The sequence below is a fragment of the Mastigoproctus giganteus genome, chromosome 8, assembly GCF_048544385.1.
Source record: "Mastigoproctus giganteus isolate SK-2022 chromosome 8, ASM4854438v1, whole genome shotgun sequence".
Classification (NCBI taxonomy): Eukaryota; Metazoa; Arthropoda; class Arachnida; order Uropygi; family Thelyphonidae; genus Mastigoproctus; species Mastigoproctus giganteus.
Window position 1 is genome coordinate 204,103,253 of NC_143582.1, and position 138,832 is coordinate 204,242,084.

The following is a 138,832-nucleotide window of genomic DNA, read 5'->3' on the forward strand; positions in this document are numbered from 1 at the left end:
CCCGGTATGGGGAGGACGGTGACGATACCACTGTGCTACCGCGCAGACGATATCGTGCGTTAGGCGATGGGAAATTCAGTAAGTGCACACTTTCTATAAATTTGCATTGCACCTGTTGAACATTCTTCCTGACAATAGCTTGTCTATCCCTGATAATCATGCTTTGCACTATCGATTGGTTCACGGTCTATCTACAGCAGATGGCCTTCAGGCCTGTTTTTGCTGTCTTGGAGTGGTGTTTTCTGGGAAGTGTCCTCCACCCAGGATCTCAAAAACAGGCGTGAAGACGGGAAACAGCGAGTACCTGAAAAGTAGCCAGAATTGTTTAAGTGTTTTCCATTGAGGTAAATTATTTCAGTCGTTCAGACTGTAGCATTTCAATAATAAATTATTTAAATCTACGACGTGATATAATTGATCATCCTTTCTTCCAGTTAATTAGAATCATGAGTGTATATTAAACTTAACGAGCATCATTTCTTTTCTGGTAGATGGCTGAGGACTGATTTATGAGATTAGGTTGAGGAAACTGTGCAAACCAGTTCTTAGTGCTGCTTCTTCACTTTCCAGCAAAACATTGCGAGCATAAGGCTGGAGCGATCTCGTTCCGGAGGTCTGTGTAACAATGGATGGTAATTATTGCTTACTCCATCCGACCACTGCCCCAGATCTTTCGCTTTCTATGTTATCATTCTCCCCAGATGAATATACACTGAGTGATCACTGAATTATGACCACCCCTATAAAAACTAAATGCTACCCGTTGACCACGTGAGATACGAGGTGCGGAGTTAGTCGACCTACGTAGCATAGATAATGTGTCAGTGGTTCAGTAGGTAGTAAAATTCCGAGCGTGATGGGTAAAGGGAAGGATTTATCGGACTTTGATAAAGGACAGATTGTGGGTGCTCGACGAGCTGATGCCTCGATTTCCCAAACAGCTGAACTGGTTTGGTGTTCGAGAGCCTCCCTAGTTAAAAGTGTACCAGGACTGGCGTCAAAATGGTCAAACAACGACCCAAAGGCAAAACTGCAAAGGTCAGCGAAAGGTTGATGTTAGAGGTGAGCGCCGGGTCCGATGATTTGTACAGGCGAACAGACACAGCAGCACTGTTGAAGAGTTGACTACCCAATACAACATGGGCCAACCCGGAACAATATCTGGCATGACCATGCGTCGCACGCTCGCACGTAAGGGTTATACCAGCAGACGATCCCTACGGCAACCTCTCCTAACCAAGATTCATCGGCGTAAAAGACTCGCCTGGTGCAAAGAGCATGCAAGTTGGGTGTTAGAAGACTGGAAGAAGATGTGTTGGTCGGATGAGTCACGTTATTTACTCCACACCGTGGATGGTTGTGTGCGGAATTGGCATCAACAACGTCAGGCTCTTGATCCATCATGCATAGTATCAAAAGTTCAGGCCGGTGGAGGCGGTTGTATGGTGAGGGCATGTTTCACTGGCAGTAACTTGGACCCCTGATGCATGTGGAACAACGTATCAGTGGTCTCCGCTATCGTCAACTGCTTGATGACTGTGTACACCCCGCTATGTTTCACCTTTTCCCGAATGGCGATGGTGTCTTCCAAGGTGTACACTGAGTGATCACTGAATGGGCTATACCAGCAGACCAAGATGTACACTGAGTGATCACTTAAGGGGCTATATGTGCCGAGCCATCGGACATTTGTTGTGCAGAAATGGTTTGAGGAACACAGTTCTGACTTCCATCATATCGATTGGCCTCTGAACTCCACCGATATCAATCCCATAGAGCACTTGTGGGACACTGGAAAGGCATACCAGGCGTCTGGACACACCAATCACCTTCATACCTGCATTGCTGACCGCATTACACACATAGCTTGATTGACCATACTTCCCGAACGCTTCTGATATCGTGTTGAATCAATACCACGTGGGATAGCTGCTGTACTGAGGGCAAAAGGAGGACCTACGAAGTATTAGGTAGGTGGTCATAATTCAGTGATCACTCAGTGTACATCGAGAATCAGTTTATAATTTGAATCTTGATTGATCTGTGATGAGCATAGGCTGTATCTATTTTCATTCTAGATTAGGCGTCAGCCGAATTCATTGGGTTATTGGATTAAAGAGTTTCAAACAGTGGCTCACCTTGCACAATGGTCCCATTAGTTCCAATTAAAGTTGTTTAATATAGTACCCATGTCATATTTCAGTTAGATCAATAATGTGTCATGTGTAATAAGGGAGTTCAGGACGTCCTTGGCCTTGGACAGTTCTTCGTGACACGTTTTCTGTTTCCTGAAATCGTCTGTATAACCTGTTTACCACATTTAGCCATCACGACACCTCTACTTGGGTTTGCCCTGCTCCCATTCCTTCTCTTAGACCGCTCCACCTAACCTAATCATCTGAATAGTGTCACCTTGACATTTTCAAAAATCTTTCTGTAACAAAGTTGACAGTTTGCATTCCTAAAGTGAAATAAAACAAGGATTGATATTAAATCAACCTTATTTTCCCCCTGTTTTGCATATTTGTAAGAAATATTATGTAAATTGTATTGGTATCTTATAGCAAGCGTATTGTTTTTCTTTGAGGTGCCACGATTTTTTCCCCCCATTTATTATGTGGTTATTAATAAAACTTTATACGTTGACTTTTAAGAAGCAGTGCCCTTATCCATATACAATGGATACTTCGTAATCGAATTGCCATTGTATTTTAATACCACTTATTGAATTTCAATGCAACTTTGCTGAATTAAAACAGTATGACAGTTGTTAGCAGATTGAAGACACTTCCAGCAACACGTCGACATGCCAGTTCATAACAAGGCCTATTACATTTCGTTTGCTCTTTGTTACGGTTGCGTGTGTAATTTTTTTCCTATGACATTTCAGATAGACGATGTCCAAAACGGATCAGCTTGTAGTTATTTAGTTTTTAATTGCAATATGATCAAAGTGGATGAAATCAGAAAGAAATTCATAACAGAATTATTCCTGTCTGGTAAGGCTGTTGTTTGGCCAAAAAATTAGAAATCTTTATTCACTGTCTAGTAGGACCACCTTTTCCCCGAATTATACGGCCTGTACATGTCGTGGCATGGATTCCATTAGATGTCTGAGGGAGTCTCGCTCCAGATTTGACTTTTCTTCCATCAGAATATTTGTCAATTACTTTATTTCAGTCGGTAGAGAACTGTCCTTGACCTATATAACCCAGACATTCTCGGTTGGATCTTGGGAATATACCCGGAACCATTCAGATACAATTTTTGCATGAAATTTGCGATGTGTCTTGGAAGAATCCTCTGAAATCCGGATAAAAATGAAACATTGGAAGGTGTGTTGGTCCGATACAACAGAAAGATTATTCAATGCAGGTAACATGACTTTCTAACAGTGTGAGGTATGCGCGGAACCAGTCCCCACAAGTGGAACGTACCCCATACCATGACACCACTTCCAGCCAGAGATGGGCCTTTCTTTACCTAAATTGAATTTTTCAGTCATTTTCTGCACACTTTAGCATCAGCATTAGCATTAGTTGAGGAAAACGACGCAAGAAAGCAAGCTTATGCGCCATCAGCCAAAAAAAAAAAAAAAAAAAACCGCCCATTTCACCCATCTATTCACTCCAAATGCTTGTCCACCTCAGCCTTAAATTTATTTACGCTATCAACTTCCACAATAAGAGATGGAAGTCAGTTCCAGCAAAATTCCTGTATATCATTGACAAGACGCGGTGACCTGCTATGGCAGCCCGTCTGCACTGCTCAGCGAACTTCATATCTGACTGCAGAATTACCCCCAGGTCTTTTTCATTCTCGACGTGCCTGAGTGTAGCACCACACGGTACGTTTCTCTTGGGTTACTTCTACCCATATGCAGTACTTTGCATTTGTCAATGTTTAACTTCAGTTGCCACTTCTCAGCCTATTTTCCCAACTTACCTAGATCCAGTTGCAGTAGCATACTGTCTTTACTGTCGTTAACCACCCTGCCAATCTTTGTATCATCTGCAAACTTGGACATTAAGCCTGATATACCTTCATCGATATTATTGATGAATACACAAAACGACAATGGGCCCAGCACCAAACCCTGGGGAACTACACTAATAACATTAGTCCACGAAGAGCAGTATCCATTGATTACCACTCTCTGTCATCTCCCACTAAACCATCCATGTATCCATTATAGCAACTTGCCCTTAATGCCATACCGCTCCAATTTGTACTACAGTCTTCCATGTGCAACGTATTAAAAGCTTTCCTGAAATCCAAGTATATGATATCAAAATTATATTTTGCATCCAGTTTCTTTGTGACCACATCATAGTTAGTATCCAATAAAATTGGTTAGACAAGACCACCCATTAACAAATCCATGCCCATGTCTTAACTATTACTGAAATCTTGTCTAGATGATCTTACAATGTTTCTTTAACTAGTGACTCCATTATTTCCCCCCGAACACAAGTAAAACTAACAGGTCTATAGTTACTTGTGTCACCTTTGAACCCCCTTTGTGAATTGGGAATACATTTGCACACCTCCAATCCATGGGGACCTCCCCTGAGTCGAAGGAAGCTCTCATAATTACAGCTAAGGGTTTGCTTACTTGCTGCTTCCTTTAATATAACTGGTTAGATCCCATTCATCCCAAGCGCCTTCCTTATGTTTAACTTCAACAATTTCTTCTCCACTTTGCTCTCAGTTATTACAAAATCACTTAGCTTCCAGTTAGAGTTTGATAAACTTCTGGCATCCCCCTCCTTGAATAACTCCTCATGTGTGAATGTATATGCAAAACACTTATTCAGTTTATCAGCTACCTGAGCATGATCATCAATAGTCAAACCATCTACGTTAAGTGGATCAATCTGATTCATCCCTTTTCTTATAGAGTTTACATTAGCAAAGAATTCTTTGCTGTTTTTCTTGGCATCCTTTGCCAAAGATTTCTCGTAATCTGCCGTCGCCTGCCTAACTTCGTTTGTGACTTTATTACAAACTAGCTTATATCTACCATAGGCTTCTGTATCGCCTGATAATTATATGCATCCTATGCATTTTTCTTTGCTGCTACGAGCCTCATTAATTCATCTGACATCAATTTAGGCCTAAACCTTGAACAGTATTTCGTAGTTGATATAAAAAGCCTAGTGGCTTCCAAGATTAAATCCTTGAAGGCTTCCAATTTAGAATTCAACATTGGTAGCATCATCAGTTGATCCTGCTTGTATGGAATTTAAAAACTGTCTGAGACCACTGTAGTCACCTTTAAGAAAGCAAAAGCCCTTCCCTTTAACCTTGATGGTAGTTAAATTTTTAAGTAAATCTCACATCAGTACACTGTGTTCACTGTCACCCAGTGGTTCCTTTATCTGCAGATTCTTAATGCATGAATAATCACTGCTGATAATCAAATCAAGAGTATTAGTTCGAGAGGCAACCCTCTTGTTGCCTCTCGAACGTGTTTCTGTAGAAAATAGTCATCTAATAAATCTACAAAAGTCTTGCTGGTGTGCGAGTGACCAAGTCATAAGTTCCAGTCAATATCTGGTAAATTAAAATCCCCCATTATAAGACATTCTGAAATACTGGCCCACTCTATTTCTCTGCTCAATTGCTCATTATACTCATTGGATTGATTAGTCCTATTACATACATCTATTCTCATTTTCCCTTTCCCAGTGCTTATGTCTCACCACACTGACTCAACGTTGCATTGTCCACCAATATCAATCGGATGCACTTCCTTCGATTTTATATGTTTCTGAACTAACAGCATAACACCTCTTTTCCTGTGCTGTCTATCCTTTCTTTACACAACAAGTCCCCAAATCAAATTGTACTCCCCAAATCCCAGTTCTGCACTGCTTATGTCTCTGTAGCACCACGTCTCTGATATCCCAACAATATCCGCCTTTGATGTCTTGACCAGCACTTCAAATTCATCAAATTTATTAACTATAATTCTAGCATTGGTGTACATGCAAGTATACATGCACCTGTTCGTACTCTTAGTTACCTTAACATAGCCCATGTATTTACTTGTTCCACTATGATTCCCAGCAGTCCTGGAAATCCCCAGCACCTTGCTTTCCAGGCTCCTGCTCATTCTAATAGAAGCAGTTAAAGAATTACTTTCGCCTCTGCCTGCGGCCACTGTTAATTTTTTAGTCTGTGTTTCCCCCCCAAGCTAGCAGTTTTCTGACCCGCCGAACCCTACCTCGAAAGCATCAGAAATTGTTCTTTATGTGTATTCCATCCCTGTAGAAGCAGTCTCTCCTGTTAACAAGCACAGACAACGCTGAAAGAAATTCTTACACATAAGCCTTGCACAATCTCTCCAGGGTCGAATTGATTGACAAGGCTCTCATCATATACTCCCTCCTATCGTGTCTGGGCAGAATTTCAGACGCTTTCAAATTCAACCTTAACTCGCGACTTTTTTCCAACATTGACCTGTACTTGTTAATTAAATCTGCAGGTCTCTTACTCTTAACGTCATTAGTGCCAACGTGTACAACAGTATCACCTTTTGTGTCCCTTAAAAGATGATATCTGGTCTACAACGTCATCAACTTTTGCCCCTGGCAGACATACCCCTGGTCCTGTTCCACCTATCCTTTTTGCATAATATATTCTCCATCTCCCTGACAATAGAGTCACCATCAACAACTAGTTACTGTGGGACCAGCGCATTCTGCCTTGGAGATTGTTGCTGTGTTGCCTGATGCACAGGGGTGAGCTCTGGCGTTGAGTTGGCAGCTAAGAGCTTGATGGACCCTCATATTAATTTCTTCGAGAGCATCTACCCTACACCTCCAATTCTACAAAAGTCTACAAATCTACAAAAGTTGATAACTGGTCTACAACGTCATCAACTTTTGCCCCTGGCAGACATACCCCTGGTCCTGTTCCACCTATGCTCTTATTCCACCCCTGGTTCAGCTCACCCCTGTGCATCAGGCAACACAGCGGCAATCTTCAAGGCAAAATGCGCTGGTCCCACAGTAACTAGTTGTTGATGGTGACTCTATTGTCAGGGAGATGGAGAATATATTATGCAAAAAGGATAGGTGGAACAGGACCACAGGCACAAGAAGCAGAAATGACACAAGACAGAAGTAATTAGTGTCAAACATTTATTTGACATAATATTAACAGTGGAGTACGAGATGAATGCATTTATGTTACAACAGATGCTCGAAGGTTCCACCATGAGACGCGATGCATGCGTGACACCGACGCAGCATGGATTGGCGGACACGGTCGAACACACCTGGAGTTTCTTTGACAGTAGCAGCAGTGCAGGCGAGTCTCGCCACGAGATCCATTTCCGTCTCCACAGACGATTCATATACGATATATTTGAGGGCCCCCCCACAGAAATAAATCAGGGCTCGATAAATCAGGTGAGCGTGGAGGCTAGGCAACGGGTCCACCACGGCCAATCCATCGACGCCCAAAACGCCTGTTCAAATGATCACACACCTTCCATAATGGGCAGGCACCCCGTCATGTTGAAACCAAATGTTGCGTCTCATATTTGCTGGAACATCGTCAAGTAACCCTGGTAGAACTTGTTCAAGAAAGATCCGATATTTAGCGGAGTTCATGCGGGATGGTAACAGGTATTGGCCGACTAAGCAGTCACCTACCATACTTGCCCACACATTTATTGCGAAGCGATGTTGTGCCGCATGGGGGTGCACACTGTGTGGGTTGTCGTGAACCCACACATGAGCATTGTGCTGATTGAATAAGCCTTCCCGAGTGAAGTGAGCCTCATCCGTAAACAAAACATAGGCTGGAAAATTCAAGTCTTGAACACTTTCTTGGAGAAACCACTGCGCAAAAGCCATACGTGCAGGATGATCTTGGGGGAGCAGTAACTGAACCCTTTGGAGATGAAAGGGGTGTAAGGAATCGTCATGCGAGATACGCTGTACACTGCAACGAGACACTTCTAAGGCAGAGGCAACGGCACGTGTGCTGGTAGTAGGATTATTCTGGACACACACTTTCTTCCATGGCGGGAGTTCGCGTCGAACGTGGTCTGCGCACACTACTCCTGTTACCTCTAAATGATCCATAATCGCACAAATTTTTATGCACACGTGCAAACAAACGGTACATGTCTGTCTGGGAAGCGTTCTCCATAAATTCGTTGAGTGGCTCGTCCATTGCCTTCTGCTAATACATACACTAGGTGCATGTCTGCCAGCTCACAGTTCGTATATCAATGCATGCTCTTCGTGCGGCGACTACTGCTTGAATGAGTAAACCAGAAATTTCCCCTCTCGCGAACTGATGAACAGCGCCGTCTACCGACTTACAGTGACGTTTCCGGTTGTGGGTTCCTGTGCGATTCGCGTTCCTTTGGATGTCGCCTGCCTGCCCTGAACTTTTGTGCCGGTATTTTTGAGATGCCCTGTATATATATATAGAGAGAGAGTTTCAGAATTACACAAAACAAATGGAGGATATTCTATGGCTAAAAATAATAATAATAAAAAAAAAACTATGAACATATCTCAAGTCTTTTTGTCTGAGATATTAATCATAAATTAAAAATATATAAAATGGCAAGCCATTTTTATATTCAAATTTATATCATAAAAATGTGACTGCATTTATTCCATGAATGTACAGGGAATAAACTTTTGATATACTTGAATTTTGTTTTGATTTGCAGATCAGCCCAAAAGTAAGTGTTCACTTTTAGCTACAAATTCCAAACTTTTACTTTTCAACCATTATTTATGCATTTTCAGAATGTTATTTCTCAAAATTCTGATGGTATGATCACAAGATCCCGGGATCTTGTGATCATACCATTGCAAATAATTTCTTGAAAATGCTGTAAGTCTGTAAATTTCTGTAATTATTGATCTATAATTAAGTTTTTACCACATATGTCTGTTTAGAATTATTAACAACTCAAGCACATGCTTGAGAGTTTCCATTAATTATATTTTAATCTTAGTTCTTACATAGCCCCTCCCATACATCAAATGTCAACCCAGTCTGCAGTATAAATTAAGTTGTTCAAATTATGCCATAATGATAGACAGAATAATTATGAAATGCCATTGATGTTCACTCCGTGTACTCAGATAAACTCGAAAAATAAATCAGAGTAACTGAATTTATAAATGAAAATGAGAAATGATTTTAAAATGTTCATGACATGCATATATTAGCATCACCAGACTGTTTGGAGATCATCCAACACCTGTCAAGTAAATATAGCAAAAATCTCAACAGGGCGGGTCGAATAGACATCGCCTACTCAGGATAAATTCTATAGGAGCCAATAAATCAGCTTTATTTTGAATTCATCAATATAAATGTTAATTTACTGGTTCTTTTGAAATCATTGATGACTTTGGAGATTTCACTTCTTTAATTTAAAGTTTTTCTTAAGAGGTAGGGAGGTTTTTAAGACATTATGAAGGCCAGTAGGATGCAAAATGGAATGAATGTGGCCAAAGACTCGTAAACAGTGATAGAATTTGCTGGCCTCTTATGGGATGAAAAACTATAGAACCCTTGTCCGATTAAGTAGCCGTGACAAATTGTTTTCATAGAGCCTAGGCTTTTTCGTATAGTGTAAATAGCCTAGGTTTAGACGTGAGGAGCAGTGACAATATCCACTTCGCTACCATCTGCGCAGTAGTTACAATCATTGTCCCTGCACCAGGTGTAAAAGGTCCACGTTCGAATCCCTTGAGGATCTTTTTATGGGTTTTTTACACTCTGTGGCTGACTTAGTCGGTCTTAGGCATGGGTAGCAAGGTTTTTCCCTGGAAATTTTGGTTTTTAGTCCATCAAAAACAGACAAATGAACCAGAGAACACACACAATGGACATATTACGCACATGGGCATTTGAGTTCGCTCTTGGGTAGTGGTAAATGGGGGGGGGGACAATCCACTTCGCTACCGTCCTCCTTATCACTCGCTTGGAGAGGTGTGAGTTTGAGTCCCATCGACAATTTTAAATTTAAAAATTAACCCTTTTAATTAGTTCTTTACTATAGTGCCCTCTACCGTCAGCATTCTGAGTTTAGTCTTGGATTAGCGATTAATTGAGTTTTAAGATTTTGCAGGAAACAAATTTATTTTTATATTATAAAGCAGCCAATAAAAAATAGGAGCTTTCAACTTCGTTGTTGCAGCAGCTAATACAACAGTGCTCAGTTAACAATGCGCTGTGATATAAAATCGAATTAGTGTACAGTATTTATTTTTGTTCCTTTAATTCTAGCAAGCTGTGTACACAAACACTCTGTTAGCTCTACAGGCCTAAATTGTATCAGCTTTATCAATGATTTATTAGTTGTCGCTATCGTGTAGTTCACTCACCCGTGGTGGTTGTTAGGAAGGGGATGTTTAGTGCAGAAAGGGAGGCTATGGGGGCTATAAAAGTGTCTGGAGCTGTTTCAACTTTGTGGCTTCTTTGCTTTACAGACTTTATTTACTTTGGGAAAGTAGAAATGAGCTACTCCCAAAAATGAATGAAAAGGTTACATAACAAAGTTTAATGAAGCCACAGGTGCCAATTTTGAAATAGTAGAACTTGTTTACAGAATCTGTATTTACACTTGCAACATAGGATGTGGGTGGAGCGAAACGAACCCATAGAAATGTATCAAAAATACATTTTCTCAGATGAATATTACATTTTTCATTCATGCCTAGAAACCGAAATATACCGTTTTTGGTTTTAGGTATGAATTTTAATTTCCAGTATTTAAACAGTCGTTTTAGTTTTAACTACCTCTGAATACTTGATGACAATGAATCTAATCGACAGATCGACTAAGAAAATAACAGAATGGTACCCAAGAGGAGCTAAAAGAAAACCTGGAAGATAACGGCGGAGATGGATAGACGAAATTCATGAGTTTGTGGGTAGTAAATGGATGGCCATTGCTCAAAACAGAAGGAACTGGAAAGTTGGTGGAGAGGCCTTCATCCTGCAGTGGATTGAAAATGGCTGATGATGATGATGATGACCGCTGAATATTCATCCCTGTGATGGCTGTGCATGATTTGCCATTTGTTCGGTATGCTTTTTAGACACTGATGGTTGAGTGAGGACCCTTGGAACCAATCTAATTACAATCCCATCTCAAAACTCAAAAATGTAGAATATTTCTGAAAATTCTTGAAGTTCGTGGTTTTAACAGTGTGTTTTTGTATAAAATAGGGGACAAATCTGCACGATAAAATTTTGTATAAATATTATCGTGCGGATTGTTTCATACGAATTTTGTGAACAGTATGCAAATGAAGGGTTGCTAATTTAATCAAATTTTAAGAAAATAGATTAACAAAATTTCGTGTCATAAATTTAGGATATTGAAGAAACTCGTAAATTTAGAACATTAAAGAAACGTTCATAAATTTAGAATAGTATTCATTGAATTTGGTTTTTAAATCTAGAATTAATTTAATATACAAATAAATCAAGTCTAGCAGTACAGAGAAAACAGTGAAGCCATTTCGAAATGGGTAAAGCACTAAGAAATGGCATCAGAGAAATGAAATAGATTTTTATAAAGTTGGCGTCCAATTGATAGAATCGTCGTCCTCCCCCACACCGGGTGGAAAAGACCTGAGTTCAAATCCCGTCAATGATAAGGATTTTTATGGGCCTTTTTCACGACGTGGTTGAGTTAGTCGTTCTCGGGCGAGGGTAGCATGGTTTTTTTTTTCTCCTGGAATCTTGGGTTTTTCGTCCAGGAAAATTCGACCACAGAATACACGCAATAAACATGAAGCAATATGGCCTTAGTCGCTGATGCTCATGAAACCCTGCTACAACAGCAACATAATACTGTATATACATCGCAATTTGATCTAAGTCGCTTACTGATACACCCAAAACCCTACAACAACAAAGTTCCTAAAAACATGTGTGAAAATTCGGTTCACTGGATGAAAATAAGATGCAGTGAGGGTATTAGGAGCCACAGATCCTCGACTAAGTACTAATTAATGTACGTTTTTTCAAGAATAATCAAAATTTCTTTGATATTCTAAATTGATAAGAGCTTTTCCCATTCAAAATTTATGACACAACATTTTGTTCATCTATTTTCCTAAAGATTTAAAGGAACAACTGAGTTTTTCAAACAATATGTATTTGCATATTTTTCGCAAAACTCATGTGAAGCCCATCTACTAATAATATTTAATTAAATCTTTCCAATATTTTATGTAAAAAATACACCATTAAATCGTGAACTTCAAACATTTTCGGAATATTTGAAATTTTTGGGATGGAGCAGTGTATATTTTTCAAGAGGGGAAACCCATCAGTAAATTTCTCTTCTGACGTCACTTATTTTTACCCCTTTTATTGGTAACAGGGGCCGGCTTTATGCTCACATAACCCTTGTGAATGAAATGGGATTAACCGAAGTTCTAAAACTTGGAAGTTATCCAGTTAGCCAATGAAGATAAGTGATGGATTTACTTGAAGCATTTATAGAAATCAAAATATCCTAGCATGTATAACTTAATGGAGTTTTTTGTTTAGTATTTACGAGGGACGATCTTCGTCTTTGCGCATGCCCACAGCAGTGGTGTTTGAAAACACTTGATATTCTACATTGCAACTTTATTGCCTGGTGCGTAGTTAATAAACTCACTGAAAGTCTAATAATAAAATAATGACGCATATTCTCCATTTCCCCACAGTGTTACTATTTTGACAGACCGTGATGTTACCTACCTGCTTCTACAAAAATAAATTCTACCGTTTGTGGTATCAAAACCACGTGTTGTAATGACTGACGTCATATTTGTTATTCATGACCTGCTCGAACAGGTGTAAAAGGTGGAATGCGGATTAAAATAAATATGTATATTGAACAAAGCTTAATTACATCTTTCATATCCATAACTTATCGATCTTATCTTTTAGCTACATTTTTTGACAATTACTATACACATTTGTGTTTTATAATTCGTAATGGTGATGTTGTATATAAGTTGTTAACTTGTAATTGATCTAAATTAACCAGTGAAAATAAGCATTTAAAAATATACTTAGTAGTTATTGTCTTTGTGTATTATTTAATTATATTTTTAACATATTAACGATAAAGGAACCGTTAAAATATAAATACTCAGTGATTTTTAACAACCCAAAGAAGGTTTTCTCAATATACGAAACGAAGCCTTAAAAGTTTTAATGATTAAAAAAAAAATTATTAAAATGTTGGACAGACAGCTTTGTACCTTGAAAATTTAATTAGTAAAAACTAATTAAAATTTAATTTAAAAACTAAAATTTAATTTCAACACGACTTAATTATTTTATCATTCCACTGCCACTCTAAAAGTAAAACCGATTATTATAGTAGGTTCGTGACCATGTTAAATATTTATCAATATAAATACTCTTTATTGTAAAATGAACACTACTGTACCAGGCCAGGAATACTATACTACACTGAGTGGACAGAAATCGTGGGACACCTAGCTAGTAAGGGGTAGGCCCACCTTTCTCCCGGATAAGGGGAGTCAAACGGCAAGGCATTGAGTCCACTAGTTCACGAAAGCGTTCCACATGTATTTCCATCCATGCTTGCTGCACCGCTGTCCATAATTCCTTCGCGTTCCTGGGTATAGGATCCAAAGCTCGAACAGACCTTCCCACAGCATCCCAAAGATGCTCCACAAGGTTCATGTCCGGTGAACAGAGAGGCCATTCCATAGCGGTCTGTTTTGGTTGACGTAGCCCTCATGCAACCTTAGCCGGAAGGTGTCTAGGTAGTTTAAGAGTTGGCGGTTAATTGATTTTTTCATTACTTGAGAAAGAGTAGAAGTAATTGCAATGGGACGATAATTGGATGGGAAGGATATGTCACCCTTTTTAGGAACTGGCTGGATATGAGCAAATTTCCAATCAGAAGGAAAAGTACCTTTGGAATAAGAAAGATGAAAAAGGCAGCAAAAACAGGAGTAAGTTCGGGAGCACAGGTTTTGAGAACAAGTAGAGAAATACCATCAGGACCTGGAGCTTACTTAGCATCAAGATTCGTCAAAATCCTTCTGACATCCTTTTGACGGAAGACCACAGGAGGCATTGGATGGAGCGTGTTGAGAATGGTGGGAGATGTTTTACCAAGAACATACATGAGTTGGAAGAAAAATGGGATGCTAGCAGGGCAGCTTTATCCTTGGCTTAAGTGACAACATAACCATCTGGTTTTGATAGAGATGGGAGCAGAGATGGGCAAAAGTTACGGCCGATAGCTTTGGCAAGAGACTAGTAAGTTCGGCTACAATTAGGGAAAGAAGCAAGTTTTCTACTCTTAACCTGCTCAAAATCTAGTTTGGACTGATTAATAACTGCATTACAATTGTTGCGAGCTTTGGTGTAGGCAGAAAATGAAACTGGAGAATTGGAAACAAGCCATTTACGATATGCAACGTTCTTATCTTGAACAGCCTTAGCACATTTATTGGAAAACAAAGGTTCAGATAAAGGATGAGATTTTAAAGTGGAGTGTGGAATAAAGGATTCCATTCCTACAAGAATAATTTCACTGATACGATCTGAGGAAACGTTAACATCAGAAGTTTTGAAACAGTAATCCGACCAAGGAAAATAAATCTCGGAAGTTATTCCATTTTCCATTTTTGTAATGCCAAACAATACGAGGTTGGGAATAGCCATGAGAAAAAGGCTCCATTGGAGAAGAGGCAATCAACAAGTTGTGATCTGAGGTGCCTAAAGGACCACCCACTTCGACCGTGTACTTAGAAGGGTTGTTTGTGAGAAAAATATCAAGCGTGTTGGCTGTATGGTTAGGATTGTCAGGTATTCTTGTAGGTAAATGAGCAATCTGTGCAAGGTCATTAGTAATTACAAAAGCCTCAGCATCTCGAACAGCTGGGTCGGTGTGACTATAAAACGGAAGCCAGCTGGAGTTGTGAACATTAAAATCACCAAGGAAAATTACCTCACTGTTACGAAAGTTGGACTGGAGAAAGTCAAGTTGCAAAGAGAGGAAGTCAAAGAGCTCAAAGTGGTTAGTGGAGTTGGGAGAACGGTAGAGACAACAGATGAATTTGACACAATAAGGTAGAGAGATTTTAAGCCAGAGAAGATCGAAAAGAGGAAATTCCAAATTACAAAGTCTCTGACAGAGATATCGGAACGGAAGTACCACCTTTGAGGCGAAAGGAACCATACAACGAATAATTTGGGAAATTGAGATGAGCAGTTGTTATTTGGTTTTTAGGAGCATTAGCAACTAAGGCCATATTGCTCCGGGATATGCGGTGGTCATTCCCTGACCTTTCCGCATCCTCCGTATTTGGTGGTGACGGGCTCGAACCCCGGTCTAATCAAGAAGCGTGTGCTACGCACTGCTGCTCCTTCCCACCTGGCTACGGAGGTGCCTCAGATGAGCAGTAGTTGAATCAACCGATAACTGAGATTCTGTCAGAAAAAGTACATGGGGTTCGGCAGACTGCAAGTGGAAATGGACATCGTTTAGATTAGAATTGAGACCACGTATATTTGTGAAATGACCTAGGAAGTGTTTTTGGATCTTTTTGCAGATACGCTTACTCTATTAGTTTGACAATTCATGGTGTATTCAATAGTAACAAAAAGGGGGGGGGGACGTGCTGTATGGAGTAATGAATTTTTTGGATATGGCGTACACGTGGTGAGAATATACCCAGATCCTTGACATAACCTAGCCTCGACAATGCTCCCCGCATACACACTACTCGGACTCTCTCTCCAGTCACTATCTGGCAGAGTAGAGGTAGCAAGATTATACACTAGCTGATCCGGATGCCTCCTAAAGAGTTACCAATAGATTCGGTCCGGTGTACTAACTAGCGGCCAGCCTCGGACCACCGTTTTAGAGCTGTACCCTCGAAATGTAAGGAATATTGGATCTCGCCATGATGTTCATCCTAACCTCAAAAGTCATCAGTCATTCTGTGTGATAGAAGAGATGGGGAAGGTTTGATCGGAACTTAGCTCTGAAGACTAAACATGGGTTCCAAGGCTCCAATAAGCAAAGTGGTGGTATTGCACCGGTTGATGAAAGTCATCTACCACCTAGTATTGTCTGGTAACACAAAGGGGCGGCATTCCTCCATGTAGTATGGGCGCCACACCTCGACCCCTGCTTACGTTGGTTCACACCAGAGTGCTCACCGACAGTGTGCTTGTGCATGGAGGTTATATCCAGGATTACTAACAGTCCCACCATCGTGAAGGTGCAAGTAGAGGATTTGACTGTCACAGATTGTCCGAACTTTGCCGAAATTGGGTCCACTTGACTTGAATGTCACCTGAATATCAGTTCCATCAGCGTTTTAGACTCCCAGTTAGCAAGTTTAGCTTGTCTGGCATATCTGAGAGAATGTCCGTGAAAACCTCAAGGACTGAACATCATCTCTTTGGACGCCTTCACTGACTCATTTCAGAAACGTTTGGAACTGTGTAATAAGTGAATTCAATCAAGTAATAATTACTTTCGAATAAAAATATAACTATTTTTGAGTTCCTTTACTTTGTTTTCTTTTTATTGTACCAATCTGGCACTTTATTGCCACACTTCGTATATGGTGAGTTGTATTACATATACAGTGGCGGACAAAAAAACTGCATCACCTTAAAATAAAGTAACATTTGTAGTGAAAACTTATAAAATATTGTTTGATTACAGTCATTTTGTTTGTCGCACAGCAAAGATATTGCATCAAATAACGCTTCTATTGCATCAGACAGTAATTGCAAGTTATTGCATCAGCCGTTTCCATAAATACGGCGCTGGAAGGATATACACGCTCATTAGTATCCTGTTTTGCGGAGGTGTAAGCATGGCTCCGTATATTCAATTGACACCAAGAAAAAAAAGTGTAACTTGCTCTGTCTCAGTAAGGGCTTTCTACGTGTGCTATCGCTGATAAAATAGGCTGCCGCTAGTCAACAGTATCCCGCGTGCTAAAATTAAAGCGTGATGTGAAGAGAAGACCCGGATCAGGCCGAAAGAGGGTGACTACGCCTTACCAAGATCGATATTTGAAACGGTTATGCCTTCGTAATCGCCATGCTAGTGCTCGTGATCTAAATCTGGACTTTGAGATGGCCTCTGATGTTGAAACAAGTGCACGAACTATCCAAAAGCGGCTTTTGGAATGTGGTCTGCATGCCTATCGGCCAAAGAAGAAGCCTTTGTTGACCCAACAAATGAGGAAGAAGCGACTTGCTTGGGCTAAAACGCATGTTCCGTGGGCAAAAGAACAATGGGACACCGTCATCTTTTCTGCGAATCGAAATTCAACCTGCATGGCTTGGATGGGAAGCGATATGTCAGAAGACGAAAATCGGAGGCATACCATCCTGACTGCACAACACCGACTGTAAAGTTCCCTGCCGTCAGATGGACTGGGGGTGAATGCAGAAACCTACACTGCTATCTTGGAGGAGTGTCTGAAATTCGTTATTACGGATCACCACACAGACGTCCAAAACTGCATTTTTCAACCGGACTCAGCACCTTTCCACCACACAGCAAAATTTAAGGGTGTGATACCACGAAATTGGGCAACCGTATATCCAGAAATTGATTAACTCTATGCCAGATCGTTGCAGCTCCAAGAGGAACAACAAAACATTGAGGACTTATTTTGCTGATTTACAGTACATAATACTATTACGTAACTTGTCATTTCAGTTTGCACACGTAAATGCAATAAAATGTATGTTTGGTTGTCATGATTGCCATTTGCATGATTTCTCATATTTCCATTAATTACGCATTTTACCCGTTGGGAAGAGATTTATAGCAATTAGGTATATCAGGTGGAGTCTTTTCATTGGATTTCATTCACAAAGATATACTGTATATCCCATCTAACATATGCATTTCGAACATTTCTACAACCCACAATGCAACGCAAAACACAATATTTGCAAAATTCACAAGTGATGCAGTTTTTTTTTCCGCCACTGTATAATTTTAATTACAGATATATATATAATAAATAAATACTGTATATCATTTATTTTATTCTCATGTTCGTTCTTAATAAATAGCCGAGAGATGGCGCCACAAACACATGACATCATTCTGCGAATTAGGACTTCCTTGCGAATGGTAGCAAGCTGATGGATAAAATGAAGGAAAAAGAATAGAATTGTTAGTTTGGATTATATTATCATACAAATAACGATTTCACTCAAAGGGATTTCAGCTAATTGATGCGCGTCTTTAGATTAGCTGCTTTCGAAAAATGAGGTGAAACCACATTGTAGAAAAAAGATATGCAGCATCAACGACTGTCTGATAAGAGTGGATGAAGTTTAAGGCAGGGATCATTAATTATATTGATTATTTTTTCCATATATGGGTGATGATCTCCCCATATATGGGAACAAAAAACAAAAAACCAAACATTTTCATATTAGATGATCCTAGAGCCGAGGCTCAAACAATCGGAATGTATTGTATCTGATCTGCTCGTTCTCTGGTCGGTTTGCCTGTTTTTGTTGGGAAAAAAACCTCGAGGGTCCATATATGGGAACAGTGTTCAATGCTTTCAGAGGAAAAGTAGCGTGGAAGTAAAAGAGAAAGCGTAGTTTTTGGACTTAGAAGAAGCAGCAGTATCTAATATTCTCAGGCCAAGAAAGGTTAGAAGTGAGGGTTAATCTAGTAGGAAAATGGATCTGTCGTTGGCTGTCTTTGAAGATAAGCAATAGACTCTTTCTTTATATGAAAGTTTGACATCCGTATTGAGTTTGACATCCTAAAAATAAAGTTCATACATATTGAGATTGAGACGATGTCAAACTGAATTAAAGGATTTTGAAGTATCTAGGGATTTTCCATGGAATTTGTCTTGGAATAAATGATATTTGCAAAGGCATCGTGGATTCATATTGGCTCTTTTTATTCGTATGGAAGGTTTCAAGAACCTGTTGACCTACACAGTGCAAGAACTGTGTAGGTTAATAGATTTCTTCATTACTTTGGAAAGGGTTGAGCAAAAGGGCAGCAGGATGATAATGGAAGTCAACTATTTCTCACCTTTTTAGAGATCGTAGACTAGATATTGGCAAATTTCCAGTGCAGGAGGAAAAACACCAGCACAATAACACGATGGAAGTGGCAACACGAAAACGAAACAGGAGTTTAATTTTTCTTCTAAAATTATGGGAAATTAAGACCACAAACAAAGCCACCAGAACCTGCAGACTTCTTTATATTAGGGTTGTTCAATAACCTTCTAACCACTTTTTCCAGCAAAACGAAAGGAAGCACTGAAAGAAATGCGTTCGATGCAATAAGAGGCGATTTATCCAGATTATAACTGCGGGAATTAGAGCAAAAATAAGATGCCAGTAAACACCAGTTTCAACAGAATTATCTGGATATACGAGCAAAAGAGGTGGAGGTAAGGACATCACCTGCCACTTCCGTCTGTGATTGGCCGCTTCCATCCTGTCGACCGCTCTCCACCGCAATGAATCGCTCATACGGTGTCTCTAAGCCAGTGGACCACAAAAGGTTATTGCACAGTTGAATGGAGTGACGAACGATATATACGAGTATCATAACGTAAGTCAATGCACGATCATCTGTGGCACACGTTTTTAAAATAAATTGCGTGGAAGTCACTTGTTCACGATTCGCATGCGCACTACACTGTGTCTCGTGTGTGCCCTCCCCCTCTTTTTTATTTAAAGTTTGGTCATACTACTCTGAAGATTCTTATGAATGGCGTCACATTACCAGATCAGATCCTGTTTACCATACTTGGGGTGAAGATCACCAGTGTGATTTTTCAATGGCAGTTTAGGCGTACACACCTCTCTAGCAAACGCTACCTCTACTCTGTCAGATAGTGACTGGAAGAAGTCAGAGTAGTGTGTAGCAGGGAGATATTAACCAGTCCATGTTATTTCAAGGAGCTGGGTATATTCTTTCTGTGTGTACGCCATATCCAAAAATTTAATTATTTCATACATGTCCTTACACTTCTTTACTACTGAATACATCATGTATAGTAAAACTAACAGAACAAACTTATCTGCGAAAAGATCGAAACCTCCAAAACACTACCTCGTTTATTTCAAATATACATACTCACAGTTTCAATTTCAGTGAAGACCATTTTCACTTACAATCTTCTAAGCCCCACTTACTTTTTCAGACAGAATCTCAATTATCGGTTGATTCAAGTCTGCTCATTTCAGTTGTCCGAAATATTCGCTGTACAACTCCTTTTGCTTTAAGGGTGGTATTTATGCATATGTCCACTCTGATATTCCCTTATATACTTAGTAACTTTGAATCTCCTCTTTACGATGTTCTCTGGCTCAAAATATCTCTGCCCCATTCTGTGAAATTCATGTTTTCTCTGCTGAACTCCTAGTTCCGCAAATCACTTGTAACTCTTTGGCTTCCTTTCTTTGAAACTCGACTTTCTCCAGTCTAACTTTCCTAACAGTAAGGTATCTTTGGCATGACCAATATTCACAACTCCTGCTGGTTTTAGTTTTCTACTCACACGTATCCAGCTGGTCGAGATGCTGAGGCTTTTGCAATTACTAATGACCTCGCACAGATTGCTCATTTCCGTACCAAAATACCAGACAATTCTAACCACACAGCCAACACGCTTGATCTTTTTCTTACAAACAGCCCTTCCAAGTACACGGTCGAGGTTAGTGGTTCTCTAGGCACCACAGATAAAACTTGGTATTGTGTCTTCTGCAATGAAGCCTTTCTCTCGTGGTCGTTCTCAGTCTCGTATTGTTTGGCATTACCGGTATTCAAAACGAGATGGCATGCGAGATTTCTAATTTTCCGTTTCTTGGCCGGATTACTGTTTTAAATCTTGTGATGTTTGTTCAGACCGTGTCAGTGAATTTATTCTTGTTCAAATCAAATCCTTTATTCCGCACTCCACCTTAAACCTCCTGGTTTTCCAACACATTTGCTAAATTGTTCAAGATAAGATTGCTGCATATCCCAATTGGCTTGCATCCAAATCTCCAGGTTCATTTTCTGCCTACACAAAGTTCACAACAATGTAAATCAGTTATTAATCAGTCCAAACAAGATTTTAAAACACGGCTATGAGTAGAAAACTTGCTCCGGGTTCATTTTCTGCCTACACAAAGCTCGCAACAATCGTAAAGCAGTTATTAATCAGTCAAACAAGATTTTAAACAGGTTAAGAGTAGAAAACTTGCTTTTGTCCAAACGGTATTCGAGTATTTTACGCTCTTGCCAGAGCTATTGGCCACAACGTTTGCTCATCTGTACTCCCATCTCTGTTAAAACCTAATGGTTCTATTACCACCTAACTAAAGTAAAGCCGACTTACTAGCATCCTACTTTTCTTCTAACTCTTGTATTGATGATCTTGGTAAATCATCTCTTACCATTCCCAGTACACTCCACTCAATGCCTCTTGTCAAAAAGATAGAACTTTGAATAATCTTGATGGCAAGAAAGCTCCAGATGGTATTTCTACACTTGTTCTCAAATGCTTCCGAGCTTACTCCTGTTCTGTGTCACCTATTTACACTTTCTTATTCCACTAGAGTTTTTTCATTTTCGGCTGGGAAATTTGCTCATATCTAGCCAGTGCCTAAAAAGAATGACGAATCACTCAATTCCAATTATCATTCCATTTCACTTACGTCTGCATTTTCCAAAGTAATGGAGTAATCCGTTAACCCCAATTTCTGAACTATCTCGAAACCTTCCATCTGATCAATGGTTGTCAATATGAATTCCGTAAGAGCCGATACACTGGTTATAATTTAGCTTGTTGCCCATCTACAGTGTGAACAAATTCAATGGAAAAGTTCGGTAAAACTCAAGCAATTGTTCTTGACATTTCGAAGGCCTCCACTCGTGTTTAGCATAAAGGTCTTTTAAATAAGTTTCCATCTTATGGATAATCAACTGTTTTTTGTAATTGGGCATCCAGTTTTCTCTCAGACCGTTCACTGCAGGTGATGGTAGATGACTTTCTGTCTTTTAACTTCTCTACTAACGTTGGTGTTCCCTAAGGTTCAATTGTTTTTCCCGCTCCTTTCCCGTTATATATTAATGACCTTCCTCAATTGGCTGAAATCCTATCCATTGTTTTGCCGATGATAACACATTACATTTCACCTTCTAGTTTTAGAAGGTGAAATGTAATGCACAAATAGCTTCAACTTCTCGTATATCCATAACTAGACTGGGTGCAAAACTTAAGGACCAGCACTATTTCTAAAGATTACAACCACAAAATTTTTACTTAAGGTACTCTTGACTGATGAGAGTAGATTCAGTCTCAGTAGCGATTCTGGACGTCAGCGAATCTGGCGAGAGGTTGGCACACGGTATCACCTCGCAAACATCACTGAAAGGGATCGATATGGCGGTCGAGGTGTTCTCTTCTGGGGATGCGTTATCTTGGATGGAAGTACACACCTCCAGATACTGAAAGGCGGTACTGTAACCTGTGCATGCTGCTGCTGCTGTACTGAGGTAATCCTTCCCCATGTGCGTTTGTTCTGAAGTGCCATTGGCCCCGAGTTCGTGTTTATGGATGATAACGCCACACCCCATCGCACTGTAGCTATTAATACGCTTTTGGAAAGTGAGGTCATTGTTCGAATGGATTGGCCTGCCCGTTCCGGCGATCTAAATCCCATCGAACACATATGGGACGCTATGGGGAGACGCCTAGCGGCATGTCCACACCCACCAGAAAATGTTCACCAGCTGTAGATGGCGCTGACAGAGGAATGGACCGCAAGACCTTATCAACAACATTGTTCTAAGTACTGTATGGAGAGGCGGTGCAAAGCCTGTATCTACATTAGGGGTGGCCGTATCTCCTACTGAGGAGCACCTCTTCCCTTTGTTCCATCTTTGACTGTAATGCATCTGTATCATGGCATCCAGTGCTGTGTTGCCAGTTTTGAATAATGTCCCTCTGTACCGTTTTGTTTCCGTTGTTGTTTCCTTCATTTTTGTACCTTACGAAGCTTCTTTGGTATACTTTTCCCATATCCAGGCCACTCCTATGAGAAGCTACAGGTGAAAACCTGATTGGTTCTTAAATTTTGCTCACCAGTGTAATTCCTTAAATGCCTAATGTTCAAGTAATTCTAAAATGGGGGCAAAGATAATTTAGTTAATTTCAACCCTTCGAAAACTGACTTATATCTCATAAAAAGGATTCTACTGCTCCTATGCTTATCTTCAATGACACTCAGATTTCTGAACAAGATCACATATCTCTATTAGGGATTACCCTTATTTCTTATCTCACCTAGCACAAGCACATCAGAAATATTGCTTCCTGTGCACCTAAAAACTGGGGTTTCTCTTTCGCCCTTTGGCTACTTTTCCTCTAAAAAACTACTCATTGTGTACAAATCTCAAATCACTGCCCTACCATGGAACATTGTTCTCACATCTGTGCGATGTCCCATAGTTTCTTCCAGACTTCTAGACGCCGTTCAAAAGAGAGTGGTTATGTTAATTAATGGCCCGTCTCACATAAATTCTCTCCACTCTCTGTCTCATAGACATTTTGTTTCTGCGGCACCTTTTCTGTAGATACCTCCATGCGTACTGTTCTTCTGGGCTTCTACAATTCCTCCTTCTCTGTTCCAAACCAGTCAGCAGCCATTTACTGTCCAACTTTTAGCTCACAGAACCAACTTTTCTTTTCCTCATTTATCACTTTTAATTTCTGTTTTCTGGAACAAGCTGCCTACGCGTGTAATGTTTATCTTGAAAATTATAATCTACAGAAATTCGAGTATAATGTTAACAACTATCTTCTTTCATTTTCTCAATCTTCAACCCACGCACTGCACTAAGTACTGTAGGTTCTAATACCTTTCGTGTTTGGGGATTTTCATTAAAAATAAATAAATAAATAAAATAAAATCTATTCTCTGACTTTGGTCGACTGGTTGCCATTGGCGACTAAGAAAGTATCCTGGAGACTAATATTTTGCGGATTAACCTGGCGGCTGTGTGATTGAACTCTGAATTTTTTTGTTTTACAGTCACTGTAAAGACTACATTAGTGATCTGTATCTTGCCACGGATTTATATAACTTTTGACATTTGACAAAGGTACAGTAAGATTGACTCAAAACACGGATGCTAAACTTCCACATCATTTATCCATTTCTAGTTTATTAGGGGAGACATAAATAAATATCACTGTTTATCTTCATTTAGCTTTCTTCTGCACGATGGTTGTAAGTTGGGTGTTCATAATTTCAGAAGTAAGCGGTATTTTATATTAATAATCTCTTATGGTTTTTATCGTGTTGCCTCGATACACTGTAATTAATTAATAGAATTAATTGATCATTTATAATTAATTTAACGTGTAGATAAGAGTTAATCACCTAAAGAAATTTAAAAACTTCTAATTTTTACAGGTTTAATTATCAACCGGCCATTCAATACCATGGCACGAGCTTGATTGCTATCAGCTGTTATCAGCCTACAGGAGTTGGAATTCTATGAATTGAATTGGCAAGATAAACGTGTGGTTTCACCTTATTTTGTAATACAGGGAGAATTTTCTATTTATTTTTTTTGTACACTGTTCTTCCCCCTTCTCCAGCTGAACATTTTTTCCTCATTTTCAAGCTTGAAAATGAGGGAAAATGAAATTCAAGCCTAAATAGAAGAAAATGAAGTTTTTATGATGTATACGAAGCCTTATTATGAGGTATTGCCAACTATCCTCGGTAGTATAGTGGTTAGTATCCCCGCCTGTCACGCGGGAGACCGGGGTTCGATTCCCCGCCGGGGAGTATTTTTTTTTTTAACCTACTTCCATCTCATTCACTAGTAATTTATCTATTTGTAGTAGGATTTTAGGGGAATCAATGAATAAGGCCATATTGCTCTGCTCCATTACATACGGTTTGCAAGTTGAGTGTGTCCTGTGGTCTGTTTGCTGGGTGACAAACCAGGCGATCCTCTCCTGAGATCGACTAACTCAGTCACGTTGTGAAAAAGTTCCATAAATATTCCTCACGTCGTCGATGGGACTCGAACTCCGGTTTTTTTCACCTGTTGTGGGGAGGACAGCGATGTACTGACTGTTGTATTGCAACGGTATAAACATCTTTTGGTCTTTAAAATGTCCCATTTTATGATCAATAATTACAGTTTCATTACTGACCTTAAAAGTAAAAAAAAAAAAAAAGAAATTAAGTAAAATAACAATTTTATTTAAATTATTAAATTGTCATTTTATTCAAAGGGATATTCAGTAAATTTAATCGAAAGAGGATGTGTTTTTTTTTTTTTTTTTTTTAGCTTTTGCATTGATGATATTATTGTAATCTGTGGATGGTGCCATTTCAGCTTCAATTTTGTTTTAAATTGTGACATTGCTTAAAATAACAATTTGAAAACTTATTTAAATTGGAAATTACGATTATAAAATTTATTACAAATTATTTGCTACAAATTGAAGCAGGACGGAGTGTTCCAGGCACCGAACGACAATCGCCATCGGGCCAAGAGAAAATTTGACCAACTAATAGTCATGAGAAATGATTGAGATGAGATCAAAATCTTTCAGTCCGGCCCCAGATTGAAGACGTTGAGTTGTGGTCGACGGTCTCTGACGGCCATTGTAAATGAATTTTCTTTAGATAACGTGTTCACAATCATTGCTTTATGGAATGTGTATGTGTATCATGGCAGCTCCACCTTTGTTCTCTGTGTTGGAGTAGAAACTCTAGGCCACTTCGCCACTAGGGAACAGCTAACGCCTGGGCAGCTGCTGGCTGGTGCCTGTCCCCAGGCAAGATGAAACCGGCCTGGGTCTACTGTTCTATATGTGCACAAAATCCCGCACTCATCGGAGGTAGAGGGAATCACCAAGAAAAAGAAAAATGATGATATCCAGCTCACGACACTGGGTGTGCCAAGCCCATACTCACCAGATGAGCCCCTGCTAAGGGATGCTCACATAAAGTTAAGCTTGTACAATTGTTTCCTTACCAAGCGTTTTAAATGTTCAATACTTCAATTTCACAAATGTACAATTTTTATTATATACAGTATGTATTTTTTTTTTATGTTGTTTTGAAATGAAGTTTGAAAGTTTCAGCGTCTGTTTAATTTAAAAACGAATTTAGTTAATATGGATATGAATAGATGGCGCCACATATTTATACAACAACTTGTGACATCTTTATGCCGTTCGCCTAATGATATGTTTGGTATTATCGGGTGGAGAATGCTTGTAGTTGGAAATTGTTGTTGTTGGTTGGGTTTTAGGAGCATCGGCAACTAAGGCCATGTTGCCCCGTGTATAGTGTTTGCAAATTGCGTGTGTTTTATAGTTGGTTTCTGTTTGCTGGACGAAAAACCCGGTTTCCGGGAGGAACCATGCTGCCCTCGCCTGAAACTGACTAACTCAGCCACATTGTGAAAAGACCCATTAAAATTCCTCTCGCCATCGACGGGATTCGAACTCAGGTCGTTTCCACCCGGTGTGGGGAGGACTGCGATCTCACCAACTGTGCTACCCACAAGGGCTGTTGGAGAATGCTTACTACATTAGTATGTTGTACAACCTGTGAGGCTAGAGGAACAGTGATATGGACCTGTTTTACTGGTCTCAGTACTTGTAACTGATTACTATGAATGCTTTATCTCACATTGATGGTCTGGATAATTATGTGCATCTTGTATTGTGACAATTTTATGAGAGCAATCCTTACAACTCTTAACTGGATAATGCTCTATATCATAAAGTAATCATTGTGAACGCGTCATCTAAAGAGAATTAATTTACAATGACCGTCAGAGACCGTCGATCGCAACTCAACTGAACATCTTTGGGATGTTGCTGTTATTATAATAGGGTTTTAGGAGCATCAGCGACTAAGGCTGTATTGCTTTGTATATTCTGTCTGTAAACTGCGTGGTTCTCTGGCCAATTTTCTGTTTGCTGGACAAAGAACCCGCGTTTCCGGGAGGAAAAACCATGCTACCCTCGCCTGAGACCGACTAACTCAGACACGTTGTGAAAAAGACCCATAAAAATACCTCGCGTCATCAACGAACTCGAACTCAGGTCTTTTCCACCTGGTGTGGAAAAGATGGCTGTCCTACCAACTGTGCTCCCCACGAAGGCATCTTTGGGATGATTTAGAACGCAAAATTAGGGCAAGGATACTTTCAAATAATACTTTTAAAAAAGGATGAGGAGTGAGGCACATTACCACCAACTTTCTGCCAGAAATTAGTAGAAAGAATTCCACAATGCATTGAGACAGTCATTACAGTTAAAGTGGGCGAACATAAAGTATGAAGTTCACTATATACAATGTGATACCTGCAACTTCTTTTTAGTTTATACATTTTTCCAATACATCAACAAATTTGAAAGGTTCTGCGTCTGCTTGATTTAAAAACGAATGTAGTTAATATGTATAAGAATAGATGGCGCCACATCTTTATACCACAACTTGCGTTAGTTCATTGCGTGTGATCCACATTCTGTCTGTACCAAGTAAGTCCTATACTTTTTATTAACTTGCCTAGACAAATCAAGGTACGATAGCAACTTTCCTGTACTGGCATTGAAATGTGTATCAGTCCTAATTTTTCAATTACCTAATGGTAGTCTTCGTGGGTAGCGTAATTGATATAATCAATTCGATTATATCAATCGAAGAGCGTCGAGAAATTCCTGATATGTCAGGAAAAAGATCAGTATCCTGTTGGTGTTTTCTTTGATTCCATTCAGATGTTCTGTGAATTCAGTTTGGGTTCATTATAAGATGGAGATTCGCTGAACAGTTTGCTGTAGGTGGATTTCATATATTTCAAATACAGTCTGGGCAAAAGTAGCGAAGGCTTTGTAGTTGGCTTCATCAATTATTGGTAGCCGAGTGGTCAGGCGCGGGTGCATAAGTACACGTGCCTTGAGTGACCGGGGTTCAATCCCGTAACTGCTGATTACGGTGCTGTTTCTTGCATTCTGTGTATCTTGTGAACTCCTCTGACCGTTTGGTTGTCCCGGAGTATAAACAGAAAATTTACTTATTTTTTTAATTATGTAGAGATGTTCCTGCCCATGGGGTATATTTCCAGTTCTGGTAATTAGGAGACTTCTGGGTAAATCATAAAGAGGGCAATTATATATGAAGTGAATTCAGTCTTCATTGTCGCTGCAAGGGCGGAGAGGAGAATCGGTGAGACCCAGGGCACGCAGCTTGGCCCGGAACGATCCATGACCAGTGAGGAAGAACGAGGCGTGAAAGCCTGGTGAGTACCACGGCGGAGGTTTCGGTGCAGTAATCATAACTTGTGGAAGAAATCTTTTAGTTGTTTCACCTTTGGCTGTTTGCTCCCATGATCGTTGCCAATGCTGGAAGAGCTTGGAGGAAATCTGTTTCATTTCGTTTTTTGGATCATTAGCTAGATCGAGTGTTATGTCCAGAATGATGGTGGGAATTCCTCTCTTTATGTGGTATGCAAGGCCACGAGGAATAACCTCCAGGTCCAGAGGAAGAGCACTTGCTAAGATCTGGATGGCAGGGTTACTGACTGTGTGGCAAGCTCTGGTCACATTGAGTAAGATATTGCGTTGAATTGTATGTAGCTTTGCTTTATTACGTGCAATGATGGCACGAGGGAACCATATGCCTGCACCATAGCACACAGCTGGTAAGAAGACGATTTTGTAAAGTAGCATGAGAATCCTCCTCTTCAAACCCCAGCTGCCCTGCTAATTCTTACGATCATGGTGGTATAACGACGTATTTTGTTGGAGAGGTAATTAAGATGAGGTAAGAATGTTAACTGGGAGTCAAAGGTTACTCCTAGATATTTGAGTTCCGTTTTGAGTTGCAATGTCTGTTCAAAGATTTTAATTTGGGGCGGTCTTCTTATGTCCAATGATCCTTTGAGGAGGACAGTCTTCGTGTTTTCTCCAGAAATGACTAACTTGTGGTTGTTTGCCCAATTTTGGAGGATGGTTAAGGGAGGGGGAGGGGAGGCAATTTGCTCAAGCTGAGTTCTAGAATCAGCTTTGATTCGGAGGATGAGGTCATCTGCATAGGCCATGCAGTCCTGAGGGCTTAGATCCATAGGAAGAAATTCATCTAGTAATAAGTTCCAAAAGTAGGGCCGAGAACTGTGCCCTGTGGACAACTTCTGACAACTGGTTGGGAAGTTTTCTAAAAATTTGTTTGAAGAGTTACTGAGCGATTGAAGAGGTAGTTCTGGAGAGAGGGGTAGAGGCTAAGTGGAATATTGAGTTGACGTAATCGCCTGACAATGCTGGGCCACCAGATGGAATAGGCCTATGAAGTAGACGACCTGTTCATGTGCCGATGTTGACCGACCGTCATCAGCACCTCTGTCTATAGTGGATATGGGAGCACCATTTCTGGACATTGGAAGACTGGAAAAGTTACCTAGTCTGATGAATCATGGTTCTAGCTCCATCTGCCGATGGACCGGTACGTATTCGATGGCATTTCGTATGCTTCCTTGCCTGCCAGATTCCACGACGTCAATTTCATCAAACATTTGTGGAATGGGGATGGAACACAGCATTGCCAGCCCAACCCACGTCAGTGCTTCATTCCGTTGTCGAACTCCTGGACGTTCTTCTGTCCAGGATACCTTCCGCGGTCTTTTTGGGTCGATGCCAAGTTAAGTACAAGTGGTTATCACGGCGAAAGGCTGTCCAGCACGCTATTAAGTAGGAAGTCATAATGTTAAGTCTCATGAAAGTTTTTGTGTGTTTGAGGCATATGCAATAGTGATTCAAAATAAAGGAAACAATTACGAGGTACTTCTACAAAACATTGGTGAGGGGAATGAAGGGATCCTCTTACCAAGAGAGGCTTAAGTTCTACAAATTGCAGTGGCTGGAGACTAGGCACCTGCGAGGTGATCTGATTGAAGTGTATAAGGCCTTGACTGGGTTGAGCACGCTGAATTCTGATGGGATTCTTCCACTTGTTCAGATTACGAACCTAAGGGGGAATAAATTCAAATTAAGGAAAGACAGATGTAGAATAGATGTGTGGAAATTTGCCTTTAACCAGCGGGTGGTTAATTGCTGGAACAAACTTCCATCTGTCGTTGTGGAAGTTGATAGGTTAAATAAATTTAAGGAGGAACTGGACAAACATTTAGAGAGAAATGTTTTGTAAATTTTTTTTTTTTAGCTGATGCTGCATAAGCTCATACATTTGCTTTCTTGCATCACATACCACGACTACTACTACTACATTGTAAAAATGAAAATTGGCATTTATTATTGTCAGGACATACACAGGTGATGCTTCAGTGATCCTGTATTTTTGTGCAGGAACGTTTGTTAGTAACGATGGCACCAGAACATCATCCTTTACACAGCTCACAAAAGAAGTTGCATGGTGTTTGTCCAGACACATGGGAGCCAGGAGCGCCATGTGTGATTTTCGGCTCCTTGTACCATTGCTGAGGTAGGGTATCATTCTGATATTCTCACATGCCTACATTAAAATTAGGAACGCATCGTCTTGTATAATGATGGAATGAACAGAATTGTACGGATTTGAGGAATTAAACATGTCCAGTTATAGGTTCCCATCGATAGTATTTTCTATAGAAAATAATGGTCCATGAACTTTTGGATGTGGAATAATGACGCAAAAACTATTTATTTCTGTAGTTTCTTTCATGGTCAATGACTTTATGAGTGTTTTCAGTGCGACACAGCCGAACGTTATGGCGTTGACTTTCCGCGCAAATGAGAAGTTGTTTCTTCACTGAAACAAATCATGCTCCTACTTTCTGTAAGTAGGAGATGATGCCGTGGTTGCTACAAACGGAACCGTCATATCGGTTGCATTTGTCTTTTGGTTTTAACGCCTCGACTTATCGCAACTTGTAAGTTTCCAAAGGTAAACGCTTACTGAGATTACGTCTGACTGCTGTTTAAGGCATATTCAAATCACTGCTACACACATAACTGAATCCTTGCATGCTTCACTGAAAGACTTCCGTTATACGTTGCAACGTTTGGGGGGGGAGGGGGGATCACCGAGACGGTTCCTCTTAAAGATATAGGTTTACAACTGCTTATGACAGCTATCGTGTTTAGGCCATATTGCGTGGCCTAAAAACTGTGGCCTCAATCTGTAAATTGCGTGTGTTCTGCTTCCAATTTGCTGTTTGCTGGACGAAAAACCGGAGTTTTCTGGGAGATAAAATCCTCGCCTCAGACAGACTAATTCAGCCATATTGTGAAAAATGTCCATAAAAATTCCAGTAGCATTAATAAATTTTTACAACAATAAGGCCCCAGCACAGAATTTTCAGCGACTTCATTAATAACATTGGTTCGAAAAGAGCAGCGCCCATTAATAACTGTCCTCTTTCTTCAGCTGTTCAACTGTCCCTTTATCTGTTGCAATAAATTTCCCCTAATGCCACACTATTACAATTTGCACTCCAGTCTTTCATGTGAAGCACTGTAAAATGTTTTACGAAATCTAATTATTTGATGCTAAATTTATTTTTGGCATCCAGTTCCTTTGTTACTGCATCATAATAGCTAATTAGATTAGTGAGACAAGATCTCCCTTAACAAACCCGTGCTGCGATTGCCATGTAACTGGATTCCTGACAAGATGATTTCGAATTACATTTCTTACCGTTGAATTTTATTTAGCATGAAACAGAAGTCAAGGTTACAGATCTGTAATGAGTCATTTCGCCCTTTGATCACCCTTTGTGAACAGGGGAGACATTTACACATCTCCAGTCCAGGGACGTCCCATGAATCCAAGGGTGGTCTCATAATGATGACTAAAGATTTAATTAATTCTTTTGCTACTTTTAATAAAATTGGATAGTTCCTATCAGCTCCACATCCTTTATTCATTTTTAGCTTCGACAGTTTCTCTTCCATGCTTCTCAATTGTAACATCTGGTGTTCGCATCCCTAAAAACTTCTTCACTCGTGAATGTAGATGCAAAATATTTATTTAGTTTGTCAGCAGCTTGAACATGTATTTTTCTTGTCTGCCACGAGTCTCGTCATTTTATATGACATCCAACGCTCTTAGGTTGTATAAAAAGTGTAGTAGCTCCCCATTTAGAATTTGGTATAGATAACATCATCAGTTGGTTCAACTGAATAGAGTTTAATAACTGAGACTATTGTAGTCACTTTTATGAAAGTAAAATACTTCACCTTTGCCCTTGACAGTAGTTACATCTTTAAGTAAATCTGACATAAATACACTGTGAGCACAGCCAACTAGTGGAAGCAAATCTGACATCAATACATGGTGATCACAGCCAACTAGTGGTTCCTTTATTTGTAGATTCTTACCGCGTGAAGGATCACTGCTGATAATCAGATCAAAAGTACTGCTTTCGCTCGTTGCCTCTGGACATTCTAGTGCGGACAGCAGTCATCCAATAAATTCAGAAAAGCTCGGCTACTATGTGATCAACCAACCTAGAAGTTCCAGTCAATGTTTGGAATGCTAGACTCACTTGTAATATCGGTTCATTCTGTTTGCTTGTATAGTTATCCGTTATACTGATCGCAGTAATTTGACCTATAACATACTCTTACTCTCATTTTTGTTTTCTCAGTCTTATTATATCACATTAAACTCAACACCAGACTGGTCTTCACCTAACCGAAATCAGGGCCCTGTTCCAGGATTTTTGAAGAAAACAGCTAAAGCAGTGTTCTGAGAGAATCTTTAAGCTTTTATTGTCATGCAGCAGTAAAATAAAATTCATATTATTTTGATTATAGGGCTATCGCTCCTTTAGCCCCTACCTGAGGTCCCCTTGATCAAGATCTTAACACCGTGTCTTTCTGTACGCAGTGTACTCGCTGTATTCAAATTCTTCTGATATCCCTACAATATCTGCATTTCTTACCTTAACCAATACCTAAAATTCATTAAATTTATGTACTATGTATATACTTAATATGTCAGCCGATTTTTGCTTTTAGTAACCAATATATTTGCTTGCTCTCTGAGGAACCGTGGTAGGTCTTTGATTTACAACACTCATAGCATTATTGTAAGCGCAGGTGAAGTTTTGTATTTCTGTCTTGTTACTGCACTATCTAATACTTCCATTATGCTTATTTACCCAAGTCTTTCTCTGTCACATATAACTGGAGATTGTTGTGTCTGATTTATGGTTCTTTCCATGTATATGGAGTTACGTGTAACGCACAGGTATTTTCGATGAAGGTCAAGTAAAACCGTGGTTCATATCCTTAATCTGAGTATTACCACCGAATTCTCTTTTGATCTTCTTCTTACTGCATTTATCCCGAACCTTTATAGCCTCCTGTGTGGCATCGGCAAGAGACATGCACCTTTTCTGTTTAAGTGAATTCCATCCTCAAAATAAACTGTTCTGTTAATTAGGGCAGGACGAGTTGAAACTTTTCCCCCATAAGCCTTGCAGAGTTCGCCCAGGCTCTTGAATTAAACTACAAGGCCTTCATCCTGTTGTCTCTCACTTTGTCTCTCTCTTGACAGAACTCCAGACACAGCAACGTCTTTATTTGTCTCGTACCATTTGTCCAACGTAATCCTATATTTCTTGAGCAAGTTGTCAGTTCGTTTTTGTACAAAATTAATTTTAGCACCTGATCATGATGTTTTTGTATTCGTCTTGATAACACAATGCATTCTTAGTTTCCTAACAATTGAATCGAATAAAATTACCCCACTTGGAACCAGAGTGCCCTCGCTCTGGTTATATGCTGTATTTTTTATGCTTAAACCTTCATGAGCATGTCCTTGGGTTAATATTGGGTATTTGACTAGCTTGTAAGCGTCCAGGTTTCCTCCTGTCATTGCTAGTTCTCTCACTTGCTGTTTCGGAGACTCACTCGCTCAATTTGCAAGGTTCGGTAGGTAACTAGATACCATCAGCATGAGAGAAGACGACACAACGATGAACTATTTCCGTATTATGCGGGATGCAACTTGGAAAAAAAAAATGGACTTGACTTCAAAAAAAATTCGTTCACAATAAAAAATTGCCGATATGGTAACCGACGAATTTTTTTTGAAGTCAAGTCCATTTTTTTTTTCCAAGTTGCATCCCGCATAATACGGAAATAGTTCATCGTTGTGTCGTCTTCTCTCATGCTGATGGTATCTAGTTACCTACCGAAGAAGACAGAATAATCTCTTAAAAGATTGTAGATAATATTTCAACTAAATAGCTACACGCTTCGTACAAAACAATGCTATTTATTTGAAGTGTAAGACAGAGATTGGGCATCCTGTCTTGTTTCACAATACGAGATTGATGCACTTTTGTAGAAAACTTACTTTGGTTTTGGTTATGCATATAAATGGACTTTCACTAATTCACGTCTAATGTTTATTGCTCTCGTATACCGTAGCAGTTCTTTAAATTTATTTGATTATTTTTATTTTACGAAGTTTCACTCATAATGAACAAATGATATACAATAATTTTGCTAGCAGGGATAAGGAGGTTATTATTATGTTGTATAAGGCAATGGTCAGGGCACATCTTGAGTACTGCATACGGGTCTGGTGACCTCATTTTAGGAAGGATGTGGAGCTGCTAGAACGTGTACAGGGAAGGGCAACGAGATTGGTGAGGGGAACAACAGGGTTCCCTTACCAAGAAAGGCTTCAGTTCTCCAAATTGCAGCGTCTGGAGACTAGGCACTTGCAAGCTGATCTGATTTAGGTGTTTAAAGCATTAAAGACCTCAATCAGATCTTTGAATTGCTCAATCCATTCATTGAACAATTTAATGGATTGTGCAATTCATTGAACTTACTCAGTGGCGATGAGATTCTTCCTCTTGCTGAGACCACACACATGAGGAACGTGCATTTAAATTCAGGAAGGACATTTTCAGAACAGGTGTTCGGAAGTTTGCCTTCAACCAGCGAGTGGTTGATTGCCGGAACAAACTTCCATCTTTTATTGTGGAAGTTGATAGCTTAAATAATTTCAAGGAAAAACTAGACAAAGTATTAGAGTGAATGAATAGGTGAAATAGGTGTCTTTTTTGCATGATGTTGCTTTGTATAACCTTGCTTTCTTGCATCATTTGCTAATGCTAAATCTAATATCTACCTCCATACCCGTCTCCCCTTCTGGCAGATGAACGGAACTGGTGGTTATCGACAGGTTTACATCTAAAACCAATCGATAGCTCTTTGAATCGTCCCATACCCACGCTCGTCTGGTAGCTGAGGATCCATGCTCTCTTTCTCTCTCAAAAAACTTAAAATGTATGTCTTCACAAGAAATTTTACTTTTTTGTACAAACCCGCTACTGCATATGGATATGGAGGCTTGCATACGGCATATCATCATGAACATGGCTCCTGGCACAACGTTTATTTATTAACTTCTAAGGTCAGGTTTCTCTTTTACTTTTGGGTTCCATTGAAATCATGGCCCTAACACAGCTGCACCTTTTCACGACATGCCACTGACCTCTACTGAAATTCTTTAAAGAAACACAATATCTCTCATAATATGGCTTCAGTGTTACTTTGAAAAGTAAATTGCTTGTATTCACACTTGACAACGTACACACCAATGTATAAATTCGTTCACTCCTGGGTTCAGTGTAATAAAAAGCAGCAGATTTATAGAAATACGTAGCTTCCTTCAGGGCCGGATTAAGGATGAAATAGTTCCCCCCAGCCATATTTAACTTGAGGCCCTTTATTTTATATATATATATATATATAAAAATATTATTATTAGAAAATTTTAGCACTACTTTAGAAAATATTTACACTGAAAATGAGGCCCCCCCCTTCAAGCGAGGCCCGCGGCCATAGTCGGTTTGGCCGTAGCGTTAACGCTGCCTTGGCTTCCTTTATATTCAGTCCTTATGGTCAGTATGGTAGCTACGACAACTGTTCTGGTCTGTGTCTGCCTATGATTACCCAATTTAGCTCCATTCTCGTCGATTTTCATCCTTCAAATGAGCAACCAAACATGAAAGATGTGCTTGATAAATGAGTAAACTACGACTGCTTATTGAGAATTTTTTATAGAAGCATTAGCGACTAAGTCCATATCGCTCCGTATACACAATGATCATTGAATTATGACCATCCTTGTGAAAAGTGAATGCGACCCGTTGACCACGTGAGGTATGAGAGCACGCAGTTAGTCGATCTACGTAGCATTGATAAAGTGTTAGTGGTTCAGTAGGTAGTAAACTTCGGAGCGTGATGGGTTAAAGGAAGTATTTATCGGACTTTGATAAAGGACAGATTGTGCGACTCAACGAGCTGGTGCCTCGATTTCCCAAACGGCTGAATTAGTGGGGTGTTCGAGAGCCGCCGTTTTTAAAGTGTACCAGGAATGGCGTCAAAATGATCAAACAGTCGACCCGACGGTAAAACTGCAAAGGTCAGCGAAAGGTTGAAGTTAGACGTGAGCGCCGGGTCCGACGATTCATACAGGCGCAGCACTGTTGGAGAGTTGACTACCCAATACAACGTAGGCCAACCCGGAACAATATCTGACATGGCCATGCGTCGTACGCATGGGCTATACCAGCAGACTCCTACGGCATCCTCTCCTAACCAATGTTCATCGACGTAAAAGACTCGCCTGGTGCAAAGAGCATGTCAGTTGGACGTTAGAAGACTGGAAGAAGATGTGCTGGTCGGATGAGTCACGTTATTTACTCCACACCGTGGATGGTCGTGTATGGATTTGGCGTTAACAACATGAGGCTCTTTATCCATCATGCATGGTATCAAAAGTGCAGGCCAGTGGAGGAGGCTGTATGGTTTGGGGCATGTTTCTCTGGCAGAAACATGGACCCCTGGTGCATGTGGAACAATATATCACTGGTCTCCGCTTTCGTCAACTGCTTGCTCAATGTGTACACCCCGCTATGTTACAATATTTTCCGAATGGCGATGGTGTCTTCCAAGATGATAATACGCCAGCCATCGGGCACTTATTGTGCAGGAATGGTTTGAGGAACACAGTTCTGACTTCCAGCATATCGATTGGCCTCCGAACTGCACCGATATCAATCCCATAGAGCACTTGTGGTACACTATGGAAAGGCATATTAGGCGTCTGGATCCAATCACCTCTATACCTGCATTGCTGGCCGCATTATACACAGCTTGGTTGGCCATACCTCCCGAACACTTCCGACTTCTTGTTGAATCAGTGCCACTTTGGAAAGCTGCTGTACTGAGGGCAATAGGAGGACCTACGAAATATTAGGTAAGTGGTCGTAATTCAGTAATCACTCTCAGTGTATAATGTCTGTATATTGCGTGTGTTCTGTAATCTATTTTCTTTTTGTTGGACGAAAAACCGGAGTTTCCGGAAGAAAAAATTATGCTACCCTCGCCCAACTAAATCAGCCATGTTGTTAAAAGGCCGATAAAAAATTCCTCTCGTCATTGACAGGACACGAACTCAGGTCTTTTCCACCCGGTATGGAGCGAAAAGCGATTCTACCAACTGTACTACCCATGAGGGCTCTTATTGAGAAGGACGGCTGCCTATGGTTGTTAGCAGACTAAATTTTGCACATTGCGAGCACGAATCCAATCTCCGAATGTATCACAAAAAATATAAAAATAATAGTGTACTGTAATTATTATATTAATAATGTACTAATGTTTTTTGCAACGGATAAATGCTAGTTTATCTGTTCCAAAAAACAATTGCAGAAGTTGTAGACTCCTTTGGCCGCACTGGCCTTACAGATTATTTATTTCTAATCCAATTCCCTTAATGAGTAAGATAAATTTGAGTTTTCATACTCTCCTTATAAAATGATAATTAAAAATATAAATGTGTAGGTAAAATCTAAGAAATATTTTGCTTAAATTAGAGGTGTCGCTGTTGTACTTCTGATGTATACAAATGACGCAAAATGTTCTCTTTACTGTGATTGGTGCGTAGAAACGTTGTGATTCACGTTATTCGAAGAAGGACGCACTCGTAATTTAGCGGGTAAGAACTGTTTTTATAAATAAATATGCAACGTAGAACTAGTAGAAGTATTTTTATTCTGTATTCTATATTCTGCAACTCTTAAACTTAAATGTTCGTAATATATGACAGTCGCAGTAATATACGATAGCGATTCTTCTGAGTGTCGCTGTTTAATGCACGTCAGTTTTGTAATTACGATTCAATGAAATAAATATAACGAGTGGTTATTAAGGGTTTATTATCACACTATATTATATTATAGTCTTTTTAATATTATAATAGACTATATTAAAACAATATTAAGACGCTGATAATATTGTTTACCCTTGTACGTTTATTCAAAAGGCGTGAATTATTTATTTATGAAGAAACAGAAGCTGATCAAATCGGCGTAATAGTACTGGATGCATTTTAAGAACAATACATAAGTCAGTTGGATCGATTATTATTATTATTATTATATGGTGCCAGGAAGCCGAAAAAAAAATTCTGAGTCACCCAGAGAGAGAGAGAGAGAGAGAAATAGAAAGGAATCACCAAGAAAGAGAAGAATGATGATATCCAGCTCAGGATCATGAGTGTGCCAAGCCCATACTCACCAGATATGAGCCCCTGGGGTTGAATTATTAGTATTAGAATTAGTATTAATGGTAGCAAATGATGCAAGAAAGGAAGCTTATACAGCATCAGCCAAAAAAAAAAAAAAAAAAAAAATTCACCTAACCTATCCATCCTCTTCGATAGTTCATCTAGGTCTTCCTTGAATTTATACAAGTTATCCCTTCCACCACAACAGATTGAAGTTTGTTCCAGCAATAAACCACCCGTTGGCTGTTTATTTATTTCGTTTATATTTTCATCAGTTTTATTTCGGGAAATGGCCCGTGGTTTTCTTTGGCTTGGAAATGCCATTGTCAACAATCATTTCTTATACGACGGATTAGGGAATAAGAAATGATCATTGTGCACTTCAGTGGCGGAAACTCTTTGTTTATTTGTTATTTTGTTTTGGGGTCGTATGTGATGGATCATTGAACTTTCGATTACAATTTAACTTAACAAGTAATTCATATGCTAACGCTAGAAGTCTGTTTATGCAAATGCATGAACTAGTACGATAATGTCTAGCTTCATTAACACGAACTACTAACAGGGCCGAATTTACATATAAGCTAAACAAGCTGCAGCTTAGGGCCTCACATTACAAGGGGCTTCGGTCCATCTTAAAAAATCCTCGTTTTTTTTAAAAAATATTTTCACAGGTGAACTGTAAGAGAGAAGGGCCAAATATATGTTATAGCTTTAGGGTCGCCACAAGTTTAAATCCGGCCCTGACTATTATTTCGTTACGCCAACTTCATAATGGTTACTCAATAGTAACCTCCATGTACTATTTTTTATAACTTTTATTTTCCAGCATTAAATTACAAAAAAAAAAAAAAAAAAAACAACTAAAGTTATTTATTTTTCAGTTACTTCTTTTATTTATATTTTTAGTGTGCATTTGTGAGTCGGTCAATCAACTCCTGGTAGCCCCTTGTCATCAATAAATTAGACCGATGGATGGTAATTATCTATAATAACCATCCAGTCGAACTAATTTATAGACAGCAAGGGACGTTGCCATCTTAGGACAGTGCCATTCTAAATAAAATATGCACACTCACGTTTCGCCTTAATTTTTATTAAGCATTGAAAACGCTTTTAAAACAGGTTTAACAATTTTATAGTGAAATATGTATGCACTGTGTGCAGTATGTACGATTTATGCTCCCCATGAAGTTGCTGTTGTTGATTTTTAGGAGTATAAACGACTTAGATCATATTGTCCCGGATTGTCAAGCCTTCTGTCCCGGAAAAAAAAAAAAAAAAAAAAACCTAGATTTCAATCAACGCCACTGGGTGGCGCTGAAGAGTCTCCCTTTCATGGATTCATTCTGTTCTAACACAGAAAGCTTGGGATAAGAAATCTCCCTAATATTTTGTGGAATTTTAATTAGCTTTTTTTTTTTTTTTTTTTTTTTTTTTGTGAATCAGCATATACTCTTTGACGAATACAGCAAAATTTCAATATCAACGTACTGAATCCAACGATGTCGAACTTTATTTTCAGTAATTTTCATGATTTGTCATTTTGCTGATCAAGGGAAACATGTGATGTTTTATTTATTTATTTTTTTTCTTCCCCAGTACAAGTTTAAAGCCATGTCATTATTTTGAGCATTATCGAATCCTGTTTCCTTCACCCCAAGGGATATTTATAAATCTTTTAACATTTAAGGCATCATTTTATTCTTCACGGGAGGGGAAATACTCTACATGCTTGTGAGAATGAGCAACGAGAGGGGGAATTGGAGAATATCCTGTACTGTGCATCTCAAGATTCGCCCATGCGTTTGATCTAAAAATTTAAACGTCCTAGCAAAAAAGATTAAGATATTTTGAAAGATATCTTGCTACTACCCTTAAGTAAAAGACGATGTCGTTAGTAGCGAGACATATTTTATAACGCCCAATGCTTTCTCTCCACCCCGAAAAGACGAAAATGTATTAAAATGTATATTGTATTACTTCCCCGAAGTAATTTGTCAAATAGTCAATTGTAAACCGCTGGGTAATCACAGGCCACTGCCTTAGGTTCAATGGCCAGTATTCGTGAATACTCATTACGATACTATAATTACAGATCGAATGGTTTTAAATTGCTTTTTGGTGCAGATGCATAATTTAGATAAATGTATGCTTTTAACTGTAGGCTTGGTGTAATAACCATCTACTATGCTAGTTAAAAATCCATTAATTTTATGCTATCGCCTTTCATGTATAAATTATGAGTACAGTTTACAATGAGAAATTATAATGGATAATATATAAACAACATTTGTAACGTATGTGGACTTAAGAAACGTGCAGAATTACTCTGAGTGATGGAAAACTTTTTCTTTTCACAAAGGATACTTGCTACCGAACAGCTTAGTATCCTGGTGCTCAGACGCATCGATCGAAGACGAAAGGGTGCTGACACGATGATGCAATCTTCACGATGTAGCTTCGGTCAATGCAACAGCTGAAAGTTATGTCCAGTCCAGTAATGTGCAGAACGTGCTAAGATTTTTTTCTGACATTTATAATACCGGTTTTAAACCGTCAAAGGAAAGTTATTCTGCCCAATCTTACGTTTTTATTATCTGATAAATTCTCAGGGAAACGTATGATTGCAAAGCTGTGCGCACATGGTGAAAGCAAGCACGTGGCAGCACAGATAGAGAGGACTGCATAACGCAATTCTGAAGTCGAGTTACACATTACTTTGAGATATTAGAGTTCGTATTATACTTGGATTGGGGTGTAGTCGTTGGGTAGCATTATCCGAAAATTTAAAATTTTGTTAATCGTGAATTTAAAAAAAAAAAAGGTTTCCCCCCTTCTTTTCTCTTATATAACATCAGCAATGATGCTATTCAGGAGCCGAAAAGTTCGACCGAATTTAATTAAAAGGACAAAAAATCAGCAATTGAATGACGAAAACCGCAATGTTGTGAATAGGTATGATTCCTGGACTATTATTTAGTTTTTCAATTAAATAATTTTATATTGAATACGTACAAACGTAGGTATAATTGTTTATTAGAGGCTGTTAATTATTAGTGTTTATCTATTTATTTATAATTACTTATATTTGTTTTTATAAATTAATTAATTGTAAAATTATAAAAAATTGCAATTAGAGGGTGTGGCAAAATCTGTGCCAAATGAAAGCAGTGATACTTTTGGACAAATAAATTAAATACATATATGATTATGAGGTTTTAAGATGTGTGATTTTATTTATTTATTTATTTATTCATTCATTATATATATTTATTATCAATATTATGTCTTCATTAAAAATATTTTGGTAATTTTTGTATTAATTCCATGATTTGGTGAGAGGATGACTTAAAAGTTTATAATTTGAAAAGTTATTTTGTATTAGCAAAAATTTAACTGCATTTCAGACAGCATTATAGTGTGCATAAGTGATTACAGGGTAGGCCATATGTCAGTTTATTAAGAAATAATCTCTAGAATTTTTAATCCTTGCAGTTAGTTTTGTGTTAGTATTACTCTATTATTACATTTACATGATGTTATTAGTTAGTTAAAATTGATTTTGGTAATGTACTTCTTGGTAAAGCGATATATGGCCCACCCTGTATTTTTACTATTATCATCAGTGTTCTTCCCAGAAAATTTTTCCAGCTGAGTGGGGAAGTATAATACTTTGCAATATTATAAAATTTTTTGTTATTTAAAAATGTGACTTAAGCAATCTAGAGCATTAATTGCGTAATTTAACATTATATGCTCCTGTTGCCTTGACCTTGATCACACAGTATGTTCGAATTAATACTGATTAAGATCGGTGAGCAGTACCATACGGTACCTCAAGAATTGCTTAAATTTTAGCCGGGCAGTCAGTTAAATTCACCGGACAGTGTGCCCATTCTATAGGTCCTGGGGAGAACACTGATCATTAGTAAATAGTTATTAGTATTCAGGATACAGATAACATGCCACAAATAATAAGGTTGGTATAGTTACTGATATATTTATTTTAAAATTTTTATATTATTTAATTTTTAAGTTAAATATAGAATCCTCTGACATTTAGAGTAGGATAAGTGTATAAATTCCTGTAGCCACCAATTGACTTGTAATGGAAATTATTACTATGGGATGTATAAATTAAAATAATGACATATGTAGATAAAATAAATAAAAATAATGATATGCATAAATGAATTAAACTAGTTAACAGTGCTGAAACTATACCAGAAATAAATTTGATAAAAGTAAAATATGAATAGTGTCTTTCAGCTTTTATATGGAGCCTTTCTAACCTAAGAAAACACTGGATAAGGTTGAGGCTATATATATTGCCTATAGGGCTTCCTAAAAGATCATTATAATGCTATTGAGCTGATTTCACTTAATCAGCAGTGGCCATGCATCACTGTATATGTGATATGTTATGAATGGAACTTAGTTGGAATCTGCTCACATCTGCAACACCAAGTTGAAAATTTAATTGTATATGCCCCTATTCTCTGTTTGTTGGTGTTGCATAAGATGGGCAGACCCCCCCCCCCATTTCCGACTCCTCTCTAACCATTAACCTCTAACAGCTGTTATTCCCTCATCCTTTCCTTCACTCTTTAGTCAGAGAACAACCCTCCCCCATTTCTGCTGCTGCTTTTTTCTCCACCTTTTTTGACCAGTGCATAGACAGTTGCCCCCCCCACTGGTTAATAGATAATATTGCCCCTCCCTGATAACTTGTGTATATCCTCAACCTTAGCCAGTGTTTTCTTAGTTGAGAAGCTGAATGCTACTATTCAGCTTCTCAACTAAGAAATTCATATTGTATTTTTATCAGATTTATTTTGGTGTATTTTTAGTGCTTTTAATTAGTTTATTTTAAGTGATTTTATATATGTCATTATGTTTACTGCTTTTATTTACATTTGTCATTGTTTTAATTTCTACATTCTAAGTCAGTTTGTGGCCACAAGTATTTATGCACATATCCAAACTGGTCAATTCCCAATTACAGTAAAGTCACATTACAATGAAATTCTTGGGGGTGCATGAATCATTTTTTCTACAAAAATTTCATTCTGATGAACATCAGTGAAAATTACTTTAAGAGAACCATTCATCATCATCAGCCATCCTCAATCCATTGCAGGATGAAGGCCTCTCCAGCAACTTTCCAGTTCCTTCTGCTTTGTGCAATGGCCATCCATTTACTTCCCATAAACTCTTGAATTTCATCTATCCATCTCTGTTGTTGTCTTCCTGGTTTTCTTTTAGCTCCTCTTTGATACTATACTGTTATTTTCTTAGTCCATCTGTCATGTTGAGAGAACCATTATTCTTCAAATAAGTCCTGCTGCATATAGTAATAGTATTCGCCATGTAGTGCAAAGAAGCCACAGGCTTTTGCTGCACTGGGGCAAAAAAAAAAAAAACCTAAGTAGATATGAAAATACAGATTATATGCTCCCTTCTTCACATAGGTAACTATCCAGTTGACCTTTGAATTTATTCAAACTGTCAGCCTCAACTACCTACAAGAGAAACTTGTTCCAGCAATCAGCTGCTCGCTGGCTACAAGAAAACTTTGTACAATCTAATCTAAACCTCAACATCTATAATTTGAATTTATGGCCTCTAGTTATGAAATTCTTTATAACAGTTAAAATTTCACCTTCATTCATTTTTTTACTATTTATAGTTCTTAGGAAGTAGCTAGACATTTGGTCTGAAATGTCTATACAGGCACTCCCCAGCTTATGCAATACTCAACTTACGGAAATTTGAATTTATGTAAGTTTTTGCCGGCCAGTGCAAACGTAAAAAAATTGTGGAAACATATTTTGCATCCCTTAGGAATAAATGGAGGTATTGTCATTTGGTATGACATAAGCACTGCAAAAGGAAAAATAAGAATAGGAGTGTGTTATAGGACTAATGACTCGAATGAGTACAATGAACAATTGTACAGAGAAATAGAGTGGGCTAGTAAATCAGAATGTCTTATAATGGGGGATTTTAACTTCCCAGATATTGACTGGAACTTGTGGGTTGGTCACTCACACACTAGTAAGACTTTTGTGGATTTATTGAATGATTGTTTTCTGCAGCAGCATGTTCAAGAGGCAACCAGAGAGGGTAATACTCTTGATCTGGTTATCAGCAGTGATCATTCGTGTTTTAAGAATGTGCAGATAAAGGAACCACTAGGTGGCAGTGATATATACCTTCAGTGTACTGAAGGTATATATCACTGCCACCTAGTGGTTCCTTTGAGGTTGTCACAGACATTCTCTCAGATATGCCAGACAAGCTGTACTTGCTACCTGGGAGTCTAAAACGCTGATGGAACTGATATTCGGGTGACACTCAAGTCAAGTGGACCCAATTTCGGCGAAGTCCGAACGGTCTGTGACAACCAAATCCTCTGCTTGCACCTTCACGATGGTGGGACTGTTAGTAATCCTGGGTATAACCTCCATGCACAAGCACATGGTGGGTGACCACCCAGGTGTGAACCAACGTAAGCAGGGGTCGAGGTGTGGCGCCCACACCACATGGAGGAATGCCGCCCCTCTATGTTACCAGGCAGTACTAGGTGGTAGATGACTCTCATCAACCGGTGAAATACCACCACTTTGCTTATTGGAGGCTTGAAGTGGTGGAACCCATGTTTAGTCTCTAGAGCTAAGTTCCGGTCAACCCTTCCCTATCTCTTCCATCATGCAGTATGATTGATGACTCTTGAGGTTATGATGAACGTTGTGGCGAGATCCAATATTCCTTACATTTCGAGGGTACAGCTCTAAAACGGTTTTCGCAGGCCGGCCGCTAGTTAGTACACCGGACCGAACCTATTGGTAACTCTCTAGGAGGCTTCCGGATCAGCTAGTGTATAATCTTGCTACCTCTACTCTGCCAGATAGTGACTGGAGGGAGTCCGAGTAGTGTGTATGCGGGGAGCATTGTCGAGGCCACGTTATGTCAAGGATCTGGGTATATTCTTCCCACATGTACGCCATATCCAAAAATTTCATTACTTCATACAGCATGTCCCACCCACTTTTTCTTACTATTGAATACACCATGAATTGTCAAACTAATAGAACAAGCTTATCTGCGAAAAGATCTAAACCTCCCAAGGATTTCCTAATTCATTTCACAAATATACGTGGTCTCAATTCTAATCTCAACGATGTCCATTTCCACTTGCAGTCTGCCAAACCCCATGTACTTTTTCTGACAGAATCTCAGTTATCGGTTGATTCAACTACTGTTCATCTCAGATGCCCAAATTATTCGCTGTATGATTCCTTTCGCCTCAAAGGTGGTACTTGTGCATATGTCCGTTCTGATATTCCCTGTCAGAGACTTGGCAATTTGGAATCTCCTCTCTTTGATCTTCTCTGGCTTAAAATCTCTCTACCTCATTGTGTCAAATTCATCTGTTGTCTCTACCGTTCTCCCAACTCCACTAATCACTTGGAGCTCTTTGACTTCCTCTCGTTGCAACTTGACTTTCTCCAGTCCAACTTTCCTAACAGTGAGGTAATTTTCCTTGGTGATTTTAATGTTCACAACTCCAGCTGGCTTCCGTTTTCTAGTCACACCGACCCAGCAGGTCGAGATGCTGAGGCTTTTGCAATTACTAATGACCTAGCACAGATTGTTCATTTACCTACAAGAATACCGGACAATCCGAATCATACAGCCAATACGCTTGATCTTTTTCTCACAAACAACCCTTCTAAGTACACGGTCGAAGTGAGAGGTCCTTTAGGCACTTCAGATCACAACTTGGTGATTGTCTCTTCTCCAATGGAACCTTTATCTCATGGCTATTCCCAACCTCGTGTTGTTTGGCATTACAAGAATGCAAAATGGGATGACCTGCGAGACTTCTTTTCTTCTTTTCCTTGGTCAGATTACTGTTTCAAAACTCCTGATGTCAACGTTTGCTCAGATCGTGTCAGTGAAATTATTCTTGCAGGAATGGAATCCTTTATCCCACACTCCACTTTAAAATCTCGTCCTTTATCTAAACCTTGGTTTTCCAATAAATGTGCTAAGGCTGTTCAAGAGACGAATGTTGCATATCGTAATTGGCTTGTTTCTAATTCTTCAGTTTCATTTTCTGCCTACACCAAAGCTCGCAACAATTGTAAAGCAGTTATTAATCAGTCCAAACTAGAGTTTGAACAGGCTAAGAGTAGAAAACTTGCTTCTTGCCCTAATGGTAGCCGAGCATTCTGGTCTCTTGCCAAAGCTATTGGCCGCAACTTTTGCCCATCTCTGCTTCCACCTCTGTCCAAACCAGATGGTTCTGTTGTCACTTCAGCCAAGGATAAAGCTGACCTGCTAGCATCCCATTTTTCTTCCAGCTCATGTATTAATGAACTTGGTAAAACACCTCCCACCATTCCCAACACGGTCCATTCAATGCCTCCTGTGGTCTTCCGTCAAAAGGATATCAGAAGGATTTTGATGAATCTTGATGCTAAGAAAGCTCCAGGTCCTGATGGTATTTCTCCACTTGTTCTCAAAATCTGTGCTCCTGAACTTACTCCTATTCTTTGCCGCCTTTTTTCACTTTCTTATTCCAAAGGTGTTTTTCCTTCTGCTTGGAAATTTGCTCATATCCAGCCAGTTCCTAAAAAGGGTGACAAATCCCTCCCATCCAATTATCGTCCCATTGCAATTACTTCTACTCTTTCTAAAGTAATGGAGAAATCAATTAACCGCCAACTCTTAAACTACCTAGAAACCTTCCGTCTGATCAACGATCGCCAGTATGGATTCCGTCGGTGTCGATCCACTGGTGATATTCTGGCTTATGTTACCCATTTATGGACTACTTCAATGGAAAGGTTCGGTGAAACCCAAGCAGTTGCTCTTGACATCTCAAAGGCTTTCGATCGTGTTTGGCATAAAGGTCTTCTAAACAAGCTTCCATCTTATGGTTTGCCAACTGTTTTTAGTAATTGGTTATCCAGTTTTCTCTCTGATCGCTCACTGAGGGTGATGGTAGATGGCTCTCTGTCTTCTAACTTCTCCACTAATGCCGGTGTCCCCCAAGGTTCAGTTCTTTCCCCCACTCTTTTCCTCTTGTATATCAATGACCTTCTTCCATTGACTGGAAATCCTATCCATAGTTTTGCCGATGATAGCACATTGCATTCAACTTTCCATTTTGAGAAACCTTGCCCTGCTCAATCAGCTTCAACTTCTCGAAAATCTGCTACCAATTCCTTAAATGCCGATCTTCAGGTAATTCTCCAGTGGGGCAAAGACAACTTAGTTGATTTCAACCCTTCTAAAACTCAGTCTTGTCTTATATCTCGCAAAAAGGATTCTTCTGCTCCTATGCTTATCTTTAGTGACACTCCAATTTCTAGGCAAAAGGATATATCTCTTTTGGGGATTACCCTGACTTCTAATCTCTCTTGGCACAAGCACATTACAAATATTGCTTCCTCTGCATCTAAAAAACTTGGTTTTCTCTTTCGCTCTCAGCGTTACTTTTCTTCCAAACAGCTGCTCACTCTGTATAAATCGCAAATCTGCCCTGCCATGGAATATTGTTCCCACATTTGGGGTGGTGCCCCCAAAACCTCTCTCAGGCTTCTTGATTCCATTCAGAAGAGGGCAGTTAGGTTAATTAATGATTCATCTCTAACGGAGTCTCTCCACTCGCTTTCTCATAGACGTACTGTTTCTGCTGCATGCCTCTTCTACAGATATTTCCATGGGCACTGTTCTTCTGAATTGGCTTCTATAATTCCCGCTCTCTCTTTCAAAACAGTCCGAACACGTGCCGCCACCAGCCAACATCCATTTACTGTCCAACTTCAAACCCACAGAACCAACTTTTCATCTTCCTCATTTATTCATTCAACTGCCGTTTTCTGGAACAACCTTCCTTCATACGTATTTCCTGAAAATTACAATCTACAGAAGTTCAAGTCCAATGTCAACAAATATCTTCTTTCGTCTTCTCAACCTCCAACCCAAGCACGGTACTAAGTACTATAGGTTCTAATACCTCTCGTGTTTGGGGTTCACATAAAAAAAAAAAAAAAAAACCATCAGGGGTAAAGGAAAGGGCTTTTGCTTCCATAAAGGTGAGTACAGTGGTCTCAGCCAGTTTTTAAATTCTGTACAGTGAGATCAACTGATGTTACCAACAGTAAATTCTAAGTGGGAAGCATTCAAGGAATTAATCGTGGAAACTACTAAAAGTTTCATACCTATTAAGAAATATTGTTCAAGGTTTAGGCCTAAATGGTTATCTAATGAACTAATGAGACTGGTGACAGAGAAAAAAATGCATAGGATGCATATAAATTATCAAGCGACTGAGAAGCCTATGGCGGATATAAGCTAATCTGTAATCAGGTCACAAAGGAGGTTAGGCAGGCGAAGGCAGATTACTAGAAATCTTTGGCAAAGGATGCTAAGAAAAACAACAAGGATTTTTTTTACTTATATAAACAAACTCTAAAAGGAAGGGGATGAATCTGATTGGTCCTCTTGATATCGATGGTTCGACTGTGGATGATCCTGCTCAGATAGCAAACAAACTGAATGAGTATTTTGCATCTACATTCACACATGAGGAGTTATTAAAGTTTGAAAACGGCAGAAGGTTATCAAATTGTAGCAGGGTGCTTAATGATTTTGTAATAACTGAGAGCAAATTGGAGGAGAAATTGTTGAAGTTAAACATAAGAAAGGCACCTGGGGTGGATGGGATCTATACAGTTATATTAAAGGAGGCGGCAAAGCAACTAAGCAAACCCTTAGCCATAATTATGAGAGCATCCTTGGACTCATAGGAGGTCCCCACGGACTGGAGATGTGCAAATGTATCCCCAATTCACAAAGGGGGATCGAAGGGTGACATGAGTTATTACAGACCATTTAGTTTAACTTCTATTCCAGGTAAAATAATGGAGTCACTGGTTAAAGATGCATTGCAGGATCATCTGGACAAGACTGCAGCAATAATTCAGACACAGCATGGGTTTGTGATGTGTTGGTAAAAAATCCCTGACAAATTTGATAGGATATTATGATGTGGTTACAAAGAAACTGGATGCAAAAAATAATTTTGATATCATATATTTGAATTTCAGGAAAGCTTTTGACACTGTTGCGCATGGAAGACTTTTGTACAAATTGGAGCAGAATGGTATTAAGGGTAAGTTGCTACAATGGATAAAAGGATGGTTGAGTGGGAGGAGATAGAGGATGGTAATCAATGGTTGTTGCTCTTCATGGACTAATGTTATTAGTGAAGTCCCACAGGGTTCGGTGTTGGGTCCACTGTTGTTTTGCATATTTATGAATGATATTGATGAAGGTATATCAGGCTTAATGTCGAAGTTTGCAGATGATACAAAGGTTGGCAGGATTGTTAATGACAGTAATTGCAGTGTGCTACTGCAACAGGATCTAGAAAATTTGGGCAGATGGGCTAAGAAGTGGCAACTGAAGTTTAACCTTTACAAATGCAAAGTACTGCATATGGGTAGAAGTAACCCCAGAGAAACGTACCAACTGTGTGGTACTACACTTAAGGTGGTAGAAAATGAAAAAGACCTTGGAGTAATTGTGCAGTCAGATATAAAGTTTTCTGAGCAATGCAGACAGGCTGCCAGGGCAGGTCATGGGGTTTTGTCAATGATATATAGGAATTTTGCTAGCAGAGAAAAGGTGATTGTCCCTCTGTATAAGGCAGTGGTCAGACTACGCCTTGAGTACTGCGTACAGGTCTGGAGGCCTCATTTTAAGAAGGATGTAGATTTGCTTGAGCGTGTACAGAGAAGGGCAACAAGATTGGTGAGGGGAGTGAAAGGATCCTCTTACCAAGAGAGGCTTAAGTTCTGCAAATTGCAGTGACTGGAGACTAGGCACCTGTGCGGTGATCTGATTGAGGTGTATAAGGCCTTGAATGGGTTGAGCACGCTGAATTCTGATGGGATCCTTCAACTTGTTCAGATTATGAACCTAAGGGGACATAAATTCAAATTAAGAAAAGACAGATGTAGAATAGATGTGCAGAAAATTTGCCTTTAGCCAGCGGGTGGTTAATTGCTGGAACAAACTTCCATCTGTCGTGGAAGTTGATAGGTTAAATGAATTTAAGGAGGAACTGGACAGGCATTTAGAGGGAATGGTGTGATTTTTTTTTTTTTTTTTTTTTTCTTGCTATGATGATACACATCATAGCAAGTGTATGATGCTGCATAAGCTCATACACTTGCTTTCTTGCTTCACATGCCACTACTACTAAATAAATTTTCTTCTTTCTGTTTATACTCTGGCACGACAACCAAGTCAGTAGAGTTTACAATAAATCGTCAATACAAATATATATCGTATTTAGTAGTTACGGGCTTGAACCCTGGTCCACTCAAGGAACACGTGCTATGCACTCTTGCTCCTGACCACTTGGCTACGTCAGGCCTACTACTACTATAAGAATCAGTTTTGAAAACCTTTGTGATATTTTTCTAAAATACATTTCTGGAGGTCACTACCATAAAACAAAAAAAAAAAAAAAAACAATTTGCACTTTCTGGTTTATTAGCTTTTCTGTTGGTGCAACCTATTATAAATGGATAGTAAACTCGATCTTATTGCATTTGCAATAATACCGATAATTGGAATTCTGTGGGTTTTTACATTACGGTATTATGGTGAAATGAGTTCCCCTTCAATGAAATCTTCAATCATTTAAAAAAACATAAATAAGATTTCGGAATCTTCTCTTCATTCCTATTTACTTATTACATTGGTGAAGGGAAAGCGACCAATGGAAAGTTCAAGTGCTGGCAGTGCTAGGAAACAAAACAAAATTGATTTAGAAATGAAGATGATTAAGAAGTACGAAGCAGGACAAAGTTTGTCATCTATTTCATGGAATTAGGTCTCTCTGCTTCAACAGTGAATACTATTTTAAGGGACAGTGCACATATAAAATAACATATTAAAGGATCAATGCATTTAAGATCAACATTGATCACAAAACAGCGTTTAGGTGCTATGTCGAAGATGGAAAAGCTATTAATAATATGGTTGGAAAATGAGATTCAGAATCAAGTGCCCCTAAGTCCAATGACCATTGTAGCAATAGCAAGAAGTATTTATGAAGATATTAAGGATAAGTATGGCGAACCCCAAGCCAAGTTCGGGGCAAGCAATGGGTAGTTTAATAGGTTCAAGCATCGCACTGGTTTCCAAAACATTAAAGTGTGTGGTGAAGTCGCCAGTGCCATTTCTGCAGCTGCAGAGAAACTTTTGTGATGTGTTGGTAAAAAATCCCTTCTAAATCTCCACAGCCCTCAATTTCCGCAGAGGCGTACTTATCAGTTGGAGAGTTAATTTTGGCAATGATGCTCGAAAGGTAAAACTTGCTAATGTTATGCCTGTCTCCTCTCTCTCTCTTTTAGTAATTTTATAATTTTGAAATTTTTGTAATTTTGTATGCTTTTGTAATTTTTCTTGTGCATGAGATAAAAAAAAATGAATAAATAATTCTATTTGTGTTCATCAAACTTTTTTTTTTTTTTGCTTCAGTCAAATTCAGTGCACATAGTTGAGTGCTGCATAAGCATTTAGGGAAATTCCGACTTGTATAGTGTTCCACGGAACACAACCCTTACATAAATCGGGGAGTGGCTGTACCTTATTTTGCAGAATTATAGGAGAGAACTATTTCTAGTTTCTTTATTTCTTCATTGTTGCAATTATTCTTTTCAGTGCCTACTATCTTCAAATCACGTTTTGTTGAAAGCATAAACACTTCCTGTTTGTTTTTCCATTTTGCCACAGCTATTCCATCATTTTCTTCAAAGCCTTTTGATTTTGCCTTTTTTTTAGTTTTGCTGTCGTCAGATCTTTTGGGTTACCTTTTCAATTTTTGTGAAGTGTTCCCAGAAGGTGTATTTGCTATTTGATGAGTAGTGCTGTTGCAAGAGAGATGGATATGTAAAAATTGTCTGTGGCAAGAGTTCTCCCTTTGTTCGAATATTTTTTTGCAAGGTTCGAGTACTGTGTGAAGCTGCTTGAGTTCATTGGCCTCATTCTTCAGATTCTGCTTTCCTGCTGTACACATGGAAAGTATATGTATAGCCACTTGGATCACATAACTTGTATATTTTGAAGCCATACTTGTGTGCCTTACAATGGTTATGCTGCCGGAATATGAAACAACCATGCCAGAGAATCATTGTTTCATCCACTGCAATTATTTCTCCTGGAATCTTCTTTGCAGTAAAATTTCTTTCAAGTTTTGATAGCAAGTCCCTAACCTTACTTAGCTGCATGGTTCCTGATATCTGGTTGTCAGCAAAATGCATGAATCTCAGCAACAGCTGAAATCTATTTTGTCCCATAACCCTAGGAACAAAATTATTTTTGTAGAATTGGTTTGTGCTCCAATAAAGTGCAATATTTGGATACTTTATAATTCTCATATATATGGCAATCCCTAAAAATGTCTTTATTTCTACGGTATCTATATTTTTATATTTCTGTATACAGGATCTTCTTCAAAACTGTCTGTTCATAAGCACCTACTGGGCATTAGCATTTGTCCGATAAACAAGAAGACCATATATGTCATAATTGACCATCAGATTGAATATATCGATTGGCTGGGTCAACTATGACTAAGGCATTTACTAAAGGCAGGCATGGAGTGTCTGTAAAGAGAACTTTTATGATGTGAGCTGTCAACTTTCAAGTTCTGGGCGACAGTGCTGTACCCTCACTATCTGAAGCTTCACTTTGGATGAAAAGATTCAGTTGATTGTCATTGTCTGATGTAGTTGAGTCAGTAGAGCTTGAATATGATGCCCTATACTTATCTGAGCTAGAGTCAAAGGATATGTCACTTTCTCTGCTGCATGATGGCCCATAAAACATTTGTGTTTTAGTGGTAAATGTTCATTCTAGGTGTAAATGAGGCCTTTTTCATTTTGACTAGTTTTTACTATTTATTTATTTGTTACTTGTTATTCTATGACACCTAATTTCAATAATATTTTTATCTGCAAAAAATAAATCGTAATGCTGAAAAGAAAAAAAATAGCAGTTAGTGATAATGACAAATGAAATTTGTAATAATATAACGTGTCTGCCGGTGGTTTATGCAGCACGTTTAGGAAATAATATATTACTCCAGTGCCATGTGACATGCCAGTGGACACTGCATAAAAACATATACAAACTTGAAAGTGTAACTCATACTCACATATATGAAAATAAATCATAGTAAAACTAAAATATTTATATTATTCATATTATTAACGGTTCCACAGGAATCATCATATTTATTATTACATTGAGGCAACCAATATGTTAAAAAATAATTAATTCCTATGGAGGTTTTAATGGGAGATTGTTAGAGTTCAAGATAGAGGAATTCAACTGAGTGTCTATTGTAATTAAAGCCTGTAATCTGCAAATTCAACTCAAACTGAAACCAAATTTAAACAGAAATGTGGAGTAATGTATTGATTGTGGAATGGTTTTCTTCAAAAGTGATGCCTTTGATGATTTAAGCATTTTTAACATACTTTGTATTGACGTCATTCTCAAATAAATTCAGAAACACCGTGTAGAACAACTTTTTTTTTTTTTTTGTTGCACTGAAATTAAAGTTATATTCTGTCTATGCCCACCAACATGAAAAAGCTGGATGTTTGATCCAGCCTACTGACGTCAAAAGTAAATTATTTCAGGGCATTTTACCCTTACAAAAACATACAGGTGAGCAACAAGCAGCCAACTGAATAATGTAGCTTGTGTAGAATAGTAGAGCTGGTCTGTTCCTTTTATCGTCGTTTCGGTGCTTTCATAAATAGCTAACTTTTGATTATTGATGAGCTACTTATTGAAATCTTGAAATTAAACAGCACTCTTGTAAAGAATAAGTTAACATTTATTTTTAAAAAAATCACCACTAAACTTTTTAATGGTACTACCACCTCATTAGAGAGCAAACAGCCATATTACCTGTACATTGAGAAATAACTGATAAAATTTACAGCTTTATGATATGCTTGCGAACACAGGGCAGCACTGAAAACTAGTTGTTTTTATCTTGCAGTATCAGTTGTGCTAATTGATGTACGTCTCTCAAAAAAAAAAACAAAAAAAAAAAAAACACACACACAAATAATGTAGCTTGATCTCTTAAAAACTAAGTCAAGTGAACGTGTTCCCTCATTACTTACTAGGGTTGAATTCAAATTACCCACTTTCACAACAGAGGAAGTTTGTTTCAACAATCTGCCTTCTTGCTGAAAGCAAATTTCCACACATCTAACCTGCAACCAACCTTCCTCAATTTAAATTTATGTCTGTATTGTCTGATGCTATCAACTTTTAGCTTACTCAGTCCACTCATAGCCTTAACCACCTCAATCAGAACTCTTTGCAGGTGCCTAGTTTCCCAATACAGTAATTTGCAAAACTGAAGTCTTGGTAAGAGTATCCTTTTGTTTCTCCTTCTGATCTCATTGCTCTTCCCTACACACCCATTCCAAAAGAATCATACCCTTCCAATTGAGGGTTTCAGACCTGTATGCAGTACCCAAGGTGTGGCCTAAGCATTGCCTTATACAGCAGAATAATTACCTCCTTATTCCTGGAAAAATTTCTGTATATCATTGACATAACCCCATGACCTGTCTTAGCAACCCATCTGCACTGCTCACAGAACTTCATCTGATTGCACAATTACCTCCCCAGCTATTTTTTGTTCTCTACTACCTTGAGTGTGGTATACCTCTCAGTTAATGTTATTCTGCAGTTACTGCCACCCTTGCATTTGTCAGTATTAAACTTCAATTGCCACTTCTCAGTCCAATGAGTTAAAAAGATTAGGAATAGATGAGAACAGCAAAAGAGCCTGCCAATGGGCTGTTTTACCATCTTGGCAAAACAGCTGCCTCCCATGCCACTACACAAGTTTTAAATAATGTTTCTCAATAACCTTATTTAAAGATTTGGTTATGCTATGTGGCCTCCAAGGTCCACCAACCTCAGTGCAAGTGCCTTTTAGCATTTCTAATATACACAAGTTGTAATTTTTAGTTTGTTTTATTTAAATATCTACAGAAGTAAAAATATAGTATTTGTTCAGAGTTATAATTTTGAATATATGTTGTGTTTATAATAAATACTCTATTGTACAAAGTTTAATAAACACCACAAATTCAGAAATATGGTATGGTAGGTATAATTTATGGTCACCTTTCTCATATAAATAAGTCAGTTTTAATATTTAATGTTTCCTTTAACCACCCCTCCCCCCAACCCCCCTGGAAATGTGAAAATTTAGTTTTAGTGCATCCAAAAATGTTTGGTTTCAGATTGCACCAAATTGAATTAGATTAGTAATTGTTTTTTTTTTTTTTTGGTCAAACAAGAACTTCTTACTGGTATGTTTCTAGGGTGAGTAACTTCGAAATTGTGAAAACACAAGGTTTCTTTTGTTATTTCACAGGCAGCAGTGAAAGGTGCTAGTACGGTTGTGTATTGCAGGAGGGTGGTGAAATTGAATTCCAACACATAGCAGAAGTTGTGATACTGGTTTCTTTTGCCACATATTTTAAAAACTTGTTTTTTTCCCCCAAGCGAATCCTTCCACAGCTCTATTTTCAGTACGTAGTGTTATAATTTTCACAGTTTGTGTATACCTATACATAAATACATTTTATGTATAGGTAGACACTGAAAATAATTTCCTGTGCCAATTTTTTTTTAAAACTCTTTGATTTGAAATGAGGCTTACAAAGCATTAATAAGAGGAGTAAACTGGAGTTGGAAATATTTTTGTCATAGCAAAATTTTCTTTAAAACTATATTCATTGTAATGAAATTTTATTATAGTTTTGAATAATTGATGTGTCACTGTATTCAGTAGTATACAAATCATGACTGCATAATGAATAAATATGTTACTTTTGTTAATGAAATTTATAATTTACTGTTTCAGCACTGAACCTTTGGAAGTTAAAGCTGCTTCTGAATGTGAATCAAATGGAGTAGAGTTTGGTAATCCCTGCAAGGATAAAAATGGTTTATGTTCTGATTTTAAAAAATGTACCAAACCAGTAACTTTAAAATCAACTATATTTCCATTGGAAGCAGATTTAGCAGGAAGTATCACTTGCTCTTCCCTAAAGAACTTGACAGAAAAAATTGCATCTAAAGTTATTAATGACACAACTGGTTCATCAACTGTAGAAGATAATATTTCAATAAAGGATACAGAAGCTGATTTACCTCTAGCAGCCAATACAGAACATCTAGTAAATGGCGATAACAGTTCAAATTCATCACAACCAATCCCACATAATTCAGAGTATTTGATAAATAGCAATACCAATTTAGGTTCATTGCAACCAGTTCCAGATAATAGAGAAGATGTGGTAAACAGTAATATCAGTTCAGACTCACAAAAACAAATATTAGAGCATACAGGATTTCTGGTAAATGGTAATACCAGCTCAGATTCACCACAAGCAATCCCAGATAATGCAGGATATCTGGTTAATGGTAATACTAGTTCAGATTCATCAAAATCAATCCCAGATAATGCAGAATATCTGGTAAATGGTAATGCCAGTTCAGATTTGCTACAGCCAGTCCCAGATAATACGGAATATCTGGTAAATGGCGATGCCAATTCAGATTTGCTACAGCCAGACCTGGATAATACGGAATATCTGGTAAATGGTAATGCAAGTTCAGATTTACCACAACCAACCCTAGATAACAGAGAGTATCTGATTAATGCTACAACTGGTTCATCAACTGTAGAAGATAATATTTCAATAAAGGATACAGAAGCTGATTTACCAGGTGAGAGTACTAGAAAAAGCCTTTCTAGCTTACAAAATGCTAACTCGGAGAGTACACTAGAAAAACTTCCAGACTTTACTGATGAATCCAGCTGTCATGATATACCAAATCCAGAGACTGCTGTATGTAATGATGGTGTTCAGTCATCAGCTGTAGTGGCTCACCCTACTGGGAATGATTCAAGCTTACTGGAAACTGGAGATAAGGCTGCATTAGCTACACATGTTGTACTTTCTGTTGTTGAAAATGCTCATCATGACTCTTCAGAATCTTGTGAAAGTAACGTACCCCAGTTATCTTCAACTCAGTCGGAGAGCCATAGCACAACTGGTTCAGCAGTTAGAGGTTCCCGTCGTTCTTCAAAGAAGAGGAACAGAAAATCTAAGGGTTCTTCTAATGGAAGTGGGGTAGAACCTCCTAGTAATTCTGCTAAAAATAATGCAGTGAAAACTCGTAAAACAAACAGAAAGAAAAAGAAGAAAATGGTAGAGGAAGATGAGGTAATATATTGATTATAATGCTGGTTAATTTTTTGATCTTCTATTTGAAAAATAATATATTCATTTGTCTTGGGTATTAATTTAATTATAGATATTTATTATACCTTATATTAAATTAGATCATAGGTATGTAAACATACATTACATTATATAAATCTGTTGTAATGAGAGGAATTTTAAACCATATTCATTGATGAAGATGACCTAGCAAAATTGATTACATTATAGGATTTATTTTAGTGAATGGAATATTTTTGGTTATTGTATATTTGTGCTAATGATTAAAATTCAGTTTTCATTTGTTCCCCCCTAGATTCGAGCCTGTCACCACCAAATACGGAGGATGCGGAAAGGTCAGGAATGACCACCGCATATTCACGGAGCAATGTGGCCTTAATTGCTAATGCTCCTAAAAACCAAATAACAAAACAACAAACAAAATTTGTTCCCCCCTCCTCCCAATCACTGACCATTGTATAATTCTTGTTATATTTTTCAAAATTTACAGAACATATTTGGGAGCAAAAACAATTCTTATCTATTTTTTTTTTCTGTTTCTTCGTGACTGTGACTATTCCTTTTCCATTTTCCTGAATGGCCAATTGTGCTCAGTTGACTAGTCACTGTTGGTTGCTAAATACATCAAAAATCACTTTTATGTTGCACTATAGATTTTGTCTCATGACTAAATCTTCGAATTGGGTCTTTTGATTTAATTGACTGGCCAGGCGCCTCTGTAGCCAGGTGGGCAGGAGCAGCAGTGTGTAGCACACGCTTCTTGATCAGACCGGGGTTCGAGCCCATGACCACTAAATACGGAGGATGTGGAAAGGTCAGGAAATGACCACCGCATATCCCCGGAGCAGTAGTATGGCCTTAGTTGCTAATGCTTCTAAAAACCAAATAACAAACAAACAATTGACTGGCCACAGTGCTATATCACTAGTTAGCATTAGTAGAAGCATATGATGCAAAAAAGCAAGCTTTCCCATTTCGCCCATCTATTCACTCCAAACGTTTGTCTAGTTCTGCCTTAAATTTATTTAAACTGTCAACTTCCACAATGACAGATGGAAGCTTGTTCCAGCAATCAACCACCCACTGGCTAAAGGAAAATTTCTGCACATCTATTTGACAACCGCCTTTCCTCAATTTGAATTTGTCCCCACGGGTGATTAATCTGGGCAAGAGGAAGAATCCTATCAGCATTGAGCTTGCTCAAACCATTCAAGGCCTTATACACCTCAATCAGATCACATTGCAGGTGCCTAGTTTCCAAACACTGTAATCTGCAAAACTTAAGCCTTTCTTCGTAAGAGCAACCCTTTGTTCCATTCGCTAATCTTGTTGCCCTTCTCTGTACTCGTTCCAACAGCTTTACATTCTTCTTAAAATGAGGCCTCCAGATCTGTATACAGTATACAAGGAGATCTGTATACAAGGGGATAATCACCTCCTTATTCCTGCTAGAAAAATTCCTGTATATCATTGACAAGACACCATGAGCTACGCTTGCAGACTGTCTGCACTGCTCAGAAAACTTCATATCTGCCTGCACAATTACCCCCAGGTCCTTTTCACTCTCTACCACTGTCAGTGTACTATCACACAGTTGATACGTTGCACTGGGGTTGCTGTTTCCCATATGTAGTACTTTACATTTGCCAATGTTCAACTTCATTTGTCACCTCTTAGCCCATCTGCTCAACCTTTCCAGATCCTATTGCAGCAGCATAGCGTCAGTAGTGGCCTTAACAACCCTGCCAACCTTTGTATCATCTGCAAACTTGTATCGTCTGCAAACTGCAGACTACCATCATCAATATTATTTATAAATACAGAAAACAATAATGGAGTGAACACTGAACCATGAGGGACTCCACTAATAACATTAGTCCACGATGAGCAGTGTCCATTGATTACCACTCAACCATCCCTTTATCCATAGCAGCAATTTACCTCCAATGCCACACTGCTCCAATTTGTGCAGCAGTCTTCCATGTGCAACGGTATCATAAGCCTTTCTAAGATCCAAATATATGATATCAAAATTATTCTTTGCATCCAGTTCCTTTGCGACTACATCATAGTATCCAATCAAATTGGTCAGACAAGACTTCCCATTAACAAACCCATGCTGTGTCCGAGCTATAACTGAAGTCTTGTCTAGATGATCCTGCAATGCATCTTTAACCAGTGCCTCCATTAATTTCCCTGGAACAGAAGTTAAACTAACAGGTCTGTAATTACCCGTGTCTCCCTTTGATCCTCCTTTGTGAATTTGGGTCACATTTGCACATCTCCAGTCCATGGCTACCTCCCCCGAGTCCAAGGAAGCTCTCATAATTATGGTTAAGAGTTTGCTTACTTCCTTTGCTGCCTCCTTTAATATAACTGGATAAATTCCATCCACCCCATGTGCCTTTCTTATGTTTATCTTCAACAATTTATCCTCCACTTTACTCTCAGTTATTACTAGATTATCTAGTGTACTGCTAGAGTTTAATACACCTGTGGCATTCCCCTCCCTGAATAACTCCTCATGTGTGAATGTAGATGCAAAATATTCATTTAGTTTGTTAGCTACCTGAGCAGGATCATCAACAGTTGAACCATCATCGTTATCAAGTGTACCAATCTGATTCATCCCCTTCCTTCTAGAGTTTACATAAGTAAAAACCTCTTTGCTATTTTTCTTTGCATCCTTTGCCAAAGATTTCTCGTAATCTGCCTTTGCCTGCCTAACCTCCTTTGTGACTTGGTTACAGACCAGCTTATATCTGTCATAGGCTTCCGTGTCACCTGTTAATTTATGTATCCCGTGCATTTTTCTTCTCTGCCACATGTCTAATTAGTTCATCTGACATAAAAGAGTTAGCAAAAGTTTAAGATGCCGAAGTTCATGACAAGAAATATGCATTTAGTCAAAGTTTAATAAGCTTTAAGCTTTGACTAAATGCATATTTCTGTTCATCTGACATCCATTTAGGCCAAAATCTTGAACAATATTTCTTAGTTGGTATGAAAAGCCTAGTAGCTTCCAAGATTGGTTTAAATGCTGCTTTATTCCAAAGGTTGAAAACGTTTGTAAAGACAGCGATGTTCCTTTCAAGATTTTGCTTCTATTAGATAATGCTCTGGACATCCTATGCATCTAGATGATTTAAATTCGAACGTGAGAGTCATATTTCTACTGCCAAACATGACTTCACTCATCAAACCTATAGATCAGGGTGTTATTTCAAATTTAAAAGCATACTATTTATGCACAACATTTGCTCAGGCGTTGTGTGCAGTAGCCGATGAGAAAAATTTTACGTTAAGAGACTTTTGGAAATCTTACGATATTTACCACACCATCTTAAACATTAATAAGGCCTGGCCAGAATTACTAAAAGTTGTTTAAATGGCGCATGGAAGAAAATATGTCCACGGCACGTAAAAGGCTTCGAAGGATTTGAAAAAGATGACTCATATGAAGAGGTTACAGATAAGATTGTAAAGGTTGCAGAGCTACTTCAGTTGGAGGTCGATGCCAAAGATGTGGAGGAGTTAATAGAAGAAGAAGAGAATGAATTATCTAATGAAGAATTTATTGACTTGCAGAGCATAGTGAAAGAAGAAAATGTTGACAAAGCTCAAGATGAACCAAATGAGAAACTGAGGCGCTTCATCACCAGAGAGATGGCAGTGGCATTTCATGAAATTGCTTTGGCAATGGTGAGGTTTGAGAAGATGGATCCTGACAGCGAACGATTCTTAAAAGTTAACAGAGGGGTGAATGATATGCTTGCTTGCTACAAATAAATCTACAATGAAAAGAAAAAAGCCACCATCCAGTCATCCATTAATGTTCTTTCATAAGGTTGAGTGGCCGATTCCTTCTAAATGTCTACAGCCCTTAACCTCCGCAGCGGCATACTTATCAACTGAAGACGTTGATTCTGGCAACGATGCTCAAGAGGTAAAACTTACTGATGTATGCCTGTTTCCTCTCTTTTTTTGTAATTTTATAATTTTGAAATTTTTTAAATTCCATGCTTTTGTAATTTTTCCTGCTCATGAGATAAAAAAAATTGAATAAATACAATAAATAATTCTATTTACATGTTCATCGAACATTTCTTTTTTGATTTAATCAATTCAGCGAGCACAGTTGCGAGTGCTGCACAAGCATGGGGAAATTTCCAACTTACGTAAAATCCTATGTACGTAGCGTTCCGCAGAATGCAACCCTTAATTAAGTTGGGGAGTCCCTGTTCTCTCTCTCTCTCTCTCTCTCTCTCTCTCTTTCTCTCTCTGTATTCTTTCTACAACTTATTCTTGGTTTCACACCCTTTTACCCCACTAGTATATTACTGCTGACATATTCTTAATTTAAGTTTCATTATATTCTGACAATATGTAGTTGGTAATGTATTGCAGCCACCTTACTGTCTTTTTGTACTGTCTTCTTTTATTCTTTACTATAAGTTATTTATTCGTGTGTGTGTGTGCATGCGTGCCACACCTTTTCTACATCATTCATGAAATGTGGTCTCCAAAACCTTTATGCAATACTTATGTGACTTAACCAGTGCTTTATATAATGAAACAAAACTTGTACATAATGGATAATACATGTTACCCAAGCAGTATGTCTGTTCTTTTGAGAGAGCTTCTTGTTGGATTGACCAGTTGCACCTAAGTATTTTTTACTACTCTAAACACTAGCATACACACCAGAAAAAAAAAAAATCAAATAATTTATGGTGCATCTTGTAATTTAATTTTTTATCCTGGAACTAAATTGGATAATAAAAAATACCTTTACTATCATCAGTCTTGTTATCAAAAAAAAAAAAAAAAACTTGACTGCCCCACTTCCAGTGCAGAACAATGTTGAACAAGAGATGAAGATGTAACTAAGCTCCAATGATAATTGGCTATCGAGTGAGTACATTTTGTATACAAGCATGGAACCTCAAAAAATTTTTATCAGTATATGTCTTCAGTTAAAAGGTCCTTATACCCTGTTCACCCTACCCCAATTTGCCCACGTTGTCACATTTCATTAAAGTTTTAATCTGGATAAGGGCTATCAGATTGTTCTATTTTATTCTTAGACACGGCCAAAGGTTTTTACTCTGCTCACACTTTAGTGCTCTATTTTAAGTTGTTTTGTGGAGTTTTGACACCTTAACTTGACTATAATTTTCTGTTGCCTTTCTGTTTTTCTCCAGCCTGAAAACAAAAAAAATTAACACAGAATATGAGCTCTTCAAATATTATTTATTTTCAAGTTTACATGGGCTATTATATAAAAGTGATTAATAAAACATTTAAAAAAATGTTTTAGACATTTTAAATATTTATTATTTATATGATTTTTGTGTGTGGTATTTTTGGAAATATTCACCAGGTTTGGTTTTATGGGGCATGTCTCACAATATGAAACTGCTTCTTTACTTTAACCACTTCCACTTTCTTCCTTTATAGAAGTGTTTTCATTTAGTCCCATGTTAATAATCACACAAAAACAAGCCTTCGGTTCATTTATTGGAACTGAAACTGTCGTGCCATATTGAATAATCAGGAATATTTGCTTTATTCAGAATTCTTCAAACAAAGAATTGGTTTAAAAAATATATTCAAGTTCCTCTCACTAATCTCGTTTATCTTTGCACTCATTCCAACAAGTCCACATTCTTCCTAAAATGAAGCTTCCAGACCTGTATGCAGTACTCAAGGTGTGGCCTGACCATTGCCTTATACAATGGGATAATCACCTCCTTATCCCTCCTGGAAAAATTCCTGTATGTCACTGACAAAGCTCCATGAGTTGTCCTAGTAGCCTGTCTGCACTGCTCAGAGAATTTCATATTTCACTGCACCATTACCCCTAGTCTTTTTCTTTCTCCACTATCCTGAGTATGGTGCCACACATTTGGCATGCTAATCTGGGATTACTGCTCCTCATATGAAGTAACTCCCATTTGTCAGTATTAAACTTCAATTTGCCACTTCTTCTCAGCCCATCTGCCTAATTTGTCTATATCTTGTTGTAGTAACATACTGTGATTATTGTGATTAGCCACCCTGTCAACCTTCATGTCAACTGCAGATATAGACATTGTCTGATATGCCTTCATCAGTATCATTAATGAATACAGAAAACAGTAATGGGCCCAGCACTGAATCCCGAGGGACTCCACTAATAACATTAGTCCAAAAGAGTATTACCCATTGATAACCACTATCTGTATCTTCTCCAACTCAACCATCCCTTTAATTATATAGCACTAATTTTCCCTTAATGCCACAGTGCTCCAATTTGTGCAACAATCTTTTTATGTGCAGTAATATCAAAAGCTTTTCTGAAATCCAAGTATATAATGTAAAAATAATTTTTTGCAACTTGTTACTGTGTTACAGTATCCATTCATATTGGTCAGATAAGATCATCCCTTAACAAATCCATTCTGTCACTGCAGTATAACTGCATTTCTGTCCAAGATGGTAATGCATTACTTCTTTAACTAGTTTCTTATATCACCCTTCAATCCCTCTTAGTGAAATGGGGATACATTCGTCCATCTCCACAGAGACCTCCCCTGAATCTACAGATGCTTTCATAATCATGACTAAAGGTTTGCTTACCTCTTTTGCTGCCTCATTTAATATAATTAAATAGATCCCATCCACCTCAGGTTTGTTTTTTATGTTTAGCTTCAACAATATCTCTTCCACTTTTGTCTCAGTTATCACAAAATCATTTAGTTCTCTGTTAGAATTTGACACACTTTCGGCATCCCCATCCTTAAAAAAATTCCTCGTGTGAATGTAAATGCAAAATACTTATTCAGTTTGTCAGCAACCTGAGCAGGATCATCAGTTTAATTACTGATGTCTAGTGGACCTATATGATTCATCTCCTTCTTTCTAATGTTTACATAAATAAAGACATATGCGTTTTTCTTTTCATTCTTTAGCCAGAGTTGAGCAGAAAGTTAGGTTATTTTTGTTTCCAGTAGCTACCATCAGTCAGTCATATAAACTCAAGTGAGAAGATTTTTTTTTTTTTTTTAACTTAAGGCTGATTATACCTTGGCAACTTCCATTGTTTATGCATTGCAATAATGTAATAAATAAATATCTTTAGTTTTGCTTTGTCCCTAAATCCAGTGTGAGCCCTTGGCCCATCAGTTAAAATTAGAAACAGTAAGCCATCAACTGAGGAAATAAATAGAGGATGATGTATTGTTACTAATAACCTCTCTTGTCCTTATTAATTTCTGGAAAAGGGAAAAAAATTAGTAAAGTTAATGGTTATTTTTATCTTCATTTTAATAGAAGGATCATTGTTTATACATTTGAAATCCTCCTTAACAGCAAAATAATGCTTTCTCGTGTATAGTAAGAATAAGCAATTTTAATAATTATATCAAAGAATTAGTGAATAGCAAACATATACTGAGTGATCACTGAATTATGATTACCTGCCTAATACTTCATAGGTCCTCCTTTTGCCCTCAGTACAGCAGCTATTGGCGCCTCCGTAGCCAGGTGGGAAGGAGCAGCAGTGCATAGCACACGCTTCTTGATTAGACCAGGGTTCGAGCCCATCACCACCAAATACGAAGGATGTGGAAAGATCAGGGAATGACCACCGCATATTCCTGGAGCAATATGGCCTTAGTTGCTAATGCTCTTAAAAACCAAATAACAATAGCAGCTATCCGACGTGGAATTGATTCAACACAATGTCGGAAGTGTCCGGGAGGTATGGCCAACCAAGCTGTGTGTAATGCGGTCAGCAGTGCAGGTATGGAGGTGATTGGTGCATTCAAATGCCTGATATGCCTTTCCATAGTGTCCCACAAGTGCTATATGGGATTGATATCGGGGGAGTTCGGAGGCCAATTGATATGCTGGAAGTCAGAACTGTGTTCCTCAAACCATCCCTGCACAACAAGTGCCCGATGGCTCGGCACATTGTCATCTTGAAAGACACCATTTCCAGGCGCTTCCGTAGCCAGGTGGGAAGGAGCAGCAGTGCGTAGCACACACTTCTTGATTAGACCAGGGTTCGAGCCCGTCACCAAATACAGAGGATGCGGAAAGGTCAGGGAATGACCACAGCATATCCCGGAGCAATATGGCCTTAGTTGCTAATGCTCCTAAAAACCAAATAACAAAACAAACAGACACCATTGCCATTCGGGAAAAAGTGTAACATAGCGGGGTGTACACAGTCAGCAAGCAGTTGATGATAGCAGAGACCAGCAATACATTGTTCCACATGCACAAGGGGTCCAAGTTCCTGCCAGTGAAACATGCCCCACACTATACAACTGCCTCCACCGGCCTGCACTTTTGATACCATGCATGATGGATCAAGAGCCTCGTGTGGTTGACGCCAAATCCATACACAACCATCCATTATGTGGAGTAAATAATGTGACTCATCCGACCAGCACACCTTCCAGTCTTCTAATGTCCAACTTGGATGCTCTTTGCACCAGGCTAGTCTTTTACACCGATGAACCTTGGTTAGGAGAGGATGCTGTAGGGGTTGTCTGCTGGTATAGCTTATACTTGCGAGTGTGCGACGCATGATCATGCTAGATTTTGATCTGGGTTGGCCCTTGTTGTAGTAGGTAGTCAACTCTTCAACAGTGCTGCGCCTGTTCGCCTGTACAAGTCGTCGGACCCGGTGCTCACCTCTAACATCAACCTTTCACTGACCTTTTCACTTTTTCCGTCGGGTCGTTTGACTATTTTGATGGCAGTCCTGGTACACTTTATGGCAGCTCTCAAACACCCCATCAGTTTAGCCGTTTGGGAAATCAAGGCATCATCTCGTCGAGCACCCACAATCTGTTCTTTATCAAGGTTTGATAAATCCTTCCTTTTACCCATTACGCTCGGAATTTTGCTACCTACTGAACCACTGACACCTTATCTATGCTACGTAGGTCGACTAACTCCGCACCTCGTACCTCACATGGTCAATGGATCGTATTCAGTTTTTATAGGGGTGGTCATAATTCAGTGATCACTCAGTGTGTATTAGTGTTTTGACTATTTAAGTTTTTTTTTTTTTGATTACTTCTATGGTTTCTTTGGGTGAACAAGCAAAAAAAAAAAGTGTCAAAATTGATTTTCAATTATCTGAACTAATTAATCTTTAGATTCTTTGGATAAATTCCACTGCATTGGGAAAATTTGGGTTTTGTATTTGATGGTGTAGTAAATGTGGTTTTTTTTTTAATTTGTAAATTGTCTTGATTTTATATATTTTTCCAGTTTTATATCTATGCTTTATCCTTAGAAGAAGTTTCACATTCACTGCTTTACTGCTATCAGTTTAAATATTTTTTTCAACTTTATTATATAATGTGCACTTCTCTAAACTATTATGGTCCAGTATCTTATTTTTCTTGTTTTCTTCACTGTGAGTAGTACGTTTTATTTTCCTCTAGGTGACAAAAAAGCAGCACACAATGTCATTTCATGAACTGCATTATCACACACTTGTTTTGAAGGAAAATACTGAATTTTTATTGATTGACCAATCAAGAATGAACAGAGCCTTGAATGTGTAACCAGTGATTCTGCCTCATGTCTTTGCAAATCTTTTCACATGTACACTTCTCTAAATGAATTTTACTATACAACTAACAAACATTTTCCTGATATGTTTATTAGTTGTTAAAAAAAAAAAAAACCCTTTTAACTTCTTGGGTGTATGAATCACTTCATTGAACTGAAATTTTGTTCTATGAATATCATCCAAAATTATTTTAAAAGAACCATTAATTGTATGAATAAATTTTGCTGCACTTTTATGTCATACAGAAGTAGCAATTTTTACTTTTATTTTACTGAAATATTGACTTTAAAATCAATATTAAACAAATAAAACAGCAAAATACGTACTATAAAAGTAAATATATTTGTACAGAGATTCTTTACTACTAATATAAATGTGGTTATGACTTTGAGACTTGTAAAATTCTAGAAATTATATTTTGAAAGCATGTTTCATTTATAAGAAATATAGCATCACATAAAGTTTTAATAAATCACACATTCAGGAGTACAGTACAGCATTAATAATCTATTTTTATGTATTAACATAAAAATCAAGTATTAATGCAATCTAAAATATGTCATTTCAGATCATGCTAAAGTCCAATAAGATTGCTAATTCTAATGCCCTTGTTTGCCAAACAAGTTGACTGTTTACAATAATTTTTTTATGTTTGACTAGTACCCCCCCACACCTTTGGGGGGCCAGGTACTGGTTATACCAAAGAAACAAATAAATTGATAAAGTGATACAGTCTGGACTAAGCATTCTCAATAACTAAATAAGCTTGGCTGTGGTTCAGACTTCTGTATAGAAATTAGTCTCTGGGTCTAGATTTTGAGTTTTGAAGATCACTTGATCATAGGAGAGAACCGAGAGCCGAACCAAACTGAATTGGTTAATACCAGATACAGAAATCTCTGTTATTATTATGAGTATTATCTGTAATAAATAATATATGCAAATTCATGTTTAAAGTTCAAAGAAGAGATTTCTTTAAATACAGATGTTTAGTTTTTTCAGTCCAAAAATTTTTTTTTTCTATTTCAGTCAAAAGTATTTTTTCAATTTGACGGTATAATTCAATAGCAAAATATTTTAAAATAAATACTGTATGTTTATTTACAGATTTAAGTACAAAATAATCATAAAATGAAATTAGCACTTATTAAACTATTATAATTACTGGAGAAATAATCCATTACTTGTGACAGCATTTCCTTTTTTCTTTAACAAGACAAGGAGGTCTATAATTTTTGTATCAGTGATCGTTGCAATCATTTTGTAACAGAAAATTAGCTCAAATCAAGATACTGGATGGTCTATTCTGATTGCAGTTGAACTGTCGTCAGCTGTAGAGCCATCTTTAAGGGTTATACTATAAAGCTATGATGTTGGGGTTATGGCCTTAAACTTATTTTATGTACAAAATTAATATAAATATGTATTTCCCTATTAAAATGAATAACATATATCCAGTACATCTTCAACTGCTGATAAAAAATATAAATTTGGTTAGCAGTCAAAAAAACAAAACAAAGAAATAAATAATTCTTTAGTTTTGACGAATGCTGTTTACATTTCAATAATTAAAGCATATACTAATCTGTTTTACGATATTAATCTGAAATACTAAGGTGACACTCGTACCACTTATATGGCTTGTTTTTAAGAATTTGATGTTGTTTAAATTTTCCTTTGCATTTCTTTAGGTACTTATCCAAAAAAGAAGGCATTATAGGCGTGGACTTCAACCACCTGAAAGGCAAGCTATGACAATGTTGGATTTAGTGTTTTGGAATCCACCAGCTAGTCCATTGAAGTGAGTTGCAATGAAAGTTGTTTTCTAATCTTTTACTGTAATCAATTTTTGGGGAGGGTCATTTTTCTGCTTGAATAAAATATTCTGCCCCTATATTCTGCCCCACAAACATAAAAACTAATTATATGCATGACAGTTTTTAGGCATCTGTCTACAAGATATGAATGTAAAAGGACTAGCTCAGAACATTTTCAATTTGTGCTTGCCATTAAACAAAATCACCTTAAGCTTCATTTCAGTTCCTACTGTAGACCTCGGCTAAATCTAGGAATCAACTGCTAAAAGTATAAGGAGAAAAATTTTCCTGTGTATATTTCGCATCTTTTTGTGACACTGAGTTTTATTTTAGACTGTTCTCATTTATGAGATTTCTGATGTTTCTTTTCTTCCAGAGTGAAGTAGAATACAGCAATACCTCACTTAGCATGGCTTCAGACAGCATGGGTTTCACTATAACACGGTTTTCAATTAAGTTTAAGTCGAAAATTTATTGTACATATCAAAACTCATTCAATAGCCTAGACAGGTACTATACATATATGCTGCATTGTTGTAGCCAGGTACTATACATATATATACTGCGTTGTCATAGCCAGGTACTATACATATATGCTGCGGTGCCAACTCTATTGTCTACCACGCACATTGTACTTTAGCTCCCTTCAGGCAATCAGCTGCAAAGTGCAACAGTGTTCAGTATTCTTAATTCCATCCTGACAAGACGACGTGATGGTTTTTCAAAATTTATTTTTTACCCCTTTAAATACGATTGAAAATATATCTGCATCTTGGCTAGAAATCACTGCCAAAAACATTCTGTTTGGCAGCATGTTTTGTCCCATTTGGTAAATTATTTTACTGATTTTGAATCGCAAGTTCAGATAATTTCCGAAGACATTGTGAAGGTCGGAAAAGACTTAGGATTCAAAACTTTGGACACTGCCAATGTACATGACTGCATTGACTCACATTCAAATAAATTAGATGATGTAATTCTCCTTGAAATTGACGAGCAAATTGCATATGCAGAAGAGAAAAACGATTCTAAAGTGGATAACACTGAAGTGCCACCAAAACAATTTTCAACAGAAGAACTGGAGAAAGTTTTTGGGGGGGGTTGACATGGCCTGCGAGGCGATTAAGAATGGAGATCCAAATGTTGAACGTAGCATCGAGATACAGAAAATTTTACAAGATGGGATTCGATGCTGCAAAGACTTGTAAGCCGAGAAAAAGAAGAGACGGCATCACCAGACTTCATTATTGAAATACCTAAATAAACAATAAAGCGTTTTTCTCATCTCTCATGATGTTACCTTTTCATTAATAAAATTTTTGCAATATGTTTTTAAATTTCAAATCCTTTTAATTGGCTATCAAGTGCAAATTGTTTATAGATATATTATAATTTTTTTTGTAGACTGTTTCTCTGGTATGCATTAAATTAAAACCCATTATAATTATACCTCAATCAGCATGGTTTCACATAACACGGAATAGTTTTGGTACCAATTATCAGGGTATTGCTGTATATGCATTTAATACCGAATCAAAATGTTTCATTGAATGAGGAAGCATGAACAACTGAGGTGATACAATTCGCAATTTGGAGTTCTTAATTAATCAAATGTAAATTATGCTTATCTTTCAGAAAACAGATTTTAGGCATGTTTGTGATTGCATAAAGCACCTATTGTTTTCACCATATGTCTGTTTATTCATTCATTCATCCATATGCTCATAACAGCTCTACCCCCAGCAGACAGAATTTTGTGAAATTTTAATATTTCTTTTAGAATGGCTTCTTGAGCCTCCTGAAGTTTTCATTAAAATCTTACAAATAGAAATCTGGTGATTATTATTATTATTTTTTTCATATATATCACATGGGCTATCCATATACTGTACTATATATTATAGTTGATGCACTGGAATTATGGTTTCTCACCATGCATCCATTGGAAGAATGAATGGAAAATATGGTGGATTTGCAAAAAAAGAAATGTTCCCGATTTGTGCATATGAAATTAGTTGTTTCTAAGGAGCTCTGTGGGTTTTTTCTCAATTTACTAAACTATAAATTGCAAATTATTACTATTTACTTATTATGCTAATCACAGAGAAATGTGAAGTATGTGTTATATTTTAATTGCTATTAAAATTCAGGAAGAAATAAGTAAAGTACATTATAAAAGTATCGCTTTTTTATTTATTAAATCAAAGAGCATAAATACACATTGCATTTCGACTTTTATTAAAATCAAAATGAAATAAATAATTTACAAATGTACTTTGGAATGCCCATTGAAGTGAAACAATTACTTTTATATATTATTAATTAATTTATAATTAACCAGCAACAAGTTAAAATAGTTACTTACTTTTTACTTCTATTAATCATATAAACCGAAAATCTGATTAATTAAAAAAAAAAAAAGAATTCAAATGTGCCTGAAACCTCAGTTGGAAATTTTCTCTATGATTTCTGTTTAGAGCAAATACTTTCAACTGCCATTAAGGAAACATGCTTTGCTCTTAGGATTTCATGATCGAAAGTCAGCTGGCTGCCAAATTACGTCCACAACCTGCCAAATTTATTCATAAAATCATACAGCTTCTGTTATGAGTACACTGAATATTTGAAGATGTAACACTTCATTGTGTTGTATCAGTACACAAATTACTTTTATGACCACTTTGAAAAAACTGTACCAACACTTCTTTACTGTATGTATAAAACATTTACAGTAAAGTTTTCTGTGAATGTACTGGTGTTCTGCAGATCAGGTCATCATCCATTAACCTGTTTTAATGTTCACGTATTTGTACTTCTCTCACTGGTCTTTTGTGATTGAGAGCAAAGTTGGCCTTTCCTAATTTATTGAATTTATTTAGATGTTCACACGTATAGGTGCATCTATTTAGATATTCACACATAATATTTATTTAAATATTCACACATATAAGGGCAGGCATATGCACGCATGCACACACACATACTCTTACATAATGTACAATAACTGTGAGAGCTGGTACTCTGTGGCCGAATTAGCTGATGCACAGGTAAATCCTCAAAACAATCTGTTATCAACACACACACACACACATGAGAGGTCATGGTCAAGGTCATTATCTATTCAGAGGGTCACGGATAATATGTCCATTAATTTTAAAGTTGAAACTGTAAATAGTTATGTACCATTGCCCTACAAGCATATTTGGAAAAATTTCATTTAATTTAATAAGTGAAATCTAATTAAATTGCAGAAATTTTGTGATATTTGTGATAGAAACTCAGGATTTCACACTTTAAGAAAAATAGATGAATTTATAAATGAGAAAGGAATATTGAGAAATATATTATTGTGCATTGTAACAGAAATTATTTTGGGTATGATATAATTTTCACACTGGGGTTTGAAAGGGAAAACTTTAAAAAGATGTTAAAACTTTTCATTCATAAATGGTTTTATTACTTTAACATGTTAAATACAAAGAAATTGTGGTTCGGTTAATTATAATAAATGTAAAAACTGAAATGTAACAGAAATTTAATTTGTAACCCAGCTTAATGGTTTATTTCCAGAAGGTAATTTATTTTATTGGCAATTTGTAATTTATTTTAATAGCTGTGTTCTAAAATACATTTTATATTTATATTGTATATTTTATCGTCAATGTGCTTGATTATAATCAGCTTTATAAGGCATCATTCTTAAATGAGTTCTTTTAACTGCAACTTCTTAAACAAAGAAGTTTTAATATTATTAGAATTGTGGTTTAGATTATCAAGGTTAAGAAATGGGGAAAATTTTTCATTTGCTCTATTTTAACTTTTTTCATTAAGATTTTATTCTGAGGGTAGTGAATTTTCTTGTATTTTTTAGCAATGGTGTTTCCACTGAAGATGCAGAAAATGTAGATGATGTTGAACCCCTGAAAGAGTTAAGGTAATAGTGATTTATTTACTTAGTGTTATTATGTATACAATTTTTGCATATGTTAGAATGCTGCAATGGTGATCGTTTCCTTTGCATTATATGTAATTGCATATGCAAATGCACATTGTGGCCATTGTAGTTGTTAGTGCATATAGGACAAATATTACAAGCAATACTGCATATTCCATAAAAAATGATCAATACCTGATCATTTTTTTCAAATGTTGATCTTGGAACTATGTAACAAGTCACTGTATTGCAATTAAATTAGCGTGGGTAATATTTCTCAAATCAGCATTGAAAATGTTTTAATGCTATTTTGCTATTCGTTCTAATGCTATCGACTACATCAGATGAAATGTTTTTATTAAAAATCTGATTAAATCAGATTTTTAATAAAAGTGAATTTTTTTTTTAACCTGGTTCAAATTGCAACTAATTAATTCTATAATTTATACTCTATCCACAGGGCTGAAACTCATAATAGCTGCTGCCAAAACTGTTTCCTTTGATTTCCCCACTTCACATTTCAGAAACTTTTATTAATTATCACACAAACAGCAAAAAATATGCATTTGAGTATGCATATTCTTAAGTCTTTTATAATTATTTTCTGAAAAGCAAGCAGACGTTGCCCTCGCTATTTAAACACACTACTTCATTCGTTTGTCTTTCTCGCGAATGCTATTTAGCTGTTGACTAACACAAATTAAGCTATACTGGGTTGTGAATGCATCAGTGTTGTATCACTGAAGAACTAGTCTCTCTGTAATGTGCCTTTGTTCTTTGTGAAGAAAAAAATCTGAAAACTCTTTCTTGGCATAAGAAGCAATAACCAAAGTATTGCAATGACTTGTTTTTTAAAACCAAAAAAAGATGATACTGTCATTCTTCAATGTGTATTGCATCTACTAACAAAAATTCAAGGAAATTCATATATTGGAAGCTACACTGGAAACAGGAAAAACTAGTGAACAGCTGATAATGCTACAATGCACATTTGATAAAAAAAAAAAAAAAAGCTTTCTTTATTGTAATTGTTTTTTGGAAACAATATCGATGCAGCACATTTTCTGGATGTGTATTTGATCTAACAAAATTTCAAGAAAATATTTCTATTGATAGTTGCATTATAAACTTTTAAAAACTAATGTCTTGCAACATCTTAAACCTTGTGTGCAAAAAAAAAAACCTATGTGCTACAAATAACAGGTTGTTTTTTAAAATGTGTATTGTTACAAAATATTGAAATATTTCCAAAATGTTAGTTACAAAATATTTCCTTGTTGTGCATTTGATGTAATCACAATGTTTCAAGGTAAAAATTCACCATCAAGTGTCATATGCTGCTATGACTGTTATGAAGTCTGATTTTCCCTTCTGAGCTGCAATAAAAAGATATATCCTATTGAAAAATTGATTTACTCCTTATCTCTTCTTTTGTTTTACTGTGGGAACTATAACTTGAAAAAGGGTTATTTCACACAATGAATGCTGTCCAGATAGCTGTAACTATTGCTTACCACCTCTTTTACTGTCTTCTAAGATGCATTGTGTTCTTATGATCCCCTTTGGGAATATTGACAGGAGCAAAAATTGTTTCTATTCCCACACCATAATGAATTACTTTCGGTACAATAAAGGATTACTATTATTTGATTTTACCACAAGGAACTCCCCAGAATAAAACATCTGTGCAAGACAAAAACATCTGGTCAGTCAGAAATGATCGTGGTCATTTGCATTCAAGGACAAAATAAACAATGGTTTAAATTATTTATATTACAGCTTTCAATAGATTTATTGCCTTGAATTTTCGTTAGTAGATGCAATACACACCGAAGAAAGGAAATAGTCTTTTTGTGATTCTTTGAGTTTCTTATGCCAAGAAACAGTTGCATGCAGTTTTTTCCCCTCCCATGCCACACTGTACACTATTGCACTTGCGATAGTGTACAATGTGGCAGCTTCAACATCACTCACTAGTCTGTGTAATTTGATTTGATTTAGTAAGTGGCAAAGCACACATGTGGAAAAGTCAAGCAGTTCAATTAGTGTGGGCAGCACCTGCTTCTTTTTCTCGGGAATAATTAGAAAAGGCTTAAATATGCATACTTGATTGTACATTATTGCTGATTATGCATTTCTGAAATTTGAAGTTGGGGCATCAAAGAAAACATTTCTGTTGATGGATATTGCGAGTTTCAATTTTGTAGACAGAGTAGAAATTATAGAATTAATTAGTTAATTTCACCATGGTATTAAAACATGTCAAAAATAAAATCTGTTACAAAACTTTGTATGGAATTCTGGATTAGCAATCATGGAAAAGGTTTTATTACAGATGGAAATTATGTTTATGGTGTTTGTAAAAAGAACATTCTACGCAAGAAGAAATTCCAGATTGACCAGCATTTTAAAATAGCATTGCACGTTGTGGCCAAGCAAGGAAAGGCAAGGAAAAATTTCCAGAGCAGTCACTTTTATCCAAGCCATGTACAACCCTTCTCGATCATTTTTTTCCGGAAAATGTGCCGTAATGGATTGACTTTTTTTCTTTTACAGATTAAAAGTATGCATCATGCGAATACTCATTGTGTATAGTTTTTTGTGATTTTTATTAATTTTTTTGTAGAAAATACATGGGAGTAATTAACCCATTTGGGTTATCACGAGTTATCTCGTGTACGCCAAAAAGTGTGTAAATTATACAGATTTTTTTAAATAAATTAGCGCTTAAGCTAAAAGAAAGGTGCAGCAAAAGTCTTCATTACTCATTATATAGATAAATTTAAAAAATCAAGTGGAACACACAAGCAGTAATCGCAAACTAACTACATTCTTACACACGGCCGCCACAAGTGGACAGGCGAGGTAAGTGTCACTTACGGGTGGCAGTTCAAGAGGGCACCGAAATAATTTTTGATATTGTTTTTGTGAATTATTTTTATGGGTTCAGTATTCTGCATTTAGGACAGCAAATTATATTTTGCTTACTGGCGGCACAGGAACGTGTGCTAATGTTCTGACATTGCTGTACAATATAAGTAAAACAAAAGCCAGTTGTTTGCTGCCAGGCGTAAGAAAATCCTGAGAAAACTTGAGATTTATCTGCCTAGTGCAAAATTAGCCAGATAAATGCCAGAGAAAATATGTTTCAGTCCTAAATTTGGAGGTATTATTGTTTGCTTAGGGTATTATTGTATTCCGAGATATTTCATGTAGTTCCAAATAACTTTTAAAACTAAAAACGAGATATCTTGGGATAATCCATGAAGGGGTTAAAAGAAGAGAAAAGTGATTTTTCAAAGGATTTGTCTCTCCCTCAATAAGTTAAACAATTGAGTCTTCAAGAAATTTTTGAAAAAATATTGTATAAATTAAAAATTTTCCAGATGAGAAAGAATTACCTTAACACTATTTATGAAGAAATTATTTGCAAAATTCATCAGGCTATTATAAAAATGTAGTAAATGCACCAATTTTACTACATTTGGATGTCTGTCAATGAAACGACTGCCATTTGTGGCTGCTAATATTGCACATTTTATATGTGGAAAAATAGATGCGGAACCATTACATCCATATATGCTTACTTGTAAGGCCCTCAAAAAAAGATGATTTACTCTACAATAGCAAGATTTTGTAATGATTCTTTACAATTACTATGATCAGAATTGACCCATAGTGAAAGTCTGCATTTTTGTTAGTGATGCTACTTCATATATGGTAAAAGCTGCTTCCGTGTTACAAATTTTCCATCCAAATATGATCCATGTTACTCGATTAGTCCATTGCTTACATAGGTCAGCAGAGGCAATCCGGGAGAATTTTGTCAAAAGCACCTTTGAGAATAAAATCTTACAGAAATATGTTACCTACTCTTCCTTCCCTACCAGCCCTGTTCTCACAAGATGGGGAACATGGTTACAAGTGGCATTGTTTTATGCTAAAAAATTAATTTGATTCTAAAAAAGAATTTGTTGATTCCTTGGATAGTTTGATTTCAGCAGTTTGATTTTATTAAGAGCTGCTTTTGATGTGATGCTGAGTTGCTGTAGTTATTTGTTTTCTGAAGTGTCTGATAATCCCATTCATTCTGCTGTAGTATTGAACTTACTCAAAATGTTCACAAGATGAAAAATAGGATGATCTTAAATGGAACTGACTTGGATTTTGGAAAGGTTCATATTTTGTTTAGCTTGGCATAATTATAATTTATTCTATGCTTGTTGTTTATCATTAATTGTTAATGCCATGTTAGTCATTACAAGTTATCATTATTTAATAGGTAGATAAAAATAGAAGTGTTACAAGAGATGAAAATCAAATATTTCTATTATTTGAAAGAAGTATAATTAGAAAAAAGGACCCTTGCTTGAATATAAAATAATCCTGTAGTTGAATCCTTTCAGGACTTTTGGTAGATTTGTTTTTCATGTGTGGACTCTGAGAAATATGCATGTACTTGTACATTATACAATTTGAAGGTTACTTCAAACAGTGTGTCCATTAATGTACAAATTTTTTTGAATTTTTCTAGTACATGTTTCCATCTCTTAGCTATATTTCCTACTTATACTGGATCGTTTATAATAGATTTTAGCATGAAAAAAGCTTTGAAAATTGGAGGAGGAGATTTTATCAGTTAACCTCATTTGTTTAAGTTGGACTTAGAAAGGCTGAAATTGAAGAATTTCTCAGGAATTCAGAATTAGAAGTTGATAAAATTTAATCAAAGTGATAAACAGATGTAGAAGATATCATTAAAAAAGTAACGATGGACTTTATTTAAGAATTTCTAAAATTCTGATTTGAATTTTTATTGTAGTGCTGGGCAATAAAATCACAATAAGAATGAAGTAATATTTTGAGGCAGTTTATATGCAAAGTTTTCATTTTCACAAAATTTCAAAAATTCATGGAAAAAACTCCAGGTACTGAGCATACCTGTGTTGGAAATTCACTACCTGGGGCTCACTCACATTCAGGAATTCACTTGTGTAAGGGTTAAAAATACAGGCTGGCTATATAAATTCTTTTGATTATTTTTAAAAATTAATATCTAAAAAAATGAAGCCCTACATACATATGTAATGGATTTTTTTTTTCTTTGTTTCTTTTAAGCAAAAAAGTAGTAGTTACAAATTTTGCACACCAGATGACCAAAGTAATTTTATTTATCAAATCCAGTATACATATTGGCATTTAAAGTTCAGTGTGTTTACTATGTAAGATGGAGAAAAAGACATTGTTGGCCAATAGTGCATCCAGAATTTTTCTTTGTGGGTGGAAGCTGAAGATCAGAGATTATGTTCAGTAGATTATTGGTGATCAAAATATATTGGTGAATATATTGGTGATCAAAACCAAAGTACAAAAAAGGCAAATACATTTTTAAATGCAATTTACCCAAATATTCATTATTTATGGTACACAACAATCTCTGTCTGACTTTACACAAGTTCCAATCTCCAAATTGGGTAACTAGAAAAGGGGGAAAAAAAAGTTTTTGGAACCTCATTTCCTTTACTCACTCACACTATTGATTTCAAGATGAGTGTAATTCATTAAGATAGTTTGGATTATGCCTTAGGTAGAGAGCAATAGGAGAAATGCAAGTAGGTGGCTAAATGTGAGTCATAACTTAGCATAGTGAGCAGACTGAGAAACTGTTTGCTATGCTGTGAGTAAGGAAACAGACTGAGTACTAGTCTGTTTCCAAACTGTACAGTTTGTCTCATATATAGAGCTCTCTAAAACAATCCATTATTCACCTCTATGTAAGGTAATTTTAACTGTGCCCCAAATTGTGAAGAAGCATAAAAATTTTACAGCGTGGCTACTGCAGCTTACTTCAGAGCTTGCTTAATCAACTGAATGGCTGGTATCCAGGCTTATGTATAGCTGGCATCAAAAGAACTCTCTATGCACAGCAACCACCTGTCTGTGTTCCCTTGACACAAAAGAGCACATTCAATTTGGTGCTGACAATGTGTTGACTGAACCCAGGAGAAATGACTCTTGGCACTCTTCACTGATGAGTCAGGATAGTCTTCATCAGATTCTTAACATGTTGTTGTCTGGGAAATGGGGAACCAGATTCAATCTCACCAACATTACAAGATGACACTTTTGAAAGTAGTGATTTTGTGGTATGGTTGGAATCACAGTAATGGCTGTACAGATTTTGAAGTAGCAATTGACTTTGTTTTAATGCATGTACTCATAAATCTCTTAAGTTTCTTCAGAGGGAAAATGTAGCCCATACAGAATGACTATCTAGGTCATCAGACTCCAGTTCAATGTTGTATGCCTGGGATGAACTAAGCCAGGCATAGACCCCTCCACGTGGAAACCATACTGAGCTTGTGCAACACTTATGCAGGATTGGGAATTGATGCATCCTGCACTAATTAAGTCTTATTCTCAGCATGAGAAATTGTTGTTACAGTATATTACTACCATGAGAGATGGCATGCCTTATTAGAGTATGTTTTCCAGAAGATTATTGTATTGCTTTTTTGCACACTTATGAGCTCATTTACATACCTTTGTAATTTTGCACTGAAATTTGGCCAATCTTTGTGCATTAAAATACATTAAAAAGAAAGGTTTTTGATTTATTCAAAATTTTTATTTGTTCCTTTGCTTTTGAACAGCACAGTAGCATGTTTTTAAGGTAAAAAGCAAACTCTAAGACAAAATATTAGCCATTTAGAAAAATGAGGCTTTAAACAAAATGATCAGGAGCCACTGCATTAACATAAGCAGAGGACTTGATTTCTGTTTATTCTCAAGTATCTGCTTATGAGATTATTTCAAATTTTCTATTGAAAAATGCGAAATGATCTCATAAGCATATACTAAATGAAACCAATATTACTAATTGTTAAAACATTACAAAGTCATCAGAGCATTCATCTTAAATGTTAAGCTTAATTTGCATCCAGATACAGAATGGGGTTTTTCTTTGTTTTATCACGGTGAATTTGTTTAATCATACCAACATTAATATCATGGTATGACTTATTAAGAACTAATGCTAATTTTGGATTTTCTTTGCAGGAATAATACAGCCATAAATGAAGAAAATAATGATTCCCAAAATTTACCTGAACAGCCAAGGTACGTTATTGGTAGTTTTTCTACTGTGGTATGTTTATATTTAAAATGCTTATTTTTTCAGAGTTTTGTACATTTTATTAACCATAAAGGTTAGTAGTGCTTTAGACTTACATGAAATGCGATAAAAGTCAGCTGTACTCAGTATTATAGATATGTAGAAGAGTGAAGATGATACAGTATATATGAAATGGGCTGGTAAGTCAAAAATACTTTCAGAGAGGTTGGTGATCTCTGGAGAGGGTGATTGTCATTTCAATTGTTGCAAAGGCAACAATTGAAATGTGATCATAAATATCAGAAGTTGTACAGCACTGATTTTCATGATGGCATTGCATCTCATAAGTCTGGCATAATGCTGAATCTCCTCGGAATGTATTGCCCATTGCAAACATCTTGAAATAATTAAATTTATAATTGCGAACTTGTCTATTCAAATTTCTCGACCACATCTCCATAATCGAATCATCTTTTAACAGATGAGTGCTTTGAAGTATTATTATATCAGTCTCTAAAAGAGCCCTGTTAGAATCTAATCGACTTGCAAGCTCTTCAGAGTATTTTGAATTGTGGATGTTGAAATTAAATGGATCAAGCATGAATTGAAAAACAATTCTGTAATTTTCAAAATCATAAAATTGCTGTTTCAATTTCTGGAGTAATTTTTGTAACCATTCCACATAATGCTGCTTATAGAAATCAGTCTTTTCTGCGCATTGCTACATATTCAGAAAATGCATAAAATTATTAACCTTCATATGTGCCACAAAAAGTTTAAATTTTGATATAAATTCTCATATGTATTGGGCAAAATAGCAAATTGGTTTGCTTTTTTCCATGAAGTTTTAGGTTCAGATCATTCAAATGAGTGGTAATATTCAGTCAAAAAATGCAAGTCACATTGCCATTCTTTGTCCTCCAGCACTTAAAAAGTTATCTTTTTAACAAGGAAGTCTTAGATTGGAGTTAGTAAAGCAATGAATTGTTGCAAGACTTCCACAGCTTAACCAATTTACATTTGCAAAATATACCACATTGTTATATCCAGTGTCTTCCATTTCACTAAGTAATTTTGCAAAATTGTTTACCTTGAATATAATTCACTGTTGATAACTGTGTCCATCACATCTTTCAGTGTCATCCTCCATCATTTGAGTGCAAAGATTCTCTTGATGTAAAATGTAATGGAATGACACCAAAGCATCACCATTAAAGCCATTCTCTTTTAAATGCTGCTTCAGGAGGCTACATTACAAAATACTTCTAGCATGTTGATGCCACAAGTGGAGTTTTCATAAAGAAATCCATTTTTTTATGAATTTCTACATTTACCGATGAATTTCTACATTTACCTTTGATATCAGTTGACTCATCCAAAGCCACTGAAAAACATAAGTAGTTCTGTAATTGAGCACATAGTTGAGCTTCAAGATTTTGGGCCACACCTTACAATCAACAAGCAACTGCTTGATGATTCAGCTGTAGATTTTGAACTTTCTGCATCATGTAACTTTTTGTATTCAATGGATAATTTTCTAGTAAAGTTTCCATAACAGTACAGATAATGTCTTTCGTTAACCCGCCATCTGAAAAAAACTAAAAAAAAAAAAAAAAAAAATAAATAATGTACACAAAATAAAAATTTCGAGCTAAGATCCACGACCCTTTTTAGCTAACCAAAGTTACTGACTTGGATGATGTTTGAAATTGTTCGAAATTTTGTTGTTGCTCGTTGAATTTTGAGTTCAGGTAAGCTATTTCACGAACTTGAATTTGCTGACTGATAGGAAACTTGTTATTAAACTCCGTATGCATGCTTTCAAACTCTCCACCTCGTTTATGCTAAATGTGACTTTTTTTTTTGCACAATTTACATACAGGTTTTTCATTAATTTCCATCTCTGGTGTGAAGTTTATGGGTGACTTTTTCCAATCCATTTTCTTTGTTATATCTGCTGAAATATATATCTTTTTCATTATAAGCTAGGTTATCTCTTTCTTCTCTGATTTTAGAGTCTTTCAATGTATATTTGATCGTTTTCTAGTTACAAATCTATCCATATCTGAAATAAGCTAAAAATATTTTAATAAATAATCAAATACTTTTACACATACAATACAAGAAAGTAGGATTTTCTCCAATGAGCTATTCTAGGAATTTCAGCCTACACACAGCATGCAAATTGATCCATAAACAACAGTTACGGTACAATAAAAAAAAAGGGCCTCCGTAGCCGAGTGGTCAGGAGCAGGAGTGCAGTAGCACACGCTCCTTGAGTAAACCGGGGTTCAAGCCCCTGACTGCTAAATACGGTCGATCTGCCAACCCGTACTGGACCAGTGTGGCAGATTATGGTCCATTTCCCTCAACATGAATTTTTGAGGAGGCTTCCATCCTTCAGTTGGTTGATAATGGCTGCAGTTTACCTATGTTCTTTTTTTTTTTTTTTTTTTTACAATAAAAAAAAAAAAAAAAAAAGAGAGAGAATAAGTTATACCCAAGATGTTGATTATCCTTCTAGGGTGCACTTTTGTTTGATTCAGAAAAACTCTAATCTTCAAGTCATTATGAAAACAAGTGCAAAATGCATCTCCAGGAAAAACATTAATGTTAATTAAAACACAAAAATTATAGAACGACAGTGATCTCTCCATGTGCAATGCTGTACATATGCTAATGATAAGTGCATCATCGAGAGGGTAAGACAGCACATGGTTCCCAAACCATGTCCCAATGACCTTGGTGTAAGGTGAACATCATGAAGCATGCTGTAAGATTAGGAAAAACTCCATTGAGTTTAATAGCTATCATTCTTCTTTGAACTCCAAATATGATACAAGTAACAAATGCTAGGTAGCCACTCAGATAGTGTAAAGAAATTCCCACCTTCTGTGCTACCCTTTATATCCACCCCCCCTAAGTGATCTATGGGAGACAAGAGAAATAACTGTAGCATTCTTTTGTGTGTGGAGACACTGAATGATGTGTACATAAGGAAAATGTAAAATTTATTATATAAATTAGCATTAGCATGGGCACATGATGCAAGAAAGCAAGCTTATATAGCATCAGCCAAAAAAAAAAAAACACACAGTCCCTTCTCATTCACCCACTCCAAATGTTTGTCTAGTTCTGCCTTGAATCTGTTTAAGCTATCAACTTCTACAATGACAGATGGAAGTTTGTTCCAGTAATCAATCACCCGCTGGCTAAAGGCAAACTTCCACACATCTATCCTACAACTGTCTTTTCTCAATTTGAATTTATGCCCTCTCAGGCGATTATTCTGAGCAGAGGAAGAATCTCATCAGCATTGAGCATGCTCAAACCATTCAAGGATTTATACACCTCAATCAGATCACCTCACAGGTGCCTAGTCTCCAGACACTGTAATTTGCAAAACTTAAGCCTTTCTTCGTAAGAGCAACCCTTTGTTCCATTCACTAATCTTGTTGCCCTTCTCTGTACTCGTTCCAACAGCTCTACATCCTTCTTAAAATGAGGCCTCCAGACCTGTATACAGTACTCAAGGTGTGGCCTGACCATCGCCCTTATACAAGGGGATAATCACCTCCTTAACCCTGCTAGAAAAATTCCTGTATATCATTGACAAGACACCATGAGCTACTCTTGCAGACTGTCTGCACTGCTCAGAAAACTTCATATCTGCCTGCACAGTTACCCCCAGGTCCTTTTCACTCTCTACCACTGTCAGTGTAGTACCACACAGTTGATACGTTACTCTGGTGTTACTGCTTCCCATATGCAGTACATTACATTTGTCAGTGGTAAACTTCAGTTGCCACCTCTCAGCCCATCTGCTCACCTTTTCTAGAAATATAGAACCACATTATCTCAAATGCACGGTTGGGAAAGATTACTGTATGTTATTGTTAAACATTTAAATCTGGTATACTGCAACACTTAATTGAAAAAAAAAAAAAAAAAAATCTCCTCCTCAAGTTGGCAAACTCATAGAAAAAAGTTAACTTGTATTGGCATAGTTAACAATTAAATAAGGTTTCTATCCAATTTCTGTTTTCCATCATAGAAGATGGAATATATGATTCCATGATGGCCGCCGTAGCCTAGTGGTCAGGCGCATGGGTGCATAAGTACACGTGCCTTGAGTGACCGGGGTTCAAGCCCGTGACTGCTGAATACGGTGCTGTTTCTTGTATTCTCTCTATCTTGTGAACTCCTCTGACCGTTTGGTTGTCCCGGAGTATAAACAGAAAATTTATTATTTATTTATGATAACAATAGTATTATATACACTTCTGTCATAGAAAATTAAAGAATTACATAGAGTTCTTGTTCTCAAAAATTGTTTATTTCCTAAACATTACATAGAAAACATGTCTCATTTATTTTAAAATATTTCAGTAATGTTCAGGAAGATCCTGAAACTCATGATGTGGAGGTGCTAGAAGATCGTGATGATGCACTCCCTGGCCCTCAGTTAATGATAGGAGAAAATGGAGAAATTATGATCGACGAATCATCCCTGGTCATACAAAGGACAGAATCAGCTGTTGAGAGGAGTGAAGTTGTTCACCAGGCAAGAGAGACCACATATAATTCATTTAGGAAAAAAAGAAATAAATACATGTGGACTGATGAAGGTAATTTTTTATGTATTTATTCATAAGGACAATTTTTGAGTTCTTTTTCATTTGTCTTAATGTAAAATAATTAAAATATTGTAATGGAATTAATTGAAATTTAAGGCTATAAAAATTAATAAACACAGTTTATGCAACAATCATTTGTTTTACTAACATCATAAAACCTATGCCATCATCATGCTATGTCTTATGTAACACATTATGTAATAACAGTGACCACAAGCTTATTGCTTCTGTATGACTCTCCATGATAGTATAGTGGTTTCACCACTGTCATTCATTGGTGAGGTCTGGATTCAAATTCTATCACAGATGAGGAATTTCTCAAAGTCCTTATCAATCGAGCTGTAGCTAGCCAATCTGAGGTGCAGGGAGTAGGGAACCCTGTGAGTTATTCTAGGTTTTTTTCAGCCCACGCAACAAACAAATTGGCTTGTGAACCGACACTTGTACAGACTTAATATGCAATTGGCACAAGCAATAAGTTGCTGATGTATCTTAAAAAAAAAAAAAAGAAGAAAAAAAAAGTACAATAGTTAATGTACACAGTGCATTACATTTCGGACACATTTGATTTTTTTCTTAAATTGAATTCCCCCCCCCCTTTTCTGTAATTAATAGAAGTGAAAAATAAATATAATTATCTTATCATTTAAAAGTCTCTTTTCTATCTATAGTTATGTATGTCTTAGCAAGTGATACCATGTTCATGAGTTTTATGTAACAGTTACACGTGAAGCATGCTTGGCCTTATGATGTTGTGCTAACAATACTGCATTAACACTACATTTAATCTATGAATTGATTTTCTACATACAAATTGTATGAAACAAAAAAAAATTTCTGTATTTTTTCTATTTGTTCGATTTTAATGAAACTTCTGCATGTTCTGCTGCTTCTGGCTTTTCTGTTACTTTTTTTTTTGTAAAGGTACAGTAATTTTTCTTTGTTACCTTTTTTTGTTAAATTCAGATTTTTCTGTTACTAACAATTTATGTATTAATGTGAATTATATTTATAAATTTTATATGACCATTGTTGAAAAATCTGGCACCTGTTGATTTTTAGCACATTTAGCAAGCAAGCTAAATGGTGGTAGATGACTCTCGTCAACCGGTGCAATACCACCACTTTGCTTATTGGAGGCTTGAAGTGGTGGAACCCATGTTTAGTCTCCAGAGCTAAGTTCTGGTCAACCCTTCCCCATCTCTTCCATCATGCAGTATGATTGATGACTTTTAAGGTTATGATGGACATCATGGCGAGATCCAATCTTTCTTACGTTTCGAGGATACAGCTCTAAAACGGTGTTCGCAGGCTGGCCGCTAGTTAGTACACCGGATTGAACCTATTGGTAACTCTTTAGGTGGCTTCCAGATCAGCTAGTGTATAATCTTGCTACCTCTACTCTGCCAGATAGTGACTGGAGGGAGTCCAAGTAGTGTGTATGCGGGGGGCATTGTCGAGGCCATGGTATGTCAAGGATCTGGGTGTATTCTTACCATGTGTACGCCATATCCAAAAATTTTATTACTTCATACATCATGCCCCCCACTTTTTCTTACTATTGAATACACCATGAATTGTCAAACTAATAGAGTAAGCTTATCTGTGAAAAGATTGATCTAAACCTCCCAAACACTTCCTAGTTCATTTCACAAATATACGTGTTCTCAATTCTAATCTCAACAATGTCCATTTTCACTTGCAGTCTGCCAAACCCCATGTTCTTTTTTTTTCTGACAGAATCTCAGTTATTGGTTGATTCAACTACTGCTCATCTCAGTTGCCCAAATTATGCGCCGTATGATTCCTTTCGCCTCAAAGGTGGTACTTGTACATATGTCTGTTCTGATATTCCCTGTCAGAGGCCTGGTAATTTGGAATCTCCTCTTTTCGATCTTCTCTGGCTTAAAATCTCTGTACCTCATCATTGTGTCAAATTCATTTGTTGTCTCTACCATTCTTCCAACTCCACTAATCACTTGGAGCTCTTTGACTTCCTCTCTTTGCAGCTTTACTTTCTCCAGTCCAACTCTCCTAACAGTCAGGTAATTTTCCTTGGTGATTTTAATGTTCATAATTCCAGCTGGCTTCCATTTTCTAGTCACACCGACCCAGTTGGTCGAGATGCTGAGTCTTTTGCAATTACTAATGACCTTGCACAGATTGTTCATTTATCTACAAGAATACCAGACCATCCTAACCATACAGCCAACACGCTTGATCTTTTTCTCGCCACCTGGTTGTGGTGCATTATAGCCTTAGTTGCTAATGCGCCAATAAAACCCAAGAACCAACCAACCAACCTTTTTCTCACAAACAACCCTTCTAAGTACACGGTTGAAGTGAGTGGTCCTTTAGGCACCTCAGATCACAACTGTCTGTTTATGCCTCTACCAGACTTCAAGATTATTGACATTGGGGGAATCAAACATTTAGGGAATGACATTTAAGTTTGATAAAAGAATTTTCCTTGATAAAGTAAAAGGATTTCCACCCACCCATTCTGTTAAGCCAGTGGAGTAACCTGTACTCTAGGCTAAGAATATTTTTGTAGTATGATTCAGGAGAAGATGACCAATTGGAGAAATATATGAGGGGAAAGGAACAAGATATTTTAGACCCTATTGTGAGACCTGTTAGGGATTTCTTATTCCAGTAAGATCTTGCTTTATTACTCGCATGGCAGTATAAGTCACATGTATAAGTCTTTGTTCTGGAGCTTGAAAAATGATTCTGAAAGGTACGAGTGTCATCCTTGATTAAACCATGGTCTGGATGGGAACTTTTTAGGCCGTCATTAATGAGGATTTAGATGTTATTCTGTATCTTCTTGTTTGTGAAGGCCATTTGAGAAGTTTTTTGGGCATTGAGTAGTAATCCAGTATCTGCAAAGTAGGTTTGTAGGTCTTGTAATGCAGCGCTGGTAAATAACTAACTGGAGGATACTAAGCTTTGGCTTCAGTATCATTCACTTCATGTTGCTGTGCATTGGCAGAGAGAAAGTTAGAAGAAAATTTTTTTGGATATTAAGACCTTATAAAAATGGCATTTTTTCTTATTATCAAGCGTAATAAAATACACCATTTTAAATTATTCTTTTCTTTTATCCCAAAAAACCAAATAGTGCATTATGTACACCATATGAGTCTATTTTCTTCCCCCTTATACATCCTTTAGAAGATTATAGACATGGCACAGAGCTCTCTCAATAGTCACAATATTATAAGTCACAACATGGTTTTGTTAAAGGAAAAAAATTGTGTCTTCCAGTGTAGTAAAAAATTTACGAAGCAGTCACAAAAAAATTGTATGCGAGGATAAGAAATAATTTACTTTAATTTTTGAAAGTCTTTCGACGTAGCTGAAGTTTGACATTGGATAATGGTAAATAACTGGTAGAAGAAAAAGAATGGTTATAAGTGGAAGTGTATCAAATGGAGCAGTGTTATGAGTGGATTCCTTAGGGATCTGTGCTAGGACCTCATTGTTTTTAATTTTAATTACTGATATTGATGATGGTATTACAACTTTAATGTCAGAATTTGCTGACGATATTGACACAGTTGTTAATGAGAACCTGAGACTGATGCTTCAACAAGACAGACAAGTTATAAAGTTGGTATAAAACAGTGGCAATTTAGTAAATGCAAGCTTTTATATCTGGCTCAGTGGTAAAAGAAAAGGTAACCTGCAGTCGTTATCAATCCACTGTAGGATGGAAGCGAAGCCTCCTCAACAGTTCATATTGAGGGAAGTGGACCATGAGCTGCCAACCCACACTGGTTCATTGTGGGTTGGCAGATTGACCATATTTAGCTATCAGGAGCTTGAACCCTGGTCTACTCAGAGTGTGCGCTACTGCACTCCTGCTCCTGACTACTCGGCTATGGTGATTCCAAGTTATATTATCAACTGGGGGGAGAGGGCCACACTTAACAGGAAGATGAAAGAGAACTGTGAATTTTAAAGTCTAAAGTGTAGTGAAACTGTTGTAATAATTTTGCTAGTAGAGGTAATTATTCTGCTGTACAAATCAGTGAACAGATCATTTTTTGATTTATGTGCAGGTCTGGAGGCATTTTCAGGGAAGATGTGAATATGCTTGAAAGGAGGTCAACAAGGCTAATTTGGATGTTAAAAAAGAGATATTCATACAGGAAGAGATTCCAGTTTGTAAGCTGCAGAGTTTTTTGAAACTAGGCCTCTGCATTGGGTTTACATTGAGCTGTTTAAGGCTTTAACGAGGATATATAGATTCAAACTAAGGAAAGATAACTGCAGATTAGATATAAGAAAATTTGGCTTAGTCAAAAGAGTATCACCAAGCAGAATCAGAGAGCTTATGTAAATTTAAAGAGGTATTTAGATAAATATTTTAGAGATGAATATACCAAGTTATAACTGGGAGCTGAATGATTGTGTTATATTATTGATATTACTATTTTGTTATATCACTGAGAGGTAAGTGGAATCAGAAATTTCTGAAGTTAAAAGTAAATAAGATACCTAGTGTTAAGAGAATCTTTCCAATTATATTAAAAGAAGCAGCAAAAGAGAGATAAGCAAAAACTTATCCACTATTATATGAGCATCCTTGAATTTGGGGAGGCCCATACAGATTGAAAATGTGCACATGCCCCCTAATCATAGGGCAAAGTGAGTAATTACAGACCTGTAAGCTTGACTTCTGCTCCAGGGAAAATAATAGGTCAATGGTTAAAGAAGTAATACAGAATCATCACCTTGGGAGGAATACAGTTGTACAACAATTGCAGCACAAATTTGTTACATGGAGATCTTGTCTGACCAGTGTAATTAGCTAGTGTGATGTGCTAACAAAGGAGCTGGATACAAAAAATAGTTTTGACTCATTTATTAGATTTTCAGTAAAGGTTTTGATAATATTTCACATGAAAGGCTGCTGTAGGGTTTCCAAATTCCCGACATTTTTTAATCTTCCAGGAACAGGAAATTGCAGTTCTTGAGAATTTCCGAAAATTTTATTTTATTGATTAAATATTTGCTATCTCTTTGATAGGAATTTTTGCCCTTATTCTAGTCATAAAATATTATAATAATGAACTGTACATTGTGGTGTATAAGTAAAATACTGAAATTTAATGAGAATTAGATATTAAAAAATACAACCCATAGTTTGATGAATGTAAACAGAAAATTTTATTATATTGTTACAGCATACAGATAGGCAACATTATTCTATACATTTATTCAAAAACATTGAGTTTGAGATTAGTATAAAAGAAACCTTAAGTAAACACTAATACTGAAACAAGACAAATAATAAGGAAAACTAATATTAGCATTTAACATTTACAATTAACGGCCTCCATAGCTTGAGTGGTCAGGAGCGCAAGTGCAATAAGCACTTCGAGCCCGTCACCACCAAATACGGAAGATGCGGAAAGGTCAGGGAATGCCGACCGCATATCCCGGAGCAATATGGCCTTAGTTTGCTAATGCTCCTAATAATAACAGCAACAGCAATAAGCACACGCTATTTGAGTAGACTGGGATTCAAGCCTCTGACTGCTAAATACGGTCTATCTGCCAACCCGCACTGGACCAGAGTGGCAGATTATGGTCTATTTCCCTCAATAAATTGTTGAGGAGGCTTCCATTCTGCAGTGGATTGATAATGGCTACTACTTATTTACTATTTACAATTATTGTTAAAATGAAATTTTAAAAAAACAGTGTATTAATTGCTTGGTTGGAAAGCCTGCATCTTTGCTTAGTTACAAATAAGCATGAGGTAGAAAAATTTATTTTATTTTGGGTGAAGTAAGTCTAATTGTTAGCATAAAATAAAATTTTCTTTTCTTTTTAGATTTGGTCAGTGTACATGTCTCTTCATATAAATTCATCTAGCTTCTTAATGATGAAAACACCTTATTTGATTGGATTGGCTCTGGTGTTGAAATGGATATATCTCTTGCTAACTCTGTTTTTAGGTCTGCTTCTAATTCCCCGGGTTCCAAATTTTCCATTTCTTTGTTTGTATTATTTTCTGTTTGACTCTTCTATTGAATTAATATCATTTAATTTATTTGGATTGCTTAAATATCTAATAAGGGACACTAAGACTCTATCTCTATATTTAAAAAGCTGCTGTTTAATTTCCTTTAAAAGCTTATTTCTTAAAATAGAATTTTGTTTTTCCAAATTACAAAAGAGGAATCTAAAAATTCCTTCACTTGTTAGTAGATTTTAGTAATGATTACTTAATACTTCAACTGCGAGTCACACTGGTTTTAAGCAGTTTAATATATCTTCGGCTCTTTTTGGATATCCATCTCTTCCACAGATAAGAGAGCTTTAATTCCTATAAAGCAATTTAGTCACAGTTAACACTTAACTGTGACTTCATGCTGCACATGCACTGACCCACATAGAAGGGTCTGGAATTATGACGAACTTAGAGAATAGACAATTATTTTACCCTGGAACTATCGCTGTTCTTGTGGTGAAAGCGCAGTATTTTTCTGATTGGACAAGAATATAGATTGCAAAATTAGATAAAGAAAATGAAATAGTTATTTGCAACTATATTTAAATAAAAATTAATCGCTTTAAAATAAACTACCTAGCAGTCTGTATATTACAAAAATCAAAAAAATCCCAATTTCTCAAGAAATGTTTTTGCTTTTCCCGAGAATTGGGAATTTTAAAGTTTGATTTTTTCCAGAGAATTCTTAGGAAGAAACCCTAGGCTGCTGTGTGGCATTACTTTCTCCTGCCAGTCAACCTTCCTGGAGTTCCTCACAGTTCAATGCTAAACCGTTTACTGTTTACAATATTTATTAACAATATTGATGAGGGTATATCAAGCTTGATATCTGGTTTGCAGATGATACAGAGGTTGGCAAGGTGGTTAATGATAGAAATCAGGGTATGGTAGAAGGCCTAGAAAAGTTACTCAGATAGACTGAGAACTGGAAGTCTAGGTTTAATATTGATAATTGCAAAGTAACTGGATGTATATGGGTAGCAGTAATCCTAGAATAACAAAACATACAATAGCATACCAAGGAAGGATGCAGGATAGATGTGCTGAAATTGGCTTTCAACCAGAATGATTGATGGAACAAACTTCCATCTGGTGCTGCAGAAATGGATAGTTTGAATAAGGAGGGGAATGCCAGAAGTTCATCAAAATCTAACAGGAAGCTAAATGATTTTGTGATAACTGAGAGGAAAGTGAAAGAGAAATTGTTGAAGCATAATATAAAAAAAACGCCTGGGGTGGATGGAATCAATCCAGTTATATTAAAGGATGCAGCAAAGGAGGTAAGCACACCCTTAGCCATCATTATTAGCGCCTGTTATCTGAAGTTCTCTGAGGAATCGGAGAACTTCAGATAAGATCTAAGGGCAATATGCACAATTACCCCTAGGTCTCTTTCATTTTCCATAATCCTGAGTGTAGTACAACACAGTTGGTATGTTATTCTGGTATTACTGCTATCCATATGAGGTGCCTCCGTAGCCAGGTGGGAAGGAGCAGCAGCAACACTGCATAGCACACGCTTCTTGATTAGACCGGGGTTCGAGCCCGTCACCACCAAATACGAGGATGCGGAAAGGTCAGGGAATGACCACCGCATATCCCGGAGCAATATGGCCTTAGTTGCTAATGCTCCTAAAAAAAACCAAAAAAAATAACAGCTATCCATATGCAGTATTTTGCATATGGGTAACATGGCCTGCATACATATTTGGAGGCCTCATTTTAGGAAGGGTGTAGAACTGCTGGAACAGATATAGAGAAGGGCAATGAGATTGGTGAGGGGAACAAAGAGGTGCTCTTACCAAGAAAGGATTAAGTTCTGCAAATTGCAGCATACAGAGACTGTGCACCTGCGTGGAGATCTGATTGAGGTGTTTAAAGCCTAGAATGGATTCAGTAAGCTCAGTGTTAATGGCATTCTTCCTCTTGCTCAGACTACACATGAGGGAGCATAAATTCAAGTTAAGGCAGGTGGTTGATTGTTGGAACAAACTTCCACCTGTTGCTGTGGAAGTGGACAGTGAATAAATTCAAGGACGAACTAGCCAAATTATTGGGCAGGTGATGTGGGAGATTTTTTTTTGCCAATGCTTTATAAGCTTGTTTTCTTGCATCATATGCTGCTACTACTACTAATAATAATAAATTTAAGAAAGGATTAGACAATTTATTTTTTTTTAATGATGCTCTATATGCACGCTTCTTTGCATCTTATGCCACCACTAATACTATTTGAAAAAAGAAGGAAATATAAAACTTGACAGAGTTTTTTAATTAATTTATTATTTTTTATGGTATTTGCTACATTAGCTTTGCTTTCTTGCATCGTTTTGTCTTTGCAATACCAATACTTTCAAAAGTTTAATAATTGAAAGATTAACTTATGCTAAATAATCCATCTTGCCAAATGTTTATCTACTATAATCTTGTAATGTTCTTTAGAAGGGGGGGAAAAACCGTCATTTCTTAATTATATAATTATACTATTATTATTTTTATAAAAAAAAAAAAACTTAAATTCTGATTTCTCTTCCCTGCTTAATTAAGACCTGTATATTACTTTTTTATATCTGTTTTAATTTTTCTTTTAGAGACTATCAAATTTTATAAAGTGTTGAATGCTGTTGGTACTGATTTTAGCCTCATGTCAAGTGTATTTCCCAACCACAGTCGACAGTGCCTCAAGGTAAGCCCACTTATTTTCCAGGTGGAAGTTACCATATGATTTGCAATCTAGAATCGTAGGTATTTCGTATAAGAAAACTAGGCATAAATCTGGCAGAACTAAAGCTAAGATGAACTTAGAATATATATAGGATTAATAGCTTCCAGGTATCTTCTAATTGTACTGGGATAAAAAGATAAAGCTGAACTTGGTTATAATGAGATCTTGGCTGTAGTGAGCTAATGCCGTCTTCAAGTAAAGTATATTTCCTGCAGTATATTCCTTCCATTTAGACCATTAAATTTTCATAAACAATAGGACTTATCTGAGGGGTAATTACTAGAAATATTCAGTTTCTCTCTATCTTCTTCATTTATAGATGCAGTAAAAAGTTGAAAAAAAAAAAAAAAAAAGCAATGATATGTTAATTGCACACAATAAATATGCAGAAGTAAACATTTTATCTCTGAGAATGGAACTAGTTACCATATTTGTTAGCTGTGATTCAATTTTTGTAAACAGCAGGTTACATCCTTTTCAACAGTTTCAGGAACAACAAATGCCACTGGATCCATTGAGCACTTAATGGGAACTGAGCTTTCCATGGCATTTGGTGGCAACATATGATACTGTATTCAGATTTTATCAAAAAAATTGTGGCATTGGTGAAAAAAATTGGTAAGTTTTGCTGTGACAGAAGGAGTGGAGATTTTTTCCTTCAAGCAACATGTCTATAAATAAAAAGAAGTGTCTGTCTCGTCACAAAAAGTTGAGATCATTTGAGAGTAAGAACATAGTAAAAAATAAATGTTGAAGTGTGCAAAAAATTTGTCATCAACTACAGTTTCAGCTTTATGGAAAACAACTAGAAAACAACCTCACTACAAACAACAGAATGAGGAGATGTGGCTTGGGTGATGTTGATCAAGCTTTGCTGGAATTATTGAAGGTGCAGAGTAATGCTGGTTTTCCTATCAGCGTCCCCATTTTAAAGGACAGGCAGAAAAATTTTCACAATAATTAGGGCACGAGAATTACATGTAACAGTGGATGACTTGATCATTTTAAAAATCCGCATGGCATTGTTTATGCAATAGTCAGTGGAGAAGCTCTATCAGAGATTGTAAAAAATGTTTGAGTAAAATGTAAGAAAGATTATAGAGAACGTGGAGATACAGCTGGAGTGTTCTATAACATGATGCCCAAGGCAACTTTTAAATTTAAACATGAAAAATGTGTTAAAGATGAAAAAATGAAGAAAAAAAAAATCTAATACTAAAAACTAAAACAAATGTTAACACTAATCAATATCAATCCATTCATCCACATGGACATTCCTCCACTACTCCTTGGCTTTATGGGCTTTGAACAGAGAAATAACCACCACTTTGCTTATTGGAGGCTTGAAGTGGTGAAACCCATGTTTAGTCTCTAGAGCAAAGTTTCCGGCATCCCCAGGCGCCTCCGTAGCCAGGTGGGAAGGAGCAGCAGTGCGTAGCACACGCTTCTTGATTAGACCGGGGTTCGAGCCCGTCACCACCAAATACGAAGGATGCGGAAAGGTCAGGAATGACCACCGCATATTCGCGGAGCAATATGGCCTTAGTTGCTAATGCTCCTAAAAACCAAATAACAACAACAACAACAACCGGCATCCCCCCCCCCCCCATACTTCTCCTTCAACCCATGCACGGTACTAAGTACTATAGGTTTTGATACCTTTCGTGTTTGAGGTTTTCATAAAAAAAAACCAAATGATATGAATGGCTCATACATACCATTTTTTGTTGTCCTAATAACAGTTTTACTTTTAATATAATCTATATCAATATAAATTTATTGTTAAAGGAGATAACAGCAGCCTTGGATTGGAACCCAAAACCTTCCCTTTCCCGAATTAATTCATGGGTTTATTTGCACTCAGCCATTTTCTCCATTAATGTTTCTTTAATCTATAAACACACACACACACACACACACACACACACACACACACACACACACACACACACACACACACACACAAGGTGTGCCAATAAAGTTTGCTGCAAGGAAAAGAACACAAAGTGAAGGAGCTCAAAAATGCTTTTATTTTTATTAAAAGTAATCACTACCTGAATGCACTTATTATACTGTTCTAAAAGTTTCTGAAAAGAGTCAGCAAAGTTGACTCTTTTCCTTTGAGGGTAGATTTGACCTTGGGAAAGAGGAAGAAGTCTGTTGGTAGTAGATTGGGGGAGTAGGGTGGATGGGTGATCTATACAATGCCATGTTTCATCAATAATGTCTTCGCAACAAGTGCAGAATGGGTGGGGAAATTGTCATTCATCAAGAATCAGCAGCCTTTCTCTCAAAATTGCAGTCTCACTTGGGAAATGTGCTTCACTAGTCTTTGAAGCACGTGTATGTAGCATACAGTATTGGCTCTCTCCCCTTCAGGTACAAATTCCTTGTGAAATACACTGAAAAACATGATGAGCATCATCTTGATCCTGGGCTTCTTTAAACAAACCTTTTTTGGGCCGTGGTGATGATGATTTTGAAAGTTCACTGATGCTCTGATGTTTTGTCTTTGGGTTATACTGGAACACCCAACACATCTCCAGTGACAATACAGTCAGGGAAATTAGGATTGTCTGGATGAATTTTTCACATGACAATGCTCTTTGTTGCTTCTGCTCATCCCCTAAGGCTGTCAGCACAAATTTTGCACAGACTTTCCTTTTCCCTAAATCTTCATGCAGGATTTGACAAATTGCCTCCTTAGCCACATCCAAGTCATCAGCTATCATTTTGAGGGTCAAACAACAATCTCTTGCCACAATTATATGAACTTTTGCAACTCTGTTCGGTGCTTCCATAGCCAGGTGGGCAGGAGCAGCAGTGTGTAGCACACGCTTCTTGATTAGACCGGGGTTCGAGCCCGTGACCACCAAATACGGAGGATGTGGAAACGTCAGGGAATGACCACCGCATATCCCTGGAGCAATATTGCCTTAGTTGCTAATGCTCCTAAAAACCAAATAACAAACAAGCAACTCTGTCTTCATTTCAAGAGATTGATGGATGTCCATCTTTTGAAATTGCAAACATCGTCTATCTTTAAACCACTTATACTATTTAAACACACTGGTATGACTTAACGTTTCATCACCATAAACAGTTTTTAACATTTCATACATTTCTGTTGCAGATTTTTCCAGTTTAAAGCAAAATTTGATATTCATTCCCTTGCTCCGCTGCAAAATTGTGACATGGAATGTTAAAGCTACTAATGAAACTGGTTGTTACTTGCAATATGTCAGCCTACTCAGAAATCTGTGTATTACCATCTGTTGGAGGAAGTTTGAATTACAACATACTACTTCTGTTTACTTTCAAACTCTTTGAATTGACTGCAACAGCACCAGTTTGGAAACTTTATTGCCACACCTCACATTAAAATTTTATCATGTTTTGGATTAAACATAAAAAATAATTTAGTTATCCTTGGCACCTCTACATATATATTTAAAAAAAAACATAGGCACATTATTTATCCAAAATTTCTAATGTGCTATATTATTTATACTAATAGGCCATAATAAATATCCACATCTGACACATCAATAATTGCTTTCCTCTGTTCATTATAAGTTGAAATTTCATTTGGTTGGAAGGATGTATATATGTATTATAGGGGTTTATGTTGCTGAACTTTCGTTGGCTGTTACGCTGTAGGAAGGTTGTGCCAGTTCTTGGCCAGTAAATAGCAGTTGTTTTTTTTTTTAACTTAATTTTTTTTGCATTTAATTAGTAGTAATTTTTCATATTTAATTAGTAGTATTTTAATCACAATTGGTCAGTAACTGTAACCCATCTCTCTCTCTCTCTCTCTCTCTCTCTCGGTAAATCAGAAATTTTATTTTTTTGGTTGGTGCAGTATAAGCCTCAGGCTTCCTTACACCACATATGGCTAATAATAATATATACTTGGTGGAAATTATGAATGCTATCTTTTCTTGCCTACTATTGCAAGTATAGCATTCATCGGTCTTAGTTTAGTAATTATAAGTATTGGTTTATAAGTACTCCAAGAATTTGGGCTCCATTTCCAGTTTTATATTATTATTATACCCTCTAATGATAAATAAAAAAAAAAAAAAGAATGGTACTACTAAAAGAGCATTAAAATGTATTGTAATTAGTAAAAGTTATTAAGACAACAGAAACTGGTATGTATGAGCCATTCATATTGTTTGGTTATTTCTCCACTCGGAGCACCTGAGGAATAGTAGAAGAATGCCCACATGGATGAATGAATTTGTAATGATAAATTAGTATTAACATTAATTTTAGTTATTAGTATTATTTTTAGTTTTAGAATAAACATAGGCAAATACATTGCTACTAAACTGCACTTTTAGGCACACCTAGCATTAGTCGGCACCACACAGACTTAATCTACCTGTAATGCAACTGAATAGTTCATGTAATCTCACATAAATCTCATACTATGCAATAATCTAAAAATTATACTTAATATAAAATTTCATGTGCATATAAAGACTAATAAATACAACAGAAAGTAAAGCCACATGTAAATAGACAAAATTATTTATCCAAAGTACTGTAGTATTAAATTTTTCTCTCTCTCTCACACACACACACACCTTGTATCTTTATTTATACAAAACTTTCAAGAGGTGGGGGGGGGGGAGAATTCTTTCACCAATTGTTTTGAAATTCAACATTATAATTTAATAAAATAGACAATCCAAAGTTGTAATTAATACTGTAGTATTAATACTGAAATGTGATTTCCAATTGCATGTTTTGATATTCTGGCCATTGCCTTTAAAAATTCCTTCAGTGTCCATTGAAGTTTGAACCCATTGAAAGTGTCTACAGTCAAACCATATTTTGAGTCTCATCTTCATGTGCTTCACGAACAAGTTGCATACTTGGTTTCGGGTTTTTTTCTTATCTAACGAGGGATCAGATAAACATTTGACAAACAATCTCCAGCTTTATCTGAAACTATTTTTCATTGTTTTATAATGTCATCATTACAATATAAATGAAGAAATTCATTAGTTTTATTAAAGATTACATGAAAAGAAGCAAAATATATTGGGAAAAGCATTAAGGCAAAGTTAACACACAAGTTTTCTCTATGAATAATCACTCTTATACGACATGAGTTTAAGTTAGTTTATTCAGCCTATTGACTAAATATACAATTTTGTATAGGTAAAGATTTGGGAACCTTAAAGTAGCCTGTCATCGCACCATACTTGGCAAGTATGGTCTGATGACAGGTTAACAGTGTTCTTAGTTAAGAAACACACAAAATCTAAGGCAATGCATCCAACTGACATGGGTGGCCAATGCAATTTTGAGTCAGTTTGGTGTGACAAGCACTGGGAAAGCAAAAATGAGAGTAGGAGTAGGTTATAGTCCTAATGACTCTGATGAGTGTAACAAACAGTTCTACAGGGAAATACAGTGGGCCAGTAAATCAAAATGTCTTATAATGGGGGGCCAGTAAATCAAAATGTCTTATAATGGGGGAATTTAACTTCCCAGATATTGACTGGAACTTGTGGGTTGGTCACTCACCTACTAACAAGATTTTGTAGATGTAGTAGTAGTGGCATGTGATGCAAGAAAGCAAATGTATGAACTTATGCAGTATCAGCCAAAAAAAAAAAAATTTACAAAACAATTCCCTCTAAATGTTAGTCCAGTTCCTCCTTAAATTTATTTAACCTATCAACTTCCACAACGACAGATGGAAGTTTGTTCCAGCAACTAACCACCCACTGGCTAAAGGCAAATTTCCGCACATCTATTCTACATATGTCTTTCCTCAATTTTGAATTTATGTCCCCTTAGGTTCATAATCTGAGGCACCTCCGTAGCCAGGTGGGCAGGAGCAGCAGTGCGTAGCACACGCTTCTTGATTAGGCCGGCGTTTGAGCCCGTGCCTACCAAATACGGAGGATGCGGAAAGGTCAGAGAATGACCACCGCATATCCCCGGAGCACAAGTGGAAGAATCCCATCAGAATTCAGCGTGCTCTACTCATTTAAGGCCTTATACACCTCAGTCAGATCACCTCGCAGGTGCCTAGTCTCCAGCCGCTGCAATTTACAGAACTTTAGCCTCTCTTGGTAAGAGGATCCCTTCATTCCCCTCACCAATCTTGTTGCTCTTCTCTGTACACACTCAAGCAAATCTACAGCCTTCCTAAAATGAGGCCTCCAGACCTGTATGCAATACTCAAGGCGTGGCCTGACCATTGCCTTATACAGACCTTTTCCCTGCTAGCAAAATTCCTGTATATCATTGACAAAACTTCATATCTGACTGCACAATTACTCCCAGGTCTTTTTCATTTTCTACCACCTTAAGTGTAGCACCACTACATGAAACACTTAAGGTGGTAGAAAATGAAATGTTTCTCTGCTTGGTACGTTTCTCTGGGGTTACTTCTACCCATATGCAGTACTTTGCATTTGTCAATGTTAAACTTCAGTTGCCACTTCTCAGCCCATCTGCCCAAATTTTCTAGATCCTGTTGCAGTAGCACACTGCAATTACTGTCATTAACAACCCTGCCAACCTTTGTATCATCTACAAACTTCGACACTAAGCCTGATATACCTTCATCAGTATCATTGATAAACATACAAAACAAAAGTGGACCCAACACCGAACCCTGTGGGACTCCACTAATAACATTAGTCCACGAAGACTAGCACCCATTGATTACCACCCTCTGTCTTCTCCCATTCAACCATCCTTTTATCTGTTGTAGCAACTTACCCTTAATACCATTCTGCTCCAATATGTACAGTAGTCTTCCATGCACAACAATGTCAAAAGCTTTCCTGAAATATTGGATGACTGTTTTCTATAGCAGCATGTTAGAGAGGCAATGTCTGAGTGGCAGTCATCACAGTGTGTTGATGTGGGATTTACTTAATGATGTAACTACCATCAAGGGTAAAGCGAAGAGTTTTTGTTTGCTTTCATAAGGGTGACTACAGTGGGCTCTGTATAGAATTTTTAAATTCTATACAGTGAAACCAACTGGTGATGTTACTATCAGCCAATTCTAAAATGGGAAGCATTCAAGGAATTAATCATGGAAGCTACTTCACGCCAACTAAGAAATACTGTTCAAGATTTACACCTAAATAGATGTCAGATAAACTACTGAGACTCATGGCAGTGAAAAAAAATGTATGGGATGCATATAAATTATCAAGTGACACTGAAACCTATGGTAGGCATAAGCTAGTCTGTAATCGAGTCACAAAGGAGGTTATGCAAGTGAAGGCAGATTACGAGAAATCTTTGACAAAGGATGCTAAGAAAAACAGCAAAGACTTCTTTACTATCGTATAAACTCCAGAAGGAAGGGAATGAATCAGATTGGTCCACTTGATATCGATGGTTCAACTGTTGTTGGTCCTACTCAGGTCGCTGATAAACTGAACAAGTATTTTGCATCTACGTTCACACATGAGGAATTCTTTACACAAGATTATCAAATTTTTTTTTTTTTTTTTTGCCTGCTGCAGCATAAGCCTTAGGCTTCCTTGCACCATATGGGTAATAATAATAGTAACAGGGAGCTAAATGATTTTGTGATAACTGAGAGGAAAGTGGAAGAGAAATTGTTGATGTTAAACATAAGTTGTCGTTTAACTTCAACAATTGTTGAAGTTTAACATTGAAATGTGCAAAGTACTGCTTATGGGTAGCAGTAATCCCAGAGTAATGTACCAACTGTCTGCTACTACACTCAGTGGTAGTGGAAAATCAAAGTGACCTGGAGTAATTTTGCAGTTGGTTATGAATTTCTTTGAGCAGTGCAGACAGGCTGCTAGAACAACTCATGGGGTTTTGTCAGTGATGTACAGCAATTTGCTAGCAGGAATGAGGAGGTGATTATACCATGGTATAAGGCGGTGGTCTGGCTGCATCTTGAATACAGGTCTGGAGGCCTCATTTCAGGTAGGATGTAGAGCTGCTGGAATGAGTACAGAGAAGGGCAGTGAGATTGTTGAGTGGAACAAAGGTGTGCTTTTACCAAGAAATGTTTTAGTTTTGCAAGTTTCAGCATCCAAGAGACTAGGCACTAATTTTTTTTTTTTTTTTAATCACTGTACATGTTTTCTCTACAGCTCTTTAAATATATCCATGTAGAATTTTAAAATTCTTGAACATACTTCGATTTGTATTTTCAGAATAAGTTCAAGCGTGAAGAAAAATATAATAGGCAACTTGTTGATTCTGCAATATGTAAGTATGTCATTTTTATATTATGAATTGATCAATTGTGTGTACTGTTTATTTTATCGTAATTGACTTATCGAGTAAATTAAATCATATTTTGAGGATTATTTCATTTTTAACATAGTGCAGGAAGATTATATTTGCAAAATTTAATAATGATGGCTTCACTAAATAATATTCCGAAAAGAAGAAAAAGAAATATTTAATGATCTTTTAGAAGAAAAAAAAAAAAATTAAGTTAAAAATTACATCTAAGTCTTGTGTTTATACATTCTTCTAGTACTATTTTATACTGCTTTGTATATCTCTCAGGTACTACGTGTTGTTAATATTTCTCATGTTCATGATGTCTTTTACAAACCTGCTTAAAAGAAATCTTAGTTTACACATTTTAGAGGCTAACAGACATTTTTTTTTCTTTTTTTGTTGGTTATAGTTTTAAGTAGCATAATAATGGCCAGAAATATTTAATGACATTAAATATTACTATAAATACAGATGAATACTAAAATTTCATACTTCACTGTTAGTAAACTAAGATAAACATTTAAAATTATTCTTGAAGTGATTTATTTCTTTTGGGTCACCTTGCTATCAGACAAAATCCTAATCTTTTATCATCGTTTATTTGTATTTAAATTTATATTTAGGAGTTAAAAAAGGGGAGAGACAAATTGACTGAAAAGTCAGTTGGTTACAAATTCCTTGGGTGGTCTTTAATCGTGATGCAGATATCTGCAAACATCTAATGCTAAGTCATTAGATGTTTGCAGATATCTGGATGAAATGTTCACTGACAACTTATGTGTCTGTGAAAGACCCATCGTTTGGTCACAAAATTCAGAAAACAAAACGCTGCCCTATTTCTTTGTCATAGTCACATAGAACATTATGATGAATGATCCACGGACACTGATGATCTGAAGGCGAAGGCTGCCACAGCTTTCCAGCAAATCACACTGCAGATGTTAAAAGTGTAGAAAATTTGCTGCTTGAAGAGAGCATGCTACGTCCAGATAACTTTTGTCACAGTGTGTGTCATGGAAGGTAACATAAGTGAGCATGCACACACACACACACACACACACACACACACACACACTGTATGGCAACCTTAGAGTGTGTATTTTCTATAGGTCTTAAGAAAGTCATGAGATAAACATAAGTTATGAGATAAACACTGCAGATGTTAAAAGTGTAGAAAATTTGCTGCTTGAAGAGAGCATGCTACGTCCAGATAACTTTTGTCACAGTGTGTGTCATGGAAGGTAACATAAGTGAGCATGCACACACACACACACACACACACACACACACACACACACACACACACACACACACACACACACACACACTGTATGGCAACCTTAGAGTGTGTATTTTCTATAGGTCTTAAGAAAGTCATGAGATAAACATAAGTTAAAAATAAGTAAGGCAGATAAAGTCAAGGGGAGGGTGACATTTTGAAAGCCACTTTGCCACTCTCTGAGCTGGGTTGCCTGAAATCATGCTTACAAAGCACAAGCCAATGGGCCTACATGAGGTGTACAACCAAAGTGGTTGCACATCTCACATAGGTTGCTTGGGTTGTGTTTTGTAAAACTATTATCAGGCAACCTAGCTTACCCTCTCCACCCCACAACTTAACTGCCATACTTATTTTTAACTACTCTCTGTTGTATTTAACTTAATATGCAGAAACTAAACATGGAAGCATTCTAATGTTTTACTTTTTATCCACACCCAAATGGATCACCCTGTATGATTCACGGAAGAGGTACACAATTATAGTAATTAACTGCATCACTGAGATGACAAAAATGAGTCCCTTGTGACAGTATGAGGTGTGATCAAAAAGTTCACGGCTTGAACTTAAATATTTGAAAAATGAAGCTCACTGGCTATTCAGATGGATCTCCTTGACACTGTATACACCAATTCCAGTGCTTCTGCAACTTCTTGGGAGCATTCCTAATATGTTTCTTTTGAAATTGCTGATAGTATCCTGTATCACATTCTGAATAATTGCCTCAGGCATTGAAAATCTGTAACAGCGCCTCCGTAGCCAGGTGGGAAGGAGCAGCAGTGCGTAGCACACGCTTCTTGATTAGATCGGGGTTCGAGCCCGTCACCACCAAATACGGAGGATGCAGAAAGGTCAGGGAATGACCACCGCATATTCCCGGAGCAATATGGCCTTAGTTGCTAATGCTCCTAAAAACCAAATAACAAACAAGCAAATCTGTAACCTTTCAAGGATGCTTTAAGCTTGGTAAACAAAAAATATATATATCTCATAGGGAGCTAAATCGGGTGAGTATGGTAGATGGGGGACCGCAGTGACGGAGCGTTTTGCAAGAAATTCTTGAATACAAAGTGCCAAGTGTGCCGGGATACTGTTATGATGCAAGTTCCAATTCTCTGACACCCCCTTTTCTGGCCATTTTCTCTGAAAAATATTGTAATTACTATAGAACTATTTTGTAGTACAGCAGGTTCCCATTACGCTGATTCGCTATAACGCTGTTCTTATATTATAACCTGTATCTGACTATAACGCTGTCACAGATCACTATAACACTCTTTTACAGATTGCATTTTTGGCATATTTAACGAAATCGTTTCATTTGATGGAGTGGATAGCTTCAAAATGGATAGCAAAACAGCATTAAAATGTTTCCCACGCTGACTTGAGAAATTTTCCCACGCTCAGTGAAATTTTCTCGCACGGTAATATAACTGCAGTACAGTGACTTGTTATGTAGTTCCGAGATCAACATTTTAAAAAATGATCACGTATATTGCTTGTAATATTTGCGTTATATGCATTTATCTGAAGTCCAGTCATCACTCAGTACTGTATTAGACATCGTGCGAAACAGACAGTTTACTTGAACATTGTATCATAATTAATGCAACCAACGCAGTTACATTTTCGAAGAGTTAATAATGGCCGATAAGAATGAAAAAGCAACAATGTCTGAGCGCGGTACGAAGACTATAAATGTAAGAAAAAGACTGAATTTGAAAATTAAATCAGACGTTTTGAAGCGAATCGATTCCGGTCAAAGACCAGCGGATGTGTGCCATAATTTAGGACTTGCAAGTTTAACTGTAAGAACAATTATAAAAAAAATAAAGAATTAATTTTAGAAGTGGGAAAGATAGCTGTTCCACTGCAAGCAACTAGGGCTAGGCTGGCTATTAGCATTGAAATGGAAAGACTTTTAACTAATTTTATTGAAGATAATATCCAATGCAGAATTCAGTTAAGTTAAATATTATTAAAAAAAAAAAAAAAAGAGAGAGAGAGAGAGAGATTAGCTGATATGATGATCTGAAGAAAACTCACCTAAAAAAAAAAAAAAAAAAAAATGTGGAACCATTTAAAACTAGTAAGGGCTGGTTGAATAGATTTAAAATCCAGGGAGAAGCCGCAAGTGCAGAAGGAGCCGAAACTTTCAAAAAAGAACTTGTTAAAGTTATTGAAGAGGGATATTATGTATTATACTTCTCAACAAGTTTTTAACATAGATGAAGCAGGACTTTTGTGGAAACGAATGCCTAAAAGAAGTTTCATATTGAAAGAAGAAAAAAACATGCCAGGTTTTAAAGCGGTGAAGGATCAGTTGACTATTGTAGGGTGGTAACGTTGCGGGGGATTTAAAATTAATACCCCTTTTAGTTTATTTGGAAGAGGGCCAAAGTTCAACCCAAAACGACACATTTTTCATGATTAAATTCATTAATTAAATTAAATCAATTTAGATCAATTTAAATTCGAATTTTCAGTTTAATTTTGATACGTAAGTAGTTACCACATAATTATATACGTATGTAATGCAGAATATTTTATATGTGAAAATATTTGAATATTAAATATTTTGACCGACGTTTGTGCATCTTTTCACTACCGTTTATTATTGATTAGGAAATATCCTATACCACCGACCGCAACTCATAAATACATATGTCACCTTATGGGAATGCGGCGCTCGCTTAGCGTGGATTCACTTAGCGCTCTGTTTTTACGGAATGAATTATCAGCGTTAAGTGGGGGTCACCTGTATTCCTGATTTACTATTTCACCATGTGAGACAAATTTATAATGAACAGTGCCCTGCAAATCAAAAAAGGTACAGTAAGCATGGTTTTCATATTTGATCAAGATTGTCTTGCTATTTTTGGGCCTCAGTAAACTCAATCTGCCACTGAGATGACTAGATCTTTGTGTCTGGGTCATAGCCATACACCCATGATTCATAACTAATTATGATAGAAGAAACAAAGAGTGAGAATTAGCAGTAGCACACTGACAAAGATCTCAACGTGTGAGAACTTGGCACTCTCTGACCATCAGTGAGGAAATGAGCTACAGATTTGTCTGAGATGTGTTGCATTGCCAAATCTCATGTTAACATTTATCAAGATTTCTCATAAAATTCCAGTTTCACTAACAACTTTGTGGATAGTTATGAGTCTGTCTGATCAGATCATGAAGGGCAGCCAGAGCAGATCATCTTCGGTGGACAAGTAAACTTCTTGGACCACTGAAAAAAGTCTAAAAAAATGTATAGTATCTATTTCGAGGGTTGTTTTTAACACGATGTTGGCTTCTTTTGAACTTTTCTCAAATTTGAAATGAAGTTTGATGCAGCAGTAAAACCCATCTGTTTCAAAACACACAGAACACCTGTTCAATGTGTGCAAATTCAAAATAACTGCAGATATATGGGTGTTTTAGTATATGTGTATGTCTAGATGAGCCACCAAACAGGTTGCAGTGGCTGTGATTTTAAGATACAAAATCAGTCCCCAAACTCTAAGCACACTTTTTATAATGATTTTGCCACACTTTTGGAGAGGTGTGGGTTTGATTCCAGTTAGATTATAGATATTGTAGATGGATGTCTGATTTTGTTTCACAATTAATCTAAACAATTTACATTATCAAGATTGTTTATTCACATTACCTTGTGGTAATTGTTAATTTTGCCCATTTTGATACTTATTGATTTATCGCCTTGCTTATTTTTAAGGTAATCCAGTGCAGTTTGATTTGTCTCAGTTTGAAAAAGAAGATGAAGGAGGAGAAGAAGCTGTAGATGAACCTAAAAAGAAGAAGAAAAAGTTGCAAAGTGGAAAACAGAACAAAGAGAATTCATTAGACATAGCCAATAATGAAAACGAAAATACCTCCTGATGATAATTGAAAGTAGTTTTCCAAATTTAGCCATATTCAAAAATTATTTATTAGGACAAGTATGAAAAAGTGCTTAAGTGACAAAGATCTGTAATTGCATTTAAGCTATACTCTGCTACCTCTAAATGTGATCATATTGCCAAGCTCAATAATATGCATTATACTATTGTTACACAGCGTATGAATATATTTTTGAAGCTGTTTATAAAAAAATAAAGCAAATATTTTTTATTTGTTCTTTTGTGTGTAATTTAACAGAGATTAAGACTACTGCATGTAAATTATCTAATATTGCTAGCTGTTTGTTCAGTACTATATATAATTTATTTAATATTGGTAGCTGTTTATGTTGGTTTCAATATGTTAACCTATATATGTTAAGTTATAAATAAGTCTGTTAGAATCAGTTTTAAGATATTAAACTGGTTTTAGTTTTAAGTTATTAGAACAGTTTAAACCAAAAATTGTTATCTATATTTGCAGGTGTTTCAAATACAGTTTAAAATTTAATAAGATTGTATTTTGTAAATATTTTGATGCAGATCACATCGTTTTTTTTTTAATTATTATCAATATACACCAATTCCAGTGTAAATTGATATGAAATAACATAGTTATACAATGTTTAACTATGTTATTTCATTTTATTTTTTAAATTATTGGATAATTATACTAGATATGCTAAAATAAGCTTGAGCTGCCTTGCTTAATAGGACTTGCTGTATCCAGTATCTCTAACTAGTCACATAACCATTATTGTCATGTATGAGAATATAGTTTTAATAATTGCAATAATTTTATATGATTCTACTGGTTTATGCCACCAGAAAAGTTAAATTTTTCATACATTTGAAATACAGATTTAATAATTAGCTGTGATAATTTGCATCCTTCACAAAAGGAACTGTGAAATTATATTATTGTTAAAATGTTTTGTTCCAATTAAATTTTTGATAGTGCAATACTTATATTTTTATAAAGCATGGAAAAAGATCTGATTTGTTTTTCCAAAAGGATTTAAATCATGTTTTGCATGAGAGAACATTCTAATGTCACACCAGTAATATAATCATTTGAAAGTACTATGCATTGGAAATTAAATTATGTAATAAATAATTGTTGAATAAAATAAGCTTGCAATGCTGCTTCATATTGATTTTGAAATAACTTTACACTGACTTTGGGGGGGGGGGTGTCAATTCAAAAATCTGTTAATACAGATTTGTGAATTGACCAGACACTTTTTTTTTTTTGTTATTTTCTGAATTTGGTAGAGTGTTCATTTTAATTTAAACAGGTTTTAAATATTAACTGCATGTTAGTGTTAATCAGCTGAAATTTTTAGGAAGTAGAAAAATACTGAACATAATTTTCACAATTTTGTCTGTCAAGCAGATTCTGGACATTTTCCTTATATAAAATGTTAAGAATCATTTAGTTTTGTTATGGTAGATGTTTGTGAATTGTAATCAATTAATGCATTATCTTAATCACTGAGAAAGATAATGATTTTACTGTGGAGAAATTCAAGTACGTAATGAAGATAAGTTTTGTTTTTGCTGACATAACTATAAATACTTGCAAAAGAGTACCCATATTTTGGGAAATTACTGTATGTTTAATATTTGTAATCCATGCAAAAAAGATTACTTTTCTCTCTTTTAGCACTCATTTATTCACTAAATTACTTCTTAACTTAGCAAATCTGCTCTTGTATATTACAGCTATGTAAGCTAGTTAGAGTGCTTGTGTGGCATTACTTTAGAACAGCTGTGAGCAAAGAAAACGAGAACATACATTTCAGCTAAAAAGACATTCTCTTCAATCTACATTTTTCTGGTTTTGTATATGCAGCTGGAAAAAATTTCATTCAACAAATTTCGAAATTTCTGTAGAAACTTACTCCGACTCGGCCACCTCACATCTGTGTGTAATATCAGATCCGGTTCTTTTTCGAGTTGCATTTTGAAAAGTCTCCTTTGAAGAGATTGTCCTCTGATGGAATTCACGATTTTGAAAGCCGTGTCCATAACACTTAGAATTTAATCTTTTGCTGGCTAACGCTTGTTGGTGGATGATACAGTGGTAACTCAAAAAATCTGGGAATTCACCATCCTTTTGGCACAATGCAATGAATCCGTTAAGATGCCCTGTCATTGCTTTGGCTCCATCTGTTGTTATTGATACTTGCTTAGTGGAAATTTAATTTTTTCAATAAAATTTTTGAATGCGTTAAATATATCAAGACCTCTAGTTCTTTTTTTAATGAAACCATATCCAGCAGTTTTCTAGTGGCAGAATTGTCGAAAACCATACAAATAAAAACGAGCAATTGAGCTGTATCACTGATGTCTGTATATTCATCCAGTTCTAAAGAAAAGGACACCACTAGCAATATGAGCACGCAATTGTTCGCTCACATTTTTACTCATTTTTTCGATGCTTTGCGTCACAGTATTTCGAGATAATTGCAGACCTTGAAGAGAACTTTTAATTTCATTTTTGTTCTTCAAATTTTCAAAAAGAGAATCTTATTTCTAAAAATGCATTTGGTTTGCAGAAAATGGTTTGCATTTTTTTGCAAGCTGGATTTAAGTTCTTTTAATTTATTTTTTCTAAACAGGTTTAGAAAAAATAAATTAAAAGAAATTAAGGTCACTATTAGGTAGAAAATCCGATTGGTATTTACCATAAAGATATTAATATCAATAAATATTGAAAGCAGTAAGGAGACCGAACACGAAGTGCCTTTCTAAATTTCCTTTTTCAAGTCTAGCTACGGAAGCATTGCAAATCAAACAACATATTTTTCTTTTATCATTACAAAAAAGTATTCTAGTTCCCACTCTTGATGAAAAGATACGCTTTATTCTTTTTTGTAGTATTCATTTTAAATCAAGGGATATTAAATAAACGTATCAGTACTGTCCAGTTATTAATATTAAGTAAACTAAATAAGAATTCGACACACTATGCTCTCCACAACTAAACTGCGTGAATTTTCACTAGACCACAGTAGCTCTGTGCACTAGACAAGCCTAGCTGCTGCACGGCGACAAGAGTAATCACGTGGTTCAACGGATTTGTAATAAGCATATGCAGTGGGGCACATATTTAGATTTTGACTAATCTATTTTTTATAGATGTTTAAAATTCGTCGTGAACGACCGAAATTACAGCCGCGATCGACTTGTTGGCCATCCCTGCTCTATGGGATTGATATTGGGGGTGTTTGGAGGTAAATCAATATGCTGGAAGTCAAATGTGATCCTCAAACCATTCCTGCGCATCAGGTGCCCGATGGCTCGGCACATTGTCATCTTGGAAGACACCATCGCCATTCGAGAAAAAGTGTAACACAGCAGGGTGTACATAGCAAGCAGCTGATGATAGCTGAGACCAGTGATACATTTTTCCACATGCACCAGGGGGTCCAAGTTGCTGGCAGTGAAAAATGCCCCACACCATATAACTGCCTCCACCGGCCTGCACTTTTGATACCATGCATTATGGATCAAGAGCCTCATGTTGATGCCAAATCCGTACGACCATACACTGTGTGGAGTAAACAACATGACTCATCCAAACAGCACACCTTCCAGTGTTCTAACGTTCAACTTGCATACTCTTTGAACTAGGTGAGTCTTTTACACCAATGAACCATGGTTAGGAGAGGATGCCGTAAGGGTCGCGTCCTGGTATATCCCATACGTGCGACGCATGATCATGCCAGATATTGTTCCGGGTTGGCCCATGTTGTATTGGGTAGTCAACTCTTCAACAGTGCTGCGCTTGTTCGCCTGTATGAGTCATCGGATCCGGCGCTCACCTCTAACATCAACCTTTGCAGTTTTGCAGTCAGGTCGTTGTTTGACCATTTTGACGCCAGTCCTGGTACACTTTAACAACAGGGGGCTCTCCAACACTCCACCATTTCAGCCATTTGGGAAATCGAGGCACCAGCTCGTCGAGCTCCCACAATCTGTCCTTAATCAAAGTCCGATAAATCTTTCCTTTTATCCATCATGCTCGGAATTTTACTACCTACTGAACCACTGACACCTTATCTATGCTACGTAAATCAAGTAACTGTGAACTCTCGTACCTCACGTGGTCAACGGGTCGCATTCACTTTTCATAGGGGTGGTCATAATTCAGTGATCACTCAGTGTATATGGGGAAAGAGGGGGAGTAGGTGGTTTAATAATGCCCATCACAGGACATTTCGATAAAATGTTGATGGAATGCGCACTGAAATAATTGAAAGCGGGAGGGAGAAATATTTACTGCACGTGAACAACTTTAAATTTATCACAGAAAAAAAGTTAAGTGGCAAAGTCTTCATAAGAAATATATAATTTTATCCACTAGTTTTAGTCTTTTATCACTGTGATGGATAAACTTTCCTGTTAGTAATGTGGCATTAATGCTATTGCTAGTTTAACAATTATACACATTAATAGTATTTTGCATAAATTTTATTTGATTTATGGTTTTTTATTTAGGGTGGGAGGTGTTTTAGTCGTTAAGGCCTGACTGTTTGCCTAGCAGTGGTCGGTTAGCCTATTATTACATGTTGAATTTAAATTGCTAAAAGAATTATTACAATAATAGGTTAGTGGAAATAATAAGGTAAAGTAAGGAAAAATTAGGGAACAAAATTACATTCTTTCACATGGTCAGCTGTCCACTGCCTTTGAGTAGAAAGATAGCCAATATTAAAAGAATGTCTCATGCATACCCGTTTCTGTAGTCCCAATAACAGTTTTACTAGATCTTTATCATATTAAATTTTTAGTTATACCGCATTATAAAGTATATTTTTAATTTGTGAAATACAAATTATTTGGTGTTAACAGTAAACTGGGATTGGAGCCGAACAGGTATGCATCAATATAAAATACGATAACGCATGTACCAGTAACCATTGTAGACTGTGGTCGGTACAAAATGCCTTAAGGCAGCTCAACACTCCAATTTTTTATAGATGGTTGTGCGCGTCCATTGGTCCAATTTAGCCCTAAATAAAAACCATAAATCAAATTAAATTTATGCACTATATATGTGTATACACACACACACACACACACAGTGCTGCCACTATTAGGTACACCTACCTAGTAGCGTGCTGATCCTCCTTTAGGAGGATCAGCACGCTACTAGGTAGGTGTACCTAATAGTGGCAGGGTGCTAGTAGGTAGGGTGCTAGTAGGCACGTTACTAGGCACGTTAATAGGTTAGTGGAAATATTATTAGGTACACCTACCTATTAGGTAGGTGTACCTAATAGGTGTACCAATCCATGCCTAGACGAATTCACAACAGTGTGAATTCGTCTAGGCATGGATTGAACAAGATGCTAAAAACGTTGTGCAGGAATGGAGTACCATGCAGACAGTGTGTCACGCAGTTCCTTGAGATTGGATGGAGGTGTAGGCCTACAGCGAACAGCCCTTTCCAGCTCATCCCAAAGATGTTCATAGGATTGAGATCAGTGGACTGAGCAGGTCACTGCAGCAAAGAAAAGTCATTGTCACGTTCCTGGAACCATTCCATAGTGATTCTGGCTTTGTGCACCAGCGCATTATCCTGCTGGAAGTAACCATCTGACTCAGGATAAACTGTCAACATGAACGGATGCACTTGGTCAGCAACGATGCAGCATTCAGCCGACGGCAATCTAGCCGTCAGCTGTTGTAGCCCATTTGCGACAAAGTGCGACTAGTGGTCCGTTGCGATATTTTGTTCTGCGCACCAAGGTTGTATTCTGACGTGATCTGCGACATTGTGGCTCGTCTGTTTGCTTGCACAATTCTAGCCATCCTCCTCTGACCATACTCATCAACAACGGTCCCCCCTTCTCGCCATCCCCTGTTTCCTCTCTGGTGGGGCATGGGCATGCCCCACTGAAACTGGGGCCGCCTTCTCTATTGGCTCCATACTTCTGCCTTTTCCCCCCAGTCTTCTGCCTCCTTCCCCTCTATCTTCACGCTAGCGAAGTCCCACACATCAAAATTAATACATCAAAACCGCCATACGCCCAGCATTCGGCCTAAAAAATTAAAGCGATAATATCCCCACGTCAACGCAAATAATAAAAATCACTTTATTTTATTTTCTTGATGACCATTGGAATATGCCACCCAAAGTTTTTTTTTTTTTTTTTTGGTCCTAGCCGCCGAAATCTCAGGAAACTAAGTGGCAGGACCTGCCAGAGTAAACTAAGTCTACGGAGTTCCTGGCCTGCCTCCACGGGGCGTAAGTGGGGCAACGTTGGATCCCAACAGGGGTCCAGCGGCTAAATGGCCAGAAGAACAACGGTACACGACATTACACAATCCAAGATCCATACACTTTTAAATCTCTGGCATTTACAGTGTACTGTAATACACCACAACGTAAACTACGCGGAGATGGGGGGAACCCCAGGTGCCGCTTGACCCTAAAAACACTTACACTTACACTTACTCATCAACAAGCGATTTTCTTCCACAGGAGTGCCGTTGAGAGGATGTTTTCTGTTCGTTGCATCATTCTCGATACACCCTTGAAACTGTAGTGCGTGAAAAGTTCAGGAGAACTACCGTTTCAGAGATGCTTTGTCCAGCCTGTCTTGCACCTATTACCATGCTACGTTCGAAGTCCGTTAGATCACTCCTTTTCCCCATTCTTGCTACGGTTTATAAGTTTAACTGATACTAGAAAGGTTGTTCTTCTGCATTTATATCCACAACTGTGGTCATGTGACTTGCAACGTTGTGGGACAAACCATTTGTGTGCACAGTAGGGGTGTACCTAATAAAGTGGCAGCACAGTGGAATGTTCTTAAAGTAAAAATAAATGATTACAATAAAATAGCATGCATCAAATAAAGGGGGGGGGTTGATGAAAGAGAAATCTAAAGAGGGGAAAGCCAGAGGTGTATTCAACTCTAGCAGTAAGCTACAGAATCTTGTAATAACTGAGAGTAAAGAGGAGGAGAAATTGTTGAAGATAAACACAAGAAAGGCACCCGGGGTGGATGGAATCTATCCAGTTATATTAAAGGAGGCAGCAGAGGAAGTAAGCAAACCCTTAGCCATAATTATGAGAGCTTCCTTGGACTCAGGGGAGGTACCGACAGACTGGAGATGTGCAAATGTGACCCCAATTCACAAAGCAGGATCAAAGGCTGACACAAGCAATTATAGACCTGTGAGTTTAACTTCTGTTCCAGGAAAATTAATGGAGGAACTAGTTAAAGAAGCACTGCAGGATCATTTAGACAAGACTTCAGTTATAGCTCGGAAACAGCATGGTTTTGGGGGAAGTCTTGCCTGACCAATTTGATTGGATACTATGATGCAGTCACAAAGGAACTGGATGCAGGGAATAACTTTGATATTATATACTTGGATCTTAGAAAGGCTTTTGATACTGTTGCACATGGAAGACTGTTGCACAAATTGGAGCAGTGTTGGAGGCAAATTGCTGCTGTGGATAAAGGGGTGGTGAGGGGGAGAAGACAGAGAGTGGTAATCAATGGACACTGCTCGTCGTGGACTAATGTTATTAGTGGAGTCCCTCAGGGCTCAGTGTTGGGTCCATTATTGTTTTCTGTATTCATAAATGATATTGATGATGGTATAGCAAGCTTAATGTCGAAGTTTGCAGACGATACAAAGGTAGGCAGGGTTGTCAAGGACACTACTGACACTATGCTGCTGCAACAGGATCTGGAAAGGTTGAGCAGATGGGCTGAGAGGTGGAAAATGAAGTTTAACATTGACAAATGTAAAGTACTACACATGGGAAACAGCAACCCCAGAGCAACGTATCAACTCTGTGGTACTACACTGACAGTGGTAGAGAATGAAAGGGACCTGGGGGTGGTTGTGCAGGCAGATATGAAGTTCTCTGAGCAGTGCAGACGGGCTGCAAGAGTAGCTCATGGTGCATTGTCAATGATATATAGGAATTTTTCTAGCAGAGATAAGGAGGTGATTATTCCCTTGTATAAGGCAATGGTCAGGCCACACCTAGAGTGCTGTATACAGGTCTGGAGGCCTCATTTCAAGAAGGATGTAGAGCTGCTGGAACGAGTACAAATAAGGGCAACAAGATTAGTGAATGGAACAAAGGGGTGCTCTTACGAAGAAAGGCTTAAGTTTTGCAAATTACAGCGTCTGGAGACTAGGCACCAGCGAGGTGATCTGATAGAGGTGTATAAAGCATTGAATGGTTTGAGCATGCTCAATGCTGGTGGGATTCTTCCTCTCGCTCAGAATAATCACCTGAGAGGGCATAAATTCAAATTGAGGAAAGACAGATGTAGGATAGACGTGCGGAAATTTGCCTTTAGCCAGCGAGTGGTTGGTTGGTGGAACAGACTTCCATCCCTTGTGGAAGTTGATAGCCTAAGTAAGTTTAAGGCTCAGCTGGACAGGTATTTTGAACGAACAGAGGGGTGAAGTGGTTTTTTTTTTTTTTTTTTTTTTTTTGGCTGATGCTGCATAAGCTTGCTTTCTTGCATCAAATGCCTCTACTAATGCTAATGCGAGAAAGTAATGAAAGGTAATATAATAAAATTTGATGCATGCTACAAATAACTGATATATAAAGCAGGTAATTCTTCGGGGATCCAGGTGTGGAAACACCTGGCTATGCATCAATAAATTGCGTTTCTATGCTTATGTATCGCAATGGAAGAAAAAGTATTAAACAGGATACTCTGATAGAATGAAAACAAAATGCAAACAGAAAATATTAAATATTTTTGTAATTGGGACGGCAAAAGCAGCAAATTCTTCCACAAAGATAGGGAGGGTAGTCTCAACAAAGTGTTCCTGACAAAATTAAGGTGAAATTAAATAAGTAGTATAATAAAATAAAATTTAATAAGATTAAAATAGTAAGTGGTAATTCTCCAGAGAACGGTACCCCTTACAAAATGGCGTCGACAAGAAGAGGGGGAAAGCAGTGACGTACGGTTCGTAACACCGCCCACTTACTGAACAATAAACTTCCTCTTTGTATAAGCACAATACGCTAATAGATTTGTTTTTTAAAAGAACGTAACTGACACAGAAACTCAAGGCTAAATGAGCAACCACATGGCAAGCAGCAACTGAACGAGCAACACATATGTGAAACCACCATGCAAATGAAAGCATATGCGACGAATTTCGCATTCAGCGCTCCAGTGACGTCGTGTCACGTGACGTCCGCCTGAAATTAGGGGGGGGGATGCACGAGTGGGCAGTCAACTGAAGATGAAGTATAAGTAAGAACAATGGTTAAAATGTAAAGAAAAATGGATATACGGAGGAACAGAAGTAAGGGCAAATGGTATTGGAAAAGGAAAATAAAAGTGTGGTAAAGGAGATGCATAAAAAAAGGAGGCGAAGATAACAGAGAAAAGGATAGTAATAACATCCACATTGCCCTCGTGTTACACTAATAGCTCTATGTACGGAAAAACCAAGTACAGAAAGCAAAAACGATAGAGAAAATAACAGAATTATGAATGAAATACTCGGGTAAGCTAGGAGAGTAACTTCCCAACCTCTTAGAGAGGGCCCTGGCTAAGAAAGTATTAATAGAAAAAAAATGTTAATACCATATACCTGTAAGAAAACACTGTAAGGTTATGATGGAAATATAAAGGGGGTCCTAGGTATCCGAGTCCCCAAAGTTACGAGGATTTGAAAATTGAAGAATTAAAGCTTTTTTCCCTTGAGAAAATTGACCAAGCACTTTGTGAGAACGATCTTCATGATCGTGCAACAAATGTTAAGCGAAAAGTTTAAGACATAACTAAATGCTACAACACAATTTTATCTGAAAAAATACGACAAAAAAAAAAAAAAAAAAAAAAAACGAACTCTGGATTCATTCTTTATTCATACAACTGAAAAACAGTGTAACTTCAATAATCTTCATTTAACCATGCATTGTGGAACATATAATTAAAAATGTCTAATAAAATAATTCTCATTTTTCAGTTCCTTCATCCATTTTTTTTTTTAATTATGATGAAATGGGGTTTTTTATGAAAACCCCAAACACGAGAGGTATTAGAACCTATAGTACTTAGTACCGTGCTTGGGTTGGAAGTTGAGAAGAGAAAAGAAGATATTTGTTGACATTGGACTTGAACTTCTGTAGACTGTAATTTTCAGGAAATACGTATGAAGGAAGGTTGTTCCAGAAAACGGCAGTTGAATGAACAAACGAGGAAGACGAAAAGTTGGTTCTGTGAGTTTGAAGTTGCACAGTAAATGGATGTTGGCTGGTAGCTGCACGTGTTCGGTCTGTTTTGAAAGAGAGAGTGGGAATTATAGAAGCCAATTCAGAACAGTGCCCATGGAAGTATCTGTAGAAAAGGTATGCAGCAGAAATAGTACGTCAATGAGACAGAAAGTGGAGTGACTCTGTTAGCGATGAGTCATTAAACCTAACTGCCCTCTTCTGAATGGAATCTAAAAGGCTGAGAGGGTTTTGGGGGCACCGCCCCAGATGTGGGAACAATATTCCATGGTAGGGCGGATTTGCGATTTGTACAGAGTGAACAGCTCTTTGGAAGAAAAGTAACGCAGAGAGCGAAAGAGAAAAGTTTTTTAGATGAAGAGGAAGCAATATTTGTAATGTGCTTGTGCCAAGAGAGATGAGAAGTCAGGGTAATCCCCAAAAGAGATATACCAACTTGCCTAGAAATCGGAGTTTCACCAAAGATAAGCATAGGAGTAGAAGAATCCTTTTTGCAAGATACAAGACAAGACTGAGTTTTAGAAGGATTGAAATCAACTAAGTTGTCTTTGCCCCACTGGAGGATTACCTGGAGATCGGCATTTAAGGAATTGGTAGCGGATATTCGAGAAGTTAAAGCTGATTGAGCAGGACAAGGTTTCTCAAAATGGAAAGTAGAATGCAATGTGCTATCATCGGCAAAACTATGGATAGGATTTCCAGTCAATGGAAGGTCATTAATATATAAGAGGAAAAGAGTGGGGAAAAGAACCGAACCATGGGGGACACCAGCATTAGTGAAGAAGTTAGAAGACAGAGAGCCATCTACCATCACCCTCAGTGAGCGATCAGAGAGAAAACTGGATAACCAATAAAAACAGTTGGCAAACCATAAGATGGAAGCTTGTTTAGAAGACCTTTATGTGAAACATGATCGAAAGCTTTTGAGATGTCTAGAGCAACTGCTTGTGTTTCACCGAACTTTTCCACTAAATTTGTCCATAAATGGGTAATACAAGCCAGAATATCACCAGTGGATCGACACTGGCGGAATCCATACTGGCGATCGTTGATCAGACGGAAGGTTTCTAGGTAGTTTGAGAGTTGGCGGTTAATTGATTTCTCCATTACTTTAGAAAGGATAGAAGTAATTGCAATGGGACGATAACTAGATGGGAGGGATTTGTTACCCTTTTTAGGAACTGTCTTGATATGAGCAAATTTCCAAGCAGAAGGAAAAACCCCTTTGGAAGTTCAGGATTACAGGTTTTGAGAACAAGTGGAGAAATACCATCAAGACCTGAAGCTTTCTTAGCATCAAGATTCGTCAAAATCCTTCTGACATCCTTCTGGCGGAAGACCACGGGAGGCATTGAATGGAGTGTGTTGGGAATGGTAGAAGGTGTTTTACCAAGATCATTAATACATAAGTTGGAATAAAAATGGGATGTTAGCAGGTCAGCGTTATCCTTGGCCGAAGTGACAACAGAACCACCTGGTTTTGACAGAAGTGGGAGCTGAGATGGGTAAAAGTTGCGGCCAATAGCTTTAACAAGAGACCAGAATGTTCGGCTGCCATTAGGGCAAGAAGCAAGTTTTCTACTCTTAGCCTGTTCAAACTCTAGTTTGGACTGATTAATAACTGCTTTACTATTGTTGCGAGCTTTGGTGTAGGCAGAAGATGAAACGGAACAATTGGAAACAAGCTAATTACGATATGCAACATTCTTCTCCTGAACGGCCTTAGCACATTTATTGGAAAACCAAGGTTTGGATAAGGGACGAGGTTTTAAAGTGGAGTGTGGGATAAAGGATTCCATAGTGAAATTATTCTTGCAGGAACAAAAATAATTTCACTGACACGATCTGAGCAAACGTTGACATCAGAAGTTTTGAAACAGTAGTCCAACCAAGGAAAAGATCTCGTAGGTCATCCCATTTTGCATTCTTGTAATGCCAAATAACACGAGGTTGGGAATAATGAGATAAAGGCTCCACTGGAGAAGAGACAGTCACCAAGTTGTGATCTGAGGTGCCTAAAGGACCACCCACTTCGACCGTATACTTAGAAGGGTTGTTTGTGAGAAAGAGATCAAGTATGTCGGCTGTATGGTTAGGATGGTCCGGTATTCTTGTAGGTAAATGAACAATCTTTGCAAGGTCATTAGTAATTGCAAAAGACTCAGCATCTCGACCAGCTGAGTCGGTGTGACTAGAAAACGGAAGCCAGCTGGAGTTGTGAACATTAAAATCACCAAGGAAAATTACCTCATTGTTAGGAAAGTTGGTCTGAAGAAAGTCAAGTTGTAAAGAGAGGAAGTCGAAGAGCAAGTGATTAGTGGAGTTGGGAGAACGGTGGAGACAACAGATGAATTTGACAGAATGAGGTAGAGAGATTTTAAGCCAAAGAAGATCGAAAAGAGGAGATTCAAAATTACAAAATCTCTGACAGGGAATATCGGAACGGACATATGCACAAGTACCACCTTGGAGGCGAAAAGAATCATACGGCGAATAATTTGGGCAACTGAGATGAGCAGCGGTTGAATCAACCGATAACTTAGATTCAGTCAGAAAAAGTACATGGGGTTTGGCAGACTGCAAGTGAAAATGGACATCGTTGAGATCAGAATTGAGACCACGTATATTTGTGAAATAAACTAGGAAGTGTTTGGGAGGTTTAGATCTTTTCGCAGATAAGCTTACTCTATTAGTTTGACAATAATGTACAAGTACATAATAAACATTACTATATAATATCGGTGTAGGTACACCATATCTATTCATCCTTCACAACGAGCTGCCCATGTATTGCACTACCTCGAATAAGTAACGCTTCACTGGCAATACCAGGGTACCTGCTCACCAGGGCCTTGTCGAGCCATTTTAGTACCTGAGGCAAGAATGAAAAATTGCGCCCTACTGGTAATGATGGCAACGTTGGCAATTATTTAATCTTTCTTTTGGCGCCCCTTTCAGCTTTTCACGTGAGGCAAGAACCTCGTTTGCCTCACCCGGGGCACGGCTCTGCCAGTACCCACTCACCGATGGAAAGCCAACTAGCATTGAAACAATGCCGTCTGGGTGGTGGCGCCCACCAAGAATAAGTAACAATAGTCTTCTCTTTCGTTACTTATTCGAGGAAGTGCATACATGGGCAACTCGTTGTAAAGGATGAGCACAATATGAGATACAGATGAAATGATGCTTTTCACACTACTATCATAGTTTTTTTTTTTTTTTTAAGTTGTTGTTGTGGCGGTTTGATGGCGCATAAGCTGCTTTGGCTATAACGCGCCTTTAAGAGTTGTCTATGGTGTATCTACACCGATATTATATGGAATCTTAAGTCTTAAAATATTATGCCTTGTTGCATTTAGTTTATTTAAATAATAAACATTACGAAAATTGGTCCCCGTTTTAAGCGGAATTTTCTGGAACCAATTATCCTCGGATAACGAGCATCCCCTGCATTTTTTTTTTTTTTAATGAGTACATTTTGTGTCAGTAAAGGTAGAAATATTAACTGTTGGGACTATATAAGAATAGCATGGTGATGCAAAGCAAGTTAAAGCCAAGTAAAATAAACATAAGTAGAAAGAGATCAAAATAATGGAAGGATGCTGTAAGCGGATTGAAAGATGAGAGTAAAGCGAATACGCCAAAGTTATAATAAACTGAAAGATGAGAGAAAGAAAGAAGTATTTAAATAGAAAAAATCATCGGGATATGGAAAACGAAAGTATCATAGCTGCTTGAATATATCCGATTGTGAAAAAGGAAGTAAAGTAGTAAAATACCTTATATTTTCAAGGTATTGATGTACGTGTATTCCAGGTAAAATTCGTTAGAAGACGGGAAACATTCAAAAGAGTTATAGAATAACGATAGACGACATTTGAATACACTCAAAATCGAACCCAGACCATTCTGGGTGTCATTCTCTTGAAGTAGTGACAAGTGGTAGAATACTGTACCCACAACTGTCGTGGAGGACACACACTTCAACTTGCAAAAACCAAACATCGGTGTGCTTTAGAAATAGCAATACTTTTACCAAGGAGCTACACTGGTGTTAAAAGAAAGTGCAGCATCCCTTAAAATTGTAATTGTCGTCCGAATAACGTAAGTATATGGCAATATTTCTTACAGATTGCATCATATAAGACCGACACGCATGTGTGATGACGTAATATTGCATCAGCTGTTAATCTCAGCAAGAATTGCAGTCATTCCTTGCTTGTATCAGGATGGCGAGTTACGTGCAGTTGACGCCACGAAGAAGGAGTGCTATTGTTGTTTTACGTGAGGAAGGATGTTCTTCCCGTCATATTGTTTATAGATCGTCTTGTAATCAGTCGACAGTGAATAGATTTCTTTCCAAACTCAAGAATACTGGTTCTGCTAATAGGAAAAAAAAAAGGAACCGGACGCAAACGAGTCTCTACGGCAAAACAGGACCGCGTTTTGAAGCGCTTATGCTTTAAGAACCGTAAAGCTTCTTCGTCTGAGCTGAAAAGAGAATGGGAAGAACGTACAGTAGTGGTAACAAGTGCAGTAATAGCCAGAAGACACTTCTGCAAAAATGGACTTGTAGCCCGTCGTTCTAAGAAGAAGCCCCTCCTCACACAAAAAAATGAAAAATGTCCGATTAATTTGGTGTAAGGAGCATGTCAAATGGACCCCCGAATAATGGAAGTCAGTTATTTTCTCGGATGAGAAGAAATTCAACCTGCACGGCTCTGATGGGAGACAAACGATTCGCCGTAGAGTGGTGAAGAATACCATCCAGACTGTATGGTGTCTACAGTGAAATTCCCTACCAGCCAAATGATATGGGTGTGCATATCGTATCATCTGAAGTTTATAAAAGGTTCCGTAAATGCCAATGGATACCTGGCTATACTGGAAGGCAAATTGCTGCCAACCATTGGAGACCATTTCAACCTACATCTTTTAGGACGACTCTGCTCCTCGTCATCGGGCGACAAGCGTAAGTAGGCACTTCTGCAGTTACTTTAGCTTCATTTCTGCATTAGAGGTTCGACAGTAATGTGTTTACACTTGTCACAGGTTAAAAAATGGTTGGAAGAACGGTCCATTGCAACTCTTAGCTGGCAAAGAAACAGCCCAGCCGGACCTGAATCCTATAGAGAACTGTTGGCATCGTGTGGAATCTGCAGTTGCGAAAAAGAAACCAAAGACCCTTCGTGAACTTCAGGAAGTCATGGTTAGTGTTTGGAACCACGAACTATCAGTTCGTGGTTCCAAACACTAACTAATCTTCAGAAATTGATCTTGTCAATGCCTCGACGGTGTGCTGCTGTCATCAGAACCAGAGGCGGTTCAACTAAATATTAGTTTGCACCTGGTGAACTTTTCATTTTGTTTTCCATTTAAAATGATAAACTGAAGCAAATTGAGGGCTTCTGATAACATTTCAGCCATAATTGTCGTGTTTACCAAAACTGTTGTATAAAGGTTGCAAATGCTCATTTTGGAATATTTTGAGAGCACCTGTCAAATATTACTTAGCTTTGCCTTAACTATTAATAAATATCTCTTGTTTATATTTCTATTTGTGATGCTAGTCATTAATGTAACATACCATCGCGAAAAAGGGTTAGAAATATGAAATTCCTAGGTGATGCACTTTCTTTGAACACCCAGTGTAAGTGCAGCAAATAAATGCAACAACTGCAACTTTCCAAGGCGGAATTTTGCTACTTGACATCCCCAATGTTTAAATTAAAATAAAATCAAAAATAAAATTAAGGAAAAAGGTGATACCCCAGCAATGCAAACCACGATTTCCCATGGAAACAAGGAACCACACTTCCAGCCAACGTCAACGGATGACCATATACGATCCGAAAAACAAATGGAAAGAAAAGAACAAAGTAAACTCGAAAACAAACTCATATCCACTGCCCTCTATAGTTTAAATAAACGAATATAACAAACGAAATGCAAATTTAAACGTCAACTAAGCCAATCGACAGGTCTAAACCAAATACAAATATGCAAATTAACCTTAAATAATAATAAAGAGAATCAACATAAATTAATAAATCAGTTTCAATAAACTTCGTTAAGGTAAATCAAATGACAGAATAAATTAATAGACAATAAAGAATTAGGGGTGGTCATGAACATTCAAAATAAAAAGTAGTGGAAATGAGGAAACAGACAAATCAAAGAAAAAAAGGGGAGGGGAGAAGAATCAAAGGAAAATTTCACGGAACGCGTTACGCCGGTATCGAAAGTAAGTATACTAAAACAAGCGTGGTTTATATCTCAGGAGTTGTAGAAATAAGTTTTAGTTGGTAAAGGTAAAAGCGATGATTGTACTGTAAATCCGAGGTGTACGTTAATTAACAAACAGCCAAACGTGCCCCCAAAATGATATCCTCTTAGAAAAGACGCTCCCAATCCGCACATGTATGGGGTAGATTAAAGGTAAATACTTGTATAAATCCAAACTGTGTAATAAAGTACTGTATATCTATTACAACTTTATGTTAATTAGGGGAAAAGTTAATTTAGAATGACCTAGCGGGTAACAAGTGGATATAATCACCACACCGGGTGTAAAATGCCAGTGTTCGAATCACGTCAATGACGTGAGGAATTCTTATGTGCTTTTTCTTTTTTTTTTTTTCCATAACGTAGTTAAGTTAGTCGGGCAAGGGTTGTATGGTTTTATCTCCTGGAAGCTCGGGTTTTTCGTCCTCTGTTACGGTATAGTGGTTTCGCCATTGTCACTCGTTTGGAGAGGTCTGGATTTAAATCCTGTCGATAACTAGAGTAATTTCTAAAGTCCTCTTTAATCAAAGCTATAGTTAGCTGATCTCAGGTGGACAAATGTCTCCCCCCGCCACCATGAATTATTTCAGGTTTTCCTTTTAGCCAGCGAGTTGTTGTTGATTGCTAGAACAAGTTACCTTCGCAAGTAGTTGAGGCAGGCAGTTTAAAGAAACTCGAAGACTAGCTGGATAAGTTACCCACGTGAAGAGGGAAGCGCATAATTTGTATTTTCTTATCTACTTTTGGGCCAGTGACACAAGAGCTTGTAGCTTATCTACACTATATGGCTAATACCAATACTAACTTTTGAATTCGACTGACATTCCTCCTGGCCAGTGGTTCCAAATCAAAGACTACGAAAGCCGATTCTTTGCGGTCCATGAACCGGCTGTCTAGCCATAAAGGTCAATTTGTACACGTTGTACACACCGACATTAGTTTAAAATGTTTGAGTTCGTTATGAGGTACAACGTATTTGATTCTCTCTCTCTCTGGCGCTCACTACGTTCACCACTTTTCAACACCAAATTCATTTAAGAAAACAGAAACTAATAAAAGAGTAATCATCCAGTTCGCGTCCCAAGTAACATTAGCGATATCAGGTGAACATTCGATCAAAGATGACAGCCATTTATAGAACAGTGAGTTGAAGATAAGTGCTTATCTCAATGTCATAATTACCTCCCTGATGGCAACATACGTCGTTCCATAATTCTGTTCTTCAGGTTCGTGTTAGATTTCTTTAATAAAAATAAGTACTCGAAAGAAAAAATTACAGGGATGAATTTAAAATGTTCGACGACTAATGTCCCCTCCTACCACCTAGTATTGACTTTAGGGGGGATTGAGGGTGGGGGAAGGATAATAAATCCCTTCGGTGAACTGGATTTGACAATGCAAAGGTCTTCGGTTAATAGATTAAACCACACTGCCCACCAGGACAGCATTCATTCTTCGACTTCCGCCATTCTGTTTAAATACTATTTTCCTAAGCTGACCTCTGCCCTACTCATGCATCTGTGCGTGTGGTGCAACCCCTTTCAGGGACCATAGCAGTACAAAGCCCATTCTGCGTCAGTGTGACAGCGGCGATAATGGACCTAGCGTGAGTGCCGAAGACATCTTCAATGCACTTGCCTCAATATGCGATCTTCCTAATGGAATAATGAGCTGGTAAACGGACCTGAGTGCTTACAAGATTACCTATTTGCACTTCTGCGTTTCCGTTGATTGACAGGAAGCATTTAATGAATGAGTTCAGTCCTAGCCATGTATATTAGTGTGCATTCGTCAATAAACTTCATTACAGAACCATGGGCGGACACAATGGCTTTCATACAGTTGCTTTCTGAAAGAATAAAGGGCGAAAACGAAAATGGCAGCTGGTCAGTTCTCAGGTTATTAACCTCAGAATGGAGCACTTTATTTTGAAAGGGCAGTTTAAATGTGTACAGAAAACTGCTAGGATATATTAATGTAAGATTTAATTAAATGTAATCACAACCTGTATTTGTTGCTCTCTTCGTCCTTAGTATTCTACCCAAAGTTAGTTAGAGGGGTATTTTACACTTTCAGGACTTTATGGGAAAATACCTTTTTGTGAACGTGGGGTGGGAAACCCAAATATCTGCCGTTTCCAAGGAAAGTATGAAAGAATACAAAACATATCAAAATTAAATTCTCAATCTCCGAGGTAGGCAAATCTTGGACATTAAATATACTATTCTCCACAAAGTATATGGACATCCCTGTTTTTATAGTACACTGGAAATTCAGGGTAAACAAGTTGTTGTTGTTGTTGTTATTTGGTTTTTAGGAGCATTAGCAACTAAGGCCATATTGCTCCGGGATATGCGGTGGTCATTCCCTGAATGACCTTTCCGCATCCTCCGTATTTGGTGGTGACGGGCTCGAACCCCGGTCTAATCAAGAAGCGTGTGCTACGCACTGCTGCTCCTTCCCACCTGGCTACGGAGGCGCCAGGTAAACAAGTGACTTCGACCAGTATATAAAGAAGGCATATGAGCCACACAAGTTCTTTCATGGCATGTAAAGCCAAGCGAGTGATTTCTAGAGAGAGAGAGAGAGAGAGAGAAAGAGAGGTGCTATCGTTGTTTGTAATAATTCTATCCTGTCGATTCGTGCAAATGGGTTCTATGGAGTAATGAATCTCGCTACACCCTATTCCAATCAGATGGGTGGGTAGATGTGAATGCCTGGAGACTGTTTGCTGCTGGAGTGCACTGTGCCAACAATAACGTTCGATCGAGGAGGAGTTATGATGTGGTACTATTTGGTGGTTATGTGCGGGAACAATGAACGCTGATATCTGAACAATGACATTTTGAAATTTGAACAATGACAATAACATTTTGAACAATGCCATGCTTCCTACAATGTATGCAGTCTTTTGGTACTGATCCATTTTTGTTTCAATCGGATAATGCCATACCGCCAGTGCTGTTCAAGGACAATTTCATGGATGCGAATGTACAAAAGTTGGAATGGCCGACACAGAGTTCCAGTTTGAACTGTATGGCAGCTGGGACGATCGAGTGAGTGCGACCAACACATCCTACATGGGTATCTCAGCTGGTCACTGTTCTGCAACCGGAATGAGGAACTATGCCAGTTGCAATATATAAAATGTTCCTGTTTATACTCCGGCACGCCCACCAGGTCAGTGGAATTTACAATAAATCAATCAATACAAATGTTAATCGTATTTAGCAGTCACGGGCTTGAATCCCGGTTCATTCAAAGAGCGTGTGCTACTGCACTCTCGCTCTTGACCACTCGGCTACGTCTATCATTCGTAGATGGAGCTGTCTCCAGCGGATGTGGGATTCTTTGTGGTCTTAGGCGACTGCTGCACACATGCGACTTTCGCTTCTTCCTATGGTTGATGGTACTAATACATTTAGTACAGTACGTGCATATATGTGGAGTGGACGGGTACCGGGAAGCAGCCTTCCTGTTAGCAGAGTGGCCAGAAACAACTAAACAACACGCACACTGCACAAATATAGCACTGCCTCTTTCTGTGCCATTGTACAGAGTTTTGTATATCATCAAGATCACCATGGCAGAGTTAAACTAACGTTTAGGGGCCTTACATAAGACACAACACATGTCCACATTCGTTGATGGAAAGCCTGCCCAGGAGGTCGGAGTGTTTCAACAGCAGCTTAAGGGAGACGGTATTCAACTGAGTGGCATTGACGTCAATATGAAACCCAGATCCTTTTTTTTTTGCGGATTGTACAGCTACTGTTTAAATTTATTTTACGTAAATTAAATATTTTTGGTACTTGAGTATTAGCCTCCCGCCAGTAGCTACATCGCCATTCTAGCGGTACAACTTACGTTCTAAGTATATTTATACGTATACATACGTATAAATACACACTGGTTAGGTTATGTTAGATTAGATTTACTTGTTAGCTTACATTGGCGGGAGGATAATACACAAATACCATATTTTTAAATAAAATATTTCAGTAACCACAGAAAGCAATACAGTACTCGTAAAATTTATTATTTTTATTTAGCGAGCATTTTTATTCATCATATAGTACACTGAAAGGACAGAATTCATGGGATACCTGTTCCTGGGCAACGCGAACTATCCTCATTCGACTGTATCAAGAGTGGATCGGGAATACGCCATTTCCGGAATAACATCTCATCGTGGACAGCGCTGTGGGCAAGCGGAGACAGGTGGTGGATGAACGTAGCCGTCGACCTCTGTCTTGCATTGTTTCAGCCAACCGGAGAGCGACAGTGGCACAAATCACCGTCGACTTCAACGACGGTGATTTCTGCCTTGGTGGAGACCCAGCAACGTCTCCACCAAAACCACCAGGCAATCATTAGCCGCAATAGGTTATGGGAGCCGCCGACCCGCCAGAATCCCATTGCTAACCCCACGACACAGGACTCTACGCGTCAACTGGTTGAAAGAACATCAGCACTGGACTTTGGATGATTGGAGACGGATCTCCTGGTTCGATGAGGCAGGTGGACGGAGTCGGTAATGGTCTGGGGCGTGTTCAACTGGCGTACGTTGGGCCCTCTGGTACGTCTAGACGCATCTCTGAACGGTCCAGGTTATGTGTCCATCCTTGCAGACCATCTGCATCCCTTCATGGTCATCGTGCACCCACAGGCCAATGGACTCTTTCAACAGGACGATGCGCCTCTCCACAGAGCCGTGGTGGCTAGAACATGGTTCGAAGAACATTCCGCAGATTCTACCACCATGGAACGGCTCCCCGTTCACCGGACATGAACCCTGTGGAGCATCTTGGGGATGCTGTGGAAAGGCCAGTTCGAGCTTTGGCTCCTCCACCCAGGAATGCGACGGAATTATGGACAGCGGTGCAGCAAGCATGGATGGAAATACCTGTGGAACGCTTTCGTGAACTAGTGGACTCAATGCTTCGCCGTGTGACTACCCTTATCCGGTCGAAAGTTGGGTCTACCCATTACTAGGTAGGTATCCCATGATTTCTGTCCACTCAGTGTAATGTAGTACCGTGATTGCAATTATAATATAGCGCTTAACATATTGTAATTTTGGAACCAATGAATTGTATTGCCCTAATCCATACAATTCATTGGGTGGGGGGGGGGGGCACTGTGATGATCCTTAAATAAGTCACTGCCCAAAATCATGTTCTAAGGTCCAGACAACCCCAGCGGAAAATATTTAATCCGGGCGGCTCACTGGTTGGGGATTAGTAGTTGATTCATTTTGTATCTTCCTAATAGCGTCTTTGATATATGTTGCATTTCGTCCATTTACAGTATATGGTTCTCCTCGTGAAAGATGAGTGACCCTGAGAGAACACGCGATATCGTTTACGTTACTCCATTACATCCAGCCAAGTACAATTCGTCGTAAAGCGAAACTTCTTTTCATCAAAATGGTTTTTTCACTGTCCAAAAGCTTCTCAAAGTTTACCACTGGAATATGTGGGAATTATCACGGAAAATAAGAGAAATTCTGGTAAAGTTTGTGGCCATGAACAGTAAATCAGCTAACCCCAGTTTATTTGTGTTCCAAGAAGGTGTAATGAAATACGTTAATTTAAACACTATTTTCGTAAATATTTATTTAAAAATGTGTTTGTGTATATATTCAGTGATGGACGTAAAATACACGAAAATTTTATTGACGCCTCACAGTCTTAGATGCCTAGAGAGAATAAAAACGAAACCACACGTTGTTCATCTGCACTACATACCATTATTTATATTTATGACTGCTTCACAGTGCCTGTCAATAACAGAAATCATTGAGCTCTGTCTTTTATGGAATATAGAAAGGATTGTTTTGGGATTAAGTAGTTTTCTAGATTAAATACATTTAGCTCCTTTAGAATGATCTGTCAAGCCATCCCAAATTTCATCAAAATAGGACACGTAAAAATCCGTCAGTTATTTATTTCTTTTTTTCATATATATCACATTATTTGTTGCCGTGCTGATTGGAGAAATGAATGAGCAATATGGCGGATGCACAGATTGGAAATATTCTCAGTTTAAGCAGTGTGCATTGAAATGCGCTTTTTGTTATCAGTTTACTAAATAGATAAATCATGAATTTTTACTTTTACTCATTATATTAATCACAATAAAAATGTGCAATACGTATCTTTCAAATGTTATTAAAATCCAGGGTAAGTTAGCATTGTAGAGGCATATGATGCAAGCTTATACAGCATCAGCCGAAAAAAAAAAAAACTTCCCATTTTACCAATCCATTCACTCCAAATATGTGTCTACTTCAGCCTTGAATTTATTTAAGCTATCAACGTCCACAACGACGGTGGAAGTTTGTTCTAGCAATCAACTACCCGTTTGCGAAAGTAAAGTGCATTACGAAAGTGATGACAGTATGCTACGATCTAAGGTGTGTTGCTATTTGTTTATTAAATCACAGAAATAAGTCAAATACGTGTTGCATTTCAATTTTTATTAAAATACAGAAGAAAATAAGTAAAGTCCATTAAAAAAAGTTGAACAAATATTATTTTAAGGTGGGGGCAGTGAAAAAAATTACTTTTATGTTATCTGTTCATTAATTAATAATTAACTGCAACAAGATAATTAGTTAAGAGTTTTGATGCAATTAATCACGGAAAGTAAATTCAATTAAAAAATCGGACGCGCCTGAAATGTAATGCACTGCGAACATTACGTAACCTTGTTTATACATAACTTCACGGCAGTGTTCTGAGCTGGTATCTAATAGAATCCCTCTTTTCCAATCAAGGCAGAATTTTCAACATGTCTGCCTTGGCCAAAACTGTTTTTAACTGAATTTGAACTTAATGGATAAAATTTTTACTTTAACATTGATAAACAAAAGAGACTTATTGGAGAGTTCAGTATTCCTTGTATTCTATTCATACACTTCAATTAGTCTGAGGATCTCAAATTAAAATCGATCTCAGATACGCTAAAGAATGGCAATTCAAAAGATCAATAGAAATGGGCAAACGAATATTTATTTGAAAAGGTTGAAAGATGTTTCAACGTGCCTGATGAGACTGGCTAAAAGGACACTAGAGGAGGAGAGACCTCGAATGTCAGCTGTATGGCAAGGGGTATGCCGCCAACTTGTTAAAACGTGGTTCGCTCGAGAAGAATTTCCGATATGGACCATCCGAGGTTATTGTTGTTTGTTAAACTAATATTTTAACAAGGGGATCCAGGACCTAATAACTAGTTGTCTCAAAGGGATTTTATTGAGATTTAAAAGGATCGCAGAGAGAGAGAAAGATTAAAGAAAATTTTCTCGGTAAAAATTATGATAGAGCCAGTAGTCATAAATTCCAACTGAGGGAGAAGCAGTTCGACTGGAATGTGGGAAATTTTTCTTTTACTCAGAGAGTTTTCATCATTGGAATAAGTTGACTTACTTCATGGGCCGACCACTTAGAAGAATTCAAAGGCACCTTGGACAGGTATTCAATGTATGCTCACTACGTAGCTGAGTGGTGACTACTCGAATACAGAAGCACACTCGTTCAAGTATACCGTGGTTCGAACCCAAGGAGTGCTAAAGACGATTATTGATTGCATGCTTATCAAAATGGTCAGTTTATATTCCTCTGGCCTATGTGATCGTGCTGGAGTATAAGCAGAACATTTTTTTATTATTAATATGGATTATCAAACTCGGACAGGGCCACCTTCGTCCGGTGTCCCTAGAGGAACACCTGCTAGAGGTCTCATGCAGGCTAGCCACTCCACTTTGTTGACCAAAGGAGGAGAAGAGGAGGATCCCACGTGCTGTCCAGCCGAAAGAAAATGCCACGCAGTACAATACGAGAATTGGACGAACCATTTAAAACTGTACCATGCGTTGGACATCAACACGGTTGAGATATCGCTGCCGACAGCCCATCCAAATACCACTGCTGATGGCCAGTCACAAACAGAGGCAAATATAGAGGGAACAGCACTAGTAACTATTAGAAGGATGACTGGAAACGAATTTCCAACATTTTGTATGACAGTTACAGAAGATGCTGTGCTGAATCTCTTATCGTATCTCAAGGGTGAGAAAATTATCTAACTTGGAAAGTTTTCATTCAATAATGCAGAGACGTATAGTGATTTAAGTAAAAGGAATGTTTTTTTTTTAACTTAAAAATCTCAATATTTCATTACAGAGGGAGGAAAACAAAACCATTTCTGTCTTGTTAGAAAACCTACATTTATTGGATTATCACAGTTTTCGAGGAAGCTCTAAATATTTAAATAATTAATATTAACAATTACGCGGACTTTTCATCGATATATCCTCCTTCAGATTTCATCACTGCCTTACACAGACGTGGCATTCTAAGGATTAATTTTATAATAATGTCTATAATAGTGTAATAATAAATAATCTTGATTAACATTATTCCAAGTGATTTGTAAGGTTTCCCATAAATTTTGTGAAGATGGGCAGACACAGAGACGTAACTAGGTTTTAGGCGCCCTTGGCAAATTCGTGGCAAATTCTGAACCGTAGGTGATGACTGGCTGCAGAAACCGGTATATGTATTGATTACCATCTGCAACTCAGTGGGACCCGTAAAATCTATCCGCCTATCCCACATACCGAAAAGTCGAGCTGGTCAATTACTTTCTGTGTATCCACAGCCAGTGGACAGACCAAGGTGTATTTTTCAGGTTTGGAGTGGCTTATTGTAATCCAGGAGCAGAAGAATCCTTTTTGCGAGATATAAGACAGGACTGACCTTAAAGGATTGAAATTAAGTTATCTTTGCCCAACTGGAGATCACCATTTAAGGAAATGGTACTGGATATTTGAGAAGTTGAAGCTGTTTGAGCACGGCAAGGTTTCTCAAATTGGAAGGTGGAATGCAATGTGCTATCATCAGCAAAACTATGGATAGGATTTCTAGTCTTTGGAAGAAGGTCATTAATATTCAAGAGGAAAAGAGTGGGAGAAAGAACTGAATCTTGGTGAACACCAGCATTAGTGGAGAAGTTAGAAGACAGAGAGCTATCTACCATTAACCAGTGAGCGGTCAGAGATAAAACTGGACACCCAACTACAAAAAACAGCTGGAAAACCATAGAATGGAAGCGTATTTAGAAGACCTTTATACCAAACACGATCGAAAGCCTTTGAGATGTCCAGAGCAACTGCTTGTGTTTCACCGAACTTTTCCATTGAATTAGTCCATAAATGGGTAACATAAGCCAGAATATCACCAGTGGATCGACACTAATGGAATCCATACTGGCGATCGTTGATCACACGGAAGGTTTCTAGGTAGTTTAAGAGTTGGCGGTTAATTGATTTCTCCATTACTTTAGAAAGAGTAGAAGTAATTGCAATGGGACGATAATTGGATAGAAGGGATTTATAACTCTTTTTAGGAACTGGCTGGATATGAGCAAATTTCCAAGCAGAAGGAAAAACACATTTGGAAAAAGAAAGTGAAAAAAGGCGGCAAAGACGAGGAGTAAGTTCGGGAGCACAGGTTTTGAGAACAAGTGGAGAAATACCATCGGGACCTGGAGCTTTCTTAGCATCAAGATTCATCAAAATCCTTTTGACAGAAGCCCACAGGAGGCATAGAATGGAGAGTACTGGGAATGGTTTGAGATGATTTACCAAGATCATGAATACATGAGTTGGAAGAAAAATAGGATGCTAGCAGATGAGCTTTATCTTTGGCTGATGTGGCAACAGAACCATCTGGGTTTGACAGAAGTGGGAATAGAGATGGGTAAAAATTTCAGCCAATAGTTTTAGCAAGAGACCAGAATGTTCGACTACCATTGGGTAGTCGAACATTCTGGGTTTATTTCCGGGTTTATTATTTTTTGCATATTTTATTACTTCTTAAGATGATTTCAAGCTTAATTCTGATTCGAACGCCTTCTCACAGGCTTCCGAAGAGGTATGATGGTTGGTGAGCATTTAGCAGGTGCAACAGCAGAGTGGATGTTTGCAGCTATCAGATGTTTAAAGACTGCTTTAGTCTCATTCGAGACTAAAGCCGATGATTTAGAAATACTAACCGGAATCAATCCAGGAGACAAGGTGATAGATGTCAACGCTAATATCTTTGTAAATCTCAGCTACCTCGAAAACTATTTTAAATGCTTCAGGCTTTCTACCAACGCTCTAAATTTTCCCAGATTATCTTCTCACTAAAAAAATAAACTAACACAGGATTTAGCTACTACTGGGAGTATCTCAGATACCAAATACGATAAGTTTATTATTATTATTATAAATAAATAAATTTTGTTTGTAATGCGCAACGTCATTACATCAGTTTGTACCACACCACCATCACCAAATTCCGAATTAACAGCAAAAATTAAAATACTTTTTATGATTAATCGAATTTATCAAATGTTTAGTAGGCACTGATGCAAAATTATTATTATTTTTTAAATAACTTCTATAACAGAAAGTAATCAATAATCAGTCAAAACAAAAAATAATAAACAAATTCTGTATCATTAAAAACGAAAACAAACAAGCAAAATAAAATAAAAGATAAAAAAAGTGAAAATCGCTGATCTGTATGTCGTGCCAGCAGAAAAACGTCAGTCTTGTCAGTCAGCCTACCAATTAATGGTTTTCTTTTAATATTTTATACTTCAATTATGAAGTCTTAAGACGTTATGTCACTTTACTAAGTAAATAATATTATAAACTTTCGGATCACTTGGCAAAGTGACAGGAAAACTATTGGTAAGTTGATTATAAAAACAAACAAATTCTCGTCCATAGATTTTAGTGGCTTAAATTCCATTAATTATTTTATTTTTCAGAATAAAGATAATAACAAAGCATTATTATGTCTTCGTGATCCTCCTAATGATTTTAAACATGATTTCAAGCTTAGTTAACAAGAAGAAATAAAATAACTCACATTTGCAGGATTACAAATCCCACTCTTCGTACTTGCATCGTTAGGGTTATCGTATATCCATCAGCCGAGAGCGCTTTCAGGCATTCATTTAATATTTACAAACAAAACGTTCCTTCTTTGGCGTAAACGAAATTAAGCGTTCAATTAAATGCAAGTTTTAGGATTAAGTATCCATAAAGAATAATTTAGTCTTTTCAGAAATGAAAGTTTAATATAAACGTCATCTTAATGATATCTACCAAGCAGACGTTCTTAATGAACGCTGCTGAATATTTGTGCTGGTTTATTTCCTATTGCCGAAAGGGGCGCTTTCATGAATAAAGAAATCGCGTTGGATAAATTAATATTTATTTAAATAAATATTTAAATATTGTTATTTATAAATGTAGGAGTATTTACTGTGTTTATATAAAATTAAATGTTATTGCAAATAGAAATATTTCAGTTCGCAATCATTAAGTTAATTAATCAACCTAGTTAATCTAGTTAATTAAAACTTTATATGTAGCTATATGAAAATCATAAGTATATGAAACTAATTTAATGTCTGAAGGTAATTTTTCGAAGCCACTACTACGCAAGATGATTCCTTATCCATAAATAGAACTTTCGGCTGTCCTTTTCTTTCCTTAATGTCGTGCTCGTGTGACCTTAACAAAAATACTTTTAGGAAATTTTTGCTGTAGGATAAAAAATGCAAACATGTTTTTCGATGTTTGAGAACGTGAGTGCCAGAGTACATTTTTGCTGCTATATTTGACCCACTTTGGTGCAGCACCAGAGAGGTGTTTAGATTTCCTTTCCCTTTTACCACTGTCTAGAACGTGTTCATATGGTAAAACTGATCGAAACTTTCTGTATTCTATTTCAGCCCTTCTGCGTGTCAGATACCAGTACTTCATGCGAAATTCAGGTGTTTGGAACCATTTTGGATAAGTGTCTGAGCAATCCAACCCAGACTATGAAGAGTCAGTGTAGGGTGTCTGTAAAATTCATGTTATAAGGCTGTATTGTTTGGTACCGTTTGCCACTAGCTAACTCATTCAAGCTTGGAAAGGTTCGGTTTGGAATCCCCTATCCCACAGAATTTGAACAAGAACGTTGTAGGCGGGACGGGAAGTGGCATAGCTACTATGTTACAGTCCTCGTACTAACATGATGATTAAGATTCACACCTTACGAAACAAGTGTGGGTTCGAATCCCTCGAGACGGAAGTTTTAAAGGTTTTTGTCATATCATAGCTGAGTTAGTCTAGGAGCAAGTAATGCGTGGTTCTATTCCCAAAAAACTCGCGATTTTTCATACAGAAAAACAGGCAAAAATACCAAAGAATACACGCAGTTTCACACAGTATACTGATGCTTCACGACCGAGTATACGAAGCCATAAATGCTGGATTTGAGTCCTCTATGAAGATGAATATTTCGCTCCTCACCACAGCCCAAGTAAACTCGACATGGGTAAATAAGAGGGAGACACTGCCTTTTTTTTCGCTCCGTCCCTGGGCCTTATATTTCTCTTCCTACGACTCTATGAGTACCTAGTCATTTCGATTAAGATAATTCTAAAAAGCAAGAATATAGATATAAAAAAAGGTGTGTGTGTGTTTTTTTAATAGCATGTAACGGGTTTATTGATTTCATATTATTCAAGATACAGATATTAAATCAAAAATTATCCAATATTGTAATAATAATTATAATATAAAGAGCATATGCAGATTGCTTCTTTTTGGAAGCCCTGGCAGTAGCACAGAGGATATAATCACCGTCTACCTCACACCAGCTAGAAAATCACCAGGTTCGAATCCTGCCACTGACACAATGAATTTTCATGGGCTTCATTGAGGCTTGCATAGATTTTACTCCAGGGAAATTTGGGTTTTTCATCCGGAAAACAAGCAAACAGACCCCACACAATATTCGCAATTTACAGACAACATACTGTCGCCTCATGGCAACAGTGTATTGTCTGTAAGAAGCCATCTGCATAAACTCTTTATATTATAAAAATTCCTCACATCATCAACGGGACTCGAACTCAGGTCTTTGCCACCCGATGTGGGGAGGACCGCGATTCTACCAACTGTCCTACCCACAAGGGCCTGCGTTTAGTGTTGTTTATCCTAGCTCAGTGGTAACGTCAGTTTTCCGTTCTTTCAGATATTTGATTAAAAAAATTAAAAGCATAAAATGGCAACTGAAATGTTTTAATTAATTTTATTATGTATTTTTAAGCAATATTTATATTTTAGTACAAAAACAGAGAATAAACACTAAATAATATTTATGGGGATCAGAATAAGGAAGGGAAAGGCCTAACTTATATTATAAGTGGATTTCAACTGTTTTACTACTTGCTTTTTCTCGTTTGCTCTTGTGCATGACTGTATTGCCTCATAAATCTTATTTGATCTTATCGTCAACATAAAAAGACAAAAATTTCAAAGTTATGAGCATCTTCTCAGTTATCAAAAACACATATACGTATCTTCTAACGTTACTTAGCGGTAAGATATTAGAAAATTTTGGCAAGTAATCAAAAGAAAATATTTTGCAGTTAATTACATCTCTGAGTTTAATTGCGAAAACATAAAAACATGATTGAATCGAAACTAATTATATTTGGTCATTAATACTAACGATTATATAAAATTACTAGTCAGGAAAGAAGTGTTTTAGGTTGTCTACATAAACTAATCAAATACTTACAAGTTTTAAAAATACTTAAAATTGTAAGGTGGAGATTGTCCTAAAATGTTTCTTGTAAAGATACTCAATAGAAGTTTAAGGTGTAAGATAAATGTAAGAAGGAAATCTCAGTAAAAGCTTCGAAGTAACAGGGTGTAAACTGAAATATTCACGTGATCACGTATAAATTAAGCAAAATCTGAAAATTATCCAGTATGCACATCAGATTTACAACGTACATATGAAATACTTCAATAAAATTCATTTGTTCTCACAAATGCGGTGTATTTGCACATGAATTCCAACGGTTTAAACTCATCCAGACATCCATGTTAAAATAAGTGGTGCAATAAAAAAGTAATGAAATTGAATTTAGAAAATGCTTTTTGAACGGAAGTTCTTTTTCCCAAGGCTTGGGAAAAATAAAAATTTTCGCAAAGTTTGTTCTACATTGCGTGATTAGGAAAACTCAGAGACTGGGTGCGTGCGATAGGACGTTTCTGCCTCACGAGTAGGTTGCAGTACAATCACCGTCCTTACTGTTCTGACTTGGATCGAGCAAACTTTTTCTGTTTCCCAATTTGAAATTGAGATTGCAAGGTAAAAGCCAATCTGATAGTTTTATGGCATTCAGAAGAATGTGACAGAATAACTAAATTCCATCGCAGCAAACGAGTTTTGCAAGTCTTTCCAAAGGGTGTATGAACGCTGTAAGAAGTATTGGGTCCATCGACGACTATTCTGAGGGAATTCTGCAAGAAAATATTTTCCTTATCCATATTTTGCCTTAATTTAATTTAGTCCCATTACCTTTTTTGTTCCCCTGTGTATGCACGTACCTGGTTAGAGCATTGACCAGGGGGTATATATACATATATATTATTTTATATGTACTATGTAGAATTGTATATTGATGAATTTAACTGATGTCAATCTTTAAAATTATTACTACAATAGTCCACATGAGTAATTGATACAAATATCATGTTTGAATTTAGTATTGGTGATGGAAAAACGTACAGGAGCAGTCAAAAAATGCTCATTTCATTTGCCTATCCCTTCTATCAATTTGTCCAGTGTTAAATTTATTCCACCTTCTATCCATTCCATAACACCAGTCGAAAGTTCATTCCAACAATCGCCAAATTTGGGATAATTGGAGTCTTTACTACCAGGAGGCTAGCTCTTTGTTCCACAGAAGTAACATAATGAATACATTTTGATGAAGCGAAGTTTTTATTCGGTAGCGGACAATCAGATAACAATTAAAAGACAAATTGAGAAAGTAAAAATATAAATCAACCTGTTTCTTACCTTGTGTATATTTTCTGAAAACTTCTTTATACGCAATATTGCAAATCGCACTGGTCTCCGTGAGATCTTTGGCAACTCTAATATAAATATTG

General features: G+C 37.3%; 1 protein-coding gene and 1 non-coding gene across 2 annotated transcripts; both read left to right on the forward strand.

Moving 5' to 3' along the window:
* The first annotated feature begins 24,780 nt into the window (after positions 1 to 24,780).
* TRNAD-GUC (transfer RNA aspartic acid (anticodon GUC)) lies at positions 24,781 to 24,852 on the forward strand. The gene has a single exon. It is a non-coding gene; the product is annotated as a tRNA-Asp (tRNA).
* A 3,446-nt stretch (positions 24,853 to 28,298) lies between these two features.
* On the forward strand, positions 28,299 to 107,325 carry LOC150082213 (uncharacterized). Its single transcript, XM_090380452.1, has 9 exons — positions 28,299 to 28,333; positions 56,627 to 57,995; positions 69,282 to 69,391; positions 73,279 to 73,341; positions 80,401 to 80,460; positions 84,845 to 85,083; positions 93,712 to 93,806; positions 102,026 to 102,080; positions 107,114 to 107,325. The coding sequence occupies exons 1-9, from the start codon at positions 28,299 to 28,301 to the stop codon at positions 107,275 to 107,277; spliced, it is 2,190 nt and encodes a 729-aa protein (XP_090236578.1). The 3' UTR covers positions 107,278 to 107,325.
* Positions 107,326 to 138,832: the final 31,507 nt, after the last annotated feature.

Coding starts and splice junctions, on each gene's coding strand:
- LOC150082213 (XM_090380452.1), top strand. CDS start 28,299: ATGACCAGTGAGGAAGAACGAGGCGTGAAAGCCTG. Junction 28,334..56,626: donor GAACGAGGCGTGAAAGCCTG/GTGAGTACCACG, acceptor TTACTGTTTCAG/CACTGAACCTTTGGAAGTTA. Junction 73,342..80,400: donor GAACCCCTGAAAGAGTTAAG/GTAATAGTGATT, acceptor TTTTCTTTGCAG/GAATAATACAGCCATAAATG.